Below are 140,456 nucleotides of genomic sequence, written 5' to 3' on the forward strand. Positions count from 1 at the left end.
CACTTTTAACCAGTGTGTGGTCTTGGTACATTTTAAAAGACATGACTATCGTCTACATCCTATCCCAACTAGGATCCCCACTACATATTCATATGTGATACTTATTCATATCCACAAACTCGAAAATTGTACCCACCCTTTATTGAATTCTACAGGATATACTACACTTTGATCCAAAACTGAAAACTGGATGCACATAAAAAATTGCGAAGCTTTAAGTTTACTTTATTCCATTAGCATTTTTTAACTTTTATTTGCTCCAAACGAGACATTTTTGTCCCTGAGACGTAAAAGAGTGGGGGATGAGTCTCTTAACCCTCCGGGGTCGTGGGGGTACTGCACTATTTCATGCAGCATGTCTTGAGCAAGAATAGCTTGGCGGCGCCCATTCCTCTCCATGCTCTGAGCACATACATCACCTAGTATTACCAAATGGTTACCCATTTAAGTATTGGCCAGGTTCAACGTTGCTTAACTTCCGTGATTTAACGGGAACCGGTATGTCAATGTGATTATGCCATATACGTAAGAGAGTACTGTGAATTAAAGGCCAGATTTATAGGTTCATTGTAAGTGGGAAGTTGTGCAGTGAGATGTTTGTTCGTATTACATTTAAATTTCTGTATGTTGGTATGATTGAAAAAACGGGAGCAGAGTGGGGGGTAATCTCTAAAGCAAACGGTTCAACAAAAGAAGTTATTAGAATATGAAATCTTCCCACATCCAGGGATCTCTATGGTGAAGGGGTGGAATTTTGCTTGTCGTTGGTGGGCTGGAGTATTTTTGTTGATGAGTGCAGTAAGATCATAGGCGTATATTCCGTGGAAGTAGTTATGAAACAAGCATAGAGATGCAACACTGCAGTGATGGGGTAGGGGTTGGAGTTTGGCAGACAATGCGAGACTTTTTTTAACATCCTGTTTAAAATGAAGAGGCTAGTGGTTGGTGCACCAGCCTAGATGTGACAACAATTCTTTATATATGGGTGGCTTTATAGATGTATAGGATAATGGTAGGTGTTGGAAACTTTCTAGTCTGGTGGAGGAAGCCTACCTTCTTTGCAGCAGGCTTAATAGTATCTTCACTGTGTTTATTCCAATTCAAGTTATGTGTGAATGTTAGGCCGAGGAGTTTTATTTGATAATTGCTATATATCTTTTGTTTTTATCATAGCATCCTATTATTAAAATTAGAGTGGCACCATGCCTTATTTAGAATGAAAATGGAATTAAAAAAAATAAAAAAATGAATTGCAATGCTCAAAATGTATAAACATTTTGACCTCTCCCTTTATTTAAAAATTCACCAAAAATCAGGTAATTACCCAATTTTAATAAAATTTTCAGTATTTATCAAATAATGATCATGGGATATAATGAACACATTATTTTTATTTAAATTTTAGTGAAAATGTATTATTTTGTTTAAACAAAAAATACCTTTACTAAAGTTATGGTTTTCAGTAGTAAAAAAAATGCATGAATTTAAAATTGTAACAATTAAAAAAAAAAATTAAATTTGTACAGGAACTTTACAAAAAAAAAAACCCTATAGACTGTATTAATGAATTCGATATAACTCAAAGAAAAATTAATTTCAGGAACTACTGATATTATTATTGAATTAAGTTTCACACAAAAATTATAACTGCAAAAATATTTCTACCTTTTTTTTAATTACTAAATTTTTAATATTTTACTTGTTTGTATGAATGTGAAACTTTCAGCGTAACATAATTTTTATATAATCTTGAAAAATAAACCTTTTTTTTTATTTAAAAGCAAGAACATAGAAAAATAATTAAATTAAAAAATGGTAAAAATTAGACAAGCGTTCACGTTAGGAATGTATGGATGCACATCTGGGAGAAAAAAAAACCACCCCCCCCTACCTCCCTTTAACTACTGATATCAAATTTCAGACAGCCTTTCGACTGTCTGAAATTTTGGCCTTACATATAATCCATGTGATGAGAACTTTGTTTTCTTTCAGTTGAAAGAAGCGAGAGTCTCTCACTTTTGAGAGCTAATTAAGCCATTTTTTGTACAAACAAGGTGTCTTTTTTTATTATTCAATTCAATATCTTATGACTTTACTTTACTAATTATCTTTGAAATAGGCCCAGAAAATTAATATTTATCTTTCAAAGGATTTTTACAATGAATTGATTTATTTTCAAAATTTATCTGAATTAGTTAATTCGCTGTGAAAACATTTTTCTTTTCTTTTTTTTTTTTACACTTACAATTTTTTTTTTCTTTTAGAAATTAAATTTAGTCTTTAATCTTTCAAATACAATCAAAACGTAGTCGGAAACCTACAAAAAAAAAAAAATGATAAATCGGCTTTCAAAACTATGTCCTCCTATCTTTAATCCTCCATTTTTGCTCGTACCTAATTAAAATTATTATTATCTGATTCTCAAACTGCTTTCTCAATATCCGGTCTTTTTCACTTGTTTTGTTTGGTTGTTTTTGTTTTTTATGTTTTCTTTTCTTTTTTTTTTTTTTTTTTTTTTTTCAATCTTGGCGAACTTGTTCACAAAACGTAATTCCGAATTACGTTTTGTGAACAAGTTCTCCAAGATTCATTGCTAATTCCTGATTACAACTTCCAAGTTAGCTGTTGAAATGAGGAGATAACTACAGTTGCTTTTAAACAAGAGTTTTCTCCCTTGATAGATACTCACATTTTTATAAACGGAAGGTAAAGAGAGTGGAAGATAGGGAATGCAAGAGAAAAAGAGAGAAGAGGGGATTAAAAGGAAAACGAATTATACGCATTGTAAATATAATTAGGAACAAGGCCATTAAATTGGAGGTCGCATCGAAATGCTCGTACTTTCTTGTTGTAACCAACTTGGTTAATCTATAAGAACTATAGAAGACTAGGATATATTAATACCTTAACTCGCCACAAGAAAATAATGAAACGAATGGAATTGAAGGAAACAAAAACTCAATTGATGGATAAGATAAACGTGTCGTTTATTTACTGTTGAAAGAATGAATGTTTTAGATATAACATGTGTTCATGTCCGCGCGGGTGTAACCAGGGGCCAGTAGTAGATAGAGAGAGAAAGAGTGAGAATGTGTACGTACGGTCTGTTAGCTTTTTGTCCCACATAGTAAGTGGTGTGAGGCATGCGGTCGGTCCGTAGACCGATCAGCTCGAAAGCTGGGCCGAAAAGGATTGGAAAAGCTTGTCTCTCCTTTTATAGGTGTTTCCGGTGTGTCTTTTGCGCATGTGTGGATTTTCATTGAAAGGAAGTGACGTCGTCCTTGTGTGCATACGTATGCGCGTGTGTGAGTACATGTGTGTACGTTAGCATGTGTGTATATACACATGAATGTGAGTGTATGTACGCGAATGTGAATATATGTACGTGTGTGGACGTGGGCGCGTATGTTTGTGTGCGCGTATGTACATGACAAGTAATATAGCTTGAAATGTGAATGTGTGTTTTTGTGTGAGACTAGAAAAGGCTCACGCAGAACTGATAGTGAGGAGTTAAGATCAACTTTTTCGATTTTGACTTGACTTGGCTTTGACATATAGATGTTTGAGGTCCAGGTTTTGGACCTGTTCATCGTTCCAAGGGAAAAACTTCCTAGACAATTTTGTGGCATGCGTGGCACAGAAACCCAGGAATTTGCACTTCCATTTAGGAGAATGGACAATATAAACTCGTCAGCAATCTCCAATGGGTGTCAAGTCTGCTTTTGAATGCGTTTACTGTTTGTGCTTGTACAACTGCATCTGAGAGATCATTCCATGTGTTGACAACCTTTTGTGAGAAGGTCCGTTTGCAGACATCTAGCCTACAGTGTTTTTTTATGATTTTGAGGCTGTTCCCCCGTGGTTGCACTGTTTTTGGCGATCTGAAAAGACGGCTTTCTTGTATCATAGATCCCATGGATGTACTTGTAGAGATCGATCATGTCACCACGATTTTTCCGATGCTCAAGAATGGGTAGTCTTAGGGTTCTCAATCTTTCAGAATATGGATTGTCTTTCAGTGATGCCAGCAGCTTGGTTGCTCGGCGCTGTACGTCTTCCAGATCACTGCACAAAGTCTTATGGTGCGGCTGCCAAACAGAGTGGCAATACTCCAAGATAGGACGTACAAGGCTCTTGTAGAGTTGTACAAAAACTATTCAAGAGGAAGTCAAAAGTGCGGTGAATGATCCTGACAACTTTATTTGCTTTTGCGATGGATTTAGCTAAATCTTCCTTGGAACTCAGTTTGTTGTCGATGTAGATGCCTAGGTCTTTCTCATGATCATGCTCTTCCAGTGTTAGCACTCCAAGCGAGTTGTCTTTCAATGTGTATTTAGCCTCTGATCTCCTGCTCCCTAGTTTCAGGACGCTGCATTTATGTGGGTGAAAACGGAGCAACCACTCCTATGACCAGTTCTGCAAGTTATCTAGGTCAGCCTGTAGGCTGTCTATGGCTCCTGGGATGTCACTACGTGTGAACAACTTTGTGTCATCTGCAAACAGCTTCATTTCATTTTGGCAGAGTTTGGGTCGGTCGTTTTTGTAGATGACGAATAACACTGGGCCAATGACACTTCCCTGTGGTATCCCGCTCGTTACTGGTGCTGGTCTTGATTTTGCTCCGTTTACTACTACACACTGTTGCCTAGCATTTAGGAACGCCTGAATCCAGTTGAGAACTTTGCCCTGGATGCCATATGATTCAATCTTTGTCAGGAGACGACAGTGAGGCACGGAATTTTATTAGTATGTAACGAAAACTGTCGCACGAAAGGAAAACCAAAACTCTTTTTATAGCAACAACAAAAGGATTTATTCAATTATCTATAACGTTGGTGAAAGTTGCAGTGTCCAAAGTCTGTCAGCAGTTATCTTCAGGCGAAGATAGTTGGTTATTTTTTTAAATTCAATTTATAACATTATATAATCAATTCTTAACACCGCAATATTTGAAGTTTTAAATTTATCATACTTTTTACTAGAATATCTTGCCCTTTTCTTTTCCAGTTTTAACAACTAGTCCTTTACTTTTTCAGGTTTAAGCTTAACCATATTACTTTTCATGCTTGCATTTTTCTATTGTAATTTAGAATTATTTGATAGTTTTCAGAAATCAATAAAAAAAAATTCCATTTTTACTTGATATTTTAATAATTTTTAACTAAGGTCCAAATCTGACTAAGTCAGTGGACCAATTATAATTTATTTTTCCTGAAAAAGATTTTATGCGATTTCTTTTTTTTTTTTTCTTTTACTTATGACCGTTTAGTGCAAAAGAGGCAGTCTACCAATGGTGTTCCTTGGCCAGGAATTCGGAATAGGGACACGTGAGCAATAAAACTAAATATGGTCAAATAAAAATACAATACATCAGTCTAAAAGAGCTTGTGCTCCTTTTACTGGGGATGGAACAGATACTACACTTTGAGTTATTTATTCGCAAATTAAAAAAAAATACATTCAGCCTAAGCCGATGACAGACTTTGACTTTAATAATTGATAACTGTTTGATATTGTTTATTAAAAAATTATAGCATTGTATTTTTTTTTTTCTGAAAATCGTTCCAAAAAAGACACAAGGCCAATTGATGTTAGGAAGTAAATAATACTACTTTACAGTCAAAAACTAGTCAACGCTAAGTGTTAGATGGACAGATCCCAACTTAAAAGACAGCAATTCTTATCACTGTGTCAGAAACATTGCTCATGGAATGTGAAGATTTTTTTTGCAGATTGATGGATGAAACAACATACTGTTATGTACAAGGAAGACATGGCCAACATACAAATATAACGTTTTTGACAGGAAGAAAACGCGGATCCTAGCTGCAATAGTGCACACCAATGTTTTTAAACATTTTGTATTTGGCAGTCGATGAGTTAACATCCGGTTGAGAGCATACTTTTATTTACTATACCCCACAAACTAGAGGACAAAATAAGGAAGTATATATTATTGTTACTTGATTTTTCTATCTCTTGTTTATCCTTACCTTTGTTCATTTTTGTTTTTGTTTTTGTTTCTTCTTCTTCTTCTTCTTCTTCTTCTTCTTCTTCGTCGTCGTGGTCGTGGTCGTGGTCGTTGTGGTCGTCGTCGTGGTCGTCGTCGTGGTCGTGGTCGTCGTGGTCGTCGTGGTCGTCGTGGTCGTGGTCGTCGTCGTCGTCGTCGTCGTCGTCGTCGTCGTCGTCGTCGTCGTCGTCATCATCATCATCATCATCATCATCATCATCATCATCATCATCATCATCATCATCATCATCATCATTTACAAACTAATAAATTGGTATTAAGACATAATTGCTTCTGTTGTAAAGGGAAATAATTCCCGCCACTTTTAAACAAGAGTTGTTTCTCCTTGATCAAATATTCGAATCTTTTTTTTTTTTCATGTTCTCAAAACTGTGCCGTGACACACTTAAGAAGATAAAAATATCTCTATTTCTACATAAAACGAACTTTGTGTGTGTGTGTGTGTGTGTGTGTGTGTGTGTGTGTGTGTGTGTGTGTGTGTGTGTGTGTGTGAGAGAGAGAGAGAGAGAGAGAGAGAGAGAGAGAGAGAGAAAGAGAGAGTTTCCTATAGACTCTGCTCTGAAACGGCTGGGCCAATTTTTTTTCACACACATATACTTTATCTGTCTTGAAGTATTCTTCAATAGATTTTGCATCAGAATACCTCCGATAAGTATCGAAAATTGGAACCGTCCGATTTTAACCAAAGTTAACACTTTTATACAGTCTAACATCACATGTGCATTTGAGAAGTTTTAACACCACACAATCAAAAAAATGACAACGAAAAGTAAAGATATCAACAAATTATTGAATATTTTTTTTTTTTTTACAAAGGAGTCACCACTTATCAAGGCCCGGGGACCATTTAAGGATAAGGGTTAATGAGTGTATGGTAGTCAGTGGGGCAATATCGTAATAATCCTTAGTAGTGTAAATTTGGTAAATTGGATTACTTAAGGAGAAAGCTCACCAAGAACTTGTTTACATTGGACTTGAAGACGACTATATTGTAGTCAACTGGAAAGCAGGAAAATGGAAGAAAGTTCTACAGGCGTGAAGTTCTAAAAGAGAAGCTTTGTTCGTAGAATCTACGTTTAGGTTTAGGCACAGATAAAGAGTGAGGGAAATTATTGATATTGGTTTCAGCTAGATGGGTGTTGATAAATAAGTAATAATAAATAAGTAATAATAAATAAGGAATAATAAATAAGTAATGATAAATAAGTAATAATAAATAAGTAATAATAAATAAGTAATAATAAATAAGTAATGATAAATAAGTAAAAATAAATAAGTAATAATAAATAAGTAATAATAAATAAGTAATAATAAATAAGTAATGATAAATAAGTAATGATAAATAAGTAATGATAAATAAGAAATGATAAATAAGTAATAATAAATAAGTAATAATAAATAAGTAATAATAAATAAGTAATGATAAATAAGTAATGATAAAGAAGTAATAATAAATAAGTAATAATAAATAAGTAATGATAAATAAGTAATAATAAATAAGTAATAATAAATAAGTAATGATAAATAAGTAATAATAAATAAGTAATAATAAATAAGTAATAATAAATAAGTAATGATAAATAAGTAATAATAAATAAGTAATAATAAATAAGTAATAATAAATAAGTAATAATAAATAAGTAATAATAAATAAGTAATAATAAATAAGTAATGATAAATAAGATTTGATAAATAAGTAATAATAAATAAGTAATAATAAATAAGTAATGATAAATAAGTAATAATAAATAAGTAATGATAAATAACTAATAATAAATAAGTAATAATAAATAAGTAATAATAAATAAGTAATAATAAATAAGTAATAATAAATAAGTAATGATAATTAAGTAATAATAAATAAGTAATAATAAATAAGTAATAATAAATAAGTAATGATAAATAAGTAATAATAAATAAGTTATAATAAATAAGTAATAATAAATAAGTAATAATAAATAAGTAATAATAAATAAGTAATAATAAATAAGTAATGATAAATAAGTAATGATAAATAAGTAATAATAAATAAGTAATAATAAATAAGTAATAATAAATAAGTAATAATAAATAAGTAATAATAAATAAGTAATGATAAATAAGTAATGATAAATAAGTAATAATAAATAAGTAATAATAAATAAGTAATAATAAATAAGTAATGATAAATAAGTAATAATAAATAAGTAATAATAAATAAGTAATGATAAATAAGTAATAATAAATAAGTAATAATAAATAAGTAATAATAAATAAGTAATGATAAATAAGTAATAATAAATAAGTAATAATAAATAAGTAATAATAAATAAGTAATAATAAATAAGTAATAATAAATAAGTAATAATAAATAAGTAATAATAAATAAGTAATAATAAATAAGTAATGATAAATAAGTAATAATAAATAAGTAATAATAAATAAGTAATGATAAATAAGTAATAATAAATAAGTAATAATAAATAAGTAATAATAAATAAGTAATAATAAATAAGTAATAATAAATAAGTAATGATAAATAAGTAATAATAAATAAGTAATAATAAATAAGTAATAATAAATAAGTAATAATAAATAAGTAATGATAAATAAGTAATGATAAATAAGTAATAATAAATAAGTAATAATAAATAAGTAATAATAAATTAGTAATGATAAATAAGTAATAATAAATACCCCGGATATCTTAGCACTAAGTGAGACTAACCTACACTCCTCCATTCCCTCTAACCACTTTAACATGCCTGGATATCTCCCACTCTGCCGTAAGGACTCTGACAGACATATGCACGGACTTGGAGTTTACATTCGTAATACCCTTCCCTTGACTAGAGAAACAAACCTAGAAACAGATGATCAAGCCTTTATGTGCTTTAGACTAAACGTGCAACACAGTATTAGCTACTATTATTTTCTCTACCGCTCTCCCTCGACTCAGGACTGCTCCATAATAAACAAAGTATCTGACAGCATAGACACGGCACTGTCCCTCGACACTAGCGCACAAATACATGTGTTTGGTGACTTTAATGTCCACCACAAAAACTGGCTTGGATTCTCTACTCACACAGATGCAGCGGGCAGCACAACCCATAGCTTCGCTATATCTCACTCCCTATCACAAATTGTTACGTTTCCAACCCGTTTCCCTGACCAGGAAGAACAACACGCATCACTTCTAGATCTGTTTTTGACCACAGTTCCCGATGACTGCATAACGAAGGCCCACAGCCCACTCGGGAACGCTGATCATGCAGTGATAATGGTTGAAATCGCCCTAAACTCTAGACCCAAAACTGAAGAGCCAGTGCTCAAAACAACGAGATATTATAATAAGGCTGACTGGGAAGCCATCAGGGAACTAATTAGAGATGCTCCATGGAAAAATATTTTCTCTCTCCCTGCTGAACAATGTGCAAACGAGACCACTGACTGGTTCAAAACTGCAATCGAAGCGCATGTTCCCATGCGGAAATTTTATAGTAAGCCCCACTCTCCCCAATGGTTTACGTCGACTTGTGCAACTGCCATTACTCAAAAGCAGCATGCATATCGTAGGTTTAACCGACATAAGTCCAGTTCAAACAGACTGAAGTATATAGAAGCTAGAAATAACGTTAAGAAAGAAATAGCGACGGCTAAGAGAGAATTTACGGAAACCACTAAAAAGCGCATCGAAGCACAAAAACTAGGAACTCGAGACTTCTGGAAAATCTACAACAGTGTAGTAGATAATGGGCAATCAACAATTCCCCCACTAACCAACAATCACGAGGTTGTCTCCTCAGCAACCGACAAGGCTAACATGCTTGCCAGTCGGTTTGCCTCAAACTCAACACTGGACCCTTCCAACCACCCCCTACCTGACTTTCCTATGCGGACAGACGCCACACTAGACGATCTGAAAACCACCCCTGCTCAGGTGCATGCTATCATAAAAAACCTTGACACCTCAAAAGCATGTGGGACCCGATCTTATCCCAGCTGTACTATTAAAAATGTGCTCAGCCGAAGTAGCTCCAGTTCTCTCCAAACTCTACAACAAATGTCTTAATGAAGCTTGCTTTCCGGGCTGTTGGAAAACTGCTTCTGTTGTACCAGTATTCAAGAATTCTGGCGAAAGGACAGACCCATCAAATTATCGCCCCATTAGCCTCCTCCCACTTTTTGCCAAAATATTTGAGACCATAATTAACCATGCTCTAGTCCATCATCTTACAGATGCTAAACTACTGACTGACAAACAATATGGATTTAGACAAGCCCGTTCCACAGCAGACATCCTCACTGTGATCTCTGAACGTATATACCATTCACTGGACAAAGCGGGGGAAGGCAGAGCGGTAGCTCTAGATATATCTAAGGCTTTTGACAGGGTATGGCATGAGGGTCTCCTCAGTAAAATCAGATCATACGGTATCACTGGTAGAATACTTAACATAATTAAATCCTTCTTAGATAAGAGAAAAATCCAGGTAGTCCTCGACGGTCGCACATCTAAACAATATGATATAAATGCGGGAGTGCCCCAGGGTTCTATCCTTGGACCTCTATTGTTCCTGATATTCATAAATGACCTCCCCGACAACATTGCCTCTGAGATGGGTATATATGCTGACGACACTACACTCTATGGCAGACACGACAGGAAGACGAATGAACACATTTCTAAAGAAATGGCAGAAACACTAGAAGAAGACCTCCAATCTGTAGTGGAATGGGGACAAAAGTGGTTGGTCACGTTCAATGCTGCCAAGACTAAACTAGTTTCATTCAATAATTACAAGAAACCCTCTCTACCACCCATAGCAATGGCCAACGACTCTTTATCTGAGAGTCCATCTTTCAAACTCCTTGGCCTAACGTTCACAGGAAACATGAGTTGGAACAATTACATTGAAGGCATTGCCAGGGCCGCTGCAAGAAAGGTAGGCTCTCTCTACCGTGCTAGAAAACTACTAACACCCGAAAGTATCCTGTACCTCTATAAGGCCACCATTCGCCCATGTGTGGAGTATTGCTGCCACATCTGGGCTGGTGCATCTGCTACTAGTCTCTCGCTCCTTGACAAGGTTCAAAAGAGAGTCGCAAACCTGATAGGCCCAGAACTGGCATCTAAGCTTCAGCCTCTGTCCCATCGACGAAATGTTGCATCCCTCTGCCTTTTCTACAAGTATTTTAGTGGTGAATGCTCTGATGAACTGCAATCACTTGTGCCCTCACGACGCGAGCACCCTCGACAAACCCGACAGGCTACTAGATCCCACCCCCACACTGTAGAGATCCCTAGATGTAAAAGATCTTTTTACTCCAATAGTTTCTTCCCCAGAACCGCAAGACTCTGGAATTCCATTCCAGGTCCCTGCTTCCCCAACAGCACTGACGTGCAGAAGTTCAAGTGTAACGTGAACCGACACCTTGCTGCCCAAATCCTTACATAGTACCCCAGTAGTTGTTGCCCCCGATAGTAGCCCCTACACCAAAGTGGCAATTTGCCTTGTTTGGGGTGAAAATGTAATAAAAAAAAAATAAAATAAAAATAAAAAATAAACAATAAGTAATGATAAATAAGTAATAATAAATAAGTAATAATAAATAAGTAATAATAAATAAGTAATAATAAATAAGTAATAATAAATAAGAAATGATAAATAAGTAATAATAAATAAGTAACAATAAATATGTAATAATACATAAGTAATAATAAATAAGTAATAATAAATAAGTAATAATAAATAAGAAATGATAAATAAGTAATAATAAATAAGTAATGATAAATAAGTAATAATAAATATGTAATAATAAATATGTAATAATAAATAAGTAATAATAAATAAGTAATAATAAATAAGAAATGATTAATAAGTAATAATAAATAAGTAATAATAAATAAGTAATGATAAATAAGTAATGATAAATAAGTAATAATAAACAAGTAATAATAAAAAAGTAATAATAAATAAGTAATAATAAATAAGTATTGATAAATAAGTAATGATAAATAAGTAATAATAAATAAGTAATAATAAATAAGTAATAATAAATAAGAAATGATTAATAAGTAATAATAAATAAGTAATAATAAATAAGTAATGATAAATAAGTAATAATAAATATGTAATAATAAATAAGTAATAATAAATAAGTAATAATAAATAAGTAACAATAAATAAGTAATGATAAATAAGTAATAATAAATAAGTAATAATAAATAAGTAATGATAAATAAGTAATAATAAATAAGTAATAATAAATAAGAAATGATAAATAAGTAATGATAAATAAGTAATAATAAATAAGTAATAATAAATAAGTAATAATAAATAAGTAATAATAAATATGTAATAATAAATATGTAATAATAAATAAGTAATAATAAATAAGTAATAATAAATAAGTAATGATGAATAAGTAATGATAAATAAGTAATAATAAATAAGTAATAATAAATAAGAAATGATTAATAAGTAATAATAAATAAGTAATAATAAATAAGTAATGATAAATAAGTAATAATAAATAAGTAATGATAAATAAGTAATAATAAATAAGTAATAATAAATAAGTAATGATAAATAAGTAATGATAAATAAGTAATAATAAATAAGTAATAATAGATAAGTAATGATAAATAAGTAATGATAAATAAGTAATAATAAATAAGTAATAATAAATCAGAAATGATTAATAAGTAATAATAAATAAGTAATAAGAAATAAGAAATGATTAATAAATAATAATAAATAAGTAATAATAAATAAGTAATAATAAATAAGTAATAATAACTAAGTAATGATAAATAAGTAATGATAAATAAGTAATAATAAATAAGTAATAATAAATAAGTAATAATAAATAAGTAATGATAAATAAGTAATGATAAATAAGTAATAATAAATAAGTAATAATAAATCAGAAATGATTAATAAGTAATAATAAATAAGTAATAATAAATAAGAAATGATTAATAAATAATAACAAATAAGTAATAATAAATAAGTAATAATAAATAAGTAATAATAACTAAGTAATGATAAATAAGTAATTATAAATAAGTAATAATAAATAGGTAATAATAAATAAGTAATAATAAATAAGTAATAATAAATAAGTAATGATAAATAAGTAATGATAAATAGGTAATAATAAATAAGTAATAATAAATAAGTAATAATAAATAAGTAATAATAAATAAGTAATGATAAATAAGTAATAATAAATAAGTAATAATAAATAAGTAATAATAAATAAGTAATAATAAATAAGAAATGATAAATAAGTAATGATTAATAAGTAATAATAAATAAGTAATAATAAATAAGTAATAATAAATAAGAAATGATTAATAAGTAATAATAAATAAGTAATAATAAATAAGTAATAATAAATAAGTAATAATAAATAAGTAATAATAAATAAGAAATGATTAATAAGTAATAAAAATAAGTAATAATAAATAAGTAATGATAAATAAGTAATAATAAATAAGTAATAATAAATAAGTAATGATAAATAAGTAATAATAAATAAGTAATAATAAATAAGTAATAATAAATAAGTAATAATAAATAAGAAATGATAAATAAGTAATGATAAATAAGTAATGATAAATAAGTAATAATAAATAAGTAATGATTAATAAGTAATAATAAATAAGTAATAATAAATAAGTAATAATAAATAAGAAATGATTAATAAGTAATAATAAATAAGTAATAATAAATAAGTAATGATAAATAAGTAATAATAAATAAGTAATAATAAATAAGCAATGATTAATACGTAATAATAAATAAGTAATAATAAATAAGTAATGATAAATAAGTAATAATAAATAAGTAATAATAAATAAGTAATAATAAATAAGTAATGATAAATAAGTAATAATAAATAAGTAATAATAAATAAGTAATAATAAATAAGTAATAATAAATAAGTAATAATAAATAAGTAATAATAAATAAGTAATGATAAATAAGTAATAATAAATAAGAAATGATAAATAAGTAATAATAAATAAGTAACAATAAATAAGTAATAATAAATAAGAAATGATAAATAAGTAATGATAAATAAGTAATGATAAATAAGTAATAATAAATAAGTAATGATTAATAAGTAATAATAAATAAGTAATAATAAATAAGTAATGATTAATAAGTAATAATAAATAAGTAATAATAAATAAGTAATGATAAATAAGTAAAAATAAATAAGTAATAATAAATAAGTAATAATAAATAAGAAATGATTAATAAGTAATAATAAATAAGTAATAATAAATAAGTAATAATAAATAAGTAATAATAAATAAGTAATAATAAATAAGAAATGATTAATAAGTAATAATAAATAAGTAATAATAAATAAGTAATGATAAATAAGTAATAATAAATAAGTAATAATAAATAAGTAATAATAAATAAGTAATGATAAATAAGTAATAATAAATAAGTGAATAAATAAGAAATGATTAATAAGTAATAATAAATAAGTAATGATAAATAAGTAATGATAAATAAGTAATGATAAATAAGTAATAATAAATAAGTAATGATTAATAAGTAATAATAAATAAGTAATAATAAATAAGTAATGATAAATAAGTAAAAATAAATAAGTAATAATAAATAAGTAATAATAAATAAGAAATGATTAATAAGTAATAATAAATAAGTAATAATAAATAAGTAATAATAAATAAGTAATAATAAATAAGTAATAATAAATAAGAAATGATTAATAAGTAATAATAAATAAGTAATAATAAATAAGTAATAATAAATAAGTAATAATAAATAAGTAATAATAAGTAAGTAATAATAAATAAGTAATAATAAATAAGAAATAATAAATAAGTAATAATAAATAAGTAATAATAAATAAGAAATGATTAATAAGTAATAATAAATAAGAAATGATAAATAAGTAATGATAAATAAGTAATGATAAATAAGTAATAATAAATAAGTAATGATTAATAAGTAATAATAAATAAGTAATAATAAATAAGTAATGATAAATAAGTAATAATAAATAAGTAATAATAAATAAGTAATAATAAATAAGAAATGATTAATGAGTAATAATAAATAAGTAATGATAAATAAGTAATAATAAATAAGTAATAATAAATAAGTAATAATAAATAAGAAATGATTAATAAGTAATAATAAATAAGTAATAATAAATAAGTAATAATAAATAAGTAATGATAAATAAGTAATAATAAATAAGTAATAATGAATAAGTAATAATAAATAATAAATAATCAATAAGTAATAATAAATAAGTTATAATAAATAAGAAATGATTAATAAGTAATAATAAATAAGTAATAATAAATAAGTAATAATAAATAAGTAATAATAAATAAGTAATAATAAATAAGAAATGATTTATAAGTAATAATAAATAAGTAATAATAAATAAGTAATGATAAATAAGTAATAATAAATAAGTAATAATAAATAAGTAATGATAAATAAGTAATAATAAATAAGTAATGATAAATAAGTAATAATAAATAAGTAATAATAAATAAGTAATGATAAATAAGTAATAATAAATAAGTAATAATAAATAAGTAATGATAAATAAGTAATAATAAATAAGTAATAATAAATAAGTAATGATAAATAAGTAATAATAAATAAGTACTGATAAATAAGTAATAATAAATAAGTAATAATAAATAAGAAATGATAAATAAGTAATGATAAATAAGTAATAATAAATAAGTAATAATAAATAAGTAATAATAAATAAGTAATAATAAATAAGAAATGATAAATAAGTAATGATAAATAAGTAATGATAAATAACTAATAATAAATAAGTAATAATAAATAAGTAATAATAAATAAGAAATGATAAATAAGTAATGATAAATAAGTAATAATAAATGAGTAATAATAAATATGTAATAATAAATAAGTAATAATAAATATGTAGTAATAAATAAGTAATAATTAATAAGTAATAATAAATAAGTAATGATAAATAAGTAATAATAAATATGTAATAATAAATATGTACTAATAAATAAGTAATAATAAATAAGTAATAAAAAATGAGTAATAATAAATAAACACTCAAAACTATTTTTAACAATATGTCCTAAACGTTTGTGTGAAGCTATTGTATGTAAGCTACATGAGAACAAGTTTCTTTCTTAGAAATGCCAACTCATTGAACTCTGCACAACAGGTCAGCTTTCCAGCTGACTGCAACATGGTTGTTTTTCAAGTCCAATGTAAACAAGTTCTTATTGAGCTTTCACCTTAAATAATCAAGTTCTACACAATTTGCACCACTACCAACTATTATGTTGTTATCTTATTGACCTTACATGCATTAACCCTTATCCTTAAGTGACCTTCGAGCCTTGGCAAATGGTAACTCTCTCTTAAAAAAAAAAAAAGACATGTGTGTGTGTGTGTGTGTGTGTGTGTGTGTGTGTGTGTGTGTGTGTGTGTGTGTGTAACATGAATTGTAATAAACACAAAAGAAATACTGCCAAATCTGCTACAAAGAAGATGGGCTCCTTCTACAAGACTAGAAAACTTTTCCACATTCTATATATCTATAAAGCCACGATTCACCCATGCATTTAGGCTGGTATACCAATAACTAATCTCTTTCTCGTTGACAGGGTGGAAAAAAGAGTGTCTAACCTCATAAGTCCCGCACTGTCTGCCAAAGCTCGAGTTGCTGTCCCATCCCTGTGGTTGTTTTTACAAGCACTTCCATTAAACATGCACTGATGAACCTACTGCACTTGTATCCCCTCATTATAAATATCTCCCAATCAGTTAACAAGCAGCCGCATTCCACCCCTTCATGGTAGAAATCCCCCAACTGCGAGAAAACTTTCTATTTTAATAGTTTCTTTCCTCAGACTGCTTCATTTTGGAATTCCCTCCCTACTCCTTATTTCACTCAACTGTACCAATATGTAGAAATTTAAGTGTAGTGTAAAAGTTGCACAACTCCCCACTTCTGATGCCCTATATAAATCTAGTTTCTAGTCGTAGTAGCCCCTTACATGTCAGTGGTAACATGTCTTGTTTGAGGTGAAAAGAAATAAAAATTCATCTAAAAGTTTACTTGTCAGCATGATAGATCAGGAACGGAATAGACGATTTAAAATAAGTTAAAACACAGAAGCTTATTCGCTTGGGTGGAGGAGTAATTTGTCTTGCCTTTGGTAACATTCATTTACTATGTATTTGTTTTTAGAACCACTTTTTCGTTTTTGTTGTCTGTACTGCATAATGTCCAATGTTTTCTTAAATGACATTGGTTCAACATTTAAGCATCTTTTGATGTTTTATATAAAACTGGCCAGAAAGTTCCGGCAATGGCATAGTCCTTGTTCTGCATAAGTTTAAATTGATTAACAACTGTACTGATTATGAAGCACTTTAAAAATTCAATAAGAATTACAAACTTGTTTCACTGGCAACGATGTAAATTGGTTGGGTACAAAATAACAAAGAATGGACTCATCGACATTCCTTGTTAGTGGTGCCTCATGCGATCAGCAATAAGGAGGTGGTAATGCCTGGAAGGATGCACCCCTTAAGACTGAACTAAACCTTATATCATTGCTGTTTTATTGGTTGTAATCTAACGATATAACATTAATTCTTAGCTTGTTTTTGATCTTGAAGTAGTAATTTTTATTTATTTTTTAGTTCCTTATATCAAGTGGCTTCATGCCGTGTCTGGAGCGATTTCCAATAAAAACGGAACTGTTTTGCACCACTTTTATGACTCTTTACAAATTTTTCATCATACAACATGAAAAAGCACGTCTAATACCCTGTCCTCATTAGCCACCAACCAGAATCATAACTAACAATAACATAACAGAATATTCTTATCATTGTTTTGACTCTCGAGTATATATCCGACACAGTTAGACACAGTTAATCAACCGAGAACCACATCACTCTATACAAAAGCATATAAGATATCTAAGGCTTTTGACAGGGTATGGCACGATGGTCTTCTAAGGAAAATTAAATCATATGGAATCACTGGAAGAATACATAATGTAATTAAATCCTTCTTAAGTAATAGAAAAATCAAAGTTGTCCTCGACAGTCGTACATCCAAACAATATGACATAAATGCGGAAGTACCTCAGGGGTCTATCCTTGGACCTCTATTATTCCTGATATTCATAAATGACCTCCCTGATAAAATTGTTTCGGAGATGGGTATATTTGCCGATGACACCACTCTCTATAACAGATATGAGGGGAAAACAAACGAACACATATCCAAGGAAATGGCAGAAACACTAGAGGATGACCTCCAATCCGTAGTGGAATGGGGACAAAAATGGTTGGTCACATTCAATGCTGCTAAGACTAAGCTTGTTTCCTTCAATAACTACAAGAAACCTTCTCTACCACCAATAGCAATGGCCAGGAACACATTGCCTGAAAGTACTTCTTTTAAACTCCTCGGCCTAACGTTTACAGGGAATATGAACTGGAATAGATATATTGAGAGCATTGCCAAGGCTGCTGCAAGGAAGGTTGGCTCCCTCTACCGTGCTAGAAAACTACTTACGCCTGACAGTATCCTATACCTCTATAAGGCAACCATTCACCCATGTATGGAGTACTGTTGTCACATCTGGGCTGGTGCATCTGCTTCTTGTCTCTCGCTCCTGGACAGGGTTCAAAAGAGAGTCGCCAACCTGATAGGTCCTGAACTGTCATCTAGGCTTCAGACTCTATCCCATTGACGAGATGTTGCATCCCTCTGCCTGTTCTACAAATACTTTAATGGTGAATGCTCTGATGAACTGCAAACACTTGTACCTCCCTGACGTAACTACCCCCGACAAACCCGACAAGCTACTAAGTCTCATCCCTTTACAGTAGAGATCCCTAGGTGCAAGAAAGCCTTTTACTCCAATAGTTTCTTCCCCAGAACTGCGGGTCTTTGGAACTCCCTTCCGGGATTCTGCTTTCCCAACTGCAATGATATGCAGAAGTTCAAGTGTAATGTTAACAAACATCTTTCTACTCTTCTCCCTTCATAATGACCCCGCTAATTAAGTCCCTAATAGTAGCCCCCTGCTTCAAAGTGGCACTGTGCCTTGTTTGGGGTGAAAATTGAATAAAAAAAATAAATAAATAATAAAAAAATATCAACGGATACACACTGGAGAGACAAAACAATGAAAAGAATATGCTGTTGTCATAGCCCTAATGATAACACAGTTTTGGTAGCTCAAGGCTGTAATGCCATTGTTGGCACTACAAAGCAGCTTTTGCCATCAGGCAGGATATTAGGAAGAGAAAAGAAAAGAAAAGAAAAAATCAAAAACAGATCAACAAGAAGAAATTATAACGTTTGTTCATGCTGAAGACATTTTGCTCTTGAACAAATCCAGCTTGATGTATATAGAACTTTTTTCGTAAGATGATCTGACGCAACTTCCACATTGCGGCTCATGATTCCTATTTTTGTAAGAAACGAAATAACTGAGCGTCCTAGAAATTCATGACAACCAACCTCAATAGCAATCAAATGACACCTCCAACGTTTTTCCATGCAGTCTGCACGCAGTATCTCATATCGGTCTTTCTTTTGTTTGTGAGTCTCATTCCAGCCGTCGCCCCCCCCCCAAAGTGAATTGTTAATTCTATGAGAACACTCTTTTTTGAATCAGACTATTGCTACAATTGCTGGCCTTTTTTCTGTTCAGATGATGCGAACTGGAAATTATAAAGATGAGTTGTGATGCACTAAAATTTTCCAGTCATTGGTTCCATTCGCTAGATTCACATTAGACATCTTTTGCTTCCTCACATGGCATTCACCTTCTTTGTGAAATGGAATTCTGAGTCCCGTGGCTTTTGGTGAGCGACAAAGCAATAGGTGTGGGTACACTGGAAGTCATAGCCGCAAACCTGAACACAGGCGGTTAAGGCCATAGGATCGCTCTCCATTAACAGGAGCAGAAATGGAGTTCGGCAGCCATCTAAGTGTCTGAGCAGCCCTCTCTTAGGACAGCAGTCCTTACCCCCGTGGCATGGGGAACAGGCTAGAAAAGGTGCTCCAAACATTACCCGCTCCACTATATCCTGGCTAGCTTACCGCGGTCAGTGGGAACCCTAATAATGCGGTTGAAATAAAGAACAAAAAATACCTATGAAGATTGCGACATGGAATGTTCGTACACTTTTGGACAGAAATAACGTAGACAGACCACAAAGACGCACTGCATTCATTGCAGGCAAACTCGCCAGGTACAATATTGACATTGCTGCTCTAAGTGAAGGTGAAATTAATGAAAGAGGTCAGGGCTACACCATCTTTTGGAGTGACAGAGGACTTGAGGAGAGGTGTGAGGCAGGAGTTGGCTTTGCGGTGAAAAATGCGCTTGCGAGTAAACTGGCTGGACCTCCAAAAGGAGTGAATGACCGTCTAATGACACCGAGACTCCCTCTCTCAAATGGAAAGAAGTTTTCTACTTTTGTCAGTGCATATGCTCCTACGATTACAAACACTGATGACATCAAGGACAAGTTCTACGAAGACCTGAATAACATCATAGGTGCAACACCAACTCCAGACAAGCTCATCATACTTGGTGATTTTAATGCTAGAGTAGGCTGTGACAGTACTGCTTGGTAAGGTGTTATATGAAAACATGGTATTGGAAAATGTAATAGCAATGGTCTTCTTCTCCTTCAAACCTGCTCTGAGCATGACCTGCTGATAACAAATACTGTGTTTCACCTCCCTATTCGAAAAGGACATCATGGATGCACCCTCGCTCAAAGCACTGGCATCTAATTGATTATATCATCATCAGGAAACGGGACAGTGATATGTAGCTAATTCTACCCTTTGCGACCAAGACCGCCAACCCCCAATATTTCCTCCTGTATCAGAAAACACGCTATGTGATATACGTATATCTGTACGTAATGTTGCCAAGCTAATCAAAAACCTTGATTCCAGTAAAGCAACTGGCCCTGATGGTATTCCAATTATAGTACTCAAAAAACTTCAACCTGAACTAGCGCCCATACTTACAAAACTGTTTAAACGTTGTCTTAAGGAGAATAGTTTCCCATCTCCCTGGAAAATCTCATCAGTATGCCCTGTATTTAAGAATTCAGGTGATCGCTCATCTCCCTCTCAGTACAGGCCAATAAGTCTCCTGTGCGTCATGAGTAAGTTGCTAGAATCTGTGTTAAATACAGAAGTAATCAAACATCTCAACAAAAATAACCTTCTTAGTGACACTCAATATGGTTTCCGTTCTGCTAGATCTACAGCAGATGTCCTTACAGTTATATCGCATAGGATTAGCAAATCTCTCGACGGTGGCAATCTTTCTAGGGCAATTGCTCTTGACATATCTAAAGCCTTTGATAGGGTATGGCATAAAGGTTTACTTCATAAGATCGCTAGCTATGGTATAGCTGGAAAAGTCTTCTCAATTATTAAATCATTTCTTTCTGATAGGTTCATAAGAGTAGTAGTTGAGGGGCAAAAATCAGAAGCTCACAGTATTAATGCCGGTGTCCCTCAGGGATCCATCCTGGGCCCAACTCTTTTCCTGATCTACATTAATGATCTTCCAAATCATATCCTTACATCATTTGTAGACATTTATGCTGACGACACTACCATTTATGGTACCACATCTAAGACAGTAAACGAGCAAGTACTCTCCAATTCTCTCTCCTCTGATCTTGAGCATGTAGTACAATGGGGAAAGGAGTGGCTGGTTACTTTTAATGCATCTAAAACCAAGCTTCTCTCTTTACATCATCAACATTTTAATCCACATTTGTCATCAATTGAAATGAATGGCTCTCGTCTTCAGGAGGCCTCAAGTTTTGACAAGCTTCTGGGCTTGACCATTACTCCTGATCTTAAATGGAACACGTATATCAAATCTGTTGCCAAGGCCGCTGGAAAAATGGTGGGATCTTTCTATCGATCCAGTAGATATCTCACTGCTGATGCTATTCTCTATCTATATAAGAGCCAGGTACGTCCAAGGATGGAATACTGTTGCCACATCTGGGCAGGAGCTGCTAGAAAGGACTTGTCCTGCCTTGATAGAGTTCAAAATAGACTTCGTAGCCTCGTAGGAGATGTCCTTTTCTCCTCCTTACAACCTCTATCTCACAGAAGAGATGTTGCGAGTTTGTCTCTGATGTATCGTTATTTTCATGGAAAGTGTTCAACTGAGCTTCAATCTATGGTCCCCCCTCGCCAAACTTTCACAAGAAACACTCGTCTAGCTGTAAACACTATCAATAATTTCCCCCACTCTTTATCTGTGCCTAAACCTAAACATAGATTCCATGAACAAAGCTTCTTTCTTAGAACTGCACGCCTGTGGAATTGTCTTCCGTTTTCCTGCTTTCCGGCTGACTACAATATGGTTGTGTTCAAGTCTAAGGTAAATAAGTTCTTGATGAGCCGTTCCATATAAGTTATTAAATTTACCAAATTTTCATTACTAATGATTACTATATTGACCAACTTCTACTGTACACTCTTTAACCCTTATCCTTGAGTGGCCTCTGGGCCTTGATAATGTGGTGATGCCTTTGTAAAAAAAAAAAAAAAAAAAAAAAATCACTAGGGTCATGTGTAGAGCCGAGTGTTGGACAGACCACTGTCTCATAGTGGCTAAGATCAATCTGTATATCCAACCAAAGAGAAGACCTCAAGGAAAAAGAGCTCCAAAACAATTTAATATCAACAAGTTGAAAATAAAAACTGTTCAGAAATCTTTCTCTGAAACTCTGTCAGAGCGCCTTGAATCTGCTGAAATAGACAACCGAGATGTGGAAACAGCATGGAAGACAATTTTGCAAGACAGTGTACAACACAGAGATGGAGTGTCTAGAGCCAGTTTCCAGGACACACAAGGACTGGTTTGATGAGAACTGCCTGGAGATTACCCAGTTGCTAGAGGAGAAGCATTTCTGCATACAAAACCCATATTGAAGATCCATCCTCCAAACTGAAGAAGGACGTATGAAAGAGTTTGCGTAGCAACGTTCAGTTGAAGCTCAGACACATACATGATTCTTGGCTAAGCAAGAAAGCAGACGAAACTGAATTATGGATTCCTTTACTGTAACAGATTGCTGATTTGCTGTCTCACATTGTGAGTGAACAATCATACTCGTCACAAGTGATTTGCCGGTGGTGGTGGTGGTGGTGGTGGTGGTGGTGGTGATGATTATGATGATGATGATGATGATGATGATGATTACATAGTGCAAGGTACTCCGACCATGTTTACACAAAAAAACACAACTCTGAATCAGTGTATCCCCATAATTTTATGTTGGCCGCATTTGGCAATAAATCATGTGTAGATTGAAGGAGGAATGATGTGATTCAATTATAATTATGGCTTTCCACTATAATTTAATTGATTTGATATCATCTCATTTTGTCCATGAACATTGTTTGGCCTGAACAACGGCAATGACTGTACTTTGTTTTTCCCCAAACATCCTGACTTCTTCAATTGAAACAGAGCTTGGGTGTGCATATTAAAATGCTAAGTCATGTTCGAAATGTTGTCATCATAAGAGGAAAATAAAATAAAAAAAACTATAAAAAGAACAAAAAAGGATGTTCGAGAGGACAGCAGTCAGAAAAAAGGGGCATGATCATGTTTTTTGGGGGGCAAAGTACCCAGAAATAAATGTCATTGTTATTAGGTCGGAGCAAAAATAATGTCGTTTTTTTATGTTTAACTTCAAAAGATCATAACTCCTCTCAAAATAAACTTTACAAAATCAAAATAAGAACCATTAGAATTGACACATATTTTTGCCAACGAAAAACAAGTTTATTTATCCCATTTGCATAGAAATCCGGAATTCTGGAAGCGATGAGGTCATTGAAGGCCGATTCAGCATCATCTCGGCTTTTGCAGCATTTTTCGTGCAGGAAGTTGTCGAGATGCTTGAAAAAGTGATAATCAGTGGGCAAGAGGTCCAATGAATATGGTGGATGAGACAGGGTCTCGTAGCCCAATTTGTTCAGCTTCTGTAGGGTCAGTTGAGAAACATGTGGTCAAGCGTTGTCATGGAGAAGAATTGGTCCCTTCATATTAACCCATCTCAGGTACATACGTTGGAACTTCTGGCGCATCTCGTCAATTTGTCGGCAGTACTGCTCCGCTGTAATCATTTCACCCGCATTCAAGAAGCTGTGATGGATGAGACTGGCCGCAAACCACCAAACAGTCACCATAACGTTTTTTGGTGCAATTTTGGCTTCTGGAAGTGTTGTGGAGTTTATCCGGCATCCAACCACTGTGCCGAACATTGCTGGTTGCAGAGGATCCACTTCTCATCACACGTCACAATCCGTTCTAGAAATGGGTCATTTTTGTTGCTGGAAGGAGCGTAGAAGACACCTCGAAATGACGATTTTTTTGGTTATCATTCAATTCATGCGATACCCATTTATCCAACTATTTTTTTACTTCCCTATGCTTTAAATGGCGAACGACTGCTGAGTGGTCAACCTGGAGTTCAACAGCAACTTCTTGTGTGGTTTTGTTAGGATTGGCTTCAATTAAGGCTTTCAAATGTTTGTTATCAACCGCAGTCGGCCGGCTGAGACCATTTTCATCTTCGAGGTTCTCGTCACCATTGCGAAATTTCTTGAACCACCATTGTACCACACATTCATTAGTGGTTCCTGGGCCAAACACATCATTGATACCACAAGCTGTCTCAGCAGCTTTTCAGCCTAGTTTGAACTGGAACAAGAAAACGTGTGGATTTGAATTCTGTCCATGCTGTCGAAAAGCCTGCAAAAAATGGAAGAGATTAAGAACAGTAACGAATAACACGATTCGATAGAGTGAAAAACGCGCTTCAAAATGATATATAACATGGCTATATATATATATATATCGATGAATTAATTAAGAAATCATATATAAAAGTAACATATGTGAGAACACGATATTGTTTTTGCACCAAACTAATAAAAAAAAAGTTGAGTTATTACTTGTCCTATGTTTCTTGTGACGTAGACTGCATACAACGTGGTGGGGCCTAGGTGTCTACATGTTAATTCTTGTGTAAATGTGTGTAACGTTACACTATCACATGTCTTTTTTTGGAGGGGGGGATCTTCTTTGGAGAATACCAGCTTGTGCCGCCCAGTCCATCTCTATTGGTTTGAGTGACGCCTATTATATCCTTTATTTGAAGGCTGCATTCTGCATCCTCTGTGGTCTTAACAGCTGACCATTTTGTCCCTGATTTTATTTCTGGATATGCCTTTTTAATTATCTTATTAGCTGAGTCCCTCATCATCATATGTAGTTGCACCTTCCCAATTTTGAATTTTTCCGTCAGTGAAGATATTGGGAGCTGTAGGTTTTCAGAATTGGTATATAAACCTACTTTCAAAAAACAAGGTGATCTCCAAGTCACTTATGCAGGTATGTATTACAAAACTGTTAAATTCATTCAACGTGAGATAACGCAATCCTATACATCTGTAAGGGCCACAAAAAACGTGGTAACAGACCATGTTTGTAGCACCAAGACTTTATCCTTCCGGGTAGATAAGTTTTGTCAATTGATTTAAGGCCCTTCAAGGTTATTTTCTGGATCTCTATACCTTGATGTTGGTCAATCAAGGGGATTGAATAATACATCCAAGGCTTTTAACTGGAATCTCCCTGACCGTTAGGGTCGTAGCTCTAATTTTGAAATGGATTTCCTTAACAGATTCTCCAACTAACTTCATTCATGTGAAAAGGTCACAGTATTTTTGTAGCAGTGCATCAACATCAACTTTAAATGTAAACATAATATGCAACCGCAGCCGAGATTGAACTCACTATATAAGTTTGTAATGTAATTCAAATCTTGTTCGTAGCTGAATACTTGATGCCTCGCTAGGGCTATCAAGAGTATTTTTTATCATGACGCCATCACTAGATGGGTTGAGACAGGCTGTTACACTGGCCTTTCTAACACTAGGGAAATTATACCGGTTCTCACTATATATAGTGCCAGTAATACCTACACCGATGGAAGAAGCAACAGTACTAAGACTGACTAGCTGCGTGCAAGCCAGTTATACCCGTTTCCTACGTTTGTACCTGTGATGTTAAATACACTTGTTCCTTAAACCAACCTCAACTTGACTTTCTTCTTTTTACTATTGTGCTACGACACAACAGAGACCCATCTACCTTCGAGAGAAGGATAGATCATGTCAGTTTCTCAACCTGGTATTTTACCTTGCAGTACATACAGCGCCTCGCCTTCCCAAATGGTCACCCATCTGGTACTGGCCAGGCTCAATGTTGCTTAACTTCAATAATTTGGCAAGAACTGGTGTGTCAACGTGATTGTGCTATATTTTGGATGGGACAAGAATGGTGATGTCATCCATAAAAACTCTCGATGGAGGAAGAATCAGATGTTAGTCATCATCTGACATGTTTACTGTACCATGTGTTAGTATTTCCATAACCGGAATAAAAAGAAGTGATTACTCATAATACAAATTTCAAGTACCTGCAGTATAATTTTTTATGGTCAATTTCATATGGCAAGTGCTCGTCTGAGCTCCACTCCATGGTCCACCCTTGCCAAACTTTCATGAGAAACACTTGTCTAGCTGTACACTCTTTAACCCTTATCCTCAAGTGGCCTCTTGGCCTTGATAAGTGGTGATGTCTATGTAAAAAAAAACACTATCAATAATTTTCCCCACTCTTTATCCGTGCCTATACCTAGACGTAGATTCCATGAACGAAGCTTTTTTCTTAGAACTGCACACCTGTGGAACTCTCTTCCATTTGCCTGCTTTCTGGCTGACTAGAATATAATCGTCTTCAAGTCCAATGTAAACAAGTTCTTGATGAGCCGTTCCGGTTAAGTAATCCAATTTATTAAATTTCAACTACTAACAATTTTTTTTAATTTTTTTATTACGTTTTCACCCCAAACAAAGCACATTGCTACTTTGATGTAGGGGGCTACTATCAGGGGCAACAACTACTGGGGTACTATGTAGGGGTTTGGGCAGCAAGATGTCGGTTCACGTTGCACTTGCATGTCAGTAAAGTTGGGGAAGCAGGAACCTGGAATGGAATTCCAAAGTCAAGCGGTTCTGGGAAAGAAACTATTGGAGTAGAAAGATCTTTTACATCTAGGGATCTCTACAGTGTGGGGGTGTGATCTAGCAGCCTGTCGGGTTTGTCAAGGGTGTTCACATCATGGGGGCACAAATGCTTGCAGTTCGTCAGAGCATTCACCACTAAAATACTTGTAGAACAGGCAGAGGGATGTGACGTTTCGTCGATGGGACAGAGGCTGAAGCTTAGATGCCAGTTCAGGGCCTATCAGATTTGCGACTCTTTTTTTAACCTTGTCAAGGAGCGAGAGACTAGTAGCAGATGCACCAGCCCAAATATGACAACAATACTCCATACATGGGCGAATGGTGCCCTTATAGAGGCACAGGATACTTTTGGGTGTTAGTAGTTTTCGAGCATGGTAGAGAGAGCCCACCTCCCTTGCAACGGCCCCGGCAATGCCTTCAATGTAATTGTTCCAACTCATGTTTCCTGTGAACGTTAGGCAAAGGAGTTTGAAAGATGTACTCTCAGATAAAGAGTCGTTGGGCATTGCTATAGGTGGTAGAGAAGGTTTCTTGTAATTATTGAATGAAACTAGTTTAGTCTTGGCAGCATTGAACGTGACCTGACCACTGTAAACTTATTAACCCTTATCCTCGAGTGGCCTCTGGGCCTTGATAGGTGGTGACTCTTTAAAAAAAAAAACTTCATTATGATTTCACCAACCTTGGTAGGAAAGTTAAAAAAAAGTCCAGGATTAAGTGGTGCGGAATTGAATTGTATACATTCGTAATATCCAGTCAAATCACATGTAATTCCAGTTTGTCTTTTTTGGTTGACAGTATTGAGTTCGATATCATTAATGAATACTCCAGACATCTGGGCAAGCCAGATATTCCAACCCTCTGGACAGATGTATTATATGTTGATTGCTCATCAGGAAGCTTTTCATACGACGAGCAAGAACTCCAAGATATATTTTACTCTTTACATTTAAGAAGACTCTTTGATTACATTTCCTTTGGTATCCAAATGTCATTAGGTAGACACCATTCCTGTGGTACAATACCCTGCCTCCAAACCCATTGAAGGAGGACAATGAGTCTCCTAAGAACACATAGGCAGTTTTAATATAACTTGTACGATATCCCATTCATGCCCGGGGGCACTACCAGCACAAGCCTTATGGACGAAATCTCAGATCTCTCTGTCATTGAATATTACCATTGAACCTTTGGGTTTTTGTACAAATCGATTTATTCAAATATGTCAATCTCAAATGACTCTCGAGTTCTTTCCTTGGTACATCAAACTTACCACTTTTTGATTCCACAAAAAGTATCTTTACAGAGCATAAAGATTTGTGTAAAATGATTTCTGTGTCAGGCGTTTTTCTTTTTTTTTTTTTCTTTTTTTTTTCTATGTTTTATCTGATTTACAGACCTGGAGATCACTAAAAAGCTCTTTTGAATATCATCTATGATATTTTTAATTTTCAACCTTCCATGATCTGGGACATCTTTTAATCAGTATCTCAGCATTCTCTCTTCTGATCTTAACTTTCCTTTTTGTACCTGTCATCTATTCGGTCATTGTTTTTCTTTCTTATCTTTATGTGTTACTGCACGAAACCACTCCATACAAATGTCATATACAATCCTACTGAATTGCTGAACAATGAGACACTTACGGTGAGTAAAAAAAAAAAAAAAAACAGCTTCTGGTAAAATCTTTTCCATATAATTATGAAGCAAAGATTAAAATTTCTGCTACTATATAAAAGGAACTTTGTCTGTGCATGTGTATGTGATGTGTGTGTTTGTTCCCTATTTACTCGAAAACTGCTGGGCCGATTTTTATTAAATTTCACATGAAGATACTCTATGTGCCTGGCAGTGTTCTTAGATAGGTTTTGTATCGGAATGTCTTTAATAAGTATCGATAATCGAAAAAATCTGATGAAAGAAGGAACAGGAGATTTTTACCAATGTTAACACCTTACACAGCCTAACCTCACAAGTGTATTTGATAAGTTTTATTACCACACAAACCGAGAAGCTCGACATATAAAATCAAAAGTAGATTCTTTGATATGACAGGAGCGCGTTCGAAATGAATACACAATTGCACCATGATACTTTGCTTTTGTCTTTTAAACGTAAATTCAAACCATTATCGCTGAACAAGCAGTAAGGCCAGGCATAAAACCAAAAGTAGGTTCATTTAATATAACAGGAGCGCGTTCAAAATGAATGTTTCTACTTGGAACACAATTGGAGGATGATATATGACCTTTGCCTTTTAAACTTTAATTCAAGTAATTATATAGAAAAATAATTTTATAAAATTAAGTGTAGGTTCTCTACAATGTAATGTAGACAACAATGTTTCGTGGACTAAGTCATTGTGCTTGAGCTTGGCGAATACTCAGTGGATGGCGGTGATCAGGCTAGCTTTGGTGTTGTGGCAGATGACCAAACAAAGTAGTCCAGCGGGCATGTCTCTATTATCCGGAGTTGTATTTTGAAGGTACTGGCAATGGTCCTGTTGTTATATCTATGATCAGTAGTTGTACAGTGGCGCATCTCCAATCTCGCTCATTGAACATTGTGTCACTTTCAGACATGATACAAGGCTCATGTCACTCTTGGGATTTGTACACAATTGGTCAAAATAGATGGTCTGCAACAAAAAGAAAACCGGTTTTCATCAAACGGAAATGGAATCATGTCATCTTTTCTAGGGCGACAATTTTATCATTCCACCCTGTATATTCCAATTTTGATCCCAATCCATTACATGATTTTGATTCTTAAAGGATCTTATGAAGAAATTAAAATTCAGGAAATTTTGCTTAATTGGTACGTAATGAATATAAATAAAGTTTAACACAAATCTGAAACGGAAATTTGATGAATATTTATTAATTGATATCTAATATCTTCTGTTAAAATTTAACAAAAATCAGAGCTTTCTGAATTTTCATGACAGACTTTAATCCTCTCTTTGTTCTCTTTGCATAAAACTAAATATAGCCCACTTTCGGAACTCTTAAGCCGTGTTCCCAAATTCACAATGATCAGTTTATTAGTTTTTCGTTGTTTGCTTTTATGGAAATTGGTCCACACAAGACGTGAAGTCACTTGATATAAGGAGCTAACAAGAAAGAAAGATGATAACTGCAAAGACAGAAAACGCCTATTGGTGTTAGTCCAAGACCAATGTTATTGATAGGAGGAAAACAGTCAGCAAAAAAAGAGAGTTTCACGCCTGAAGTTCTTGGAAAGAAACGATTGAAATAGTGTGATTGATGGAGACCACTAGACCACTAGACCACTCGACCAATGAGTCAAACGAGCTGGAGTAAAGGAAGCAGGAAATTGATCAGACAATTCTGAAGAACACGTGCCATTATAATATTTATAAAAAAGACTGAGACTAGCAACATCACATCTGTTAGTGAGAAAGGTTGAAGAGAAGAAAAAAAGGGTGGAGGCCTATCCAATCACAGACAGGTTTTTCCACCTTATCAGGGACCCTTAAATGGAACAGAGATTCACCAGCCGAGACATGACAAAGACAGGAGACGGTTACTGACCAACGCTATCGGTAGGAGGAAAACTGCAGGAAAAGTGTCCACAAACTTGCAGTTCTTGGAAAGAATTGACTGGAATACGAATCTGTCAAAACAATGAATTGATGGAGACCACTAGACCAATGAGCGAAACAAGCTGGAACAAAGGAAGCAGACAATTCTGAAGATCATATGCCATAATAATATTTATAAAAAAGACTGAGACTAGTAACATTACATCCATCAACAGGAGGTTGCAAAGAAGAATATCGAAAAATTGGCTAAAAACATTAATTCCTTCATCCTCAACTGGGCACTTTTCTACGAGGGGGGGGGAGGCGTTTTTTTTGCGTTACCATTTCTGCAAGTCATCGTATTGGTTGCAATGACTTTACTAATTTCAACGTTCTGAACTTCCGGTCATGTCATGGTGTAGGGGTAAGACGTCAGGTTTTCTTCCACTTTCTTTTCTGCCTTCGCGTCACTGCCTGCTTACTACCACTTTTTTTTTTTTTTTTTTTTTGCTCAACACACACTTCCAAACACCCGGGAAATGCCGGGCACTCAGGCTAGTTCTCTCTAAATAAAACCTTGAATAAAATGTCACCCTTGTGTCTTGTTAGATAAAACGTTTTATTCATCTCAGTTAAACAGATGAGACTCTCGACAGCCTCTCATGAAACGCAGTGAAGAGAAATGGCGACAATGAAGAGAATTAAAAGACTTATGTATCAACACTCCTTGTCTGTATAATGACTTTTATTTGTTATTGAAAATGTTATACCTTGAACCAGATTAGAAATTTAGATCAACAAACTACAAAAGAAAGCTACAATGTTACGAGACGCCTTCAATAAGTTTCCAGACTTTTTTTGTATGGGCACTTTTATTGATAATATGCATATGAAACTCTAGTCCCCCTCATAGTAATCTCCTCCAGCTGCAATGCACTTGTTGTACTGTTCTAACAGCTTCTGGGAGGCCCCATGGAAGTCCTCTAGTCTGAGCGTGTCAATGGCCCTTATCACAGCTTCTTTCATCTCCTCAACTGTCTCATAACGACAGCCTCTAAAGTTTTCCTTGAGCTTAGGGAATAACCAAAAATCACAGAGAACAAGTCCTTGACTATAGGGAGGGTGAGGAACTGTCTTGATACCCATCTTAGTCAAATAGTCTGATCTTTTCTGAGCACCCTTGGGACAAACTTCACAAAAATCTTCCACATCTTCAGTTCCTCATGAATAATTGTGTGTACAGTTCCCACACTGACATCAAACTATAGACACACAATGGTCCTTATCCATAATATTTGGCCAATCATCTCTGATGTTCTGACCTCCTAACTCCTCCCACAACTCTCATCATCCCTTACAGACTCCCTACCTTCCTTGAATCTCTTATGCAACTCAAAAACTGATGCTGAATTAATGCAAGATAGTTTAAAACAGTCTGAAGCAGTCCATGCGTTTCTGTTGCATTTGTTCGTTTAAAACAAAATTTTATTGCATATCGTTCTTCTAAAGTATCCTCACGTCCAGATTGCGTTGTTGAAATTCACCAGCTATGATAATCAGGCTTTGGTAAAGTGCATTCCAATTCCTGCTGTAGTTGTTCATTTGAACCTGAAATCATAAGAATTGGTTAGTCATCTCATAATATGTATAGCAATAACACATTGGATTTTCAAGAGTCTACAACAATTTTAAATGCCTTTTGTAAATAAGGTGAAAGTTTGTGAGGCGAAACATGATGAAAGAGAGGAAATATGACTGACAAAGAAGAAAAACTAACTAAGAAACATGGAAAACTAAAACAAAAGAGGGGAAACTGACACAATGCAGATACAAATGGAAACTTTGTTAACAAAGTAGGACGTGTTACTTAAAACAATGAAAGCCAGATTTACCAAAACATAAACAGGCAAAGAACCAAAACAGGACAGTCGGATACAATAAAAAAAAAAAAAATCACACTTTTGATATAGGAAAAATTGCAAGAGTTTAGGGGAAATTATAGATGATTGAAAAACATGAAAGACACTTTCAGGAAATTGAAGAAGGAAAAGAAAACAAAATTAATGAAGAAACACTCAAGGCGACCATGAGAAAAAATGGCAAACCGGAAAAGACCATAATGGAACCCATGCATATTGGTTTAAAAATTTTATAACCCAACATGAAAGGCTAATCTGAAAAATGCTCATCTAAACTTTAATCTATGGTTCCCCGTCGCCAATCTTACACGAAAAACACTCGGCTGGCCAAAACTACTAACAATAATTTTCTACACTCTTTATCTTTGCCTAAACCTAAGCATAAATTCCATGAACAAAGCTTCTTTCTTAGAACTACATGCCTGTGGAACTCTTTTCAGTTTGCCTGCTTTCCAGCTGACTACAATCTGATTATCTTCAAGTCCAATGTAAACAAGTTCTTGATGAACCGTCCCCCTAAGTTATCCAATTTACAAAATTTCCACTACATATGATTACTACGCTATAATCACATTGACTAATGTATACCCATTAACCATTATTCTCGAGTGGCCTCCGGGCCTTGATATGTGGTGACTCCTTTGTAAAAAGAAAAAATGATGTATACAAGAAACAGATTTACCAGAATGAATGAATAAAAGAAGAAGTACATTAATACAAAAAGATACTGAGAATGGAAAACTCCCAAACAACTAATGAGAGTAAGAAAATTAACCCTTGGTTTCTTTTTGGCAGTCTCATAACTCTCACTTATTTTTGCCCTTTAATTCTCACATTCCATGAGCAGTGTTTCTGAAAAAGGGGCAAGAACTGCAGTTTTCTGGGTTCGAGTCTATGAGATAGAAAGGTAAACCACATAAAACCAAATTCAAATGAATATAAAAATAGACACTGCGAGAAACCAGATCAGAGACTTAGATCAACAAATTACAAAAAAAAAAGAAAAAAAAGCCAGGTGAAAGAGATTAGAAAATTACGAAAAAGAAGGGAAATACGACGGACAAAGAAGAAAGACTAACCAAGAAACATGAACAGATGTCGTTTCTACATTCATTTTGATTGACTTTTATAAAATTCCCTCTATCCCATCCTTTTGCATGTTTGTTCGTCTTTTTCGTATAAATAAAGTGAAACTAAATTGAAGCAAAAGCAACCGCTTCTCGGCCTTCATGGCCAAGACGTCTAGAAGGCAATTCGCTTTGATCAATGTGGGGAAAACCCTTCATATCAGACAATTGCTATTCATTTGGACACTGCCAGTTCCCACTTTTTGTGGGGAGCTGGTTTTCCCCCCACATTATAAACGACCTCGTGGGGGAACAAATAAATACCACGATAGAAAGCTGAAAGCTCAACTGGCCCCCGGCCAGGTTTAAAAGCAATTTTCATTTCTGTGCCGACTCCTATGATTCTTAACTTAATTTCTATCTCAATAAATTCAGTGTCCTCTTTGGCATAATGATTAACGAGGATGACTAATTGCCCTACGTTTTCGAGTTTGATCCCACCTCTCTTCCTCTCTATCTTTTGTTTTAAAATTTTTATATTTCATCTTTGTGCCAATATCCTCCACGCGGAGGTTAATTACCAATTCTTTTTTTTCACATTCTTTTCCTCCTTTGCAGTACATGTTCGAGCCTGCCTGCCTACTACCACATTTTTTTTTTTTTGCTCAACACACACTTCCAAACACCTGGGCAATGCAGAGGGCACCCCCGCTAGTCTATAATATAAATCTCACCTGTCTGTTTAAATGTATGTATGTATGTTTGTGTGTCTGTCTAAAACTTTCCACAGAGGCGACGGATTTTAACGAGAGTGATATTGTTTTGAAGCTCAATCATTCGGACAACAAATATCGAAAAATTGGTTAAAAACATTAATTCCTTCACCCACAACTGGGCACTTTTCAACAGGGAGGGGTCGCTTATTTCGCTGATATTTTCGAAAGCCATCCCTTCCTTTCAATTGACGAGCTTTAAACCTACATCATTTTCAGTTTGGCGATGGACGCAACAGCAAAGACGTCACATTTCTTTCACGTCTTTTTCCTCCTTTACGATATGAGTTTGAGCCTGCCTACCTACTACCACTTTTTTTTTTAGATCAACACACACCTCTAAACATCCAGGCAACGCCTGGAACCCAGGCTAGTCTATAATATAAATCTCACCTGTTTGTTTAAATGTATGTATGTATGTATGTATGTATGTCTGCCTAAAACTTTCCAAAGAGGCGACATATTTTAACAATATCAGAATCATTTTGAAGCTCGACCCTTTAGATGACAAATATCGAAAGATTGGCTACAAACATTAATTCCTTCACCCTCAACTGGGTACTTTTCTACAGAGAAGGGTCGCTTTTTTCACTGATATTTTTGAAAGTGATCCCCTCCTTTCGATTGACTAGCCTTAATGTAAACATTTGTCACTTCCAGTTTAGCAATGGGCACAACAGCAAAAACGCCACATTTTTTCCCCCGTTCTTTTCCTCCTTCATGGTACAGGTTCGAGCCTGCCTGCCTACTACCACTTTCTTTTTTTTTGCTTAACACACACCTCCAAACACCTGGGCAACGCCGGGCATCCAGGCTAGTCTTTTTTTTTATATATATAAAAGTAATTTTTATGTAAAGTTGCATATTTCACCTTTGTTTTCATACTCAGTAGAAATAGCACTGAAAATAGAAAATTTGAATTATCTCCCTTCTTTTCACAGTTCACACAACGTTAATGGCGGCCATCAATTCTTATCATATCTATGCATTCTTTAAAAAAAGCTAATAGCAGATGTTCTACTTGATGAAATTTCTTTAATTTTTGGATAGATTGCTATTTTTGAGATGACAATTATGTAAGTGATATTATTTTTGCTTAAAAAGACATATTTAAAAATTTACCATTGTATTCTAACCACAAACAAATGCCGTGAAATGCAAACAAATGCAGTGAAATTGGTTGGTATGCTTCTCACTTGTCAGTAGAGGTTGGGTGTTATGGATTCGCTTGCAAAGGGTTGAGAAAATGGTTCACAAGAATCGGTCTAGGCTTGCGACAGAACGCTGCGATGTAAGAGATTCACTTGACAAAGCAGGGTAGGGTAGAGAGGTAGCTTTAGATATATCTAAGGCTTTTGACAGGGTATGGCATGAAGGTCTTCTCAGGAAAATCAGATCATACGGTATCACTGGAAGAATACTTTAAATAATTAAATCCTTCTGAGAAAAATCCAGGTTGTCTTTGGTGGTTGTACATCTAAACAATATGATATAAATGTAGGAGTGCCTCAGGGGTCTATCCTTGGACCTCTATTATTCCTAATATTCATAAATGACCTCCCTGACAAAATTGTCTGTGAGATGGGTATATATGCTGATGACACCACGCTATATAACAGGAAAACAAATGAACACATATCTAAAGAAATGGCAGAAACACTAGAGGACACCCTCCAATCTGTAGTGGAATGGGGACAAAAATGGATAGTCACATTCAATGCTGCCAAGACTAAACTTGTTTCCTTCGATAACTACAAAAAACCTTCTCTACCACCAATAGCAATGGCCAAAGACTTTTTATCTGAAAATACATCTTTTAAACTCCTCGGCCTAACGTTCACAGGAAGCATGAGTTGGAACAATTACATTGAGAGCATTGCCAGGACCGCTGCGAAAAAGGTAGGTTCTCTCTACCATGCTAGAAAGCTATTAATGCCCGAAAGTATCCTGTACCTCTATAAGGCCACCATTCGCCCATGTATGGAGTATTGTTGTCATATTTGGGCTGGTGCATCTGCTACTAGTCTCTCACTCCTAGACAAGGTTCAAAAGAGAGTTGCCAACCTGATATGTCCTGAACTGTCATCTAAGCTTCAGCCTCTGTCCCATCGACAAAATGTAGCATCCCTCTGCCTGTTCTACAAGTACTTTAACGGTGAATGCTCTGACGAACTGTAAGCATTTAAAGTAAATACCCTTAACAAACCCAATAAGCAGCAAAATCACACCCCTTCACAGTTGAGATCCCTAGATGAAGAGAGCCTTCTAATCCAGCAGTTTCTTCCCCAGAACCGCTAGACTTTGGAATTCCCTTCCGGGTTCCTGCTTCCCCAACTGTACTGACATGCAGAAGTTCAAGTGTAACGTGAACTGACATCTTGCTTCCGAACTCCCCACATAGTACCCCTGTAGCTAATGTCCCATATAGTAGCCCCCTACATAAAAGTGGCAATGTGCCTTGTTTGGGGTGCAAATGTAATAAAAAAAATTTTTTTTAATTGTGGAAAAGGTGAGTCATTGGATCTGACTTAAGATCGATGATAGAATGCTAGAACAATAAATGCAGAGTTCATACCTCCAACAAATCCGCTTAGCAACAAAATCACACCCCTTCACTGTTGAGGTCCTTTAAATGGCAGAAAGCTTTCTACTCAAATAGTTTCTTCCCTTGAACAGCTAGATTTTGGAATTCCCTTCCTGCTGTTTGCTTCCTTGACGGTTTATTTTGGAATTCCTTTCCTTGCTTCCTTGGACTGTTTATTTTGGAATTCCCTTCCTGCTGTTTGCTTCCTTGACTGTTTATTTTGGAATTCCCTTCCTTGCTTCCTTGGACTGTTTATTTTGGAATTCCCTTCCTGCTGTTTGCTTCCTTGATTGTTTAAATGTAATGTAAAGCAACATCTTGTTCATCTTCCCTAAGCATGGTCCCAAATAATAGTCCTTTACGTCCAAGTAGAGATACGCCTTGTTTGGACTGAACGTGAGTAAAAAAAAAGATAAATAAAAAACACTAAATACAGGGTGTCCAAAAAATCACTGAACGGTTCTAAACTTAAATAGATTCTTTATTTTTGATGATATCTTTCTGTAATTTTAACACAATCTGATTAAGACAATGGGAAATTTGAGAAAAATGCAAAATTGAAACAATTTTTGTTTATGAAAAATGTCTTTTTAATATTGCCCATTTTCAGCTTCGCATATTTGTGTTCTTTCCAAAACATTATTTATGACAGATTGCAGAATCTCTAGATCGCGATTTAAATCCCTTATTTCATTCTTGATGTTTTTCTTTTAATTCTTGCAAGGTTTGAGGTTTGTTAACATAGACTCTGTCTTTAAGATATCGCCATAAGAAAAAGTCCAGGCTAGTCAAATATGGGGAACATGGTGGCCATTTGACATTGTCATAGTGAGAAATAATGTTGCCGCCAAAACATTGCCTGATTTTGGTAAAACAATGGCACAATTTTCGTACATTGTTCAATGCTAAATTATCCATAATTAATTTCAAGAATATTATCTGGAAAAACATCTGAAATAGAGAAAAAAAAACTAATCATTGATGGTAAAATGACAAAGATTTTCAATTCTTCAGTGACTTTTTGGACATCCTGTATAAATCATCTCAGTGCAAGTGCCAGTTTATGTCATCGACCATAACACATCATCAGGCAGTTGATCCATAAAGTGCAGTTTCATTTTCAGTGAGAGAGACAGGTGTGCAAGACAACCGTCAACAAGGAGGCCCCGAAATGGTGCACATTCTTTCCTAATGACTCCAAAAATCTACTGCTGCATGGTATGCAGAATAATGGTTTGTCAGTACTTGATCTGCAAGATGTTTATATACAAATTGTCGTTACTTATTAGAATACTAGGAAACAACAACAAAAAAAAAAAGACTAAGAGGAATTGGAATCAAAGGGAAAACTGAGATCATAAAACTAACTGCAATTATTGACACAACCGAAATCTTAAGAAAAATCCTTGAATGCAGAAACCAAACCACATAACAGGTGATTTGAACTAGAACAAAAACAAAAAATATAGAAACATCACACAAGTCCAAAGGAGCTAAAATTTGCAGACATCCATAAAACTTACACCCCCTCTCCTCTGAAAAGACACACATATGCTTTTGGCACCAACTTCGATTGAAACTTCATGAAGGGAACAGGAGAATGGAAAGAATGAGCAGGAAGAACACTAACCAGTCATCTCTGAAAGTGTCCCAAAATTACTTGAACCTTAGCTAGGCACATTGCCACTGAAATTCTAGAGAACTTAACTTCAGGACTATACTACAGTAGGAATTTCTGCCAACAATCGTTGCCAGTGAAAATTAAATGGTAAACAGCTGTTGCAATAACGCAAAATGATTTGCAACAGCTATCGAAAGAGGTGGTATACTGGAAATCTGAGGAGACTCAGTCTCCAGAGACAGACACCGGTTGTTATTATCAGTGAGCAATCATTAATGATGATTTGTATATTGGGCATGTTTTGTATTTTGCATAGATTTTATCTCTGTACAAAAGTTTTTTAAAAAATGAATTTATTCACCATTTCCACCCTCCCAAAAAAAAAGAAAAGCAAGAACAAAGAAAACAATTTCCATAGCTGTTAAGCGCCGTAAATGCATGGTGCAGCTATCGCAACTGCATATGGCAATTGTTAGCAGCATACGTACAGCTTTGAAAAATTAAAACAAAAAAGAAAGAAACTTGCTGTCTATTGAAATCTGTCAAGAGCAAAGAAAAACAAGTAATAATTATAACAGCATGGTCCCCCCCCCCTAAAACCCTGTGGCCTCAGCATCGTTTGGTGCCACAGCATGGATAGAAAGACCAAAGAGAAATAGCACCATCCAACCTTCGACTAGAAGAGCACGGAGAATACTTGAATCCTGAGACAGGGGTGGGGGCTTATTGTCACTCAAACTTCAGAGAGAACTAGCAGCTATTATCCACAAGAACTTAATGGTAAATAGCTGTTGCGAGAACTCAATCTGGTTTGCGACGGTAACTGAGTGCTAGAAATTTGGGTATACTTGTTATAAGGATTCAGATTCCAGGGAACACCACTCGTTTTTGCTAGTGATCTCTTAGTGATAATTTTCCGTCCTTAGTTAGGATCAAAATGTAGTATCTGCTCTAGTATCTAGATTCAGTTAGAATAGGAAAAAAATCCTTCTAGACACGTGGGTGGAGGAGGGGGTATTTTTTGTCCCAAATCCAAAGGGTTAAGGAGGGAGAGTGGATTTACTCCCCTTCCCTCTCATTGTATATCAGTTGTGGGAGTGGGGGGGGGACAAGTAAGTAAGGACTTGTGTGGAAAACTAGTAGCAAGTTAAATAATAATAAAGTATCATCATCATCATCATCATCATCATCATCATCATCATCATCGTCATCATCATCGTCATCATCATCGTCATCATCCTTATTCAAACGGCATTAACTCATTACCATCATTACCAGAGAAAAGGCAGTGAAAGAAGGAAGAAGGAGAAAAGAAGAAAAAGAAAAGAAGAAGGAAAAAGAAGAAAAGAAGTAAAAGAAAAGAAGAAGAAAAAAGAAGAAAGAAGAAAAAAGAAGAAGAAAAAAGAAGAAGAAGAAGAAGAAGAAAAAGAAGGTGTTAGTATTATTATTATTATTTGATTAAATTTGTATTAAAAAGGCAACTTCGACATCATTTGCCTAGTCTTCCTCCGCAATCGCTACAACAACAACAACCAAACGAAGAAGAAACAGAAGAGGAAGAGAAGGTTTTTGTTGTTAGTAGTCGTAAAATAGTTTGGAAGGCGACCGTTATGTCCACCACGAAAGCCGTTTATTTAACTGTCAGTGGGCGAAATGAGCAAGTGGAATTTAATTCGCAAGACACTTCCGAAGACATATTGGGTAAGTTCCTTATTTTTCGCCTGAATTACACTTCTCTCTCTTTTAAGTAAATGATTATTCAAAGCTCGTATATAAACATAAAGAATTATTTACTTTTTATTTTTTAAACCCCCGCAACACAAAGGAATTAATAATTCCTTTCTCTGTTTCGCTGAAGAACTGGAGACTCTCTGGCTGGTAACGGAGTGCAGTATTTATTCTGTTGGGTCTGTAAAGACGAACTTCCTATGCATTACCTCCTTCATAAAGTAGAATTGGTTTATTGCCGGTAGCCTTAAGCGCTGAGCCCCCCCCCCCCTCCACAGGAAAATTCCGACTGCCACTCACGATAAAATGTAAGCATCCATACGTTCCCCTTCCTTACGGAATGTGTGGGGAGGGGGCTTCAAGATTTCTCGCTATGAATTGACCTTGTGTCTAACTTTGCAGTGGGGGGGGGTTAAGGTAAATAAGTTTACATCAATAAATACTCCTGCTTAAATAACTTGTCAGTGACGTCATCCTCTCATTCAGACCAAGATAGAAGTGTATTATCTGTTTTGTTTTATGCGGGGATAGATGTATTTTCTCGTTTTAAAAAAAAAAAAAACAAAAAAAAAAACAGCGTCTTGTGAGGGAACTTTTCTTTTTTTTCTTTTTTTTTTTTTTTTAGGAACTGTTTAAAAAAAAAAAAATAGCTTTCTCTAACAAAAACACTAAATTTACTAAAGACTAAATCTCTCGCTTATTTAATTTTAGCAAAATCCATTGTTAATTTTTCTACTTATGTAGACCAAACTTTTAGCTCTAGTTTTATTGCCATTAAATTCTTAAATCCTATTTAAGCATTTAGAGAAAGCTACTTGTGCAGAGAAATCCATTTTAAACCTGGGATGAGGGGGGGGGGGTAATTCTGTATGCCTAATCATTTTAATAAACAAGATACCATGATAATTCCAAAATAGTAAAAAAAAAAAATGTTCAGCTTAAACTTTAGTTCAATATTTTGGGCAGAAACTTGGTATTTCTGCCGTGCATGGACCGTATTTTTTTTTTTCTTTAATTCTTGACTAAGTTAAATTTTATTTTTTCCACATTTTCCAAATATCGTAAAACTCTAATTCAACTTGAAACTACAGTTTTAAAAAATAGCACGGTAACATAAGTGCGTAAGCACCGATGAAGTACAGTGTAAAACCCTCCCCATGTTAAAAATGACTTTCTAAAGTTGTTCCAGCACGGTCCGTGAATTGCAGAAATACCTCATGTTCTACGTTGAACTTTGTAACCGGTGTAATGTATGTATATTTATGTGTATATATTGTACTTATGCAGAGAGTGAATAGTGATCCGTGACTGAATTAATGTTAATTTAAAAAGCCATTCTTAAAATGGGGAGGGTGTTTTGTAACTATTCTGTACTTTAACCTTACAATTGAATAATAAAAACTTAAATGTGGAAATACAATTTTAAAAAAATAGCGCGGATCAGTCTCTGCATTAGCACCCAATTATCTTAATCGCTCGCATACTTTCTTATGTGAGGATTTAAAAAAATTATTCGTTTAACAACTTTGAAACTATTTCTATTAAGCTTTCAATTCCAATATAAATTAGAACAGCTTCCAAAATTTGCTAAGAATTAAAAATTTGTTTTCGACAATTCAATTGTTTAAATGCCAAAACGTAATTAGTTTTCTTTTGGCTAACGAAAGATTAGAATGTTTACTCGTTTACAAATCTGCCCAAATGCATTCTGGTAGATCTTAGCATTTTTGAACAAAATTAAGTTTTTTTTTTTTTTTTTTTTTTCCCCCCACACCTCATATCAATAAATATTTATATAGAATAGTGGTACAATTTGAAAGTTCTTCTGTAATCTGCTTCAGTCATTTCCGGGAATGACTGATTCTCCGTTGGTACTGTCAGTTACTGAACTAGATTCTGGGTAATTGTTGTACTTTATTTTATCTTAAGAATTAAAGTTTTACGGCATCCTTAAGCCTGGTGAAAGTAGTTACAAAACGCCCTGCCCGTGTCAAAAATGGGTTTCTAAATAGCATTTCAGCATTGTTCGTATTCTACATAAGTACTGGATTCGTCTGGATACCCGGTTACTTAAAGTACCGGGGTTTGTATTACTGTACACATAGATTCGAAAAAGTTGTCAAAACAAATATATAACAAATAAATGTTATCAAAGGCAAGATAAGTTACTTTTCTACCTAACTGGATATATTTTTTGTGTTTTTATTCAATGTAACATGTTTATTCAGCTCGAAAAACATGCAGTGTTTACCGATGTATTGGAAAATTCAAAATGGCGCCTCCCTACTGTCTGTTTAACACGGTAAGTTTGGGAAAAGATGATATAAATAATAAACTAGACAAAATACTATTAAAAAACAACCGGATTTATGTCAACCTATGTCACGGTAACATATTGAGCGAATTTCTAACAGTATTTTGTCTAGTTTATTATTTATACCTTTTCCCAAACTTCCCCTCTCCGAGAGAGTCGGCCGCCATTTTGAATTTTCCAATACATCGGTAAACACTGCATGTTTTTCGAGCTGAATAAACATGTTACACTGAATAAAAACACAATATATATCCAGTTAGGTAGAAAAGTAACTATCTTGCCTTTGATAACATTTATTTGTTATATATTTGTTTTTGACAACTTTTTCGAATCTGTGTGTACAGTACAGTAATACAAACCCAAGTATCGTTATGTACTATAATTTAAATTTTGAATTTTCAAAATTGTTAGCCTAGTTATCTTAATAAAAGATGCTGTAACTTGAACTTTCTACCCCCCCCCACCCACACACACACCCTTCGTGTTATTATTGAGTACCAGCTGTTCTTGTTTCATTACAATGTTTGCATTTACTTTTAGAAATGTGTGCCAAAATATTTTACTCTGACGAAGTTTCTTTTAAAAGAAACAAGATATTGGTCTACTGGTCTTCAGTGACGTCCTCATTATTCGTCATGTTTTATCTATATATATTTATATATATAATATAATTATATTATATCGGTGAGGGCTGAGGGGGTGGCGGTAGAAAAATGAGGGCTGGCCTGTTTGAATATGAAACGAGTAGCCAAATGAAATACGTAAGCGAAAGATTTAAGTAGTTATGAGGGATCTATAAATTCTTAGATAAGGTCTAAAGAGTCTAACAGGTCCCGCTGTCCTATCGCCGGAATAGTGCATGCATCCCCCATACCTGTTTTAATGTAACAAGTGGCAATGTCTTGGAAGTGAATGAAAATGTGAACTCATTAAAATAGCATTATGCTTCGTTAATGTTTTTCTAATCATTTCCTTCATCTTTTCAGCCAGGAGCAAAGTGTAGTATCTGTTTTTTTTTTTTTTTTAATTCTTCACTGACAGGAAGAATTAAAGTTACAATCTAGTACCTCTTTTGGGAGCTGGATTTCCCTCGCATCAAAAAAAAAACTTATTCTGCCTCTCGTGGAGGCAAGTGAATAACTTATTCGGTGAATAAGCAGTACTACGCTTAAAAGAACTTTGTCGCTTGGACACTACTAGGGCCAGACTCCTTTTGGTTTTCAGTTGGGACATGGGGAGAGTGCATAAGGGTAAACAAATGCAATTTCAGGACCAAATCAAATGAATGCTTTGAAAATTTTTAAAGTAAATATAAGAAACTTTAACAATTTTTTTTTTTTTTTAACCTAATCATGCATCATTGAAATGTGTTAATTTTGAGAACTTTCTGATACTTACGCACCTTTGTTACCATGTTTAATTTTATTTTGAAAGCCATTCTTAAGGTGTTCTGTAACTATTCTGTACTTCCTAATAGGTTAATAAGATATCGAGGGACTTTAATTTAACCAGAAAATTATTTAAAAAGGTGCGGTAACAAGTGCATAAGCTCCCTGTTTCTTTCAAAATGTTATCGTCTTTCCTAATCGAAAGACGTTCTCTCATCCATTGGAATCCATCGTCTGTTTTTATTGCGTCGTAAATGTCCTCTCTGCAGCAGAAAGTCTTTGGAGACTAAAGTCTATTTTTCTGGTTGATAGAAAAGTATAATGCTAACGTTCAATGTCCTTAACAAATTTTTAATCTGCATTTGTATGCTCCTGCTATTCTCTCTCCTCGTGTCTCGACAGATAACCAAAATGATTCCATTTTAGTAGTGCAGTCACTAGTGCAGTGCACTGCACAAAGTGCCAAAATTTAAAATAGTAGGCTCATTTTTAACATGAATATAATTTTATCTTTATTTAAAGAACTTTTGGAAATCCCAACGTCTTCAAGTAAAATTATGAATAGAAATTTTAGTTAAAATAAAAACTTTAAAGTTTCAGACAATTTTAAACTTTGAATTTCGGCTCGGCTGAGCGTTTATAACCATTTAACTTACAAATTGACTGCCAATTTTTTCTAATTTTGTCCAATGTTGGAAGCAGCAGTATGACTAATTAACCGCAATTCGTTTTCTTTTGCAAATACAGGTTTGCTAGGATTTAATTCTAAGTGTTTTTGCTTGTTTTTTTTTTTTTTTTTTTTTTTTTTTTTTTTTTTTTTTTTTAATTTGCTTTGCCACCTGGATTTAGGGTTAGTGATAGTCCTTTTTTATTTGGTAAACAAATAAAATCTATGTTCCATCTCTGAAGGTACTTCTGCAGTTTATGGACCGTGCTAAAATAACGTTTAGAAACTCTAACATGTGGAGGGGGGGGCTCTGTACTGTTCGTAAAGATGCCGTAAAAATTACTTTAATTCTTGAATCGTGTCTAAAACGTCCATAAACTGCAGACTTACCCAAAGTGTAAATATTTTAGGAATTAAATGAAGAATCGAATCTTATACGACAGACGACGACGCTAGAGGAACTATATTTGTATGTTTATCTGCAAAAAAAATAATCTGACATTAATAATAGAGTGGATTAATTTGTCTTTGAAGATCCAACTAGTCAACCTGGAATCCATCAGGTGAAATAACCGCCTCATTCCTCAATATAACGCATTTCAGCACTTCTATACTATTTAGATAATTTCGGAAATCGTAATACTGAATTTACCATGAAAACGATGGTATCTACGTATTCCTCGTATTAAGATTATATTTTAAAAAAATACGAAAATCGTTAAGGTAGAAAATTATTAAAGAAAATGGAATTTGAAAATGATTGTAGGAGAGTTCAAAAAAGAGGCCATCTTGTCTTGATTTAAACAAGATGGCTGCAAGTTTTCACCTAACACACGATTCGTTAACTCTATATTCAGTTAATTTCGACTGCATAACTTGAAAGCTACCATTGTAACTGATTAGAATTGACAAAATCGGTTGAAACAATTGTTTTTATCTGAACTCCATTTATCGACTACAAAATCTCGTCCCAATTTTGTAGAAGCATTTTGAAATGAATGAGTTAATGTTTGTTTACAGATCCGAAACTTCGGTAAATATTCAGATACGCTACAACTGAACACCGACCACTCTAATTTGTATTGGGTAATTGAGGTCGCTGACAACGAATCTGATAGTCAAACTTGGGGCAAAATTACTGTTTGCATGGTATTAACCCCTGAACACACGAATTACTTTCCACCATTTTGCGGCTTCCGTTTTCGCTACGCGCGTGCGCTATAGCATAAACGACGGCTTCAACAAGCAAACTGCCTTTTCAGATGGCGTACAAATCTTCCGCGGAAAATTTGAAATCAGATGGAAAAGAAATAAAGCAAGAAAAGCACACCAAGTTGTAGGGAGGGGGGGTGTAATTTAATTTTTTTGCCCCAGAACATAGAATTGGTACTGGTCGCGATTTGAGGTTCCTGCCGAACACCATAAAAAACACTGACTTCTCCCAATGCATGAGCAAAGGACATGTTTTAGTTGCCATAGTAACTAGTCTTTTTTTTTTTATTTTTTTTTTTACTGTTTTTTCTTTTAAATAGCATTTTCTTTTTAAATGACGACGTTTTTACTGTTTATGAATATTAAAAGAAAAATAATTACTAAACATTTATTAATAAAAAATGGGTGCTAGTGAGTGCACTTATGATCCGCGCTATATTTTAAATCGTATTTCTAAGTTTAATTAAAGTTTAATGTTTTTTTTTATTCAATTGTAAGGTTAAAACAGAATAGGTACAAAACACCCTCCCCATGTTAGGAATGGCTTTTTAAATAATAACGTTATTTCAGCACGGATCAATAAGTGCACTCCACTGCACTAGTACCACAAAATGGTGTTTTGTACCTATCATCAAATCGCGACCAGTACCAATTCTATGTTCTGAGGGGGGGGGGGAAATTAAATTACACCCCCCCTTTAACCTTACAATTGAATTTAAAAAAAAAACCATTAAACTTTAATTAAACTTAGAAATACGATTTAAAATATAACGCTGATCATAAGTGGTGCATGCACTAGCACCCATTTTTTTTTTTTTTTATTAATGTTTAGTAAGTTTTCTTTTAATATTCATAAACAGTAAAAACGTCGTCATTTAAAAAGAAAATGCTATTTAAAAGAAAAAGTCGATAAAAGTGAGATATTATACATTATAGCACTTTTTGGGTGGAAAATTTAAAATTAGCTAAAAAAGGAAAGCCCTCCAAATTGGAGGGAGGGTAATTTTTTTTTTTTTTTTTTTTTTTTGCCTGGAACAAAGAATTTTCCAAAAGTAACTCGCCGACATTTACTAATCTTTCAAGCAATTTCTGGATCAACCTGCATAGCTTTCCAGTTTTGACAATTTATATGTTCAAATTTTGTATTCCTTTCCGAGAAGGTTTGTAAAAAAAAATAAGGGTCCAAGGTTGTTGCCGTGCCGTAATTTCGTTGATACAAATGTTTGATTGAAAAAATCAAACGTAGCTGTCGCCGATCTCATTTAATTTTCGACCGATCTATATTAATTTTTAACGGAAGTCTATCAGAATATTTCGTACTATGCTGAAGCTTTCGGTTTACATGATAGTCCAGTTTTGTTTTTTGTTTTTTTGTACTAACCTACGATAAGTTTTGAAATTTAGAAACTCTTAAAGATCGATAAAAGAATATTTTAACCCCCCCCCTCCTATCTTTATTTTGTATTGGTAACTATAATGCACTTTTGCCATATAACAAGGCCGATAGCCATTAGTCGCGTTCTCTCGTGTAATGAATGAATGCGTGAATGTAAGATTGACATGAAATTCTTAAAGATAAACTAAAATGACCGAAAAATGAGCTGAAATGACTTAAATAAATAAAAAGTAAATGACTTAGAATGACTTTAATGAACTTAAGGATGAATTGAATGACCTTAAGAATGACTTGAATGCTTTAAATAACTGGAATCCTTCAAAAACAACTTTAATGGCTTTGAGACTGACTGGGTATAAAGTGGGTGATCATTTTACATTAAATTAATACAGAAAAGTGATCCCCCACTTTATATCACACTTACATGTTGTACTTATGTTTGTAAGAACAGATACTACACTTTGATCTTGGCCAAGAAAAGGGTATTTATTTGCTCCCCCATCCAACAAACTGGGCACAAGGCCGATTTTTAATGTGAGGAATGAAGGGGAAGTAGGGGAGCTGGATAATGACAATTGGTATGAAGGGTGTCACTTACATTGACCAAGGTCTTATATGTGGAGTTGCCCCTACATATGGTCTTTGCTTGCAGTATCTGCCGGAACAGATACTACACTTTTTTTCTTGGCCAAGAAAAGCTTAAAAAGCTAAGAACAGCATCTATTAACAGACCTTTGATCTTAACTAAAGGCCAAGCACAAAAATGTTACGGACAGACCGACCGGAGTGACTTAGTCGCGTGCACGCAACTAAAAATACTTAAACCCAGCTTCAGTTTCTCGTTTTAAACAAATTTGTTTCGTGTTCAATTCTTTTTGACATCTACTTTTTAGTTGGAGTCTTTTTAGTCTATATGAGGGTAAAGTACCTTAGTAATTACATTATTCTAGTTGAATATTTTCATTCTGACTGGTACAGATTTTTCTGGACTTACACCTACTTTACTTCGGTTGTACTAAGAAGCTAGTTTGGAAAATGGTGTATAAAAAAGATCCTCGATTTAGCAGGATTACATTGCAAATGTTTTGTTCTATGTAATACTAAATAACAATTAACTCTAAAGTCTTGTAATGAAATACCATTTTAAAAAATTTATCGTCTATAAAATTTGTTTGGCCATATGATCTTTCGTTCAGAATATTTAAATTTAAGCTTTCAAAATCCAATTAGTAAGGTACGTATTAATAGGTAATGAACCAAAAAAAAATATAATTATCAAAGGCGTGATAAATTACTCTTCTACCTACCTGGATAAGCTTGTGCATTTTTAACTTTTAAAGTGTTTATCTACTTTGAAACATTAGTGCTAAGTTAGAACAATAACAAGGCGGCAAAAATAAGGATTCATTTTCAGTCTTAAGAATTCCCAACTCTTCAGATAAAAATACCAATAAAAATTCACCCAATAAATGTCACTATGACAACTGGGTGATAATGAGACTGCCGGGCAATGCCGGATAGGCCCTTGACTTGATGTTGTGGTCATTGACAATGAGGCATAAATCATGGCTGCAAGATTATTAGAATTCAGTCAAATACTGGTAGTTAAGAGAAGGATAGGCATGAATCGCCTCGTGCCTAATTACATTAGCTTTATAAATATGAAGCGAATAAGTGACAACAGAAATAAGAGCATTAAATGTTGCAGCTGGTTAAAAGAACGGAGTGGGGGGGGGAGTGTAAAAGAATTGACAATAAAACTCTTTTGTTTAGTACAGATGTGGATTGCTGATTGCTGAGTCATTTTCCAGTTAACAAGAACTGGATGAATCCAGTTTGTCATTAGAAAGCGGGTAATAACCTGGAGATGCCTATGAAAATTTAGGTTTTCTACCAATCTTTCCTCTGGGTTAGAAATGTATGTTAATTCCTAACATCGGCTTATAAAACTAAGTTCGTTTACTTGCCTCTCCACAAGGGCATTCAGACCATTTTTTTTTTTTTTTTTTTCTTGCATAGAATTTAATAAAACATCTTTGCATCTGACTCTCATCCATAACGGATTGCTTCATTAATCTTGCACCACTAATATCTGTAATAGATGAAACCTTCAGATATGAATGCATAATTTCAGTTATAACAATGTAATTTATAACCTTCTGATCTATTCAGGCGGAATAAAAAAATAGGTCTTTTGGAATGTTCATTTTTTTTAAATATTCTATTAAAAATGAACTTGTACCAAGTTTTCACTTGCTACATGTTTTTCAAACTTGATTCATTAGGTATGTTCCTAATTTGACCAAATAACACAATTCGATGGAGACTCTTACTAAAATCCATGAATTTTCATAGTAATTCTACCAGTTGTCAATTGTTAAACCACTTATATTGATCTCTAGAATCGTTTACATCCATTTTATTTCTTCACCTTTGTCTTTTCAACTTTTACAAACCCTTTTAAAGAAAAATCCATTGAAAGTGATTCTTTGCTTGGTTAAGTTTACTGCATATCCAACCGTTTAAACTTATTTAACACTGAAACATGGTTATGTAACCGATTGTTTTGGCTTTTATGGTACTTTTGAAATATTCACCCTCAGTCATGTTGAGCTAGCTTCTGATTTACATTACATTCTAGATCCTAACCCTTGTATAGCAGTCCTGAATAAGGTCACATGAGATGAGTAACCAATTATGTTGAAGACTTGGATTTGTATATCCAAGACCTTAATGGATGTCTCCATCCTCAGTTATTGACCTATGATTGAACTGCCAAAGCAGGTTAGTTTGGGGTGATTGGTAAATTAATTCCCCCCCCCCTGCATGGCGGTCCTGGATATGACCTTAAACGATATATCCAATGGTGAGGCCCCAGCTTGCAGGCTTTGGGTAGCGTAGAGCCACCCTTTAATTGCCATTGCTCCTAAGTCCACACTGGCTAGGAGTGGTAGTACCTGTTAGGGGTCCCAACTATGGGTTAAATAGAAACCAACTTTTCGAAATAACTGGATTCGGCATTAAATAACCTGGAAAGGGTTAATATGCCGTAAAACAACCAACCTCCAAGCATGGCATTAAGGTTTTTTTTTTTTTTTTTTTGCTCCATCTAGTTCGGATTATGTTGAAAATCTGATTTAAAATGGTAAACTTTTTAATGCGAGCTTTGAAAAATTTTAAGGTTGTAATATAACTACAATGGAATACAAAAGTACTTGGCATGAAATATAAATTTTTCCATGGAGCAATGAAGTTTGATATTTAAGGGGCTGCGAGTGTCTTGTACTCATTGAGCAACACTAAACGGCTCTCTCCTGCTTTCCATAGTCAGATCAAGAATCCTTTGTAGGAACTAGTTGGTCTTCCTCATACCTGGAATATCCATAAATTATGGAGTTGATGCAGGTGGTGGCACTCTGTACATGGCCAAAGCAATTTAAACATCAAGCATTTAAAAAAAAAAAAAAAAAAAAAAAAATCCCCACTATCTTCTGGTAAAGAATGGCTGCAAGTATTCTTTTAGCTAGTCTGTTGCTGTACAATTGCCGGATTATGGCATGGCCACTATGCTAAAGCTATTTTAAATCTATATCTCTGTACACAGAACTGATATTGACACTTTTTTTTTTTTTTTTCTTTTTTTTTTTTTTTTTTTTTTTCTTCAAAAGTGAGCATTTTTTTAGAATTATCTATCTTTGACAGAAAATACTGTCTCTGGATTTGAGGGTAAAAGATGAGTTATCAAGCTGAAAGGAATGGCTGAACAAGAATTTAATTACTGATTTAACTTCAGTCAAATGCTGGTACATGAAAAAATGGCTGGTAATACTCAATGCTGCCAAGACTAAGCTTGTTTCCTTTAATTACAAGGAACCAACCATTTTTTTTTTTTTTTTTTAAAGCTATGGCTAAAAATTACCTGAAGTACTTCAAACTCCTAGGCTTTCCCTTCACAGGAACATGAGTTGGAACAGATACAGAGAGCATTGCGAAGGTGGGCTCTCTCTACCTTGCTAGAAAGTTACTTTTTGTCTTAAAGGATCCTGTACCTCTACAAGGCCACCATTACTTCATGTATGGAATACTATCACATTTGGGCTGGTGCATCTGCTATTAGTCTCTCGCTCCTGAACAGGGTTCAAAAATCACCAATCTAATACATCCTGAACTGTTCATCTAAGCTCCAACCTCTCTCCTATTGAAATGTTGCATCCCTCTGCCTTTTACAAGTATTTAATGGTGGATGCTCTGTACTACAAGCCCTTGTGGCCCCTCGATGTAAATACACCTGACAAGCAGCGAAGTCCCACTCCCTACACAGATCCCTAGATGTAAGAAAGCCTTCTACTCTAATAGCTCCCCCCCCCCCGAACTGTTAGACTTTGGAATTCCCTTCCGGGTTCCTGTTTCGCCAACTGTACTCACTTGCAGAAGTTCAAGTGTAATGTGAATGGACATCTTGCTGCTCAACTCCCTAGATGGTATCCCTGCAACTTATGTTCCTGACAGTAGCCCTCTACAAAGTGGCGACGTCTTAAGGGTGAAAATGTAATATGTATGATATACAGGGTGGGCCAAAATAAGGGTCCTATTTTTAAAAATTCATAAATTCATGTAAGTTTTAAGTTTTTTGGCCAAAATTTTTTTATTTCAAAAATCTCTGGTCAGTCTACACTAACATAAACTTTGAGTTTAACTTTTATTTTGTGGAAGTTATTCAAATTTAAAGATAGGACCCTTATTTTGGCCCACCCTGTACATGCAATAAAGCTCGACTCGCTGGTAATTGTGAAAAATTCTTTCTGCAAAGAAACTCCTTGGTCTTGCTGGCATAGTTGAGCTAGCTAAACTGTTTAATTTTAGGAAGAACCTGGTGGTTATGCAAGAAAAGCTCTTAATATATCAAAGTGGGTTGACCTCTGTACTTGCTGACAGCTTCCTATTTCAACATAAGGATCAGGAATTTTGCCTGACAGTAGCCCCTATGCTTGCTCTATAATTTGACTGAGAAAAATAGATATTTCTATCTAAAATGTGTTCCAATCTTAATTAAATTAATCGGGGCACAATATAAATAATTTCTCTTTGCAGCGTCTTGCCCTGGAGATATGGAAAGTGCGCAACTGGGCGTTGATCTGATTCTTGCAAAAATAACTCTTCTAGCTACAACCACTGTCAATTTCCCTTGCTGTACTTGCATCTAAATGCAAATTTCATTAATTTTCTTTCCTAGAACCGTCTGCCTGTGAAACTGTATAAACCTGCTTTCATGCTAACTATATGGTTTTCAAGTCCAATGTAAACAAGTTCTTGTTGAGCCATCCTCTTAAATCAAATTTTACCCAAATTTCACCATTATTGATCCTTCTCATCGACCTGATACTCGTTAGCTCTTATACTAGAGTGGCTATGAAGCCTTTATAGTAGTAACTCCGTTAAAAAAAAAGTAAAAATAAAATTATTTCTACATGAAATAACTTCTCTGAAAAAAAAAAAAAAAAAAACTGCCAAAATTGGTAATATATTCCTGATGCAAAAGTTTATGGGATATAGTATGAGTTTTTGTATCCATTTTACTAGTTTTCATTGTATTTTAATACCTTCAAAATTTTCAATTTTGAACCAGAAACTTAACTTTCCCCCAGCAAATTTTTAAATTATCTAAAAACAAGTGGAGAAAACTAAACCTTAAACTTATTCATTAAAATACTCAGTATATATCGACTAGTTTGAAAAATGATAGAAATTAAGATCTACCAGTTATCTCCTGGCAAACAAAAGCACATGAATTAGACAATATTAGAATAAAAAAAAAATTGTCCTGTTTTCATGTGAGGACAATATAATTGTGGGCACATATACACAATTGTTTTGATGTACAATTAGTAAGTTATTTCTTTCCCCCTCTGGGGGTAACATTAATATCTTGGGCAGTGATGCCATCCTATGGTATTTAATTGTACCTGTATCCTGTACCTCTATAAGGCCACCATTCGCCCATGTATGGAGTATTGCTGTCACATTTGGGCTGGTGCATTTGCTACTAGTCTCTCGCTCCTAGACAAGGTTCAAAAGTCGCCAAGGTGATAGGCCCTGAACTGGCATCTAAGCTTCAGTCTCTGTCCCATCGACGAAAAGTTGCATCCCTCTGCCTGTTCTACAAGTATTTTAATGGTGAATGCTCTGACGAACTGCAGACACTTGTACCCCCACAACGTAAATACCCCCCGACAAACCTGACAAGCAGCTAAATCCCATCCCTTCACAGTAGAGATCCCTAGATGTAAGAGAGCCTTTTACTCCAGTAGTTTCTTCCCCAGAACCGCTAGACTCTGGAATTCTATTCCAGGTCCCTGTTTCTCCAACTGTACCGACATGCAGAAGTTAAAGTGTAACGTGAACCGACATCTTGCTGCCCAAATCCCAACATAGTGCCCCAGTAGTTGCTGCCCCTGATAGTAGCCCCCTACACCAAAGTGGCAATGTGCCTTGTTTGGAGTGAAAATGTAATGAAAAAAAAAAGATTTAAATCTACTGAATACTGTAACCTTTGCATTCTTACGTTTGCCTTGTCTTATCTGCTTCAAAATAGCCTTTTAAAGACAGCGGTTTTGTTTAATTTTCCTTTCTCGTAACTATCAAGATTTATTGCATTCATTCCTTTGCTGGGTAAATACCTAAGATATATAATCTTATGAGAAATGCCTCGTTCATACAATCTTAAGCACAAAATTCCTGAATTGTCACTTAGTAAAATCATTTTGTTGCATAGCATTTTGCTTCTGACGTTGGAGTCAGTTTTTGATCTGAGAAAAAAAACAGGTTACGGGTAACTGGGTGAATGATGTCAAAACCCCTAAATAAAGGTTGAGGTGTGTGTATCTAGGACTTGGGACAAATAATTTTAAAATTCATTTATTTTTAAATGAACTTTAAAAGAAACTAATTTTAAACAAATTACAAGTACTATTGATTTTTGATTCTCTATATGAAGGGTCATGTCCAGCTAAAATTTCTAACTAAAACCCCACCACCAACTCCAAAGTGCATATTTTTTTTTTTGATCACTGTATAGCTAAAAATAACAATTCGTATGTTGTGTAAACTGGATCAGTTTTGTCGATGTTCAGTCACTTATGGAGTTTTTTTTTTTCCATTAAACGTGAATTTTTAGAATTAGTTTAACATGTTAAACTATCAAATTAACATATGGAATTGAGGGTGTGGAGCTTGAAATATTGTTAGTGTAATTGCAACATTTAAGCATGTTAAATGAGTTTAAAATTTCAAATAAAAAAAAAATGGTAAGTAGGGCAAGAGAATATAAAATGTTTTAACACTAACAATCCTAAAATAAAAGCAATTTAAGAATGACATATTTTAAATACTAAAACACAAATGCAAGGGAATTAGAATGTATTAAAGTTAATGTAGTAAATTTAACTCATTTGGAAAATGATTAATAACTGAAGAATATTAGAATATAACGATTATAGTAACTTAATTTTTAAAGTAATTTTCAATAAAATAAAATAGTAATTAAGAAAATGAAATTTAATATTAAGCTAATATATAATAGCTCAAATCATTTTTAATTGATATAAAATTTATAAAAAATTGATTACTTCAATGATGGATTGAAGTAAAATATTTGTCGATAATTACAAATTAAATACTACAAAAGAATAACTTAAAAGATATCAATAATTTTTACTTTTGAAAATTTTAAATAAATGTATCTACTTAGGATACAATTAAAAAATGAAATAAAAATGCTTATATATTTGAATTCAATAAATTAGCTGAATCACAATTATGGAGTAATAACTAATATTTATACCAGATAAATTTAAATATTAATTTAACTTGATAAATAACTTGTAGGATTTTATACCGAAATGTTTTAAATGTTAATATTTAATTTAAATGATATAATTCAATTAAAGTACAAAGTTTAATCAATAAATAATATAACTAAATATATTAATGTAATAATAAAAAAAAATAACTCCGTTTTGAGAAAGGGAAAACGTTTTTGAATTGAACAGTGAATTTACAAAGTTATAAAATGTTACAAAGGGAAATTTAAAGATTAATGGGAAATAATTAAATGACAGAATCATAATTGTAATAAATTTAATAAAACTGAACTATAGATATAGAATCACTTGGTATAACCGGAAATAGAACATAGAAAATTTTGTAATTAGTTTCGTATAAAATTAAGTAAATATATTGACATGTTATATTATAATCATCTAAGTAAATGTAGATTTTTTTTTTATATATAAATAAAACATTTAGTGTGTATAAAATTATTAATATGAATATTTAAACTTTAGTGACTTTACTTGTAAACTCCAAATGGTGTAATAAAAGGTAATTGAAACTAATTTTCGGATTTTGTAATCATGCCCAAATGCATTTTGTTTTGGTAGATTGATAGTTGCTATTTCTTCTGAGTTAAGGGCAAAATAGATTCATTAATATAATTAAATGAATGATTTTTGCTCTATGAAATGGTTACTGTTAATTGTAAATGTCAACATAAAGGAATAAATTGTAAGATGGTCGACATCATGAAATTTGTAATATAGACTCGTCATTTGCTTGTTATATGCTCTCTAATTACATTGATCTTAGTAAATTAGTTCACTTTTTATATACTAATCTATCATTTCCAGATGTATGATAGTCATGGCTCTTAGCCTGGAGGATAAGGGTTAATGGTTAGTGATGGAAATTTGATAAGTTAGAGAGGATGACCCTTCAAGAACATGTTCATGTTGGATTAAGGCTTGTGGAGTCTGAGGCAGTCAAAGGTTTTAGCTGGCGTCGGATTTCTAAGAGTACTAGGAGTCCGAGTCTTTTTTTTTTTTTTTTTTTTTTTTTTTTTTTTTTACATGGTCTTCCTGTTTGTTTTTTTTTTTTTTTTTTTTTTTCCAGTTGCACAATAGTTTTTGTATGGTTTTGCTTCTATTTTTGAAGATATATCTTGTACAAGCAGAAGCCTGTTGTGAGTAAATATGAAGTAGGATAGTCAAGGATTTGCATTTGCGAAGCTAGATTTTGAATTGAGAATTCCAATCATAAGTTAAAATAAATACAGAATCTTATTGAAAATAAGGAATGTGGAATTGCCATTGTTTAGCTCACACAAAATAGTTAGATATCTGTTTATTGAAAAAGGAATGTAATGATGAATTGTTTATAAATTAAAATAAGGAATTTAAAAACGGACAATGTAAAGTGGGTTACGAAAATTAGGTTAGAGGGTCGGCTTTGTAAGAAACACGTGAATAACAATGCATGCTTAAACACGGCATGTCATGCCAGGTGTTTTGAGACTTGCTCGGTCATGCAATGACGTCATGAATTTAGTTAGATAAGTGAGAATTTGGATCTGTCGGAGGAGTCGGATCAGAAGCAGAGGTTCAGACCAATTTTCGGTTAGTCGAGGCACGCTCTGGGAAGCAAGGAGGTTTAGAAATAACTAACAACTTTGAATCCCTGAAATACAAAATGAAAGTCGGTTCATTTAATTTTTTGAGGGCTAACTCTTAAAATGTTAACGGTTTAAGGCCAGAATGACTACTTCACAACTTTTTTTTTACATGACTGATTTCCAAATCGCGCAAAAGTCAAATGCTGAATTTTTATTGGCTTTTGTTGCTTGTAATAATTTTCCTGAGAATCCTATACTTATAGGGATACGAGTTCTTTTTAATGGAGTTCAGCTTCCAGCCCCTCTTTTCCTTTTAATTACTAAATGTTCATTTTGCCATATTGATACTCCAACCAATTCATGATGGGGCTGGAAGTGGATAGCTTTTTCCCACCCTCCCGAAGGATGATTTCCTGTTCAACTTGCATATTTGGCCCTGTCGGTGGGGCATTAGAATACACCGACTGCCCCCCTCCCCCTGCAGAGGGTAAAAGTCCCTCAATGGGGGTCCTGGATATGACCATAAACTATATCCAGTGGTGAGGCCCCAGTTTGTGGTCTTTGGGGAGTGTGGAGCCACCCTTTAATTACCATTGCTCCCAGGTCCACTCTGACCTGGAGTGGTAGTACCTGTTAGGGTCCTAACTATGGGTTAAATAGAAACCGCCGTGAAAATAACAAATATATTCTATTAAAAAAATTTTCTTCTGAATCTTTGGATTCTGCATTAAATAACCCGGAAAGTGTTGATATGCCGTAAAACAAAAACAACCAACTAAATCAACTTGCATATTAAGGTTTATTTTTGACTTGGTTAAAACTGAGTGTTTAGGAAAAGCATTTTATGTTTCCCTTCTCTCTCCCATCACATAGTAGCATGCCCCCAAGATGGGAAATTCGCTTTTTTTTTTTTTTTTTTTTTTTTCTCTTGACCCATTAGCTACTATCCCTGGATGAATCACAGGAAGGTTGCCAACATCTGGAAATTAAAATTATGCTCTGGAACTGACTGGATCCAAACTTTGTCTTGATCTCCACTCTTTAGTTGGTGTCCTTATCTCAATTGCAACAATTGTTTTTCTATCTGTAACTGGTTATTTTGCATCCAGTTCATCTTGTGTGCTTTCAACCTCGCAACTGAACTTTTTTTAAAACAACCGACTAAATTTTTTTTTTTTTTTTTTTTTTTTTTCTTAAATCCTGAAGGGAGGAGTTAGTTCTGGAAACTGTTTGTGGCTGCAGACCATTTTCTAAAGTTCTAAAATCCGTAAGCACACCATTTTCAAAAGAATGAGGAAAAGAAAAATCTACTCGGAACGTTCACTTCATTGTACTCGATGACAATGCAAATATGAACTCTGTCCATGTTAAGGCTGACTCTGCTAGTAATGCCAGTTTGAATTCTGTCGATAACATCGACATAGCCTAAGAATGAATTTGCTGATGAATGATTAGTGTCATTCTAGGTGAGTGTACTTCTGGTACTTCATGAAGTGTCCAGTGAGAACTTGCACTTTTTTTTTTTTTTTTTTTTCCGACTTCTGTACATGCACCTTAATCTAAAGGCTTAGGCCAGTAACCTATTTTACTTCTCAGACACCAATTAAAGCATATACTTGTATTCACCCCAAACAAGGTATATTGCTACTGGGACATAAAGGCTATTAGGGATCATGCTTATGGAGACACTGGAGAGTTGAGCAGCATGATATCTGTATTACATTTAAATTTCTTTTGTTCAGAACAGGGAAGGGATTTTAAAGTAAAGCAGGTTGTGGCAAAGCTTTCTAGCATTTATGGAAACGAACACCCTCTGAAGAGTGCGTTTGATTTGTCCGTCTGGGACGGCGGGGGGGGGGGGGGGGTTACATATTTGAGCTTATATGTAAATAGGCTTTTTCATTTTTATAGGAAAAATGGTATTAAGAAAAAGTACTTTTGACTACTCTGCCCCCCCTCCCCAGTCTTATAAAAGAATTGAATAGTAATCTGAAAATGTTACCAGTTGACTCGTCTTGTGAATGTCAGTTTTGAGACCCATGAAATGTTTAGCCTTGACTGACGTATTTAGGTAAGTATAGTTTGTGTGCACCACTTTATATGTACACTATCATCTATCACAGCCTTTTAAAAAATAAGATCGTCCAACTAACAAAAATGGTTAATCTGATCTTGGTATGACAACATTAAGATTTTACTCAAGTTAAGAATTTTTAAAACCTTTTTATATATAGAAAATATTTCCACTTTGTTTTATGATAGTCATATAAAATATCAAAAAAAACAAAATCCAAAGGCAAATTCTACCTAGCTGAAAGTTTTAAGTTTTTTTTTTTTTTTTTGTTAAAAAAAAAAAAAGTATTAGTAAATTTAACATAAGAAAAAAAGAATGGCTGACGTCTCTTGCATCCTTTAAGTCTAATTACTCAAGTGATACTTGGAAACCCATTCACTGAATGCTATCATGACATTTATTTGGTCTGTTTCTAGTAATGGTTAATTTGAGTCATTAGGATTTAATGGATAAGTTGGCCACTTATTCTTGCATGGCACTCAACACTACTTGCTTTTTCAAACTGAATGTTTTAGAATTAAAAAAAAAAAAGCTCTACCTGGCTGAATAGGTTTAGTAACTTGTCTTTGATAAATTTTTTTTAACCAATTTTTCTACTGTCAAACAAATTCTTTTAAAAAGCAATTAAAGTTTTAGCAATTTTAATTTAACATTCTTTTCAAATATGTAACTGATAATTTTTACAAGTCAAAGTTTTTATCCAGGTCAAAACAATTATTTTAAACAAATTATGCAGAAAGCACTGTTAGAATATCCACCAGGTATTCCTAGTTATACTAAATGCAAGTTTATCATTTGTTTCTCAATTATTTTCTATATAATTTAATAAAATACATGTGAACATACCTTAGTCCTAGGATTGAGTTATGTCTGAAATATAAATCTTGTCTTTTTAGATTAGCAGTAATTTATGATTAACTGAACAATTCCTTCCACTCCATCTCTCAAAGCTATCTAATGCATTTCTCTTTAATTCTCAATCTGATTCAATTGCTTCACTAATTTGCTTTTACCACAGGTTATTTTTCAGTGTCAAGTTTGTAGCTGTTTTTTTCTTTCTATACGACTTAGCATCAATGCTGCTTAATCAAATCATCACTTTCAAAATTAGTTGAAATGTCATTTGTCAAGTGGTATTCACTTTGGCAAAACTTTGGTTCTGTTCCAAGTAGGCTTGCTACTTGGCCCTTTGCTTCTATTTATGTGAATGTGATTAATTTTGATCAAAAAGAATATATTGTGGTTTTAGCATTCATTTTTTCTTTCTAAGAAGAATGAAATTCTGTATTTTTAATTGAAAATTATATCCTCCATTCATTGGCATGAATTTTATTTATTTTTTTAAGAAACTGACTTCCAAATTAAACTCTGCAGATTCTTTGATCCCACTTTCTCTGGTCCATTTCTTGTTTTTGTCTTATGAACTCTATATGCTACCTAGTGTTCTGTCTAACCAAAGAACTCTTATCCATTCTGCTGATTGGAGGTAATTTTCTAATGATTGATATTGTTTTTGTCCACATTATCAAATATACTCCTTGAACGCAATATTGGGAGGTTTATGAAGATCAGGAATAAAAGGTACAAGTATCGGCCCTCCCCTTCAGCGACATCTGTGTTTGATGTTTAGAAGAGTGGTCATCGAGCTACCTGGATCTTTCATCTATAATATAAATCTCACCTGTCTGTTTAAATGTATATTTGTAAGTACTTGGCTTTAAATGGTCACTGATCTTGAAATTTCAATGTAATTTTTACATTGTCAGCATGTATGGTCTACCTGTATACCAGACTCTCCTCCTGAACACTTTATGTAATTGAATATAATAATTAGGCACCTGCTTCTAGCATGTTTTGTTTAGATGGTTAGCTCTTGATCCCTTTTGCATAAATTACATTAAACTAGGTGCACTGAGTCTATTTCTGGATATGTACTTGAAATACTCCCAAAATTCATACTAGTTGAAATCTATACTTGCTGGCTTAGTCCCAATATATCATGGTCACTTGGTTTAGGCAGCATTTTTTTATAGGCCTAGGGGGACTCTTTATTACATAAAAGCAACATTTCTAGGGAGGGAGGTAGTAAAACATGGTATGCAGATAGAATTTGACTTTCTTTTTTTTTTTTTTTTTTTTAAATTTTTATTTAATTTAATTTTATCAATTGAAATTTCAATTGTATTCATCCATATTGTTAATATGGCTACTAGATCTCTTAAATACTTCTCAGAATTTGATGCCTGATGCAAACACGGCCCTTCACTTTTAACCATTAACTCTGGTTAATGTAGGAATATGGTAGGAGGTTCAAAGCCATTGTAGGGGTTTTGTAACTGCTTCTTTTCACTGGACAAAATAGATATAAAACTTTGATCATGGCTTTTTTTTTTTTTTTTTTTTACTCGATAGTGGAGGGAGGTTCATGTCAGATGAAACTTTAATGTTTGCCATTGATTATCAGTAATCGGATGATTCCATCTTAAAATGGGTGAAAGGTGGTAATGTAAATCATGAAATTGCCTTGCGTGTTAGAACAATTAGAACAATTTTTACTCAACCATTAAAATTAAAAAAATTTTTTAGACTATAACCAAAACTCAACTTTTGACACAAGATAGTTTGATAAGATTTAATTTGAAAAACTAAAAATTAATGTGCCATCAACTCTTGATAACAATTTTAGGTATTCTGATTCTTTTAGACATAAGAATGAATGAAATTCTTTATTTTAGCATCAATTTTTATTTATTTTTTAATGACTGGAAGCATTTTATCTGGATTCTTGGGCACACCCAATTTAATGCCTTTTCTAAAAGACTTTTAACCATCTTTTGGAAGGTGCAACCAAACTTATCCATGGTGATTATGTTAAAAAAAAATGGCAAACTAATTCTAGTTGGATGAAAAAATGTAATGCCTTTTAATTTTGACCAAATGATTACAGGAACTAAAAATTGCAATATGACTGAACTCGTGCATTCAAGATCTGAAAGCTTTGTTGCATATATTGACCGTTAGAAAGCAATCCCTGTCATTCGTATCAGAAGCAGGTGTCGTAGAATTTCTTGATATAAAAAAAAAAAAAAAAAAATTTGAACGCAGACATAAGAGTTCAAATTTTTTTTTTTTTTTTTTCATAAACTGTAGATATATCAAGTTAACATGACAAAACGCATATTCGATCGAATGAACTTTTCCTTTTCCAAACAGTTCCAACTCTTGTCAGTGTTGCATCCTGGCTTTACTTTAATAGAATGTGATCTGAGGTATTTGTAGCACTTGTTCCCCTTTAATATACATACTCCTAACAAGTAACAAGATTCCACCCCTTCACTGAGATCCCTAGATGCCGGAAAGCTTTTTACTAAACAGCTCTTCTTGAATTGCAAGACTTTGGAATTCTGTCCTAAGCATCGGTTGTTTTAAATATAAAAACCTCTTGAGGAAACTAAGTTCTATTATTAATGGAGATTTTGGTATTTATCTTTATCCAAAACTTTTAGGCTCAACTTGGAAGTATGGTCTGTTAAACCATCCTTAAGCATTACTTTTTTGTGTGCGTGTTCTAGTTATTATACTTTTCTCCCAAAAACATTTTCTTTTTGGGGGCTGGGGTAGTGATATATTAAATGATCTATGGTTACATTTTTAGTTTATTATAATGGATTGACCTTGAAAGATACTACCATTCCAGGTTAGTGAACTTGGGAGTAATGACAAGATGTGACCTTACATTCCCCAAATTAGTGTCGCGGTCTGATGTCATTTAAGGTTTTAGCAGTGTATAGGATTGGCATGTAAGGCAAAATGGTTTGAAGAAAAAAATAAAATTAGGTTTTGGCAGTGGGAGTGAACTAAGTATCACAAATTAATTTTTTGTTCTAGTCGGGATGGAACATCCAAACTGATATTAGAAATTTGCCCCACTATCTAGGACATTCCAACTTGGATCTTTTTAATTCTAACTGTCCCTCAAGTGCAAGTATTTGTATCTTTTTGCACTTGATTCACCGGGTATATTTGCCAGGTAGTTAAAAAGATTCAAGTTTGGTTGCTTCTGTAACTTTTTGCAAAAAGTCCTGTGGAGATATTTACAAATTCCATTGCATTATATGGTAGCCGTGTCCCTAGCAGAATCTTGTTAGATGGTTCGCACTCTACTGTATGCCATGTATTGTCATTACTGAGACCATTGATCTTATGATCACTGATCATCAAGCCTTGATCTTGGGCAATTATTATAACCTCTCCTGATTAGTTAGCCTATAAAGCCTTCCTTTACCTATATAGCCCTGGATTCATCCAGAAAATACTTGGCACACTGGTTAGTTCATTCTTCCAGCTTTTTGCAATGGAAGGTTTTTGTGTACATTTTGCAGCTTTTTTTTTTTTTTTTTCTCTGCCTCATTTGTAAGACTGTCTTGTCCAGTTTTATAATGGAGGTTGTTCTGCTGGCTCTTGCTTTTTGATATTGATGTACTGTCATGAGCTTTTGATTCTTGGAGCTCATAAGCAATTTCGCAATGCTAACAATTGCTTGATGTGTCAATTTCTGAGTCCCATGCCTCCGTGTCCTCTGGCTAGATATGCTGGTTTATGTTATGTAAGGTCAACTTTTTTAATTTTTTTTTTTTTTTTCTCATAATATCCTTATTAAAAAAAAAATGCAATACCAATGACTCTACCAATTGGCAGCTTCTCTACATTATACATAAAAAAAAAATATATATATATATATAGTCTTGTATAGTTTTTAACCTTAAAAACTATACAAACATTTTATCATGTTAGAAAACCATCTAGTTAGTAAGTCATTTAATCACCTGCAATCACTGCATCAACTCGCTCTCGAATTTACTATAATACCAATAATTTATTTTTCAAGGGATCATCAGTTGTTTACCATGAAACGCTGTTTCGGGGATTTATATATACTGGCCATGAGTTATAACAAGACTAGCATTGCCTGGGTGTTGAACAAAAAAAAAAGTGGTGGCAGGCTTCAACTCTTACCGTGAAGCAGGAAAGCAATGTAAAAAAAACATGTCTTTGCTGTTGTGTCCATTGCCAAACCAAAGGTGGCAAAGGTCTAAATTAAGGCTAGTCAATGGAAAAAAGGGATGACTTTCGAAAATATTGGGTAAAAAAAAAAAGCGACCCCCCCCCCAACCTCTCCTTGTACAAAGTGCTCAGTTGAGGGTGAAGGAATTAATGTTAGCGAATTTTTTGATATTTGTTGTCTGAAGGGTTGAGCTTCAAAACGATACGGATCTTGTGAAAATTGTTGCCTGTCGAAAGTTTTAGGTAGATACATTTTAAACAGTGAGAATTATATTATAGATGTTTGGTTCATGATCAGTCATCTTCAAGATATCAGTGGCTTGGATGGCAAAAATGCTAGAGTACATGAACCCCTGTGGTTATTATAAATATTTTTACAGTAAAAGGTGCAGTCTCATAATTTTTTTTTTTTTTAAAGGGAACGTGAAAAATGGATGAGGCTGTCTGGATTGTTTCCATTTATGGATTTTAGTTGGTGTATGGATAGGAGGGGGTGGATGTTTGTCTGGTAATTCTAAAAGGGAAGATCTGTCCCTTTCTTTCTAACAGCTCTGCCATGTCTGTACATTACCTATTATACATGTAAAGGGTTATTGAGTGAGGTACTTCCTGGAGCAATAGAATGATCGAACAATTTTACCAGTGACCTTAGCAATGGATTTGACGTAAATGTTTCACTTCACTCTTAAAGTGGAGGTCAGTCTTAGGAGCTTATGAAAGCTGGGGGCTTACTCTTCAACTTCTCACCTAGTAATTAGAATTTTATTGATAGGAATTCAAAAGAATAAAAGTAACATCTTGTTCCTAATCTCTAAGGTTAATTTCTACTTGTTGTTTATCTAATTATCACCTGTTGCTACTTCGCTTGATCTCCCTTAATTTTTTTTTTTTTTTTTTTTTTTTTTCTCTAATCAATCCCTGTTGCTGAAAGACATTAACGGTTTTAAAGGCAAATTAATCCGTGTCAGCTCATTACTTTCATAAGTCTGCTTTTGAAGAAAACAATAGCATTCAATAAGGATAATCACATCTTTGCTTGTTTGGAATATCTCTTGTAACAATGACTGAACCTTAAATCGAAGAGGCCATTATTGCAGTGGATCTAAGCTCTTTTGTGTGGAAGAGCTATTTAAAATGACCAAAACGTGTTGGGACAGCTATTGAGCTCTGAAATTTGACTCTAGGTGGTGGTGGTGGGGGGATAAGATTAATGTTTATATTAAACTAATCTGTTAGCTAGATCGCCATAGAAAAACAGTAACAGCCGTTTTGAAAATTACTTTAAATTGTTGATTTTGGTCAGTTTAGTCGATGACTTGACATGCTAAACTATTTCTATTGCAAATAGAGAATTTAATATCTTGCCTTCTAAATTATTCAATAATTCCCCATGTCATCTGCAAGCCACATTTTCTGATCTAAGAGTAATGTTTTTAAAGAATATACAACTCTTCTCCCTCTCACTTGACAACTTTTTCTCACTAAATGACCTTAATATGATTGACGTAATCGCAATACCTCACTAACAATGATGCGTCTTGGCTCGATACAGCCGGTGCGAATTACCACTGAACGGCAGCGTTGAAAGGACAATTTACATATTGTAGGGCATGGAAACAATCTTTCCAAGCATCATGAACTCAAAGTAAACTGTTTGTAAAAAAAAAAAAAAAAAAAAAAAAAAAACACAGACGCGTGCCAGAATAGTTTAGTGTGTGTGTGTATGGGGGGGGGGGTTACTAAGCACACTCGCATTCACGTGTGTACATTTTTCTTAAATTTGTGGAGCAATTTCCTATGAAATTTTATTTCAACTAGTTTAGTTTTTAAGCACTTTATAATAGTGCCAGGTTTCTAATCTTGTTTGCCAAGACACTATATAATTAGAATTGCCTGGTTGTGAAATGTGCTTAAATGATTTTGACTAATGCAAATTTATTAGACCCAGTATAGTAATGATTTAAAATATTTTTTAAAAATGACTTGTGCGCCACCACCGAGAATTGAAACCAAAACGGTTAGCTTACAATTTTTTTTCCTTTGACGTTAATGCTAGACTTGTTTATAAACAGTTGCAAGACAAAAAAATTACAATCGGAACCCATAGTTATTACGGTATGCATGAATGTTCATAATGCTGTCATTTGACATTCACCTGGCAAATTTCATTTCCAAATTTTCACTTTTGTACGGCTAACACCAAATATAAAGTTTCGCATGGTTTAGAATACTTAAGACCAAAAACTGACAGGAGTTTGGTAAGTAAAATCTTAAACAAATTTATATGCACACATATTATATATAGGGTGACCAAAAGCTAAATGGAGGCCATCTAGAACATGCTGTAGAACGGAGAGAAAAAAGGCCAAAGACCCTAGTGTTTTGAATATAATAAATTAGTTAATGACCAAAGCTTTATTTCATTCGGACAAAACACTAAAACAGGGCCTAATGGGAGTTGGGCTCCCCCCCCCCCCGTGCTATATTATATTTTTGGTTACTAATCTTTAACGCAGATATTATGCAAATATGTAGAATATCTGCATGATTATAATTACATGTAATAGTTAACTAAAGATAGTTATCCCATAAGAAAACCGAGAAACTAATGAGTCAAAATGAATGTTTAAAGAATATGCAAATTAGCTAGATTTTTTTTTACATACTATAACTTATGTCAAAGATAGTAGCTCCCTACATCAAAGTGGCACTGTGCCTTGTTTAGGGTGACAATTAAAAAAAAAAAAAAAAAAAAAAATAGGAAAATAACACTGCCCGTTTGGTTACTGCCATGTTATTTTAAATTTTTAAAATTTTTTTAAAATAATTCCTGAAGTCAATGGTGAATGAATTTGGTATTGATATGCCATACTTTGGGGTAATTGCGCCAACTAGCTAAAAGTGCTCTTTTGGCAACCATGCATATAAAACTTTAGTTGGCGTAATTACCTCCAGATTTGTAATTACCCCGAAGTGTGGTAACTGATTGGTTCTACATAATGAAATGATTTTAAACACTTTATGAACAAAATCTATGCAATTCGAGTGTGGTGTATATAAAAAAATCTGTAAATAAGATGTAAATCTGAAAAGATTTAACCGATAATCTGTGACTACTGGTCACAAAAGACTGAAATTAACAGGAAATAATCACACTAATGATGGTTTATAGCGTAAAATCTTTGGATGAATGTAAAAGTTGAAATATGAAATGTTCATTTCAACTTGCCAACATTTTTTATACGTGAGCAAATTCATTCATAGCTTCAAGTGTTTTAATTTTAAATCTAAAGATAGCTCAAATAATAGGGACACGGCTGGAGCTCTAAATGTTTTGGTTTCCATTTTAGCTGATGGCACCAAAGTCTTTTTTTTTTTTTTAAGTCTGTACTATATATTGGGTACAATATAATGAATAGAGAATCGGCTCTGTAATACTAGATACAAAATCTGCATGAATGAAAATATATTGTAGCATATTTTACATCTGGGCATGGCTGCCCAGCGCTGTTAGTGGGCAAAGCTGTACATAAAAGCCTGACATAAAACTGATACAAGGAGGCTGATATATAGATTTCAAATGATTTGTCGTTTGCAGTTTCCTACAAGGTGAAGGATTTGCTTGTTTGACAGGAAACTGAATTTTAAAAGTTCAGTTGGGAGGGGCGTAGTGATTACAGGTGCTTTTGTCTGGAGCAATATTGCTAGTAAACATAATACAGCTTTTAGTCATTTAATAACTAAACCATTCTTTCACTTTAGTACTATGAAGTAAAAATCCAAGAATCTGAATATGAAGGATGTGTCCTCTATAGTATTAGACCTAACTGAATGGTTAATTGTAGGTATTGACCATTTCATACCCTCTAAAAAGTTTCAGCAAAAACCTAACAGCCAGCCATGGTTCTCTCCAGAATGTGCTGCTGCCATTGCGCACAGAAATCACTTTTTCCACTGCTTCAAACGTAATAGATGTATGGAAACTAAAGCCGTTTTCAGGACTGCCAGCAACCATTGTAAGAAAGTAATAAGGAACGCAAGAGAGTTGTATGCTCAATCTGTTAAGTCCAAAGTAGCTGAGCAGCGGCTTGGTTCCCACCAGTTTTGGCAAATAGCAAACAGAATCCTGAACAGAAGCGTGTGCTCCATCCCAACTATTATCAATGGACCTGAGGTAATCTCGTCAGCATCAGACAAAGCCAAACTCTTTGTCAAGAACTTTGCAGCTAATTCTACCCTTTGCGACCAAGACCGCCAACCCCCAATATTTCCTCCTGTATCAGAAAACACGCTATGTGATATACGTATATCTGTACGTGATGTTGCCAAGCTAATCAAAAACCTTGATTCCAGTAAAGCAACTGGCCCTGATGGTATTCCAATTATAGTACTCAAAAAAACTTCAACCTGAACTAGCGCCCATACTTACAAAACTGTTTAAACGTTGTCTTAAGGAGAATAGTTTCCCATCTCCCTGGAAAATCTCATCAGTATGCCCTGCATTTAAGAATTCAGGTGATCGCTCATCCCCCTCTCAGTACAGGCCAATAAGTCTCCTGTGCGTCATGAGTAAGTTGCTAGAATCTGTGTTAAATACAGAAGTAATCAAACATCTCAACAAAAATAACCTTCTTAGTGACACTCAATATGGTTTCCGTTCTGCTAGATCTACAGCAGATGTCCTTACAGTTATATCGCATAGGATTAGCAAATCTCTCGACGGTGGCAATCTTTCTAGGGCAATTGCTCTTGACATATCTAAAGCCTTTGATAGGGTATGGCATAAAGGTTTACTTCATAAGATCGCTAGCTATGGTATAGCTGGAAAAGTCTTCTCAATTATTAAATCATTTCTTTCTGATAGGTTCATAAGAGTAGTAGTTGAGGGGCAAAAATCAGAAGCTCACAGTATTAATCCCGGTGTCCCTCAGGGATCCATCCTGGGCCCAACTCTTTTCCTGATCTACATTAATGATCTTCCAAATCGTATCCTTACATCATTTGTAGACATTTATGCTGACGACACTACCATTTATGGTACCACATCTAAGACAGTAAACGAGCAAGTACTCTCCAATTCTCTCTCCTCTGATCTTGAGCATGTAGTACAATGGGGAAAGGAGTGGCTGGTTACTTTTAATGCATCTAAAACCAAGCTTCTCTCTTTACATCATCAACATTTTAATCCACATTTGTCATCAATTGAAATGAATGGCTCTCGTCTTCAGGAGGCCTCAAGTTTTGACAAGCTTCTGGGCTTGACCATTACTCCTGATCTTAAATGGAACACGTATATCAAATCTGTTGCCAAGGCCGCTGGAAAAATGGTGGGATCTTTCTATCGATCCAGTAGATATCTCACTGCTGATGCTATTCTCTATCTATATAAGAGCCAGGTACGTCCAAGGATGGAATACTGTTGCCACATCTGGGCAGGAGCTGCTAGAAAGGACTTGTCCTGCCTTGATAGAGTTCAAAATAGACTTCGTAGCCTCGTAGGAGATGTCCTTTTCTCCTCCTTACAACCTCTCTCACAGAAGAGATGTTGCGAGTTTGTCTCTGATGTATCGTTATTTTCATGGAAAGTGTTCAACTGAGCTTCAATCTATGGTCCCCCCTCGCCAAACTTTCACAAGAAACACTCGTCTAGCTGTAAACACTATCAATAATTTCCCCCACTCTTTATCTGTGCCTAAACCTAAACATAGATTCCATGAACAAAGCTTCTTTCTTAGAACTGCACGCCTGTGGAATTGTCTTCCGTTTTCCTGCTTTCCGGCTGACTACAATATGGTTGTGTTCAAGTCTAAGGTAAATAAGTTCTTGATGAGCCGTTCCATATAAGTTATTAAATTTACCAAATTTTCATTACTAATGATTACTATATTGACCAACTTCTACTGTACACTCTTTAACCCTTATCCTTGAGTGGCCTCTGGGCCTTGATAATGTGGTGATGCCTTTGTAAAAAAAAAAAAAAAAAAAAAAAAAATGAACAGTATCCTGTTAAATCTTCTGCATTACAATAAAACCAATGTTGCATCATTTTAGCTAAAACCCACATCAAATTCTTGTTTCGGTGAATATTTGCCTCATGGGAACTTTCCAGAATGCCACTTTATTACTGCCAGGAATAAATGCTTTGTGTAATTGAAATCCTCTTGCCGTTATCATTTCTTTTAATGGCTTCCCCCCCCCCCCAATCTCTGGGGGAGAATCCCAAAAATTGAAAATCTTGTTTTCTGAAAGAAAATTTTTTTATTTTATTCAAGTTGTAATTGAATTTAAATCTTGTCTGGAAGTTTTCTAATTTTATGGTCCAGGGAACTAATTAACATGCGTGAGATTGTTTAAAATATAAACTAGTAGTGCCTGACACTGCTGGGTCATAAAAATGAAGTTTTCATGCAGATTTGGTATTGTACAACCAGTTCTATTATATTGTACCCAATATAGTGATTTCCAAAATTTAAAAACTTTGGTACCATCAGCTGGAATAAAAACCAAAACGTATACCTCTCCAGCATTATTTGTTACCATCCGAGATAAATCCATACGCATATACTAACTTCAAAATGAATTAAAATTTACTTGGGCCTACAAAGTTCCAATTTTTCTATTTTGAGCCCTTAGCTATTTTTATTGGCTAAAACTAAATCGAATTTGTTCCCTAGGTCCAACTCCTTATAAAGTTTGGCACTACTACACTGTTGGGACGAAATTTTGGAAATCATAAAACCTGAATTTCCCATGAAAATAATGGTATCTACATCTTCCTCTTAAGATTATATCCAAAAATTATGAAAAATCAATATGGTAGAAAGTTAAAGAAAATAAAAATAGAATTTCAACTGAATCCTAAGACCATTCGAAAGGGAGGTAATTTTGTCATGATTTAAACAAGATGGCAATTTTTCATCTGTTAATATGATTAAAGTTTTTTAATAATTCAGTAATATTCAGGTAATTCCCACTGCCTAATTTGGAAGCTACCATTGTTACTTATTAGAATTGATAAATGGAGTTTTCAGATGATAAAAAAATGGTTTCAACCGATTTGTCGACTACAAAATTTCTCCCAATAACGTAGAAGTGAAATCAAATCTGAAAACCAAAAATTCAGTTTGGTGGACCATTCTTTTTTTTTTCTTTGATTTCTCTTGCATTTTTTTTGTTTCATACTCTTACTCATTTCTTTTCCTCAATCCACTTCAGCCAATATTAACTTTTCTCTCCAAACTAAAACCTTGTTGACAACTGTTCTTTATATCAATCTGCTACCACTAAAAAATTATTTGGTCAATCTTTGAAAATTGTTACCTGCTAAATATTCTTTGCCATAAATAAAACGCAATTATTTCAAATACAATTCTAAATCATGTCATTTTCAAATGCTAAAATTGTCTGCATTCATAATGGCAAACAAATATACAATAAACAAAGTTTACTGAATACAAACTATTTTATTTTTCACCCCCTCAAGGTTAATGGTACCATAATGGAAATTTAATTTTAAAGGATGCCTTTTCCAGAACCAGTTCACATAAACTTGTAAATAACCATATAGTCAACCAGGAAACGGATTTGTGGTACTGTTCCACAGATAAGTAGATCTAGAAAACTCTGCTCATGGAATTTCCACTTCGATTAAGGCACTGGATCTGCTAAGTCAGGTGTTTGCCATTAAAGACTAAGGGAATCAGTGAAGCTTTGTTAAACGTCTGTCAGCATCTCTTACGGAGGCTGCAGAGAGGAGAAATTTGTTCTGTACCCTGTCGAGGAAGAGGATGCTCTGAGCAGCTCCTCCACAGATGTCGCAAGAGGATTGCATCAGTGAGATATCTACTCGAGTGTAAAATGATCTAATCATTTTCCTGACAATTTTTGGTAATGGCGTTCATTTCAGATCGAGTGGATGTCTGTCCCAGAAGCTTGTTAAAACATCTTAAAGATAGGAGCCATCATTTCAAGTGGGATCAGGTGGCAGTCAATGTTGACTGAAAGAAGCTTGGTTTTAGATGCATTTAAATTAACTAGCTACCTTTCCCATTGTATCACATGCTCAAGGTCCGAAGAGAGAATGTGATCTTGGTTGTTGCAAGCTTTTGAAGTATTGCGATAAAGTGTCTGCATAAATGTCTACGAATGATTTAAGCATGGTTTGGGAGATCATTGAAGATTAGGAAGAGTCGAGTCCAGAATGGAACTCTGAGGAATACCAGTGTTAATACTATGAGCTTATTTCTGCCCATAAACTACTCTTATAAACCTATTGGAAAGTATTAATCGAGGACATTTCCAGCTATTCTGTTGCTGGAAATTTTGAAGTAGATCTTCATGCCATAATCTATCGAAGCGTTTGTATCAACAGTAAGTGTCCTAGATACAAAGCCTCAGAGATTCGCTAATCATGTGATATTAGTTGGCACATGGTTGCTGGCAGTTCTAAAGGCGGCTTAGTTTCAAAACATGTATTTTGTTGAAAGCAATGGAGATAGTTTATGGGTGCAATGGCAGCTGCACATTCTGGAGTAAACCATGGCTGACTCCTATGTTTTTGCTGGAATATTTTTGTAGGGTATGAAGTGGTCTATATTAATGCTTAATCATTTAGTCATCTGATACTATAAAGGACACTTACCTTTTTAGACATGAAATGCAGAGCAATGATATAAATGTTTGGAAGCTATCCTAGTTAGCCCTATAGTATCTATACTGTACAATGAAGTACATTTGACATTACACTTTTATCTCGATAACTGGAAGATCCCAGTGGAGACGGTATGGGTAAATTGTAAGAAAAAGATCTGGGAGACTTGTCTGCTGTCCCTTGGTGGCAGGCATAGGGATGGGCTTGAACAATCTGTTAAGGTGAGAAATGACCTCTGTAATATGGGTGGTGTTAGCCAAGGGATGAGTAGACAGGATGTGGCCAATTTTCTCGATTACACTCAATAATAGTAACTTACACTTTTGTGAGGGTGGGGGCAATAAAGGGCAAATATGAACGCTTAACTTCAGTTTTAAAGCAAATAAATGCTTTAAAGTTGTCCAATCGGTTGGAATGAAAACAAATAGAAGTTTGCTCAAAAATCAAATACTGTTAGAACATTACATTTTGTCATGATTGGTGACATTGAATGCCTTTACAAGTTCAAAATCTAATATTGAAAATTTTGGTTTCAAGTAGCAAATTTTAAAGTGAGCAAATTGAGCCAGTTTGAATATTGTATGTTACATATACATGCACACACAGTGGGTCTCAAAATATATACTCATCTTCAATGCACATACACGTGCATATGCACAGTAAATTTTATACATCTTGTATAGCTATTTCAGAATTGTGTATATAAATCTATAAATATGGGCTTGCTGTTTAGACTGGGATGATAAAATCTTTGATATTTTGAAGGAAAATGATGCAATATCACTACATTACTACAGCCTTGCTTATCAGCAGTGCTTTAAGGAAACTACCTTTCCTTTGTAAGGATGATTAATTGGTACTTTGAAGTATTGGAAGTATTTTAGCCTAATTTCCAATTCCAAAAAACGATTTATTAACACTTCATTTGCTAGCCAAAATGAAGATTCAAATTTCAATGCATCAAAGCTAAGATTTTGATAAAGGGATATTTTGTCAAATTTACTTCAAAATTTAAAGTAGATAACTCTCCACCCCCTGCCCATCTAAAAACGAAATTTTATTTTCAGAATCTGAAACTACATCAGAATTAGTAAAAATATTGGAATCCTCACATCTTTTATATTATATAAAAGGAATTTTATGAGTTTGTTCCTCTGTACTCTGAAATGTTGGGTCCGTTTCTTGAAATTTCAGATGCTTGTGTCTGGGAGTGTTCTTGCACGAGTTTTGAATCTAAATGTGTCGGATAATTATCAAATCGAAATTTTGTAATTAAAATCTTTTTTGACTAGTTAATTCTTTTATACAACCTAACATCACGTGTGTATTAAAATTTTAATGCACAAGCAGGAAGGCTCGCCCTATAAAATCAACTAATACAGGGGCATGTTTGAAATTAATGTTCCTGTTTAGAGCACAATTAAACCATGATACTTTTGCATTTTAAACTTGAAGTCTCTAGCTACATATACAGTAGGTGGTCTTATGATTTTTTTTACCCCCTCCCCCCTCGGGGCTCTGGTTATAGTATTTGACCTGCCTTGGTGTTTATTTGATTATATACATATTATACACTGTACTATATTACTAATTTTTTTATGCCGTATCCCGGGGTTCTGTGATTTAATAAAAATTAAGATTCTCTTTATACATGTAGACTACACTGTATTGCGGATCAGTGGAGAGGCATGCAAAGTTAATCCTGGTACACTGGATGGGGGCAACTTCACTGATTTCAATGACAAAAGCCTGCCAGAACATTTGATCCTCATTCCATCCTGGATAACGTTGGATCTCCCTGCTAGTACTGTATATTGCTCACTGTGTAGCTGGGAGGTAGTTTTAGCTTTTCTACCAGTAACATTTGGTTTGATTCTGAAGAGATGTATATATCTAATGTGGCCGTCCCAATATTTGTGTGGGAGTGACAGAAAACCTACTTTTAGCTTTTAGGTCAAATGTATTGGGATCCTGCCAACATCTTTTTATCGCATTTGCTTTTTATGAAACGAGGAATTTAAAAGCTAAACTTTTATTTTTTTTCATTTTTTTTTTTGTCCTTGTTTCTTAGTTTTATTCCTTTTGGTGAGATTCCAATTAATAAGATGCAATCACTTCATATCTTGACATACTTATCTTTCCACGTTCATATTTTAAATTTGCATTTAATGTTTCTATGAAATTTTAAAATTTCAACTAATATTATGAAATCTTTCCAGACAAGACATGATGCCGTTTGATGTAGTCTGCCAAGCTCCAACATCTGCCTCATCAATGCAATGTTGCATGCCTGTGCCTTTTTCTTACAAGTATTTTTATGGAATGTTCTTTGAACTTGTAGCATTTGTGCCTCCTTCAACATGTATACTAACAGCAAAATCTCATCCTTTCCACTGTTAAGGCCCGTAAAGTTTTCTACTCTAATAATTTCTTCCCTAAGACTGATAGATTTTGGAACTCCCTCCCAGTTTCCCTGACTGTACTGGCATGCAAACGTTTAAATGTAATGTGAACAAACCTCTTTACTTAATTTCCCACTATGCCTTGTTAGATGTAAGGTGTTATTATTTGGGATCGTGCCTATGTGGCAGTATGTCTTATCTGGAGGGGAGGGTGAAAAAGAATTTTAAAGACCTAAAATATAACAATTCAAGCTAAAAAAAAAAAATTAACCAATAAGTGTTATCTGGCCGTTTTCTGATTCCAGAAATGACAATTCTTTTCCCTTTGCCAGAAACGTGCAAAATTTAAAGAAAATCGTTAAAACTTTGCTCTGATTATGTACTTTTGCTAGTAAGACTAACAAACGTGCATTACTCTCATTAAAGTAGTTGATGCCTGGGAGGATGGTATCATGGCAAAAAATACTATTCAGGTGTAAACCTTGAAAGATAATACGCTAGTCTTTAGCAATAGTTTTACCTTCGCGGAATCCCTACATAAAATACTTTACAATCTTATTTGCTTATTTCGTAAAGCAATTTTTTTTTTATAAACGGTTGAAGTAAAAAAAAAAAAAAAATTCAAAAAACATTTCAGTTATTTTTAAATTGTGAATAAACTGGATTCTTTAAGTTTGACCTAGTACAGAATTTTTTTAACATGTATAAGAAAATGTTTGAGGGTGCTAAAAAATATGCATTTGCAAAATAATTATATTGTCCTATTATCAGTATTTCTTGCAGGCTCTTAAAGCCCCCCCCCCCCTCCCTTGCAGAAAAACTTCACAACTTGAATGATTATAAAATTACTTGTTTTACAAAATAAAACATTTCAACAATCATGCCTCCCATTAAATGTGACGGTCCCATTTTTAACATGTACATTTCCTGTGCAAATGATCCGATTTCAGGTCTTGTTTATTTTGCTTTTCGGATGAGAAAATGTAGGAAATCTGAAATATTTACTAAACATAAACGAACAGTATAAATATTTCCACTGCTCAAGTATTGAAATTTAAACTGTTCAGGGATCAATCAAAATGCATTTTTAAAAACATTTAAATTCTAATTTGACTCGTAAGTCTTCACCAGAAAAAAAAAAAAAACTTGTATCTTTTATGAAGACTCTGAAACTTCATTACTTTTTCTCGGTTGTCCAAAATTCAACTGTTTTCCAACTAGTTAAAATTAGTTCTCAAATTTATTCAGGGAATTTTATAGATAGGATTTCTTTCTTTTTCACTGAAAGACTTGTCCCCAATAGTAGCTCCCTACTTCAAAGTGGCACTGTGCCTTGTTTGGGGTGAAAATTGAATAAAAAAAACTAGTGCCTGCTAGTCGAAATATCCCACGCTTCAACGCTGGCAACTTTGCTGTTTGCTGAAAAGTCTGAAACTTTCCTCAGTGAATTGTATTTATGCTCCTGCTCATGACATATCTGATGTCACATCTGCCATTTCCTTTGTATTTAGAGTGCTGTCCACATCCTTTGAACTACTGCTTGTCTATCTCCAAGGTTTTATGTGGTGTCTTGATCATCTGAGGGCAATCGGGAGGTCTGTTTTCCATCACTTTTTCGCTTGTCATCCTAGTTGTTGACGGGTCCTGTCTTTGGAGATTCTTTTCAGTTGCGACATCTTAGAATCAGTTTGTTGCCTTATAATTGCAGATTCCCCTTGGTGTTGAGTGGTATACTGGAGTTAGCTTATGCCGGTTTTGTTTAAGGAGTATTATATCTCCGGGTTCTATGCAAGTCTGTTTAGCTGTTTCTTTGATCTGTGCGATTTTTCAATTTGCCTTGTCTCTTGCCGAGCTGTTCTCCAATCCTGGTTTTCAGGCCTCGTGCAATCCTGGTAGGTTATTCACTTTCGTACCCAAGAGGAGCTTTGTAGCCCCCTCCCACCACCATGGCATGGGAGCATATTTTTGTAATGCATCAGAAACTCTCCTAGATGTCTTCTCCAGTCCTTTCCTTCCATATTCGTTGCCAAAAAAGCTTTCAAACATGGTTCCAAAGAACTCAATTTTCCCATTAGTTTGAGATAAGGTGTTATCTTTTGGTGTTGGCTACCCCTATTCTTTACAGAATTTTCGAGGATATAAACTGGGACCTGTTATCTGAAACAATGGTTGCTTGGATGCCATGTGTATAAAGTTTTGGATTGTCGATACAATTGTACCAGCCCTGGTGGATCTTGTTACGAATGCTTCAGGCCATTTTGAGTCTGCATGCACTATTCCAATTGCATAATCCCTGCTAGAGTAAGGTCAATAGAACTTCCCGGGGTGGGGGCTTTCATTTCAGCTGTATGCAGTGGACAGTGGTTCCTCTTAGTCTAAGGTTGTGCACGAATACATCGGCTTATGGTGGCCTCTATCCTTGTCTACTAAGCCACCATATTTTAGTTCTAAGTGCTTTTGTTTTCATTATACCCACCAGTTTTACATGTGCCAACTTCAAGATTTGCTCCTGTAGGTTTTAGGGTGTGATTCTGGCTCCATGCATAGCTATGCGTCCCCCCCCTCCCACACACACCGACGTTTGGTTGTCAATTCCTTTTATATTTTTGCCTTCCTTTTCACTCCCCAAACAATTAGAGTAGCCACCCGGGATACGGTTTTTAGGTTACAATATGGAATGTTTTTCTGGCCCCTGATTACAGTATTTCAAAATCTTAGTGTTATTTGATTACTATTATATACTGTATTGTATTTTAATTTTTAATGCCGTATCCTGGGAGTTCTGTATTTTTTCTATTCGCTTTAGTTTCAGTTAATACTGAATGTCATTGGAAGCTGCATTTCGAAAAATCACAGGTGAAACATGTATGCACATATGTAGCCAATGTCTGTATAAAGTGATACTTAACTTTTTCTTGTAAAGTATTTTTTACTTTACAGGTTGGTGTTTGTCGCCAGGTTGTAACATGAAATACTAAACGAAATAGAAAGCGAGTTTGTATCGGTATTAAAATATCAAATGAATGATCAAGCAATCCAAACATTCGGTTCTATTGGCATGTAAAGTCTTGCCTCTGTCACAAATGGCTAGGAAAGAATACATTGCAATGGAGAATTTTAAATGATGCCCTGTAAGAAAGTAACTTTAACTAAAGAGGTAATAAAAGGGTAGACAAAACTCTAAAACAAATGCTGATCACAATATATTAAACACTCCTAATCTAATTTCTTGGTAATGGGATTTGGTATCTGAAGTCGAACCTATACTAGTGGTTGCTAGAAAAGCAAATTTGTCAAGCAGTCTCTTTTTACAAAGGAAAAAATTGACACTTTTTGAAGACTAATATTATACTCAATGTCATAGCATTTTAACTTGGAAATCCAAGTTTGTAACGTTTTGAATTGTATCCTGTTGGATATAATTCAAGACTTGAAGACAGTCTTCAAATCGATGGTCTGTTACCTCGACATTTTTGAGTTCTTGCTAATAAACTCTAAACAAAATAATCCCAGACATTTAAGTCTGGGCTTTTTAGGGATGATCCTCCGGTGCAATGAAATTGGTAGTTTGCTGAATAAATTGAATTTCTAAAATTTTTGCCTTTCTAGCAATAAACCGGTGTAATTGTATTATAGATTTTAATGTTCAATTCAGAGGAAGGTTAGTGTAACTGTCTACATGAGAAAGCTTCTCGGGCCTTATCTCTAAGGATTATGATTATACTAGCAGAAGTAACTAAATGTATCAGTTCTGTAAATATAAAATTCTTGTCGGACAGTTTTTCATCAGTAATTAATGTGATAATCTGTTTAATTCTGCCTAGCCACCTTTTCTTTGAAACCTGTTATTTTAAATAGAATATTGTAATCGCCATTAGTTTCAAATACTTATTCAGGTTGAGTACTTTGTTAATATGGACTATTTTTTAAAGTTATGTTGTAACAAATATTTTGAATCCTGACGATATTTTAAATACTTGCATCTTTAAAGACAAATGGCAACATTTTTTTTTTTTTTAGTCATAAGTGTTTAAAATAAAAATTTTAATCTGAAATTTTTTTTTTTTTGTAAAATGTTTTGCTCCTTGTCTAAAGTGGATGACACTGATTTGAATCTGCAGTGTAGATTATGAACATTGTTTCTCTTTGACAAGGAAAATTAATTTTTGGAAAGGTCAGATTAAAATTTGCATCCTAACAAATGTTTTATTTTTTTTTTAATAAAAATGCGGTTACAAAACGATTAAACATGTACATTACTGCAACAAATGTTGAGTTTTCTCAACATCGTGTGTAATTCCCCCCCCCCCTCTTATTGGAGATTTTCCATTGGGAGAATGTTTATTCTTGTACCAGTAAAAAAAAAAAAAAAAAAAAAAAAAAAAAAAAGAAAACTATGCTGAACCAATTTTCACTGCACCCGTTCACTTTTCTCTGGAGGAGGACTCCTGTTTTGGAGGTTTCTATAGCATTGTTTTGTCACTGTACTTAAAATCCATTGCATCTAATTTCCTTACAATATTTTAACAGCAGTATTTTTACTTGATGGCCCAGAATGGATAATTTTGGCAGCACTCTGGAGATCTCGGTTTTGTGTAGACTTAAAATATTGTAAGAATTATATACATTTTTATACAAGCTCATCTTGCTTTTCTAGGAATTTTCAGTGCTCTGGAGGCCTTTACCTTTAATTTGTCATGCACTATATAACTTTTCCTCTATTTTAACAGCAAAATATCGGTTCCATAGTGCCTGGACTGGTACCTTTTTATTATTTTTTTGCCAAATCTAGGCTGACAATTGCGATCATAATTACAATCTACTTGTGGGCGTTCAAGCGAACACAGAGCTCCAGTGCGAATGCGGAATACAATCTACGCACACCATTAATAAAACGGTCTGGGGAAAATTGTTATAACCTTTTTCTTTACTGTTAACCTACCTTAAATTTTAAGTTTTATTTTCTTTTATGCTTTCATTGATGACGCTCAACATACTCCAGCTGTTGACATCATGTTCCGGGGGAAAGCTGGGTGGATTCTGGATCACTCTGCAGGAGTACCAAATACTGTAATAATTGTATATTGTGGCTTTTCAATGGCAATATTTTTACAGCATAGAGCCTAAACCTGCTTTCCCATGAAAGGATTTTGATGGTGCACAGGAGATCTTCTTGGTTATTTTTAAGTTTTCACTGTACTTGAAAAATCTTAAATTATAAATTCACTTTTAATAGCAACAATACAAGGTAAAGATCGTTTTGGTAGTGCTATGAATTTTATAAGCATAGATGTAATGGTTAAAGGCCTGATTCTGAGTTATGGAGAAGTGCTTGTCTATCTGCACTGAAAAGCTGTGAAACGGGGAAACCAAACTCTTGAATAGTCATCCAGACGCTATTTTTCCCTGTACAATGTTAGGACAGTTTTATTCTGTTTAAAACTGACACCTGTTTCTATTTGTCTACATCTGGACAATATGTATAAATGGCTAGTAATAATTTTCTTAACATGGATGTAGACTTGCCAGTATTGATGCACTAAATGAAAGATGCAAGCCATCCAAAATCTAGATAATAGTATTAATGCATCTCTTTGAATATGTAAATGAGAATGTTAGTAACACTGAACCTCTTCCAGACAATGTGAGGATGGGCCAGTTTTATCTGGGTTTTACTTCTCCATATTGTAAGTATCTACAAAGTTCTGCCTCTAGGAATGTTGATAACTCGGATTTTATCTGATCGGACTGGAACTTCACATGATGGTTGCTGCAATCAAAGAGCAGAGTTAAGTATCAAATCAAAACAGGATTTTGAAATTCTGTAAAAATTCCAATCTTGATCAGATGTGGAACTTCATTGGTTACAATGTACACCACATAACTTTTTACATAACTTTTTACCATAAACGAAAATGAAGTTATTACCAAAATTAACCTTCACCTTTTTTCTTGACCTTAACTAGATATCTTAAAATTGACTTTATTTTAAGTTTGACCATGGTCCTGAGTAGAACTTTGAAAGACGTCCATTTGGGAATATGCCCCTATTTACCATTGCTCCCAGCTCAACTGTAATATGAAATTATAATACCTGTTAGTCTGATCTAGTACTACCAGATCAGGTCAGTCTGAAGATACTGACTTACTGACCAATCAACCATTTTTTTTCTTTGCAAAATTCAATGATATTCTAGTGAAAGTCAAAAAGCAAAATCAATTTTCTTCCACAAAACCAAACAAAACTCCATAAATATTTGAAGAGATAAAGAACTAGAATAGAAACTTTTCCTAAATTACTGGATTTGGCATTAAATAACAAAAACAATGACCAATATTTTGACCATGTTAAAGCCAATGTTTACAAGACTGTAAAAAGTAACAAACCAAACTCTGAAGAAATAAACTCCTTGGTGAAATTAATGAAAATGTAACAAAAGCAGATCGCTTTTTTTCTTTGAACCGTCAAAAATAGATAAAAAATATCTAAATTTGTACAAGGAAACTGAACACGAGATTAGAACACAAAAATAAAGTAAAAACATGTTATTGGTCTTATATAAGCATATGGACGATTCTGACCTTTTTAAAGGAAAGCTTTTTTTTTTCTCTCAAATTTTAAAATTTGATTAAAAATTAATTGAAGCATAAAAGTAAAGTTAACACTTCAATCAAAATTTTTTTTTTAAAATCCATCTAAATTTTTTAATCAACTTCATGAACTTGTAACATTCTTTGATTATAAATAACCCTAAATCACGGCAGCATCAATAAGACCTGGCAGCCATGCACTACTCAAAAACTTAGGCATTATCATAGCACTTCAAGGAGGTGGCAGTAGTAAAGTGAATAACTTAGATTTGATCTGTGTACAAAGATCAAATCCAGTTATTTCCATGGTACCACTATAACTTATGTATGTTGGCAACCTTCAAATGGTCTCTTCTGTCTATACTTGATTATAGAAAGGATTCTTGTATTTTCTACATTTTCTATTTCAAACTATCAGTTTATGCCCTGTGTTTTGGGGCTAAAACAGAAACCCTGCTTCAAATATCTACTGGTCAGCTAATAATACAAGATAACTTTTTTACCCTTCTATCAAAATATCTCTATAATATACCTTGTTTTTGGATCTACAACTCGCCTATTTACGTCTTGGCAGCATTTTTTTTTTTTTTTTTTTTTTTTTTTTTCACTCCTTCGAGTGATTTGCAAACATAATAGAACTCCTTTCGCCATTATTACCCTGCCACTTCTACTGTTGAGAGGGTTTTTCTCTAGCCCTCCCCGAAGTTGGGAGCTGCAATCATCCCTTGGGCTCGCAGGATGCATACAATATGAAATGGAATATATAGAGGAAACCTTTTTCCTTTTTTATAACTAATCAGAATAAGATTAGAATGCTCATACAATATTTAATTACAAGAATTCTACTTTTGAACCAGTTATCTCTATTGGAGATAATTGGTCCTAGCAATAAAAAAAAACGTAACTGTCACAGAATTTGATATTCTAGTGCCTCTACCAAGTAACTTCATATTCCCAGTTATTCATTTTTATCTTTTGAAAATCGTGCAATTTCGGATTTCTCTTCATAATTCCATGTACATTTTTACCGTATTAATATTTTGGAAAACGATATAGCAGGAATTAAATCTAAATTTATTTATTTTTTTTTTTTTTTTACATAGGCATCACAACCTCGAGTGGCCTTCAGGGTTAAAGAGTACAGTAGAAATTGGACAATATAGTAATCGTTAGTAATGGAAATGTAAATTTTTGTTACCTTATATGGAACGGCTCATCAAAAACTTATTTACATTAGACTTGAAGACGACCATATTGTAATCAGCTGGAAAGCAGGAAAACAAGACTTCCATAGTTCTAATAAAGCTTTGCTCATGGAATCTGTTGAGGTAGAGATAAAGAGTAGGGGAAATTATTGATAGTGATTTCTTCTAGATGGGTTTCTTAGTTTGGCGAGGGGGGGGGGGGACCATAGATTGGAGCTCCGCCGAGCACTTGCCATGAAATAACGATACAGCAAACTTGCAACATCTCTTCTGTGAGAAAGAGATTGCAGGGAAGAGAAAAGGACATCCCCTATGAGGCTACGAAGTCTGCCTTGAACTCTATCAAGGCAGGATAAGTCCTTTCTAGCAGCTCCTGCCCAGATGTGGCAACAGTACTCCATCCTTGAACGTACCTGGCTCTTATATAGAGAATTGCATCAGCAGTGATCAATCTACTAGATCGATAGAAGGATCCCACCATTCTTCCAGCGGCCTTGGCAACAGATTTTTTTTTTTTTTTTTTTTACATGGTCACCACTTATCAAGGCCTGGAAGCCACTCTGGGATAAGGATTATTGCATGTACAGTAATCAATGGGATAGTATCGTAGTGAAACCCCTACAGAGCATTTGTGTATAACCAGCATTACCTTGTTCAAGTAGCTTTTGATTAAAAACAATGGATTTTTTTTTTTTTTTTTTTTTTTTTTTAACCTACAATTAACAAGTTTAGAAAAGGTTTCACAATGTAAACAATATACGTCCAATTTAGCATTGTAGCAGAAATAACCAGTGCTCAATTACTTGCACCAGAACAAATGAATTTAAAAAATATTAAGGTGTGCAATTGCAACTGATACTACACATTTGACCTTGCATCTATACTAGTAGGGATGATTAATCAGCAAAATCGGAACTTTTTTGGGAATCTGAAAAAAATCATGTCTATTTTCCGATGCCAAAATTCCTTTTTAATTAGGTTTCATGAAAATCTTCCACTGGCAATAAAATATTTTTACTTCCAGTAAAATCTAGATTACCTCCCTCACATTTTTACGTTTAAGAAAATATATGCGCATGAAAAGTTTTTGCGGTAATCAGGATTAAATGGTTTTATTTAAATATTTTCAGATTTATAAAGAATCTGAATTGGTGATTGTTTTGGAATCTGAAATTCGGTACGGAATTGGCAATCGTATCTGAATCAGAAAAATAATGGAATCCTCCCACCACTAATATATACTTTCAGTTTGGAGACACCAAAACCTCTGCCCCCAGGACTAAAAAAAAATGAGGTTCTTCAGCATTTTGACATTGTAACTATAATGGTATTACATGATCCAAACATCAACTGAAGGACCGTTACATACCATCCATCTAGCACGGCCGTAGCAGAGATGGAACTTGCTACACAAGTTTGTAATGTAATTAAAATCTTGTTTGTAGCTGAATGCTTGAGGCTTCGCCAGGACTATCAAGGATATTTTTATGACCCCCATCATTAGATGGTAAGTCTACCATGACTTAGTCTCATCTACCCTTGAAGGATAGACTGCGCCAATTTCTCAACCTGATATTTTTACTTCGCGGTGCATACAGCACCTCACCTTCCCAAATAGTCGCTCATCTGGTACTGGTCAGGTTCAACATTGCTTAACTTTGAACTGATGTCAACGTATTGTGCCTGTTACAGGCAGTTTACAGTATAAGTGAAATCTGTAATATCGAACTCCTAATGTATATATACATTAGATAGGGTTTTTATTATATACGTATGTCCATTTGATATTTGCAGGTAAGTAGATAAAGTTGGTGAAAGGAGTGATACCCTCGCATCTTGTAATAGCCAATAAAGTGAGCCTTTGTAGTGCCCACTATTATGGTTGATCCATTTTTGAGTAAAATTGCTCAACATGAGCATTACGATAAACATTTAACTCCTTACTTATGGCCTGAGAAGGTTGAGAAATTGATCCCTCATGAGTGATTCACTGTTTTGTAGCCAAACAAGATGACGAATCCCAAATTCTAGTTCATACATTTTGTATAAATTTTTCAATCTTGCATTCATTTGGAAATCTGAGTGTGGTAGTTTTAGAGTTGAATTTGATGCTACATTACTGAGGTAGGAGAAACAAAACTGAATTCTCTGAAGTTCTGGTATTTCGTGTTTCTGACAAAGGAGGAATTGTTAGTTTTAGTCTGAATCTATCCATTAATCACCAATTGATTAACTTTAGACATTGAAGCGGAAGTTTTTAAACTTGCTACCTCAAATGGCTTCATGCTTTGTCTGGAGTGATTATATATATCCCCCCATCACTTCAAAAAAGATCTTAATTTTTTTTTTTTTTTTTCTTGTAGAAACATTCAGGAGTATTGCTGAGGCTGGTCCTAATGATATCCTGAAATTACACAATCAGCGAGGGTTTTTCCTTCAAATTTCTTCCAATATTCCTGTAAATACTCCAGACGATCGATACCAACTGGAAGTTGTGGCTAAAGTATGGCGGGGTGAGTATACAAATGAATCTTATTTTTGAAGTCTCTGAAACTAGCATGTCGCAACAATTCTCTGCTAGGATTTTTACTGCTATTCTACAATTGATTGTAATGAATGTGGCTGTAATGTCTTTACAATTATATAAATGTAACTTTGTGAGCTCATTCCTTTATACTCAGAAATGGCTGAACAAATTCTTTAAAATTTACAGAACTTCAGTGTATAAATCTGGGAGTGAGCTTAGTTACGTTTTGTCTCGGAATACCCCCGATAATTATATTGAAACAGTTATTTTAATCTATCAGTAAAGCCATTTTTTTTTCCCACATTGTCGCTTAGCAACAATGATAGAACAAAGGGCTTTGAAAATTCTACTGTGGGTAAATTAATAGGGTTTTTTCTTCTCTTCCCTGACGTGGTTTGTAGGTTCAAACTCCACTTGTGAATTTTTTTTTTTTTTTTTTAACTGGAAAGTTTATATAAAGTTTTATAAGAGAAACACTTCTCTAGAGTGCAATGTAGAATAACATTTTGTATTAAGTTACTGCATGGAGGTAAGTGAAGCTTCCTCTTGGGTGATTTCAGATTTTGATGACCATAAAAATAGTGTAAAATTGATCATCATTCAATCCTGGGCAACATTATCTCCTTGAGCTTATGTTTCTTATGCTACCATACAATATATGGTAAAGAACCACAGGACTATACACCGGAGATTAGTCTCTTTAGATTTGTAATCAGTGAAGCAGGTGATTCCTCCAATATTTGTCAATCTGGATTTGAAGCTATTGAGTGACTCTGCAGATACCACTTCTTCTGGCAGCTGGTTCCATACCTTCACAAATTGAAAAGTGTGCTTGAACAAGCCCAGCTGTCCTCTTCCGATATCGCTGCTTATGATTTTCTAGTAAAAACTAGAAATAAAGATTGAATGACCTGAAGATGACTTTACAAGATCAAAAAGTTTTAACTTTTTTTATTTTTTTTTTTTATATTTAAATTACTGATAAAGATAAAATCTATAGATCACCCCCACCCCAAGTGTTTTTACGTTTGAGAAAATATATGCACATTTAACAATTACTGGATAACTTTATAGTGAAATATTTAGATTTATAAAGAATCGGAAAAATATTGGATTCGTCCCATCACTAATTACGGTTTTAGTCAAATAGTCACTAAAAACACTGAAGTTGGATTTTAAAGAAATAGTAGTTGGAACAACTTTATGAAAGGAAATGTTATCTTCATAAAACTTTCTAATGTTCCTTGAACATTTTTAAATTGTCTCTTTTAAGGTCAGTTGTAATTAGTTTTGCAGGAATCCTTTTTAATTTAAAATGCTTGTAACTGTTCCTACATGCCATAGTTTACACTATGCCATAGACATGCTGGTTTGTTGGATTACCAAAGTTAAACTTTGAGCCTGGACTGTACTAAAATAGCTTACCATTTGGGAATACCAAGTCCCGTATGTGCTCTCCGCTTATCTCTGCATTGTCCTTACCATTGGAATCAGTGCCAACTTAAGAGGTATAGTTGGAAATTGAAATCTTTGCTTCACAATTAGAGGTATCCACTGTCTCAACTTGGAGGCCATGGTGGTATATACTTGCAAAATCTTTTTTTTTTTTTTTTTTTAAATTAAAACTAAATTAGAACTTAGTGCTTTAATTGTTTTCTACTGTGAGTGCTACTCATAAAATTTTGGCCCTTACAGATAGTGGTACAAGTGAAATCACAATTACAAATAAGTAAAAACTTTCACTTCCCTTGATAAGAGCAGAAATCTTGTAAAGCAATGGAAGATAAGTCTGTATTTTACCAATTCATGATTATTACTTAAATGACAAACTGATTTTATCTTAAAAATTCTACTCCATTAATTTTTGAAGATGCTTCGTTTTTATGTGCATATATCGGGTCTTACTTGGAATGCAATTTTCACATAAGTTTCATACTGTATAAAAACCAGTCTTCTCCATTCAGGTTGCCATTCTTCACTTTTGCCTGATACTGCATGCATATGATATGCAGATGTAGGAACTGAAGAATTCAAATGATTCTAAAGTTTTCTTGTGTGCTTTCTGTTCATAAATTCAGATCAAATACCTGAAGAAGTATTAGACAAATGGGAAAACATCGAAAAAAGGTGAGTTTTTTTTTTTTCTCTTTTCTCCAATATTATCAACTTAAAATTGTTTAAAACCGTTCTGAATTTGTAATGAGGCATGAATCTTTCCAATTTAGATTAATTGAACAATGGTTTCATCTTAAGCATTATCTGCCCAACATTTTGGTCAATGTAATCTTGGACCTTTGTAACTCGCGTTTTAAGCTTTTTCTATTATGTACTTCAGGTCTTTACTAATTGTAACCTGTCAGGTTATATTGACTGGAACCTCGTGTAGATAACCTTAAAGATGAGAACTATTGTCTGATTAATCTAAACCATATAAACTTTAAATTGTGTTCAAGTCTGTTTTATCATAAAGTTAAGATCTTATTTGTTCATTTGAATTTCTGTTTATTCACAAAGCACTCCTATGATTGCAAATAAACCTTTTCCTATAATCAGTATAATACAATATTTGTTGGCAGTAGTTTGCACTTGATATTTAAAGAAAATATTTTAAGTTAAATATGTTCAAGAATACAAAATGGTTATAATGGAAAAGTAATAGTACAATGTTCCGCCCTGCTCCCAAATAGTATTATAAAAAAGTGTCCTGGTTGGTTCTTCATACAATTTTTTTTTTTTTTTTTTTTTTTTCAATCTACTGAAAAATTATGCACTCATATTTATTTTTGCAATTCAATACATAAAATATGCAGAGCTTATATAGAAAAATAATCATTATGCAATATACTAAAACTTTTTTTTTTTTTTTTTTTTTTTTTTTCTTAGGTTAGCAACTCTAGAGAATTTGATTATTTATGAAACGACGATGCCAAAATGTTTTGAGGAGATGCTCACAAAAGTCGACTTTGTGAAAAATAAACTGGAGGTAAGAATTTTTCTCTAGAGTTAGCATATGTATAGAATAAAACTATTTTAAAAGCAATGTGACCAAATTTTATAACAGTATAGTAATGAGAAAGCATGTTAGTTAAAAGGTTGCCTTTTGTGTCAGATTGACTTGTTAAAAGAAATTGTACTGGATTTTTAAAAAAATTTTTTTTTTTATAGGCAGTTGGATATCTGAATTTTATCAGAAGGGATATATTTTCTAAGCTCATTTAGGCTTTTTGGTCTCCCCCTGACTAACGATTAGACTTAGTAATTCATTCCTGTTTTCACTTTTCTCAACTATGCCTTGGATTTTTAAATTTTGCACAAACATTATGGGGAAAGTAAATCTTTTTCGCTCATTGAGGGTGAGTTTACAGGAAGCCAATGTGCCTAGTTTGTCAATTTATTTCTGCTTAAATTATGTTCATCTTGGAGAAGTTGTTCTATTATCCTTTCATGAGTCCTTGTATTGCTGACTTTTCTCCTAATCCTACAAAATCGGGTCTGGAAGCATATCTTCAATCTAAAATATTCCAAACGTTTTTTACTTTTACAAAATTCTATCCTGTTCTGCAAAGGTAAAAACAATTTTTCCTTACAAAACGCTGAATAAATTTTTGAAGATATGGAAAAGTTAAGTATAAAAACCATTTCTAAAATTACTGAAAATAACTTGAAAAGGGTTGATATGCTGTAAAACAACCAAACATTTTTCTTAAATTTTTCATGTATTAAATTTTTACCTGAGTTTTCATGTTGTGATTTGTGTATTTCTTTGTGTCTAGTCCGCTATGTTGGATTTGATTCTCAAGAAATAACTAAATCTAAAATTAAACTCTGTTCTGTTGCTGTTGGATTTCTATTGGCCATCACTTGAAGTTATGGCAAAGGTCTTTAATCACGGTTTCCATTACTAAACTAACAACTAAACTGTCTGTATATCCAAGATTTTTAATAGTTTCTCCAATCCTAAACTATTTCTTTACAATATTCCATAGATAATTCAAAAGAAACAGGAATTGAAGTTTCCTTGAAATTAAACTTGGATTCAGATTATGACCAAGACCTCCAGTGGTGAAGCCCCATTGGGGTGGGGGCTGTTGGAATGGTGATGCTCCTTAGTTATCATTGTTTCCAGGTTTACTTTGGCCAGGAGTGGTAATACTTGTTAGCCTGATCTGGTAGCACTAGACCACCTGAGAATTCTAGTCTCCTGACCATAACTGCAAACATTTTTCCTTTATCTTTGCAAAACTTATGTTCTACAAAAACAATTTACTTCTATAAAACCATGAATTTATACTTGAAGATATAAAGAACTTAAACTTTTTCAAAATTACTGAATTCTACATTAAATAGCCCAAGGTGTTATACTTTAAAACGGCCAAACCAAAACTTGAAAAATCTAACTTTTGGATCCATTTTTTCCTTTCTCCATCTCTTATCTCTCTCCTTCATTTATCTTTATTTTATATCTCCATGCCCCCCCCCCCTCTGTCATTCTTCTATTCCTTTCCTTTATCTCTATCCCTTTCCCTTTTTCCTTCTCTTTTTCTCACCTCCCTCTATCCTTTTTATTCTACCCTGTATGTATTTGTGTATAAACAAAAGCTTACCTATGCTTCTCTGGTCACTGATTTTAGGTTTGGCTAGTATTTAGGAGAAACAATTGACGAGCCAGCTATAATTGTTTAAATGGCTGTTTGGATCCTCAAATTTCATTTATTGTTCAAATATTTAAGTTGTCTATAGAACTTGTCTTGCAGTGTTAAAGCTTTGGATTAGATGTACACAAATCTGGATGTAATGAGGAAAAGATAGTCTGAAGAAAACTTAGGAGTGATTCTGTTGATGCCATTCAAGCGATGACATAGAAACCAACATGAATACAATTTTATGGAGAAAATCACTTCATACAACCATACCCAATATATATTTCCCACTTTGAAGGAGGGAAGCTAAAAATTAGTACTTTATATCGGCAACGGTAAAAACGATTGTTACAGAATTAAATGTTCTAATTTATTGAAAATTAGAACATTAAATATTTTTAAAATCTTATAAAAAAAAAAAAAAGACTTTATGAAAACTTTTGGTGGTAGACATTTTTTGAAAGACTTTTTTCCTCATTTTGCTGCAATTATGCAGACAAGTCACATTTTGACTTCACAACATTGGACATACTTTACTCTGACTCTATTATAGTTAATAGCAAAATGTAGAAAAATACTTGGAGGTGTATATCACTAAATGTTTCAAATTTTTATTTTATACATCTAATATAACTTTGGAATTTTAAATCTAAAATAAAATAACTTTCACTTTCTAAATTTTTAAAGTGACAAAACTCCTTTACAAACTAGTTGCTCGGCTTTTTATTTCATTGTCAGAATGTTATTTCCCTATTAAACATATTCCAAACATATCCCTTATTAAAACAAGACCAAAAGTATGACTAACAAATTTAGTACTGCTGACAATTATGAAAGAAGCTATATAAAATGAAGCATATTTAGTTCTTGCTGTACCTTTTTAAGATGGAAACGTTGGTTCCCAAATTGTGTAGGCCCCACATATTTGGCAGTATTAAGTTATTTTTGAACTTGAAATAACTGAATGACTTTTGTTAATCTTTCAGCTGAACATTTTTTGTCTTGCATTGATCCGTTTTAGAAATTGACTTCTGAACAAACCTCTGATCAGGTCTTTAACCTTTCTCAATCTGTTTCAATCGCCTATATTTACCTTGGGGTTTCTCTTCTGAACTTGTTAGCTCAACTGTTCTACATCTATTCAAGAATTTTTCACTTCCAAGATGGCCAAACCATTGAAATCTTCTGCTCACGTCTGTCCAGTTTTAATATTCCCAAGATCAGATCTAAGCTCGTCTTAGATTTGCATTACATTCATTTTATTCTCTCTTCTCATCATGCCACACATGTCCTCAATCCTTACTTGCTGCTTCAGTTTTATACAGCATGACACTATGTAAATCTGCCTGCTAGACTTTCCTTAGTCCAGTTATGATACTTTGTGGGTTAGTAATGACATTAAGTTCCCTGAACTTAATGTCCTTATTCTTGCGATAATACAAGCACCTGCTCTACTTTGTGCGTCACTTTAAAATGTGTATGCAATATTAACACTTAGAACCACATCAGATGATGTGGACTGGTTGAGTGTATCATGTTAACAAAACTTATTTTATCTATTTCTAAAAGTTTCTTGTACATGTCAAATCTCTTTCTATATTTTTCCAGGGAATTAGTTATCTTAGTTGGTTAGGGCTCTATAAAGATTTACCAACTTCAAAGACTGTCGTGCCACTCTGGGATAAATACAAAATGAAAGATGAAAAGTTAAAACAGCAGCAGTATGTTCTTGATGAATACAGAAAAATTTCGTAAGTAATTTCATTGGTTTTTAGCATTTTCCTTTTTTCTTCATATTTAGCTACAAAAAGTTTACATCCATCATAGATTGTAGGATGCTGTTATACAATGAAAATTCTAAATTTGAAAGATTTTATGCATTGACTCGGTTGTCTTGTTTGCAAATCTCTTCAAATCTGAAATGAGAAAACCTTCATAGAAATAGTTATATAGCAGCAGTAACGATCACATACTCTCAAAACTTCATGTGTTCCCTTTTCTCGAATGTGACAAACTTTATAAACTACCAAACATCCACAGATAAATATAGAAAACAAAATTTGTAAAAATACAAAAATTAAAACCTTATATATAGCATTAAATGACCCAAAAGGTTGTTGGTTAAACCAACCCTCTTTTTTTTTTCATATAATCCTGCTCTAATTGGTATTTTCTGACTAATATTTAGTGCTATCAAATCTGTTATTTTTTTTTATTTTTTTTTTTTTCTTGTTTTTGTCTTGGATTTAGTTTCAAATTTTAATTTTGGACCAATTTTAATTTTCCAAATTAAAATTGTTTTTATTTTTTATTCTAATGAATGATTAAAAATTTTAAATTGTAGCTTAACTAGGTTTTCTGATATTTGAAAAAGCCTCTTGATATTTGTAATCATAGTATTTTATTTTTCACTATTTTCAGGTCCCTACCATTGGATCTTTTGTAAGTATGAAGATTCTTGTAGAAAAATCTTCTTTTTTTTTTTTTTTTTTTTTTTTTTTTTTTTTTTTTTTTTTTGTGGGGTGGGGGGTGAACTATTTTCAGTATATCTGCAGACATGGAAGCAAACTTCCGAAACCAAACTATGCATTACCTTTTTTTTTTTTTTTTTTTTTTTTCCGCAGTCCATAAGTAGGGTGATTTGTGTAAAAGAATACTTTGGGATGTTGGTATTGAATACACTTCAATTTCTAGCCTGCATTGAAATATATGCTTATGCCAAAAATATCCTTAATGTTGTGCTGGTAGTCTTTCCTCTATTTCTCATGTTCATGGAAAAGTTATCCAATTATTTTTTCTTTGTCTAGTCGGTGCATGTTCAGAAATCCAATAGTTTATTATTGGACCAACCAGAAAATATAAGAAAATGCAATTGACCAAGCATGAAATGTTTACTTGCAGAAATTTCCCTGTAGCCTCCTTTTCATCAAAAGTGAAAACTAACAAAATCAGTTAGTTGGCTATTTAGGCCCAATCTATACTCCTATAAAATTTAATTTTTACATCAAAATTAAAAACCCTTTCTATTAAAAAAAAAAAAAAAAAAAAAAAATACAACTTTGTTATATATAGGTCATGGAATTGCATTCATCTGAAAAAGATCTAATTTGCTTATTCTATCATTTTAATTCCCTATTTTTTTTTCTCTTCTCTTCGGTTTTCTTATGGGATGATCATCTTTAGTTAATTATCTGCATAAATATAATTACATGATTTATAATGGCATAAAAAGCTTATAGTAAAAAACCTTTCTATGTGTATATGTAAAAAAATTTTCCTACCAAACTCCTGTTTTTGGTCTACAGATATGAAACTTAATACCCATGTGAAACTTTATATTTGGGTTTTAGCAAGAGAAAATCGGTGCAAAAGTAGAAAAAAAAAAAAATGTAATTTGCTAGGTGACGGTTGAATGACTGCATTACAAATATGCATGCATGATGTAATAGCTATTGGTTCAGGTTTTAATTTTTAGCCTTGCAGCAAACATATCGTCTATAGCTCGCTCATTAATGCCAAGAAAAAGTAAATCACAAGCTTATGGTTTTGGTCTTGATTCTTGATGAGGCACTTTTTTTTTTGTTTTTTTAGCATTTTTAGCATTAACCATTACCACTGTTAGCAATTTAATGTATTTTCATAAGTGAAAACTTGGATAACTATAATCTGTTTCCATAAAACCACATTATCCCCCTCCCCCCCAATGCAGTTTTATAAAGCCCTTTAATTTATTTACACGGCAACTATTAGAATATTTACTACCTTTTTATAGCAGAAACTAGAGACCAAGGGAAGATTGTTTGGAAGAAATGGCTTACCTTGTAGATATGTACATAACCATGTTTATTGGCTATTTTCACTTGCTGAGTATTTAATTTCGGCCTCCAGATAATGGGTTAATGTGAATTTTCATAAGTGGAACTGCAGATACTATCTGCAGTTAAAACTTTTGCATTTCAGAAATTCCATTCTCTACATATTTAAATTTTCATATTTAGCATGCTTCTCCAGAAGCAAAAACTGAATGTATTTTTCTTATTGCAGAGAATCACAATTTTCACTAAACGTACGAAACCATTTGAAGCAATTATCATTCGACAATTGGCAATGGAAGGATGCTGAAATGTTGATTCTTCTGGAAACCATGTTCCAAGAACTGAATTTCATTTCTAGATTCAATATTAAGGCAAGTTATTTTATTGTTCTAAATATCTTGATCTATTCATTTATTTGGTTCATGTTATAAAATTATTACAATGCGTGTACCAGTGACTGAACGAAAATATATTAAAAAAAAAAAAAAAAAAAAATGTAAATTGATAAAGTGTTTTTTAACTCTTATAAATCTCAAAGGAAGATAACTCCACTTTAAAGATTTTGTAATCTTTAGAAATTTTCATTGCTTAAAAATTTTCTAAAATAAAACTACTTGATAAATTTTGGATTTATATTTTCCTTCTGACAGTGTATTGTGCAGATTTTTACTTGTTTAATATGGGAATTCTGGGAAAAAATGTATAAAATGGGTCATTTAGTTTTAAAAAATGTAATGTTATCTTAATTTTAATTTTTAACAAATACCAAATATGTCTTTCGCAGATTAAGAGGTAGTTAAAAATATTTAATTTATAAAATGATTTTCAAAAATCTAGACATTCAAAATCTGATATTGACAATGTAAACTACTGCCTTAGTAATGTGTTCTGCTTATTCCTTTGTCCAATTGTCTTTCAAATGTCTAAAAGTATTGCCTTGTATATAGATTTGTTATCGATATAGTGATTCTAAGATTTCATGACTATTTGGGCAAGTATATAGTCTAGTTAACTGTAACAGTTAACTAATATAATTTTCACTAAATTATGGTTGACTTATCTCTGTTAATTTTTTTTAAATGACACTAATCTCCAAACAAAATCGGCTGCCATCTGTGATTGAATAAGTCAGTAAGTTTCCAGGCGTTTTTCGTATGGGCACATTTGATAGTACACATATGAAACTCTAGTCCCCTTAAAAGTAATCTCCTCTGACTGCAATGCACTTGTATTGTTCCAACAACTTCTGGAAGTCCTCTTGTGAGCATATCAATGACCGTCATTAGTGGTCCTGGATATGACCTTAAACTATATCGAATGATGAGGCCCCAGCTTGCAGGCTTTGGGGAGTGTGGAGCCACCCTTTAATTACCATTGCTCCCAGGTCCACTCTGACCCGGAGTGGTAGTACCTGTTAGGGTCCCAACTATGGGTTAAATGGAAACTGACTTGAAAAAAAATATTCTATTAAATTTTTCTTCAAAATAACTGGATTCGGCATTAAATGACCTGGAAAGGGTTGATATGCAGTAAAACAACCAACACCCAATCAACCCTTATTAGTCTTTCAGTTTCTCAATTGTTTCATAACAGCCTCTAAGGCTTTCCTTGAGCTTAGGGAAGGGAATAACCAAAATTGACGGGAGCAAAATCTGGACTATAGGAAGGGTGAGGAATTGTCTTGATGCTCATCTTGATCAAATAGTCTGTGACCAGAATGAGGTGTTGACTGGTGCATTGTCCTGGGGGAAACGCCACTGACCCGATTTGCAGAGTGTTGATTTCTCCAATAGAATCCATTTCTGTACTCCCTTACAAACCTAAAGTTAATATTCCTTGTAAACTATCCAGTAGGAACCCAGTGCATGTAGGTGTAGTGCTGTTAAAAAAGTTTCTGGGTGGATTTTCTATCTAGCCTTCTTAGGTCTGGAAGAGCCAGCATGCTCCTCTTAGGAACTCTCTTGATCTGTCATAACAGAAGATCCAGCTTTCATCACGGGTCATAAGGACACAAGAACTGCAGAATCTGAATTAATCGGCTCTACCATCTCCCTGCTATCAGATCTTTTTGATCTGAGCACACTTAAGACAAACTTTGCACAATTATTCATGCGGAACTAAAGATACGGAAGATTTAAGTTACCACACAGACATCAAACTGTGCACTTATCTCTATAGACACACCAGTCCTTATCCATGAAATTCTCTATTTGGCTAATCAATTCTGATGTTTTGACTCCCTTACTCCTCCCACACCTCATCCCTTAGACTCTGTCTTCCTTGAATTGCTTATACAAATCTAACTGATGTTCTAATGCATTCCATACGTTTTTTATTTTCCAAGTTTAAAACAATTTTATTGCATATCATTCTTATGTCCTCGCATCCAAATTGTATTGAAATTCACCAGCTGTAAAAAATCTGGCTTTTAGTAGGGTGTATTCCAGTTCTTGCTGTAGCTGTTCTTTCGAACCTGAAATCGTGAAAATTCAGATTATTGCGATACATTGAGATGACTAAAGTCTGCAAAAATTTTAAGTGACTAAAAGTCTGGAAACTTATTGAAGGCATCTCGTACTCACCGATAAATCTGATTGGGTTTCGCACTTCTAAATTCTACGGTTTGATAAATTTTTATCCACAAGCTTAAAATTTATTTGTATATTTAGTTATAGTTAACTGCAGAGAAATTATACTACATGATTCCCATGTTTTTAAATGCCACCGAAAACAAAACTAGTGGATTTCAAAAGTTTTGGCAGTTTTTTTTTTTTTTTTTTTTTTATAACCTTAAACTTAAAAAAATTTTCATTTAAAGTCATTCATTGGAAAACTTTTGTTAGTTGAATCTTTCAATCATTGTATTAGTTTGCTTCCAAGAATATATTAAATTTAAAGATTTTAATTTATTAACTATGCTGCATGGTTGCCACAATTTGAATACCCACCAAAAAATTGGTTAATCTAAGTGTGTATACTGCAAATAAACTAAAGTGTTAACTTTGAAAATCACTGTTAATCCTACATTTTCCATAGAGAATTTATGAACATCAATAGCAGTCCAAACAAGATTGAATAGATTCACAATGGACAAATTGCAAACCTTGATGTTTGCTGAAGGCTCTCCTCTACTCAGAAACAATGGCTTCTCTACAATTCTGTTGATGATTGTAGTCGGTCAAGAGATAACACTTGATCAGAATTATTTGAACAAGTTTTGACCTTTTGCAACTGTCCAGACAATTGAATAAGTGAGAATGTGTACATACCAACATTTAGTTTTTAATCCTTGTCATAGCACATAAACAATACTGTTTGTCAAACAGAGGGTAGTAAGTGTTGGTAATACTGCCTTCTCTGGTGTTAGCAGCTTTAGTTTCATGTTTTAACTGTTTATAATATCCTACATAAAAATGATTCATATAAACACGGAGATTGCTAATTTGTACTCTTATCTTGAGTGTTTTAGCTAATGTGATGCTTCTCAAGATTGAAGGTTCAAACCTTAGTGCGGGTGATGCTAAGAATAAAACTGCAAATGAAGATGTCATAGCTGATAGAACAAGAGCATGCTAACCCTCTTTGATTAAATAAAGGGGCTTCAAACTGAAAGTCGATGGTTACATTGACCAAAAAGAAAAGGATTGTCATTTTTGTGTGAACATTGCAAGTTAAATTTTATTTTTCTTTCTTTGCATGAACATTTAACAGTATTTGGCAGTTCAAAAGCAAACTTTAATTTCAACACTTTTCAAAATCAAACTTATGGCCATTTGCCTGGGAAATGAATTCCGTTATTGACCATAACTGCTTATATGGCTAGCTGTTTGGCATTAATTTTCTTGCTAGGATCTTTACAAAGATTCCATTTTATCCAATGGAGATAAGATTGTATACATCTCAGCAAATATTTAGGATGGATGGATTAGATTAAGTTTTAAAAAGCATGTTAAGCTTTTAAAAAAATTTCCTTTAGTTAGTAATAAATTGTGAAAGTGATAATGCTTGAAAAATCAAAACTATTCATAAAATATCAAATCTGTTTGCCAGCTGAAGCAGCTAAATTGTTGGCATTTTTTTTTTCCAACTGTCTACAGTTGAGAAATGTTTGTCCTATCTGGATGGACAGCTATATAAGGAAATTAGAATATTATCTGGGTTAGATGCTAAATGTATTGGGCTTTATAAAATACTTTTTTTACATGAAAAATTTCATGAAGCCAGTCTAATTTGGAGTTTGTCAACTTATGCCTTATAATTTGCAAAAGACTTGCAATAAAAATGTATTTTGAAGTTAAAAACGTTCCAGCTTAGAACATACACTTGGTCCTGGATATGACCTTAAACTATATCCAGTGGTGAGGCCCCAGATTGCGGGCTTTGGGAGTGTGGAAACCCCCTTTAATTGTCATTGCTCCTAGGTCTGCTCTGACCCGGAGTGGTATGTTAGGATGTCAACTTTGGGTTAAATAGAAACCGAATTGAAAACGAATATATTGTATTAAAAAAATCTCTTCTGAATCTTTGGATTCAGCATTAAATAACCTGAAAAAGGTTGATATGCCGTAAAACAACCAACCAGAACATGCATTAATAGGTTAATATTTATCATTGGTTAAAATTATTAATTTGATTTCTAACATCTATTTACAATGTTATTTTAGCATAAGCAGCCTTTAGGATTTGAATATTTCTTACGGTATGTCTAATTTTGTTTAGTTCTCCCCTTGATTATACAATCTGTTTTACAAAATGTCAAATTTAAGTGTCAAATTTCTAAATGTTAAAATGCTAGTCCTTGGTATATGCAAGAAAATGATTTTAATAGTGAATTGCTTATGTATATTGTGTATAAACATTGAATAGGTAGCAATTAAGCAGTTTTGTATGGTTGTCGTAACTAGTTTTGTACATTTTTTTTTTTTTTTTTTTTTTCCTGAGAAACCTTACAAAATGGATAATTTCAAAAGGGAAAAAAAATCACTATTTTCTATTACTCGGGTAATAAAAAAAAAAAAATTTTTTTTTTTTTTTTTTTTTTTAGTACATAAAATATTGTTCACCGAAATTATTCTAGTGTTGATTGCAGGATTTCAGGCTGAGAGCAAAGTGAAGTCTCTCCTCACTTGGAAGACTCTTTTAGATCCCACATATTTTTAACCTGAAAAACTAATCTTATGTTTAACTTTGTCCTTTTGTGAGGCAAGTAATTAAGTAATCTGTCCTTATGTCTTGTTTCTGAAAATGTATGTTACATTGATAAAAAAACTTTTAAAACAAAATGATTATCGAATAAGGTCTCTTAATTAATTTGTAAACTTTGAATTACATTCTTAGCATGTATAAACTGCATATTTGCTCAGTATGGGGATTCTTTTGATTCCTAGATTTTCAGATTGGAATAAAGTTACTTTTCCATCTTCAGGAATTTTTTGACTAGAATTCCTTGTTTCTTGGATAACACATCTGCCATTTTGAAATAATTTGTAAATCTTTTGGAACCATTTAATGAAACCATTTACTTTACTGATATGACTTTTTTTTTTTTAAATCGAATTTGATCAATTACTTTCTTTTATACTTATATTTTTATTTCCTAAATTGATTTTTTATTGTTAGAAAACAGGTCTGTCATTTGAATTTGGCAAAATTCTATTTTGTATTAACTTATTAGTGTAAAATCATTTTAGCTTTTGACAAGTTTATGCAAAAAACTAGATAAAATTCTAGTTATGAGGTAGACAACTAGTATATTAAACTAATGAATTACCCTCTCATTCTTTTAATTATGCTTAGAAACTTATGAAAGTTATCTTTCAGTGTTTTAACTTTCAAATATTACATTCTATGAAAATAATCAGAGGTTATGTTTCCTGACAAGAGGGATTGGACCTAGAAATTCACTCCTGTGTTTGCATTTTTCTCAATAACCATGCCTTGAATTTTCAAAAATTTTGCACAAACATTAGTTATGGTAAAAGTAAACTTTTGCCAGAACAGATTTTCCGGGATAACGCTGCCCCCACCCCCATAGGCATTAGAGAAGTAAAAATGCCCCCAAATTGTTTATTTGTTCATTTTTTTTTTTTTTTTTTTTTTTTTTTTTTCAATAACCACTTTCTTTGGATTTATAAAAAAAAAAAAAAATATTGCACAATTTTCCAGCATGCTCGGCTTTAGCATTAAAGAATCGTGTTTGGCTCTGTATATGAATGAATCTTGTATGTATAGAATCTAGAAACCTAATTTTGTATAGACATTCAAATTTAATTTCTCTTTTCAGTTTTCTAATTTGCAAGAATGGCTGTGTGATATCTACTTGCATTACTTCAATGTACCATTTCACAATTTCAAGCATTGTTTTATGGTTACCCAGATGGTAAGAATTTTTGTTTCTTAATGATGCAGTTTGTTAGCACTGAGATTAGACTACTTTACTCTTCGGGTTAGTATGAAACAAGACTAAGATAGTTAATAGTGTCAAAGTTAAGGTGTGCCACTTTTCCTGGCTTTGTAATGTCGCTGGCTGAGTTTCTTGCATGAAGATTAGCCAGATTTGGTTTGGAGTCTTGGGTTGGAGCCCAGGAAATCTCATGTAAAAGGAAGTGTTATGAAGATGCTATTAAACTTGTATGGATTATCATGGTATGACTTTTTGACCAGTTTGATTCTGTTAAGTTATTTCCAGATTCTTTCTGTTACTAGCATGTAAAGGTTAACATTCTAAGTCTTTCTCATCATTCCACCTTTCTAATTCCTTGCGACATGTTGCGTCACTGTTGGCAAAGCCACAAATAAAATAAAAGAATTAAGACAACCTGCAAATGTAGTGCAAGAGAAATAACTGTCACCAAATAAACACCCTTGGGACATTGCTACACAGACAGCAAAGTCTCACAGTGGGCATTTGTAAACATTTGAAGCGTTACAAATTGTTATAACCCAAATTTATATAGTTTAGAGATTTTAAAGCAAGGAAGTGGGGTGGGTTGCAATTCTATGTGAACGTGGTAAAAACTCAAACTAGGCCACCTGTAAGTTGAATGAGTAGTGAAGGAATTTGACAGGGTGCTTTGCCCCCACCCCACTTCCTTGGTTTAAAATCTCTAATCAACTATATAAATTTGGGTTATAACAATTTGTAACCCTTCAAATGTCTACAAATGCCCACTGTGAGACTTTGCTGTCTGTGTAGCAATGTCCCAAGGGTGTTTATTTGGTGACAGGTATTTCTCTTGCACTACATTTGCAGGTTGTCTTAATTCTTTTATTTATTTTACCTTTTTACTGGTCAGTTGTCTGTGTGCCTACTTCTGCAAGATGACCCTGTTGGTACACTCAACCTAGATATTTAAACATGCAGTTTGAAATTTGATTTAAATATCTACTAGCTTTTCATATTTTTCAAAACCACAAGTCGTCTTAATATTTGTTTCGGTAATTAATGTTACGATTGTTAGTTTCACTTTGTGGAAATTGAATTCAGCTTGTATTAATGATTTGTTGCCTCTAATATGCAATATGTTGCCCGTAAATGACTCTAATAACCCTCTATTGTTCTGTACTTGTCTTTTCAGATGTATAGTCTTATATGGCAACTGGAGTTGCGTGACATTTTTTCCGAAGAAGAACTGCTTACTTTATTAATATCTGCGATATGTCATGACCTGGAACATACAGGTTTTAGTAACATCTACCATGTGAGTTGACCACTTTTTTTCTCCCCCCCCCCCATCTTATATCTAGCACTGGAATATCATTTTCCAATCTGAGGTGTCATACAGAGACATGAAAAATAATTCTCAGAAGTTCTTAATCTGAACTTTGCCTTGTTTATTCTATTCCTGAGGAAAATATATGCTGAGCTTAGTCATTTTTTTATGCCTCGTTCAGCGTGCACTCACGGACCTTGCATGCTTCACTTGTTTGAAGCAGTTTTGCATTTTTCAGATGACTTTCATTTTTCTTTTCTGGTGAATCTTAATCTGCTGGTGTTCATGAGTAACTGGGAACAGATCTTGTGAAAATAAATTCCTCCTTTTTAATCAGACATGAAATGGATCTGGATTAAATATAAAAATCGATTGTAAATATATTAATGAATGTGGAGTAATATTTGCCATGATTGTGCTTGTGTAAACAAAAAAAAACCTATTAACCGCCAAAAAAATGAATAGTTCTGTTGCTTGATATACAACATATATATTATACAGATGTGCATGTAATGAAATCTTAATTTTCAGGTTGACTTGATCAAATGTCTTTAGTTACATATTTTGAGATAACCTATTTTAAGTTGCATTGCAATCATTTTAATACATAAAATCTTTTGACATTTAACTCGAGGATTTTATTAACTTGCATTCATGATAAAGGAGTTTGTGAATTTATAGTAAACAATTACCTGGTTGTATTATTCACTCATAATACAGGATGGGCCCTACTGCTTATATGTGACTCTCTGCTTAATTGGATTGAGTACTTGTGACTGCCTAAGATGTTTTACACATGTCTATATTATCTCTTCCCATGGTTATTAATAGGTTCAATGTATTGAGTCACTACTTGAAAATTGCAAAATTACTTGAGTCGGCAGGGTAATCATGTGACTAGCAGAAAGGTTATTCTCCACAGCACTATTAAAATGTCCCCCTCCTCAAACTCGATTTTTTTTTTAAGCTGGAATGAGGCATCCTACCAAATGCCAAATTATTCACCCACTATCTAGGCTTTCTAACAAAGATCTTAATCTAGTCTCTTAAGTGCAATTGTTTGTAGCTCTTGCACTCATATATATATATATATTATATATGAAAAATTTAATTTTCAGGTAAATGCTCAAACCGTGCTCGCTCGGACATACAACGATCGATCCCCGCTGGAGAATCACCACTGTGATGTTGCATTTCACATTCTTGAAAAGTGGGGATTATTAAAAAGCCTCTCAAAAGAACAATATTTAGAAGTTCGACAAGGTATCATCAGGTAAGAATTTCTTAAACCTTTCTGCTCATTTCATCTTTGTTTACAAACCACAAGGAGATGTGGGTGATTTGATTTGGAACCAAACGTAGATACAATACTCCCAAATATGCTGTCTGGTAGATTGAACCTGACATCTCTCTACAGGCTCATCTGTCAAAGTATAAACAAAACTTGTATATTTGTACATCTGTTCCCTTTAATCCTTTTTTAGATGTTGCTAGTCTCAGTTCCATGGCAGGTACTTGACTGAGCTCCAATCTTTCTAAGACATTTACAGCAGGAACTTGTCACAATGGAAAAGGATTTTTTTTTTCTAAATGCCTTACATCACATTAAATCTCTAACTTCTTGGTTTTGATTAGTAGCCAAATAGTCTTTAAAAAAAATGTTTTTACTGTATACAAATTATTATTTTTTTTTTTTTCCAAAATTAAAACTATTTGTATTTCAATTAACTTTAAAATTTTTCTATACATTTAAATCTGCAAATCTGCAGCAATAGTTTAGGAATTTACTTTTTTTTATATATATACAACTAAGTCACTAGACAATTACTTGCATTCTTCATTAAAATGTTACATTTCCAAATCTAAATAGCTGCTTACATTTTTACTTTACAGAGAAATGCATTTGTGGGGGAGAGGCTTCCATTTTGATATCCGTTTCTTACTGTGATGAAAATATCACACCATTATTTTTTGCATTTATCAGGACTAGAAGCCACTTGGAGATGAGAGTAACATAGTGTGAGGTTGACTTTGATCTGAGACCATAAAATATTTGTTTGGCATTCAATTGGGCTTTCTTCTCTACCACATATCTTCCATGTCATCCTGCAAGATAGTCATGACTTTAGTCTTAACTTTTAATGGAATTTTACTCTAGTTTGTTCTGATGCTACCAAATCAGGCTCTGAAAATGCAAATTCTTGAACTAAAATGCACCCAACCATTTCTTTTTGTAGAACTCGATTGTTCTAGAAAAACAATTTTTCTTTCCAAAACATAACCAGACCAAACATCATGAATAAATGTTTGAAGATATAATTTGAAACATAAAACCCTTCAACAAAATGACTGTTCCTGGCATTAAATAACCTGAAATGGTTTTAAAATAACCAAACTAGCTTTGTGTGTGTAAAAAAAAAAAAAAATTTTTACACCAATCATACTATATTGGTTGTCGGTTAAGTGAAGAATATTGAAAAATTTTAAAATGGAATAAACAAATTCACTCATGAGAATGATTAATGACAAAGACTTAACGTTTTTAGTAGAATGGTTATTAGATGAAGCCTCTTGAAAAGCGAGTTAATTTTCAATGTATGACACACCCATTATCCAGTTCTGCAGCTCTGTATTTTCTAAATTGTTTAAGAGTAGAATATTCAATTCTTTAGCATGGCTAACATTTGGTTACCAAACAGATTCCATGGTGTCATTCAGATCCCTCTGTTCAGATTATATTCTTTCCAGAAGTTGGGCTACTTATTTTTTATGGTGCCAAGTGGTTTGTCACCCATGATGGAACTTCACATCACAATGCTGGGCACAGACACACTTAAGTTTTATCTTGTCCAACCCAAACAGGTAAAGCCAGAGTAGTTCGGTGTCCATGACCAAAATACCAACAAAATTACGCAGGTTTTAATTTTTTATACAATGCTTAACAAATTCAGTTCCATGGCACTTAAGAACCCTATCCACCCTGAGAATGTACATCTGTTTCTTTATAGAATAATGCACTCTATACACAAGTGATCATGAATAACTAGCATCCCTTGGGAAGGGTTGCACAAGATTGTTGATCAGCATCCTATTGCCAGCAAAATCTTCAAATTCAGTTTGAGGAAACTGAAATTTTGTTACTTGTGCTCTGTCACTAGACAAATTTGATAATCTGAGTTTTTGTGCCTGTTCTTTGAGGCCTTTGATTTTGGTATATCATGAATTTTGATATAAACAAAAATAATCGGGTGGAATAATTATACAAACGAAGATTGGGGTAACGCATTAGGTGTATTGTACAAATAGTAGAAAACACAGATATGAGATCTGTAGGTAAGTATGGAAAGGAATTCCACCTACAATGTGCACGGAGGTGTTTTGTTTCATTTCGTGTCTAGCTATTAGTTAGATTGGTGCTAGATTGTTCCTTTGTAACAGATTTAATATGCATCCATTTAATTAAAAACTAAACTTTATGTATTGGCCCTTTCATCTGCTTGTCCATTTCTACATCTAGTTCGATACCATAGGTTAATCCTTAATTATCACCGACCTATCTGTAAGATGTCTATGTACCTTTTCGAAGGAGATCTTTTCAGCTACATTTGCTATGAAAGTGCATGTTAAGCTGATATACTACTAAAAAGAGCTCCATGCAGCTCTTATAAGACATGAACCGATTTTCCATCGGTATCTGTAGCAATTCAGAAACTGTAAAGGCACCAAATATAAAGTCTTGAAATCTGAATATTCTGATCGGATCAGTTCAAGAATTGGGTTACAGAAAGACATCTTAGACTTTTTTTTTTTTTTTTTTTTTTTTAGCAATGAACAAGGATGGGGGGGGGGGCTGAAAAAATTTTACAAGAGGGTAAGAGTGTTACTGCTAACACAGAATTTGAGAATACATGATGTCGATACCATGTACCCTAGATATTTTCATTTTTGAGGTGAACTTTTTCATATTACACTATGATTAGTTATTTCAAATGTTTAGATTATTGTTCTCATCTGGGATTTAATCTCCCACTGTATTCAGGTGTATCGTCACAATGATTACAATTTTCACCAATTGTAAAAATACACCTAATGAAAGTTGGAGGTTACATCTGAATAACAAAGATGAGAATAGTCTAAGCAAGCCAAATAACTTTTTTTATTTTATTTATTTATTTTATTTATTTTTTTTTTTTCAGGTGTATATTAAGTACAGACATGGCGAAACACTTGCATATTCTTCAGGAATTCGATGCAGTATTAAATGATTTTAACCCTGAAAAAAAAGAACATAGATTACAGGTTTGTTACTAATGAAAATTTGATCTGTCTGCAATCGCCACTATACTACACTGCAAGGGTAGTTCTAAAAATAAAGCCTCCTATTTTTTAACTCAAAGAACTAAGATGGGAGTGGTACCATTAAAACGATAACCTTTTATGCGCTAGTCTTTTTCTACATAGTTACTGCAATTCTCAAGGCACTTTTGCCAGAAATTCATTTTTTTTTTTTTCTTATAAAGCATGTCTGCTTGATTTTACACCATCAATATCTACAACAGATGAAACCTTCAGGTCCTGAATGTAGAAGTTCAATCCTAAGTAGGGCTACGACAACAGCATATTCTATTCATTTTTACTCTTGAGTATATATCTGACACTGTTAGTCACAATCAACCAAGAAAAACATTACTCTACATAAAAACATAAGATACCAATGGATATATACCTGAGAATCAGAACTAGGAAAAGAATATGCTGTTGTCCTAGTCATAATACAATTTTTAATTCCTTTGATCCACTCAGGCAGGATAAAAAATAGGAGGCATTACTTTTGGAACCCCCCACCCTTGTACTTCTAGCATATATTTGAATGTTTAATTCAGGAGGGAGAGGGTACTCTTATGAGACCATTTGACCAGGTATTAACTTTTCTTTTAGGGTAGAGAGTTGATAGTACAATTTCTAGCAAATTTTCTTATTTTGCTTCAGAAATGGCATTAAGCCACTTGATGGAAGTGCTTTTAAAAGCACTCAAAGGTAAAAAAAAAATTAGTGAATGATAAATATGGATAGATTCTGGCTTAGAAAATGGTATGTCTAACCCCTTTATTTTTAATGTTGTCATGAAATTTCCATATTTATAAAATGGAAGAGGTTTTGAGTTTAAATATTACCTCTACATGTCCCTACCTCTTAGTCAAGGGGGTGAAAACCCTCTCAGAACTTTAAATAAGTATGTTTGATTTTTAACAATGTCCTCAGCTGCAAGTAGGAGTTAAGCCAAAGTAATAGGGTGTTCTGAGCATAGTGAAAAAAAGCACATAATTCTCCTAATCAAGGATGTTGTGTATTCCAGCTAGTTTATGCTGATATGTTGTAAACCAAACTGAGAGAAAGAAAAAACTGACCAAGAAATTTTTTTTTTTTTTTTTTTAAATGCGTATTTGAATAGCTTTATTTGTAATGCTATACGACTTGCAAATATGCATGAAAAACAATATGCTGTGCTATACACGAGTTGATATTTTTGTATAAAAGCAAATGCCTGAATTTTTATTTAAAATTTCATTTTGGTACTCTGGAAACTGTACAAAAATGTCTTTAAACATTTATTTCAAGTTAGTGCTTCTGATCAATTCCATGACATTTATTACAAATTTTCACTTTTTTGTAGCTGATGTCGATATTGATTAAGGTGGCTGACATTTCAAATGAACTCCGACCTTTAGAAGTTGCAGAGCCTTGGTTAGAATGTCTTCTAAATGAGTTTTTTGCACAGGTTTGTATACTTTAAGTAATTTTCGTATTTTCCCTTCAGTTCATGTGGCATTCCAATTATAGTATTGAAAAAGCTTCAACCAGAACTTGCCCCCATACTTACAAAACTGTTAAAGCATTGCCTTAAGTTTCCCAACAACCTGGGAAACCTCATCAGTGTGCTCTGTATTTAAGAATTCAGGTAATAGGTCATCTCCCTCTTAGTACAGATCAATAAGTCTCCTGTGTCATGAGTAAGTTGCTGGAATCCATATTAAAGTCAACCACCTCAGCAGTAATAACCTTAGTGACATGCAATATGGTTTCTGTTCTGCCAGGTCTACAACTGTGCTGACGGTTCACTTATAGGATTAGTGAATCTCGACAAAAGCTTCCTTTCTAGGGCAATTGCTCTGGACATAACCAAAGGCCTTTGATAAGGTATGGCATAAGGGCCTACTTCACAAGATTTCCAGCTATGGTATAACTGGAAATGTTTTCTCAACTATTAATTCATTTCTCTCTGATAGGCCCATAATAGTGGCTGATGGGCAGAAATTAGAGGCCCACAGTATTAATGCTGGAGTCCCTCAGGGGTCCATCCTGGGCTCAACTCTCTTCCTGATCTACATCAATGATCTCCCAAAACACATACTTAAATCATTCGTTGACATCTATGCTGATGACACGACCATCTATGGCAACACATCTAAGGCCGTAAATGACAAAGTTCTCTTTGATTCTCTCTCTCTATCTCCTCTGATCTTGAGCGTGTGATACAGTGGGGGAAGAGGTGGTTGTTTACTTTTAATGTACCTAAAACCAAGCTCCTATGTTTACATCAACGTTCTGATCCCCCATCATGCATCAATTGTGATGGATAGCTCTTGTCTTGGGAGGCTCCATGTTTTGACAAGCTTCTGGGATTGACCTTTACTCCTGACCTAAGATGGAACACGTGCATCAAGTCTGTTGCTAAGGTCGCTGGAAGAATGGCAAGATCCTTCTACCACTCCAGAAGATCTCGCTACTGATGCAATTCTCTATCTATATAAAAGCCAAGTACGTCCAAGGATGGAGTACTGCCACATCTGGACAGGAGCTGCTAAAAACAGCCTATCCTGCCTTGACAGAGTACAAAATAGACTTTGTGGCTTAGTGAGGGATGTCTTTTTCTCTTCCCTGCACCCTCTCTCCCACAGACGTTGCAAGCCGTTATTTCCATGGCAAGTGCTTGTCTGAGCTCAATCTCTGGCCCCCCCCCCATTGCCAATCTTTCACGAAAAACATCCGTCTAGCTGAAACCACTGTCAATTTTCCCCATTCTTTATCTGTGCTTAAATCAAAACATAGATTCCATGAACAAAGCTTCTTTCTTAGAACTGCACGCCTGTGGAACTCTTCTGTTTGCCTTTTTCCCACCTGACTACAACTTTTATGTCTTCAACATAAACAAATTCCTGATAAACCGCCCCCTTCAGACACTTTATCAAATCTCCATTACTAACAATTACCATATTATCCCATTGATTACTGTACATGCATTAACTCTTATCCTAGAGTGGCTTCTGGGCCTTGATAAGTGGTGACTACTATGTGAAAAAAAAAATGCACCCCCCCCCCCTCAACACCCTCCGTTCTCATATTCCCTTCTCAATGTCGTAAACATTGACAGCTGCAGAGTAAAGCACACATTTCACAATTATAAAATTTTAAGTCTAAAAGAAAACTGATTCTGAATATTTCTGTAAATATTAGTTGCATTCTGGTAAGTCTGCCGGAAGGAGACTGTCAAAAATTTTATCTTTTCTTAGATATGAATTTTTTTTCCATTTGGACACTTGCAATTAAGAGCTTTTAAGTTATTTGGAATTAAAAAAAAAAAAAAGTAAAATATTTTGAAATTTTCTTTTAACTGTAACGCTTCAGGACAATATACCTGGTTTGTGAATGAAAGTTTAGTTAAAAATTAAATTTTCTCGCATGTCCCTGGTTTATCAAACCTTTTTGATTGGTTTATAATATGCTTATAACTTATTGGGTTTCTGCACAAACCTAATAATTTCTTTCATTATGGATTTTCATTAAACCATATTTGAGTGAAAAATTAAATCTTGTGGATGTATGAGGAGTGTAAATAAAAGCTGTTGGAAAATAAATTGGTTTTTCCATTTTCATTCCATGTTTTAAACCTTGTGTTATATATATAGCTGTACTCGGCTGCGTGTTGCTGAAATGATTAAATTGAATGAATATCGCAAAGTTTAAAATCCGTAAGATAGTTTTTGCGTCATGTCATGAACTAAGTTACATTTTTTAAATATGTAGATAAACATCGATAACTTGGAAATTTGTATATAGATCTATTTTATTGGCACATAGATCTTTCATTCTTATTAGAAATCATCAGTGTAACTCATCCGAATTAAATAATGGCCCCAAGCATAGATATGCTACAGCAAAGGTGGTTTCCATGTTGCTTAACGTATTGTATGAAGGATCACGATTTACAAAGGGCAGTGTTATTAATCTTTCTGGAGTTGAAGTCTCACGATGAACCCATGCACAGATATGCTTCAGTGAAGGTGGTTTTTGATGGTTTTGCCTCTCAAATTCTTGAATTGATGGTTTTGCCTCTCAAATTCTTGAATTGATGGTTTTGCCTCTCAAATTCTTGAATTGATGGTTTTGCCTCTCAAATTCTTGAATTGATGGTTTTGCCTCTCAAATTCTTGAATTGATGGTTTTGCCTCTCAAATTCTTGAATTGATGGTTTTGCCTCTCAAATTCTTGAATTGATGGTTTTGCCTCTCAAATTCTTGAATTGATGGTTTTGCCTCTCAAATTCTTGAATTGATGGTTTTGCCTCTCAAATTCTTGAATTGATGGTTTTGCCTCTCAAATTCTTGAATTGATGGTTTTGCCTCTCAAATTCTTGAATTGATGGTTTTGCCTCTCAAATTCTTGAATTGATGGTTTTGCCTCTCAAATTCTTGAATTGATGGTTTTGCCTCTCAAATTCTTGAATTGATGGTTTTGCCTCTCAAATTCTTGAATTGATGGTTTTGCCTCTCAAATTCTTGAATTGATGGTTTTGCCTCTCAAATTCTTGAATTGATGGTTTTGCCTCTCAAATTCTTGAATTGATGGTTTTGCCTCTCAAATTCTTGAATTGATGGTTTTGCCTCTCAAATTCTTGAATTGATGGTTTTGCCTCTCAAATTCTTGAATTGATGGTTTTGCCTCTCAAATTCTTGAATTGATGGTTTTGCCTCTCAAATTCTTGAATTGATGGTTTTGCCTCTCAAATTCTTGAATTGATGGTTTTGCCTCTCAAATTCTTGAATTGATGGTTTTGCCTCTCAAATTCTTGAATTGATGGTTTTGCCTCTCAAATTCTTGAATTGATGGTTTTGCCTCTCAAATTCTTGAATTGATGGTTTTGCCTCTCAAATTCTTGAATTGATGGTTTTGCCTCTCAAATTCTTGAATTGATGGTTTTGCCTCTCAAATTCTTGAATTGATGGTTTTGCCTCTCAAATTCTTGAATTGATGGTTTTGCCTCTCAAATTCTTGAATTGATGGTTTTGCCTCTCAAATTCTTGAATTGATGGTTTTGCCTCTCAAATTCTTGAATTGATGGTTTTGCCTCTCAAATTCTTGAATTGATGGTTTTGCCTCTCAAATTCTTGAATTGATGGTTTTGCCTCTCAAATTCTTGAATTGATGGTTTTGCCTCTCAAATTCTTGAATTGATGGTTTTGCCTCTCAAATTCTTGAATTGATGGTTTTGCCTCTCAAATTCTTGAATTGATGGTTTTGCCTCTCAAATTCTTGAATTGATGGTTTTGCCTCTCAAATTCTTGAATTGATGGTTTTGCCTCTCAAATTCTTGAATTGATGGTTTTGCCTCTCAAATTCTTGAATTGATGGTTTTGCCTCTCAAATTCTTGAATTGATGGTTTTGCCTCTCAAATTCTTGAATTGATGGTTTTGCCTCTCAAATTCTTGAATAATTTTGGAGATTGTTCTTTGGAGTTCATTTTTATCCAGTTCCATAAGTTGCCATTTAATAAGGATTTAATTTTCCCAAACTTGTGGATAAGTAAGAGTTGCTGTATATCCTTCCAAGCTGGATTGCATGTAAATGTAATGACGAGGTCAGGACGCCCATACTGATGAACATATGCAAATGCGTCTTGAGTGTACTCGTGCATATGATGTGGACTGCCCAAATATGAAAATGACAATTGTTAGCCTTCCAACCTTGGTTGTATTACCATCATTAACTGCATCACGCAAATGAACATTGTTCAGAACTAAGTTTGGACTGATTCAAACGGACGAATAGCAAACGTTCAATTTCAATTTTTGCGTACATGTCTGCAATGTATTGGTGGAATTGGCGGCATTTCAGAATGTGATTGTTTTCGTTCTCTCGAATCATTAATCGGTATGAGTAATAGTTCATTGCGCTGCATTTCTTATTTGTTTCTTTGCCACTAACTGGATTTATCATGTTAATATGGAAATGATATCCATCAGCACTATCCCAAAAAATGATTGGATATTGCAGGGCATCGTAGCATCGATGAGTTTCAGCAATGTTTGTCAATTGATCATTCCTCCTATGAAGAACAATATCCCTCAGTTGAAATTGATCTCCAGCTATAACATTTGCCACTTCATCTATAGTTGGAGCATTGAATTTTCGCACGTGTTCTCCAGTAGGCGTTTAGTCAGCATGAAGAACAATCTTGTGTGTATCCGATGGCATCATTTCAATTGCACTTTTGAATAAAAGCACTAAAATTTTTTATTATGGAGCATGTCTTGCAGTTGGGAAACAATGGACCAGTCTTATACCGGTTGAAATTCCACAGCGTGCATTCAGTTCATCATTGTTATCACCGATGAAATACATTTGTAGTAATTTGTTGACCATCTGGGTATGGAAGCAGATTCAACTTTATTGTAAATTTGTCTTTTTACTTTAAAAGTTGGCATGAATTGAGCTAATGGTTTCTGCTGCAAATGACGTCATTTGGAAGCAGGAGTGGTTGGTTGGTTGTTTTTTTTACGGCATATCAACCCTTTTCGGGTTATTTAATGCCGAATCCAAAGATTTTGAATTTTTTTAATAGAATGTTTTCATGTCGGTTTCTATTTAACCCATAGTTGGGACCCTAACAGGTACTACCACTCCGGGTCAGTGGACCTGGGAGCAATGGTAATTAAAGGGTGGCTCCACACTCCCCAAAGCTCGCAAGCTGGGGCCTCACCACTGGATATAGTTTAAGGTCATATCCAGGACCCCCATTGAGGGACTTTTACCCTCCGCAGGGGAGGCAGTCGGCGTATTCTAATGCCCCACCGACATGGCCGAAGCAGTTGTATTTCCTGATGTTTGATAAAAAATGCTGATTCAGCAGTATATCCAGCAAGCAAGGTTTTAATGGTTCTAGTGAATCTTCCAGTTGAGGTAGCTTAACTTTACCGGCTGCACAACACATTCCTTTAGTTTCTCCCTTAAATTTAAGAGCCTTGCAATAGGGACACGCTTCAGTCAGTGCCTATGTGAACATGGTGGCTCAAACTATAATCCTCATTAGGGTTGTGAAATGCTAGGTGATCCCAATCCAGGATTGAGTATGGAGTCGTGTTAGCGCTGATCTGCATTTTCTCGTTGACATCTTTCGACATGTTTCAGCCTCTTGCGTTCATTACGTTGTGAACGAAGCAGATCTGTAGATGCATTATATGGTTTCTGTACCTACAACCTTGCCTCAAGTCTGGCTGCACGTCGATCTGATGTTTCATTGGCACGTACTTGAATCATCCTTAGTCTATTTTAGTTCGGAGATGTGTTGTTCAGGACTTCGAGTGGCAAGTAATCGCCGCAGTGCTTGTGCATTGCAAGTACGACGACCTATGTTTGATCTTCTGAGTGGCATTTTAAGGAAAAAAACTGCAGCAAAATTAACAATAACATTTAGTAAAAGTGGACTTCTTTAAAATAGGGAACAGGATAAATGATTTTGGAAAAGAGGAATCTGTAAAGATTTGATCATTGCTTAAATTAATGGGCCTATCGATAGCTGTATGGTCAATTAAGGCCAATTTTTTGTATATAGTTCAGTACTTTTCCTTGCGTCCAAATAGATTTGGAGAAATTTTTTTTGCTTATTCTCAGTTGAGGAATCTGTAAAACCTTTCTTTGCTTCCAAATTGATTTAGAGCGATATTTAATTTTTTTTGTGCTTATTTTTAATTTAAAAAGATCTGAAAAAGATTTGATTTATTTCAATGTATTGACCTGTCGATAGCTGTATGGTCAAATAAGGCTAATTTTTTATGTAATTTTGTACTTGTATTTGCGGCGAAATAGATTTGGAGAACTATATTTAAAGTTTTATTTTTAATTGAAGAATCTGAAAAAGTATTGGCTTGATTTTCTCAATTTATTTACCTATCGACAGCTGTAACGTCAATTAAGGCATTTATCTTTTTTTTTTCTTCCCCCCCCCCCATTTGAGGAATCTGAAAATCCTTTCTTTGCTTCAAAATTGATTTGGAACAATATTTTTTAATTTTCTTTATTGTTAATTGAGCTGTATGGTCAATTAAGAGCAATTTCTTTTTCTTTGTAGTCCTGTAGTTTTCCTTGCGTCAAAATAGATTTGTAGAGATGATTTTTCGTATTTTTTTCTTTTTGCTTATTTTCAATTGAGTAATCTGAGAAAGTATAAAAAAATATTTGCTTGATTATTTTCTGAAATAATTAGCCTATTGACAGCTGTATGGTTAAATAGGCACAATGTTGAGAAATAAATTTTGTGCTTATTTGTAATTTAGCTGTACTGTGAATTAAGGCCAATTTTTTTATGAAGGTCTGTACTTTTGTCCAAATAGATTTGGAAATAATTTTTTTTTTTTTTTTAATTTTTTTGTCCAAATAGATTTGGAGCAATATTTTAATTGTTTTTTTTTTTTGTTTTTTTTATGCTTATTTTTAATTGAGTTGTATGATCAATGAAGAGCATTTTTTTTTTTTTTTTTTTTTTTTATCATTCCACCTTAACTTTTCCCTTTTAATTCACACTTGTCTGTACACCCTCTTTATGAAGCGTTTCAAAAGTAATGCCTCCTATTTTTATTCTGCCCATATGTTACGGAAGGGATTGCAAATGGCTTAGTTATAACTGAAAGGTTCATGTTTCAGATATTGACTGTGAGACTCTAAGAAAGCAACTCCTGTTATGGATGTGTCAAAACTGTCATTGAATTCCATGCAGGAAAAAAATTTTTTTTTAACTTGTCAAACGTTTATGAAGCCGATACAGTTGATGCCAGCACAGTTAAAAGATGGGTTTGTTGATTTCAGTGTTAACAGATGTGACAAAGCTAAGTTTGAGCATCTGAAGCTTGCTAACCTCCCATATCTTTCAAAAGTTCATGGAGAATGGTGACTATCCAGAAAAATTCTAGAGCACAAACTGTAGCCGGTTTTAATGGTACCATTTTCATCGTTGTAGTTTTTCAACTTTATTAAAAAAAAATAGGAGGCATTACTTTAGGAATGGCCCTTGTACTTATTACCTTAACTAATAAGACGGTGTTTGATGCAAAGAGTATCATTTTAAAAAAAAAGTTTTATTCAAAAATTGTAAATTGTCAGGATATATGGTAAAAGACATGTCTATAAAGGAAGGGGAATATTTAATTGATTTTTCTTCCCTAAGATTTTCCGTAATGAATTGGTAAAATAAGGCCATTTATATTCGGAGGCATATATTTGAATATTGTTTGTTCCCCCCCCCCTCTCCGAAGATATCCTGACAATTTGTTAGGCCAAGAGCAAGCTGCAAATTTTTCAAATAAAATCATACAGTATAACCCGGATATAAGACTTCTCCTGTCCCCTAAGCTCTCTTATATCAGGGTTATACTTATACCCGGATTATACTGTACATTAACATGGGCTCTAATTTGGGACCAGAGAAAATCTCTTATATCCCTTTTTCTTATTCGGGTCTCTTTTTTTTTTTTTTTTTTTTTTTTTTTTTACCAGTGGTCACCACTTATCAAGGCCCGGAAGCCACTCAGGGATAAGGGTTATTGCAAGTACATTACATTAGTGTGGAGATTTGATGAAGTGTATACTTAAGGGGGCGGTTCATTAAGAATTTGTTAACATTGGGCTTGAAGACATCCAAGTTGTAGTCAGGTGGGAAGCAGGCAGATGGAACAGTTCCACAGGCGTGAGCTTCTAAGAAAGAAGCTTTGTTCATGGAATCTACGTTTTGATTTAGGCACAGATAAAGAGTGGGGGAAATTTTTCACAATGGATTCAGCTAGACGGGTGTTTTTCGTGAAAGATTGGCGAGGGCGGGGACCAGAGATTGGAGTTCAGACGAGCACCTGCCACAGAAATAACGATAAAACAAGGATAGGCTCGCAACATCTCTTCTATGGGAGAGAGGTTGCAGGGTAGAGAAAAGGGCATCCCCCACTAAGCCACAAAGTCTATTTTGTACTCTGTCAAGGCAGGATAGGCTGTTTTTAGCAGCTCCTACCCAGATATGGCAGCAGTATTCCATCCTTGGACGTATTTGGCTTTTATATAGAGAATTGCATCAGTAGTGAGATATCTTCTGGAGCGGTAAAAGGATCCCACCATCTTTCCAGCGACCTTGGCAACAGACTTGATGTACATGTTCCATTTGAGATCAGGAGTAAAGGTCAAACCCAGAAGCTTGTAAAAACATGGGCTCTCTCCCAGACGAGAGCCATCCATCCCAATTGATGCCAGATGGGGATCAGAGCGTTGATGATGTAAGGATAGGAGTTTGGTTTTAGATGCATTAAAGGTAACCAGCCACGTCTTCCCCCCCACTGAACCTCGAGATCAGAGGAGAGAGAATCAGAACTTTCACATTTACAGCCTTTGATGTGTTGCCGTAGATGGTCGTGTCATCAGCATAGATGTCAACGAATGATTTAAGTATGTGTTTAGGGAGGTCATTGATGTAGATCAGGAAGAGTTGGGCCCAGGATTAAGGATTAATGCTGCAGGCCTCTGATTTTAACAAGTCTTTTTACTCTTCTATCCGGGTTATACTGTTGAAGAAAATCCAAAATCATTTGTTTATAGGGCAGTTCAACATCTTAATTTTTTTTTTTTTTTTTTTCTCTTCTTAGAGTGATGCTGAAAAGTTGGAAGGTCTTCCTGTAACAACATTTATGGATAGAGAAACGGTTGTGCGATGTAAATCCCAAGTTCACTTCATCAAAAATGTATTACTGCCACAGCTCCAGGCCTTGGCCCGAGCTTTTCCCAAAGTTTTGGTAAGTGCGTTCAAGTTGTGTAATTGGGGGGAAAAAAGGAAAACAAAAATTATTTATTCACCATTTTTGACTTGATTTCAAGACTCTCAGGATGACTGATTAGAAGCCTTGAAATGAAATATAAACTTAACTGTTTAAATGTTTATTCCAGATATGATAGTAATCCATTATATTACATGGTAAAATCATAATCATATTACTTTTCATGCTTGCATTTTTCTGAGTAAAAAGACTTGTTAAACTTAATTTTTTTTTTTTTTTCCAGTTTTTTCTAAAAAATTTATAACTTAAAATATTGCAGCATTAAGAATTTAAGTTAAAAATTTATATTTTTACTAGAATATCTAGTCTTTTTCTTTTCCAGTTTTAACTAGTCCTTTTAATTTTCAAAGTTTAATCCAAGCATATTAGTCTTCATGCTCGCATTTTTCTATGTAATCCATGATTTTTCCAGGCTTTGCTTTGTAATTTTTTGTATTCAAAATTCTTTATTCATTTGATTGGTAGGCATAATGAATACTGAATGTTTGAAAATTTAAAATATTGTCCAATATATTTAGAAATTATTTTATAAAGCATTAAATTTTCTATGAATTTCAATTTTCCTATAAATCTAAAGTGACTTCATTTTTTTACTTCATTTTATTTTAAGGTAAAACTAGCAGCAAATATCATTCCTAGATATGAATCTGCAGAAATAGTAAAGTGGAATCTTAAAATAAATATTTGGACCAAAATAACTGTTAAATCCATTTTCTTAATTAAACCAGTGAAATATAAAAATTTAAGCCCACAAGTATTTTTCGTTTGAATGATTAAAATCTTCATCAGAAATAAAGATAGAAAGTAAATTATATTTAAACAAATCTTGAAACTGTTCAAAAATTGAAATTTCTTGAATTTTAGTATTTGATTTAAAAAAAAAAAAAAAAAAAAAAAAAAAAAATCATGGATAGAAGTAAAAATCAAGATAATCTGTTTATTTTTTTTATTTTATTTTTTTTTTTTAAATGAAGTGTTTGCTCCCCATAAACATACACGGAAGTAATTAACGGCTATATATGTATATAAATACATAGTCTATTTTGATTCAGAATAATTCTTTATTTGAAGATTCCTAAGTTAATGAAAAGAAATGTTCCAAAATTTATGCAATCGTCTGCTTCCAATACCCCCCCATTATATTCGATTATCTCCCTTTCATTCTGTTTCACTTTTTACCTCTTGCTCTGATTTCCTTTTCTCTCCATATTACCTCTCCCTTTTCTCCTTATGTCCTCTTTTTTTCGTTTGTTTTCCCCAAAAGTTGACATTAAAAATTCATATTGTAGTGAAACAGTAAAATAAGATTTAAACAAACAGATATAACTGGCAATGTTATTAATGAAAGATGGCGAGTGAAATTCCATTACGATTTATGAAGGTGTTGACGATGTAAAACGTAAAGGCTACCCTTGCCATTTCTCCTGATAGATACAGACACCAAGATAAATGACGCTCAAAATCTTGCTGTCTTTAGCATTATAATCAGAAAATAAACGGATCTCTATTAACACAAATTGTAGTCTTGGCTTTTCTTTATAGTTATAAATTATTTGTATATAAATTTCTTTTTTCTAGAAAAGAATAAGAATACATACATTATAGAAATTGTAACTCTGATTTAAAATACTGTTTTTACAAAAAAAAACAAAAACATTGATAACTGGAGATAAAACGTCCGTGTGGAAAAAGCTTCTGTAGTAACCAACAGCCAATTGGATGTTTCGCGTTCCTTACATATTCCAAGAACTTAACAGTAATTTTATAACTTGTTTTAATGAACAAAAATTAAATTTTTATTTCAAAATATAGCCGAGGTGGACGGTGAAACTTTAAAGCAGTTCTAAATGAGTAAAACTAACAGTACTATTTGACTGATGGATATGTCTGTATATTGTGTATAGTCGTCCACATGCAGTACTATTTTGTTGTATCAGCTCATCAGTGTAACTAGATTAGTACCTTACCTTAGCTCGGGATTGAACCTACAACCATTGTTGATAGTCGGCAGTTCTAATCTAGAGTCCATGGGACCGGTGCTCACAAATGACCTTAAAATGTCCATTTAAATACACTCTCCCACTTTTTTTGGTCCTGGATATGACTTTAAACTATATCCAGTGGTGAGGCCCTGGCTTGCGGGCTTTGGGGAGTGTTGAGCCACCCTTTAATTGCCATTGCTCCCAGGTACACTCTGACCCAGAGTGGTAGTACCTGTTAGGGTCCTAACTATGAGTTAGATAGAAATAGACTTGAAAACAACAAATATATTCTATTAAAAATATTTTTCTTCAAAATCTTTGGATTCGGCATTAAATAAACTGAAAAGGGTTGATATGCCATAAAACCAACCAACCCACCGTTTTTAGTGCTCGAGCTGCTTGTCTAAAAATTGCGCTTTTTGGAAGGAAAGAAACATTAATAGCGATACTAGTGAAATAGCACAATATGACACCATCTTTACAAACTTTGTATTTTTAAATAGTTATTTCAGTTTGTATATTGGTAAAGGATCTTAAGTTTACTTTCAGCAGCCATGTAACTCTGGTTTTTCTTATTTGGTCCTTTAGTCCTCGCATTCCAATAGCAAGGTTTCTGACAAAAAGAATTGCTGGCTATACCAACTTATTATTGGCAAGATTTTGCTCTTGAATCTTTTTTATATAGCTCCTTACATCCAGTGGTTTCAGGCTTTGTCTAGATTGATTTCCATAAAAAATGCCATGATACCTTATGTCAAGTTATTTTTTTCTTTTTTACTTTTCAGAATTTGCTCATCTCTCCTGCACAAGCTTCCCTGGCCTATTATGAAAGAATCTCACAAGAATTAGATGATGCGCAAAGTAAAATAGCGGCGCAGAAGATATCTTGATGACGCATCCAACTGTCTATGTACAGCTGAAAGACTTCACCATTTTTAAGACAATAATTGCTGCCCATTTCCAACCCTTACCTTGCTCCTCCCCATACTGCTCTACCTTTCCCTTTTAAACCTATGGAAAGTTTGGGACAACACAGGTTGATAAAGGACCGGGCAGGGAACAGACCATATTTCTTCAGTGGCGGCTGTAAGACAAATGACCAACATCCTTGTGGCATCTTTTCATTTTCTTTATTAATGAACCGACTATTTACCAGTTTGTCTGTTCGATCATTCATTTGTTCATTACTTCATTTTATTTCTAGCTTACATTTTTAAACCACTTCCTCTTTCTCTTCGTCATGTGTCTCCATTTTTTTTTTTTTTCTTCATTGTTTCCTCTTTAAAGGCTTTGAATTCTGCTTTTTTTAATAGGTTTCTCTACATCATTTTCCCTTCATCGCTCCTCATCCTTTTCCTCATATCAATCATTTTTTACTTTCCTCTTCCTTACTTTTTAACACACATGGAATCTTTTTCTTCTGACTTATATATATATATATATATATATATATATATATATATATATATATATATATATATATATATATATATAAAATAAAATCTTTATCTGAATAGTGCCTAAGGTATTTGAGAACAGATGTACAAATAACTTAAATATTTTAGAACAGATACACAAATGGCTTAGAAAATATTTTAACTAAAAACTTTAGAATATATTTAATTTTTATTCATATTGGCTCTGATGACAGCTGTTATGTTAAGTATGAACCCTCTACATTCAGGATCAGAGTATGGTTTAATATGAACCAGGATCACCTAACTAATGAACCTTTAGAGATTTAATGTTATAAGGTTGCTCATAACCTTTATCTTTATCAACTACCCCCCCCCCCCCCAAAAAAAAAAAGATCCAAGGCATTATTGGACAAAATGTGATATGGTAATGAAATGTTCAGGAATCTGTTGGCTTTAATTTAAATCTTCCTGTACCTTATTTTTATTTTTTACATAAAATGGCCTTTATTCATCACGTGTATCTGTCTTTGTAGACTGGCTTTCAGATTGTTCCTTCTGGCATATGGTGTTTGTTTGCAATCAACCTTGCAAATTTTTTACTGTTACCACTAACTCTCTGCTGTACTCGCTAAATACATTTAGGCATTCCAATGCTGTATCAGTATTCCAAGAATGTCTTAAATTTTGCTAATGGTGATACCGTTTAGAATTTTACCCTTATAATTCTAAACACAAAAAACGGAGTGACTTTTAAAGTTTTCTAAAATACTGCAATTTTTTTTTTTTTTTTTGTCACCGTAATTGTGCCTATTAATCTGTAATTATAGGGACTACCATTGATAATTCTAAAATACAGGGAATATAAATTAAAAATTCCTGTTTTTAATAACAATTAGTATGTTCTCAAATATATTATGCACTATTTTTATTTATATATAAATCTGTTATACATATGCATATATGTTATATCTTTATCATTCTCTTTATAAACAGCAAAATTATCAACTCATTTTCACCCATTTGAGAAAAATTTTAATTTTAAAATTGGGTAACTTTCAAGCCAAAATTGTGAAATAAAGCAGACATGCATTAAAAGTTGACAATTGTGAATAAACCAAAGAATAAATTCTTAGTTTTCATTTTTATTTTCTTTGTCCTGTTTTTATTTTTTTTTGACCCAAGGCATATTGCCACTTAGACAAATAGCAGCCTCTTATATTCTAACAGGGAAATGTTGGCGTTGAATGGAGACACGTTCATATTTCATTTGTACTTGTGCAGACAAGGAAGTGGAGATGGCATTCCAAAAATTTAGCAGTCTGAGGAAAGAAACTGTTAGAATAGAAGGCTTTTTTACATCTAGGTACCTCAACTGTGAAAGGGTGGGATTTTGTTGCTTGCCAGGTATGTACCATCAGACAAGTGTTTTAAGTTTATAAGGACTTTCCATAAAGTATTTGTAAAATGCTTACAGGAATGCAACATTGGAGCAGTTTGGATCTTGAATTATTTTGGACACAATGTGTGGGACCTAATTAAGAATTTTTTTTTTTTCACCTTAATGGTAAGATTTTCAAAGTTCTAAGACCTTGAAATACAAAATAGAAAGTGTCCAAACAATCCTTTGTGTGTGTGAAAGAATTAAAAAAAATTTACATCTCTGATTATACAGATCAAACTAAGCTAAAAAAGAAATATGGTTATTGTCCAGAATTGTCCCTTTTATTAAAAACAAAAATAATTAAATTATGAGTATCCAAGGAATGAAATCTGCCCACCCTTTTATCTCCTAAGATAACTCAACAGTACTTCATATTTTTAAATTTATATAGTAATGCCTACAAATTCTCATTAATCACTTAAAAATGATTCTTACTTGGGTTTTACTTGCCTTTCTTTCCCATGTGCAAAGGCTGGAAGTTCTCTTGTTGTTATACAAGATTGAAACCATTTTATGGTTGGATACTCTTCAACACCTCCTTTCTATGAAAGGTATCTTGTCATAATTCTCCGCTCACTTGAGCAATGTGCTTGTCCATTATCAGGATCGTCACACAACCATGCCGTTCTGAGCCGCTATCACTTCCATTGGATGCCACAGGAATTACTGCTACCCATAATAACATAAACCATTACAGGATAGGTTATAGAGGTTTGCTCCTAGATCTGCCATGTTTTATTTTTATAAAATACTAGCAGGGGTGCCTGGCGTTGCTCGGGTGTTTGGAGGTGTATGCTGTGCAAAAAAAACAAAAAAATGGTTAATTTTTTAAAACTTTGACCCCTATTATGACCCCTTAAAATTTATTGTTTCGGGCTCAAATCACTTAAGTTAGACCAATGTTCAAGGAACCTAAATCTAAAATTTCAAGTGTCTACACCCAAAATTGTCGGAGTTTGGTAGAGTTCCTAAAGGTCAAATTGTTGAAATTTGACCCCCTTAACAGCCAAATTTCTGGCTGACACCCGTCACATCCCAAATCTCGGTACCCGGTATTTCAAAGTCTGTAGACTAAAAATTGACAGTTATTGCGTAGGGAAATGTACACAGACACACGGACACGTTCACTTTTATAGATATATAGATTACTGGATCAATTTACATAATTTGAGATGTATTTTCATTGCACAATGGATATATACATACAGATTTTTTTTTTTTCCTATTTCTAGATGTATTTTCCATAGTAAATTTTTATAAATTGAATCCATTTGCATTGTGACTTACTGATTCATCAATTAAATTTCTCACCAAACATCAGCTGGTTATTTGTGCCCTGTTTCTGAGATTTTTTTTCTCATAAATTAATTTTTTTTCATTTAGCATAAAGTCACCATGGTGCTTGTGCAAAATAATGGATTTTCAAAAAAAAAAATGCATGTCAAGTGAAAACATCACATACTTGTGTATGACATGTCAAAATTATGAATGATCCAATAGAATAATCACAAGTAGATTAAAATTTAGTTTACTTTGTTTAAATGTGGAGTTCTCAAAATCCAGGAATAAGAATTGCAGTCAATTTTCACAACTGTTTCTGCCCTTGCATTTTTTTTTTTTTTTGTTGTTGTTTTGTGTGTCCCCCCCCCCTCCACCCAAATCTTGCATATCTACAGGATCATTTTATAAATTCTTTGAATTGATACTAATTTTAACATGACACCTGTCTTCACCTGAAATGAGTTTATCAAAATATTTTTCGCAAACACTTACTGTATCAATAGCTGCAGTGGTTAGTTGATAAATTTACGTAATGTACTTGCCCGAATTCAGCGTTTAATAGTGCTTAATTCTTGGGGCAATTGTTTGCACCTGAGGTAGAGGCTTGGCAAAGGGTGACTTCATGACCGGCAGGAATTGTTACCCTATATTTCCTACGTCCTTATGTTGTTTGAATTCAAGGTTTTTAATGCTTGAAATTTTCACATTTTAAAAAACTATTTTCTGTTGAACATTCAATGTTTTTTTTTTATTTTGTTTCGTTCTAGAAGTTTCAAACTGAATGTGACACATTCAGTGTTTTCTTTTCATGTTTCTGTAAATTATTTTTAAAATATCTAAACAGGGTGACATATGTAACATTAACTTAAATAAATTTATTTGAAAAGATGCAAAAAAAAAACAAAATCAATTGATAAACAAGTTTATGTATCTTTATTATGAGGGGAGGGGAATAAACATATCTTAACTATTTTTAGTTAAGATTTAAAATGTTCACATAATGTAAAAAAAAACATTAAATTCAAACAACATAAGCATGAATGCAAATAATGTCGCCAAATTTTATTTTTAAATTGGTGACAATCATAGATTGCACCGGTTTAAATACAGTATATTAAAATAAATAAAAATAATTACTGGAACGAATGTATAAAGGAAATGTCTGTATGTGTAATTATGTGTATGTGTAAGAGAAAATGAACGCAGTAATTTACTCAGGGCAAACGTTGGGATCATTGCAATGCGATATTTGAATGGTGCATTACTTTTCATTAATCTAAAACATAGGAATTGTACGAGCATAGCAAATCAGAAGTGGAATAAGTTTGAAGAGATTCCATGTTTGAAAAGGGAGATTTTATGACCCAATTATGAATGGTTCAAGCCTTATGTGTATATTTCCTCTCGGTGTTGACTGGAGGCAGTAGGAAGACTTGATATTTAGAGAGAAAAATAGTTCCTATTTCCTCCAAGATGGTTATAGTGATGTTGCCCCAAGGATGAAACATTGTTTTATAACAATTAAATGTGTCTGTAATGTTCTAATGTTACATAAGTTTGTATGTGGCACCTGTTGTTGCAAACCTATGGTACTTTAGAGAATCTTTCTCTCGGGTCTAATCAAAATATATAGATTAATATCTAATACATAAACTTGTTGGATTAAATCCAAGTTCATTATTGATAGCAATTACCATTCGATTCTGACTAGCCAATTTCTTTGAACATGGATTATTTATATATAAGTGTATAAACTTATTTTAGTTTAAATTTTTCACATTCATTAATATTAAGGCTATTTTATTTTTTCTTTTACTAGTAATTTTATTTCTAATTACTTGTAGAGGTTAGCATGGTTACTTTCTATATCTATCAACACTTAAATGTTGCAAGTGGCATTTGGAGTTGAATATTTACTTCAGCATTAAATTTGGCATACTGTAACTTTCCACTCATTTTGGAAAGGATTGCCTTACAAATGATACTGAGAACCCAAACAAGCCTGCCACTGACATAGCCCAGAAGAGTCGGAAAAAATACACTAGCCAGTTCCATAGTGTTAAAACAAGAATGGACCAACCATAAACTGGCAAAATACCTACCGACTGAAATATCCCAAGAATATATTGATAGGGATGGTTCCCTGGACTGGCTCAAAAGAGGATCCCTCCATTACGACCAAGAGAGGTTGATATTGGCTGCACAAGACCAGTGCCTCATGACAAACGCCTTCAAAAAGATGTGTGGTCTAAGCAACAATAATAAATGCAGGTTCTGTAGCACTGAGGTTGAGTGTGGGCCACCTGATTTCTGGTTGCAAAGTCCTACTTGGAGATGGTTATTATACAGATCGCCATAACGGAGTTTGCAAATACCTTCACTGGAAGATATGTAAGAAACTCAACATTCAGTGTAGTAAAAAAATCCTGGGAACATATACCCGAACGAACAGTTGGGAATGACAACTACACTATTCACTGACTACATAATCCCTACTGCTACATATCTAGAAAATGCAGCTGTTAAACCAGATATAGTGATTTGGGACAGAGCAAACAAAAGCGACCGGAATAGAGGTCAGTGTACCCAATGATAAAGGGCTTAACAGAGCTGAGAGGGAAAAGATAAAGTATCAAGGACTTATGTATATGAAACGAAATTGGAAATTAAGACATTTCAATTATACCAGTCATAGGAGCAACTGGGCTTATGAAAAACTTTAAAAAGTACATAGCAAGCATACCCGGTGAACCAAGTGAAATACAAACAATTGCAATGAAGGGAAGGCTAGAATCCTGAAAAGATCTCTTGGTTGGACTCACTAAAATAGGGGTAAATGTCAGACATCTGGTTGGATGTCCCATCCCCTAAAAGAAAAAGTTTAAGAAAAATGAAAAAAAAAAAAAGATGAAGTTAATTGTACAAGATATGCATTTAAAAATTTTTTTTTTTTTATTCACATTCGTCAGAAAGTTCAGATTCCTAAGAAGCAATGTTGTGCATAGATTTGTTAAACGTGTTAAAATATGAATTTTTTTTTTTTTTAAAACAATGCTTATATCACAAAACACCAACCTTTACTATTTCATTTTTCTTTATATAAAAATATAAACATTAGTCTTTATTATAAGGTGACTGATAATTAAAGTAAATCTCCTGGGTATTATTTGAAGCCTTTGAACTGTCTTCATCTTGAGTATTCTTGCAATGTTTCGCTCAGTGTAACCTACGACCTTAAGGCGTATTGTTGAACTTGGGAATCTGAATTATCAATCCTCATCTTAAAAATTTCAGAACCTTGTACCTGATTAATTTAGTCATACGACATAGGATTTAAAAATGGAATGATCCATGTTCCAGTTAATCTCTGTTGATTGCTTCCTTGTGCAGCATTTTATCAAATGAAGCGGTTTCACATGGTCATTTTTGTAAATTTGCAGATTGGCACATGTACGCTTTCACTAGTGAGATCAAACGCAGACTTGAACATGTGTGCACTCGTCCCTGATCAATCGATAACTTTTTTTTTTTTTTTTTTTTTTACATGGGGGAGGGGGTCTACATTTGCATTGTCACTTTTTCTCATGTGGGTCGTGATCCTCTTACAGTTGAGAACCTTGTCTTTTTAGTTGAACAAGCAAAACTACTGGTACACACAAATCAACATTGAAACTTGTCTGGTTTTCCAAGGTTTTATCTAGTTTGCTCATGGGGAGGAGGAGAGACTACCTAGTTAGAATTAATTAATTTTTTTTACTTGAGAATTGAGACAGACGGGCGGAGGCATTGTTAACATCAGCTCAGATCAATACATTCTTACATAATCTCATACCGCTATCTAAAATAAACTCCAACTTCCTGGTTGGATACAACATGGTGGCTTTCAAGTCCAATGGAAACGAGTTCCTGTTAAGATGTTCCCCATAAATAATCAAATTCTATCCAACCATTAGTGATTACTACACCACAACCTTACATTCATTAACCCTTATCCTCGAGTGATCTTTAGGCCTTGATAAGTGGTGACTCCCAAGTGAAAAGAATAACTGTTGTTCAACATGTGACTCATTTCTATCGTCATATCACGTTTTGTTTGTGGAGTTGAAGTTGGTCTCCACTTCAATCACGTTACCTGTTAGGTAAATTTCCATTTGTTGCTAGGTTATCTTGACATGTACTAATGTAACCCTCGCCAAAATTCGTACTAGTTAACTTACATTGCTACTTACTGGCGTATGGTTTATGAGAAAAAGCTTCTCGGGTCTATAACAATCTCCAATGACGGCATTGGCCATGATTACTTCTGAGGGAGGACACACTGTCTCACAGTCGAATGCAAACGTGCAGACAGTTTGTACTACCTGAGAATTTTAGCCTTGAATTCCTGTGATGAAGATAGAGGGTGAACATGATTTATCCTTCGCTGCTCCAAAACCTGGAAAACAAATAAAATACAATACAATTTTTTTTTTTCTCTTCTCTCTCTGGTTTGTTCACTCAACTAACATGCAGAAATTTAAATGTTATGTGAATAAACGTTTTGCTACAGAATTCCCCACTCAGGATGTCTCCTTTAACATGGCTCCGAGTCAGTTTTAGTGTCAATATGCCTTAAGGTGAATATTTGGCAGTATCCTCGAAGAGGCCACTCCTTGTGGTTAATACCGCTAGAATCAAGAAGAAAAGTTTTCTTTGAAAAAAGATGTATATTTTCGAAAAGTTCCAGAAATAAATTAAATAAAACTTTTTTTAAGAAAGGTTATATAACATTGTTAAAATAACATTACAATGTTTTCAAAATCGTGACCAGTCTTTTATATAACACTAGGGGCGGGGGGTAGCCGGCGTTGTCTGAGTGTAGTGAGGTGGGTTTAAAATAACTAATAAATCTGGGTGGAGAGAGGTGTTAAAAATGTGGTAGGGGTGATTAAAACCGAGGAGAGTAAAAAAAATATAGTGGGGGGGGGGTACCTGGTGGAGAGGTGTTTTAAAAAAAAATTGTAGCGGGGGGGGGGGATCAAAACAATAACGGGCAGCTAGAGTGAAGAGAAGTGTTTTAAAAAAAAAAAAAAAAAAAAAAAAGTGGTAGTAGGTAGGTAAGCTCAAAGGCAGAAAAGAAAGTGAAAGAAAATCTGACATCTTACCGATCCTCCCTGGCGCAATCCGAAGTCGAAAGCATTCAGATTAAGTGTAGGCAATCGAAATGAAAAGATGACTTGAGGTTGAAGGAATTAATGTTTTTGGCCAATTTTTCGATATTTGTCGTCCGAAGGATCGAACTTTGAAATTTTTGTGAGACATACAAACACACACTTTTTTTATATATAGAGATTTATTTTTTACATTGCCTGGGTGTTTAGAGGTGTGTGTTCGGGTGGTGGTGGGGGGGTAATCAAAACAAGAATAAGCGAAGTAAATATTTTTAAATATTAATTATATAAAAGTTAAAACTTAAATCGAAAAAACAACTAACGTAAGGCAAACTGTTAATGTAAAAATCGGAAAAAGAAAACAGAAAAACGAACGTTAAAACTTCTTAAAAAAAAAAGAAACACTGGAAAATGGCTTAAATAAGCCGGTTTCAATATTAAAATTGAAAAAATTCGGTGGGTGCCCGGGTGTTTATGGGTGTGGTCGGTCGGAGGTAGTTATTCCTATGAATAAGCAAAGTAAAAAAAAAAAAAAAAAAAAACGTGAAAAATGGCTTAAATAACTCTGCTTCAATATTAAAATTTAAAAATTCGAAAAAAAAAAAAGTAGACATCTCACACCACAATTCGAACCCAAAACCTTCAGATAATGACCCAGCGCTCTAACCAAGCGACCTACGTCAACATACACGAAATTAGGTCATTTTTTTTAATCTTTAAAGTAAATCAGGTTACGACGTCGTATGACATATGCATAGAAGCGACATCGTCATGAGAGGACGGTTTTTGCTGACTCCCCTGTAGAAAAGTGCTGATTTTAGGATAAAATTAACGTTTTTGGCCAATTTTTCGAGATCTGTCAGGCGAAGGATGGGGCTTTCATGTGAGACCAAATTTGAATTTTTGTTCTGTCTGTCAAAGTTTTTAGCAGACACACAAACACACATACATTTTCGCTTTTATATTTATAGACTAGCGGGGGGGCGTGCCCGGGTGTTTGTAGGTGTGTGTATGGGGAGGGGGGATAAGTAATAACCCTGAAACGATGTTAAAAAATCGGAAAAAAAAGCGAAAAAAAAAAACCCTGTGTGTATAGGGGGAGGGGAAGTAAACTAAAGAATAAGCGAAGTAAAAAAAAAAAAAAAAAAAAAAAAAAAAAAAAAGTTGCCCGCGTGTCTAAAGATGTAAAAGAAAAAAAAAATTTTGGTTGTGAGGCTGGATGGAACTCGGGAGCCTTGACGCGGAGGTGAAACAAACTCCAACCACTTAACCGTGTAGGCCAAGAGTAAGAGGAATTGATTATAGTGTAAAAATAAGGCTTATAAAGCGAGTGAAAGAGGTTTGATTGACAGATAGCCACTAAATGAGGTTATCGCGGGAGCGTTACGAGATGACATGGCAGTATTTTATTTATTTATTTTTGTTTTACTTCACATTAGCGTTTATTAAATTACGTATTTCGTTTCCTGTCTAGACATCTGTCTGTCCCTCTCTGTTTGTGTATGTGGCTCTCTCTTTCTCTCTCTCACTTCATCTTCCTTACTCTAAAGACTGTTACTAAAAACAAAATGGCGTCTGGCTGTTTTTTTTTTTTTTTTTTGTAAAAACTTCGATCGTTAATATTTTTTGTAAGCATATTTTTTTTTTTTTTTTACTTTACTTCACATTTTTGGCTTGTTATTTTTCGTTTAACTATCGTATCTAACCATTTTTAACATGCTAATAACTTTGGTAACGTTGTCATAGCGTAGAAGTTCATAGTTTAGCTTGTGTGAGGGTTAAATTTTTTTTTACCGATAACATGTTTTTTAAATTCAGACTGCCATTAGAGCTTGCTGACATCAAGATCACGTGACATGACTCAGCAGGTTTTAAATACAAGTTGACCCAAAATAAACGGCCCCGTGTATACTTTATGTGGAAGAGTTGGCGCCCGTATTTTTTGGGGGGGGCAATTATAAATCGATTTAAAAATATGTAATGTTTAACATTAAAATGTCACTTTTTTGGCGCCCCCCCCTGCAGAAAATCGATTAGTTGACGCACTTCTGATGGTCCTTTTGGGCTATTTTTCGATATTTGTCGTCCGGAGGGTGGGGCTTTAATATACCAAGTCTGTGAATTTTTGTTCTGTCGGTCAAAAGTTTTTAGCAGACACACAAACAAACAAACATACATACATACATACATTTTCGCTTTTATATATATAGACTAGCAAGGGGGCGCCGTTGCCCAGATGTTTGGAGGTGTGTGTGGTTTTGGGTAAATCAAAATACTTGGGTGTTTGTGTCAGGGGGGGGGGTAAAATAAAAAAGTTTTGGTAGGTAAGTATGAAGAATCGAACCCAAATCCTTGAGTCGAAGTTGGAAATTAAAGTGTGAAAAAGAAAACGTGCGACGTTAACCACTGGGCCATCAGGAAATAGTAATGGAACATGTTTGAATTTATTTAAGTATTAAAACTTGGCAGGTGCCCGTACTTAATAAGATCAACTTTGACTGCAGGGCAATATTTTTTTTTGTTTCCCCAAGATGTTGTGGGGAAAACCCGCTCCCCATAAAAAGGGGATTGTCCAAATTGAATAGCAATTGTCTGATATAAGGAGAAACTCCACATTGATCAAAGCTGATTGCTTTCAGACGTTTCCAGCGATCGCCACCGCCAAAATTAGTTTCGCTTTTATTATATGAAAAAGCTTAATGCACATGCGGTGATCAAAAATGTTGAATATTTATCTTTTCAAAGTCAAGCAAATTAAATAGACAGGCGGCCCTCGTTGTTAATTGGTAGATATTATGATTTAGATGTGATATAAAGTTTTAACGAATGAGCCGGCTGAGAAGTCCAACGGAAAAAAAAACTTTTACAGACATACACAAAAAGTGAACATGCATACACACATTTTCGCTTTTATATTTACAGACTAGCGGGGGGTACCCGGCGTTGCCCGGGTGTTTGGAGGTGTCATGTTTTTTTTCACGTTTTATTTTTCAACTTCATCTCAGAGCTTTGGGTTCGATCCTTCCTTCCTACCAAAACTTTTAAAACTTTTTTAATTCGGTTGTTTTGATCACCACCACCCAAACACACACACACACATACATTTTCGCTTTATATATATAGATTATTCAGAAAGGAATAAAAAAATACGCATGGATTGTTTGTACATATTGTTTAATTAAACATTGTTTTTGTTCCTTTTCTTTCTTGTCAATGCAGACAATGCGTCTGTGTCCCGTTATATTAAACTCTTTTCCATTCAATCAACCATTAACTTCATATCATACATCAAGGGAGCCTCTGTTACATTGCAAGAGTCAACCTCAGGTAATTTAATTTTTTTTTTTTTTAAATAAAAAGTTAAACATTGGTATTAATCGTGAGGGGTTGTTCCATCATTGTTCTAAATTATTTCAATAGCTTTACGAAGTAACATCTACAAAGATGTGACCAATTTCTATTCAAAAACGTACCAAACGGGTTAGACATAAGATTCCGACTTTACTTACATTCTTCTATAAGATTTGACATATACAGGGTGTCCCAAAATCTTTGTCATTTTAAATGCCAATATCTCGGAAAGTATTCAATGTATCTTAATGAAACTGCACAAACTTTATGTTGAACATCATAAGTTTTATTTTTTTGATATTTTAAAGGAAAAAAGATTTGTATATTTTATAACCGATCTCATTGAAATATTTGGTGCCAGATCCAAACTTGTTTACTAGTTGGTCCATTTTTGGCAAATTTTGCAAAGAAGGCACGCTACACGGTCTTGGATGACTATGTTCGAGCATATTCCAACACGCAAAATGACTTTCCTTTTGAAGTGAACGGCATTTCTCAACCTAAAAAGATAATGTCAAACATTAAACATAAGATCTTGAACTGTTTTTATACAAGCTGTGAAAATTTGAGTTCATTTAAACGAAAATTGGCAAAATTATTAGCCTACGAAATGACAATTTTTTTTTTTTGAATACCCTGTATTTTATTGTATTAACAAAGAAGCATAATGGTTAATACCAATGAAAAAAGAAGTTTTCTTTGAAAATAAAAAAAGTAAAACAGCTATTACAACTTTTGTAAAGAAAAATTCGGGTTCACTTATCACTATTAAATTTGTAGATTGAAAAAAGTATAATGTACAAAAAAATTATAGTTAATTTTTATAGATAAATTTAGGCGCAAAAAGATAAGATTTCGTAGAACACGAAAGTTCAGGGAGTCCTAATAACGTTCTTGTTTGTAAGGAGAAATTGATTACACGTTTGTTTCGCCTTGCACTGCATGCGTTTTCCTATGAATAAGCATGTAGCAGACGAACTTGCAATAAACACAAGCAGGAGCGAATTCTCGCGACTCGAGACTTTGATTATACTTTCTTTTCTGACTCGTCCAATCAGAAGTCAGCTGTCAATCGCATGACCAAGTTTATAAAAGTTAAATCACAGCAACACCGTTTTCCCAGATCTTGGATTCACAAAAACTCCATCTAGAACGGACCTGTTCCCAACTTCTTTCTTTGGACTTAACAAAACTCACCCGGCCTTTGGGCCCAGAATTCGACTAAGAGAGAGAAACCAACCACTATTCAAGACGCTCTCTCTCTCTCTCTCTCTCTCTCTCTCTCTCTCTCTCTCTCTTCTTCCGGCATCGACGATTTTACAAGAAATAATTGCCAATTGACACCGCTTGTGAACCGACAGAAGTTCACAAAGAAACCGATCGAAATCCACAAGGAAACCCATGCTTGACTCTACACAGCCGAACATTCTAATCTGTTGCTGGTCTGAATAAACCCTTCCGTTGCTTCGTTTATAAAAGAGGTTTTTTGTTTCTTTATTCAGAGTTTCGTGTTTAACAATTACTTATTTAATTAGGTGGTGCGTACAAGCATTCCCTAATAACATAACGATATGTGTTTTATATTATCGTGTCTATTTTGTGAGAGAGCGAATGTATTAACCATGTATATTTGTTCAGTGATCGACCTGTGCGTGCGTGCTTCATTAGGTGTACAGAAATTCGCGAATGTCTCTTGTTGCATTTGTTGAGGGCCCTCGGTCAAAAGACCAGTTAACTTTTAAGGGTGTATGTTGCGGAGGGGCGATAAACGAAGTGTGTTGTCTGTTGAAGAAACACAGAAAAAAAGAGAAGGAACGTTGTGCGTTTAAGGTTTTATATGCGCGAGGTTTTTAATATCAATGCTTCTTGCACGGTTATTGGTTGAAATGAACAACTTGTTTTATCTTTTATTTAATCGAGAGTCGATACACAAGAAAAACATTCACTGCCGCTGCTGCTTCAAAAAACCCCATTCCAAGGGAGGACACACTGTCTCATGAGGGTAAAGTTCAAACAAGCAGAACAGAGTAACCGCCCTTGGTATGAGGCTGTATCCGTTGAATTATTGGCTCTTCTCCTTTGATCATGCATCGGTAAAATAAGTTCAAATACTTTGTTTCATTCAACACTTCTGCATTTTAACTTTCTTTGGTCTTCATGTTTGGAAGAGTTCGAATCCAGGCAAGGGGAGATAACCACAAAATTAACGGAACTGTTGCAAAAGTTTTTCGGGAAATAAAAACGAATAAATTAATATATTAACACACCAACACAACAGAAAGTATTAATTACTCGAATATTTATTAAATGAAATTAATTTTTTTAACGGATACTTTCTTTTTTCTCGTTTTTGAAAACAGTTTTCATAATAAATTAAAATTTTCGAAACAAATTAAAATAACAGTTTATTTACAAAGTATTACGTGCATTTCCAGAGAAAATTTCGTGGTTGTCTCCACTTGTCACGAATCGAACTCTTCAAAAATGAAAACCAAAGAAAGATAAACTGGGGAATTGGCTTTCATTCTTTGTAATTAAACCTAACTCTTTGAAACTTACCGACTGCTAAATGTTGAATATTGGTATCCCGGAAAACGCTGAATGACATAATTGAAGTAAAAGTCAGTTTATGAAATAGGAAATATTCCATAGAGAACGTTTCATTAGCAAAAAGAAATGTTGGAAAAAAATAATTACAAGAAATATTTCAACAAAATAAACAATGTTACAGGGTTTATTTATATAACAAAGACTGGAATTTTGGTTTTATCAAAGCAAAAATTAATTTAGAACAAAAATAAGATTGACCTGTGACGTCAGTGAACAAAAGGATAGTTTTTATATACACACATTATTAAGTTGAGAAACAGATCAGACACACCAGCTAGTCAGTCGAAGAGAGAAGTCAGAGACTCAACTACAGGGTGGTCAAAAAGTCAGGTAACATGTTAAAGGTAATCAGGAATAAAAAGGGGAACAATTCTAAACATTTTGAAGAAAGATTTAAGTTAACAAAATAAACATATTTCATGTTTGTTTCATTTTATATTTCAATGTATGGTACTTAAATATACGTGTATTGCTAACATCGTTTTTCTTTAAAATGTTACCTGACTTTTTGACCACCCTGTAGATAGCCACGGTGTTAGTGGTTTGTCAGTCGTAGAGGCACTTTGCATTGTTTCTAGTTAGCCAGTCAGCGGAGTTACTATCTTTAAGAGGATATCTGAGAAAATAACCACGTCCAGTCTGCTCATCTTTCGGCTAACATTCACGTCTGTGGAGACTTCAATGTTCACAATGTGGAATAGTTAGCCCACTTAAACAAGACAGATGATGAGAGGAGGTTCTGTCACGATTTCTCCATTGCTTATGACCTAACTCAAATTGCTCATGAACCCACCTGTATGCCCGACACTGATGGTTAGTATGCAAGTCTCCTTGACCTTTTTCTCACAACTTGCTCTGAGTTATGTTCATCATCCGTTCTGTCCCCACTGAAATCTTCTGACCACTCGGTTGTCTCAGATAAGATAAAAACAAAATGTAATCCGACATACCTCTCCATCATACAGTATATCGATACTCTATAGCTGACTGGGATAGCTTTTGTACATTTATATCAGATCTACCTCTGCATTCCATTTTAAAAAGGATGTGTCCTCTATAGTATCAGACCTGACAGAATGGTTAATTGTAGCCATAGATGGATTCATACGCTCAAAAAAATTCCAACAAAAACCAGCTGTGATTCTCTCCAGAATGTGTTGCCAGTCAGTTGGAAAGCAGGAAAACGAAACAGTTCCATAGTTGTGTAGTTATAAGTAAGAAACTTTGTTCATGGAATGTACGTTTAGGTTTAAGCACAGTGGGGGGGGGGGAAATTATTGATAATGGTTTTAGCTAGACGGGTGTTTTTGTGAAAGTCAGGACGGGAGGGGGCATAAATTGTAGCTCAGACGAGCACTTACCATGAAAATAACGATAAAATAGAGACAGGCTCGCAACGTCTTATCTGTGGGAAAGAGGTTGCAGGGGAGAGGAAATAGCACTCCCACTAGGTTACAAAGTTTACTTTGAACTCTGTCAAGGAAGGATAATATTTTCTAGCAGCTCCTGCCCCGATGTGGCAACAGTACTCCATCCTTGGACGTACTTGGCTCTTGTACAGGTAGAGAATTGCATCAGCAGTGAGATATCTACTGGAGTAGTAGAACGATCCCACCATTTTTCCAGCAACATTGGCAATGGATTTGATGCACGTGTTCCATTTCAGGTCAGGAGTAAAGATCAAGCCCAGAAGCTTATCAAAACATGGAGCTTCCCTTAGACGAGAGCCATCCATTTCAATTGATGCCAGATGGGGATCAGAGCGTTGATGATGTAAAGATAGGAGCTTTGTTTTAGATGTATTAAAGGTAACCAACTACCTCTTACCCCACTGTACCACACGCTCGATTAAACAAACCGCAACAAAATTTGACTGTGGAATGGACTTACTTCATCTCAAAGATCCATTCAAGCTATAACCCAAGCCGATGTTTCACAAGTAAGAATTTTATACTTGTATGGACGATGCCATCCACCAAACTAACCTAGTGAGCAATTAGTAATAGAATTTTCAGAATGTGAGAGATTATATAATTATTTCCACAGCTCCACGTCGCAGTTCACAAGCACCATGATAGCCAACAAGCCGGAAGACCAAGATTCGAGTTTCTCCCTCATTTGCTCGATATGTTTAACTGATAAGCCAAAATGAGGGTGAAACTCAAGTCTTGGACTTCCGGTTTGTTGGCTGTCATGGTGCTTGTGAATCTATAAGAAAAAGCGGTCAACTTTAGTGAATACACACCATTTTGACTTAGAATACTCTCATGACTGCCGATTGCGAAAGCTCGCTAACATGGCTTCATAAGTACTTAATTTAATTCCATTTATATCTTAATTGCCGGTAGCCTGGAAGAAAACCGTTAGTCCGCAAAACCAAGGATGGCTTTGTTGACTGGGTTCGAATCTCTCGATTAGACAATAATTACCACTTGCTACACTAATGTTTGCATAATCATAAAATACTTATAAAAACATTGTATTTATTAAAAAATATTTTATATACCAGTAGTTTGTCCGGCGTTGCCCGGTCGTAAGATATGCTTAACTATGGTGTTTTAATTCATGCAGGTTACGTATTTATTATATGTGAAATTTACTTTATGTATTAAAACCAAAGAGGGGAATATATAACATATGAGAAATATTTGAAATGAAGTCTCCCCTGCTGTTATTTTAGATCATTTGAAACCATAGCAGCAAGTTTTAGTCTCCCCTTCATCAAGGTCAGGGGTTTTGTGGAGATATCAGATATTTTGTAATTCATATGCAAAACTAGGAAAAATGATTGAAACATTTTATTGCTGTAAAAAAAAGTGCCAAAAATAGACTCTGGATGATGGATGATCCTCTTAATGTGAGATCTTAAGAGCAAATACCACATAGCCTACTATTCAATTCTGGTCATGACATTTCCAACGAGTCTTTATTTGTTAAATTCTGATCAACAGTCTCTGAGATTTCGAACTTATAAAATTGTCAAAAAAAGTGGTCTCTCTCTCTCTCACACACACACACGCACACACACATATATGTATATAGATATATCTATACTCGTAGCCAATTGAATATTGAAATGCTCATATCTTTTATTCTATAGGAAGAAAGTACATGAAACTTTGCAGGATTTTTAAAGATTATAATACTATTCTATGATTAAACTTTTATGACAATTGTTAAAACGGATATATTTTCAAACCAATAAAATATGCCCAAATTTTCCAATATTTGTATATATAGTGTCCTGGCAAGCCAACTTTAGTTTTGCTGCTTTGGGAGGAATTTCGCTTAGGTTTAATTTTTTTTTTGCTTGATTGTTTCCCCTGTAGCCTTGCCAGGCCACTTTATATATATATATATATATATATATATATATACACACACACACACTAGCCGGGTGCTTGGAGGTGTGTTTGAGCAAAAAAAGAAAGTGGTAGTAGGAAGGCAGGCTCGAACACGTACCGCGTAGAATGTGAAAAAAAAAAAAACGTGAGGTCTTTGCCGTTGCGTCCATCGACAAACCGGAAGTGGCGAAGCTTTAAATTAAGGCTAGTCAATCGAAAAGAGGGGATGACTTTCGAAAATATCGGCGCAAAAAGGCAACCCTCCTTGTAGAAAAGTGCCCATTTTAGAGTGAAGGAATTAATGTTTTTACCAATTTTTTTTTATATTTGTTGTCCGAAAGGTCGAGCTTCAAAACGAGATAGATCTCGTGAAAATCTGTCGCCTCCTTCGAAAGTTTTAGGCAGACATACAAATATTTAAACAGACAGGTGAGATTTATGTTATAGACTAGCCTGGGTGCGCGGCGTTTCCCGGGTGTTTGGAGGTGTGTGTTGAGCAAAAAAAAATAAATAAATGTATGAAAAGTTTTTGCAGGCAGGCTCAAAACCGTGATGCAAAGCCAGAAAAGTGGAGGTGTATGTAACGGTGTTGGTTGAGCAAGAAGAAAAAAAAAAGAAGAAAAGAAGGAAAATTGCTAGCGCAAATAAATAAATAAATAAATAAATAAATAAAAATAAGAGTAGTAAACAGGCTCGAAACCATAATGCGCCAGAGGAAAAAGAAGTGAAAAAAAAAACTGTCTTACCGATGTGCCTTCCGTCGTTGTGACGTCACGGTCGGTCGAAATAACGCCTTTTAATCGACGTCGTGAATGCGAGGGTTGAATGATTTGCAAAAAATGCCAGCAAAAAAAAAGTCGACCCTCCCTGTACAAAAGTGCCTAGTGGAGGATGAAGGAATTAATGTTTCAGCCAATTTTCCGATATTTGTCGTCCGAACGGTCGGCTTCAAAATGATACCAATCTCGTGAAAATCCGTTTCCCCTATCAAAAGTTTTAGGCATACATACATACAGGTGAAATTTATATTGTAGAAAATGGTTTCAAATGACCTTAATATATAAGAACAAGTAATTAATGAAACATGTTAAAAAAAAACACTTTGAAGAAGAGTTGAACACATATTTAATTTTAAAAAATGAAGCACAAAATAAGTGGATAGTCCTTAATCCACTTATTTAGTGTTTTCTTTTTACAATTAAATGTTTTTAACTCTTTTTCAAAGTGTTTTTAACATGTTTTATTAACTACTTGTTCTTATTTTAAGCTCTATTTCCTATTTGGTTTTATCGAGCTTTTACATCTGGTTGAGATTACTATATAAATATTAACTCTTCAATATTTATAATATACTTTAGTTTTGCCATCTTGGATTATTTTGGTAAACTTTACTGTAATTCTTATTTCATATATATATATATATATAAGCAAATTATAGTGATTCAATGAAATAAAAAAGAACCTTTATTCAAATCAAGGATTTTTTATTATTCCAAGTAACCACGAAACTTTATATATATATATATATATATATATATATATATATATATATATATATATATATATAGCTATTTAATCAATTTTTGATTATGATTTTCCACGTCTAACTGACTTTAGCAAATAGGGTGTATACCGTTATATCTATTTGCTAATGTTTTCTCCTCTGAAGAGATGGTAGGCATCGAAACCCTATGGGATAAGGAGATAAAATTTCTAAAGTATTCTTTGTCTTACTTGGAATAATAAAAAATCATTGATTTAAATAAAGTTTTTTTTTTTTAATTTCATTGAATCACTATAGTTTGTTTTTTTCTCTATCCTGTATATTGAGCAATTCGTATTTAGATTGGATAATACATAGAATATTACGACCAGTAATATTTTATAAATCTTATGATCACAGGTTTCCATACCAGCTGATTGTTGGATAAATCTATTCGGAAATTATATATATATATATATATATATATATATATATATATATATATATATATATATATATATATATGAAATGGTAATATATATATATATGAAATGGTAATATATATATATGAAATGGTAAAATGATTTATGGAAAATGATTTATTTATAGCAGCTCAAGATTATCAGTTATCAGTTTAAAAGGTAAAATAATCTGTATAGAGAAGTGGTTATAAGGGCTATATCAGGAAAGTAGATATATTATTTACGCAAATGGTTACAATCATTTTTATAAGCTGCTTACATTTCAAAGCGAAAACACGATGACAAATTGGTGATTATGTATATAAAAAATTTGGATATTATATATTTATATATATATATATATACTAGCAAAAGTACCCGTAGTTGACTGGGTTCAAAAACAGCATACAGAAAATGGACTGATTTATGAAAGTATGATAGGTTATGAAAAGGAAGGGTTGTAAAGAGATAGCTTCGAATTTGGGGTTATCAAAACCAATGCAAAATATGATGAAAGTAAAAATAAAATAGATAAACCCCATAATTTATTATACCATACCTGTTCACACTGAAACACTTATCACAATATTCTGTGGATCTATATTAAAAAATCTTGTTAAACTTTGTGACATATTTCCATTCTATGAAGGTCAGGCGTGAACGAACACCATATTTCTTCAAACTGAAACATATTATCAAAGTATACTTACACAGATAGATATGAAAAGTCTTTATTAAAGTTTGTGCCTATTTTCATTCTATGGTGGCCAGGCGCGAATGCAGACCCCACAATTTTATTATACCATCCCTATTTAAGTTAAAACATACTTATCAAAGTATCATTATGTACATCTATATCAAAAACACTTATAAACGTTTTTTTTTTAATTTTTTATTTCTATACTTTGTGGACCAGGCGCGTATGCAGACCCCACAATTTTAATGAGTCACTATTATGCCAGATCAAACATACCCATTCCTGTGTCTCGGTACATCTTCTATCATTATATGTGATCAGTTTTCTATAATAGTCAACCATATAGGAGCCTATTCGTGACCAGACACACACACAGACGTTCAGCTTTATATTATAGAAGATATATATATATATAAGATTTTATATATATAAATCAAAGATGGCGTAACTATCATAAAACACAATTGCAACTATTCTGATTTTTCGGATTTTTGTAATCATGCCCATAGTTTTTTTTATTTTCTTAAAAAGTTGAGGAGTTC

At 33.8% G+C, this 140,456-nt stretch overlaps 2 protein-coding genes and 1 long non-coding RNA gene across 9 annotated transcripts in view; 2 read left to right on the top strand and 1 right to left on the bottom strand.

Moving 5' to 3' along the window:
* Positions 1-20,209: 20,209 nt before the first annotated feature.
* On the top strand, positions 20,210-20,695 carry LOC145240903 (protein CFDP2-like). The gene has a single exon (XM_080103999.1). The coding sequence runs from the start codon at positions 20,210-20,212 to the stop codon at positions 20,693-20,695; it is 486 nt and encodes a 161-aa protein (XP_079960125.1).
* A 19,498-nt stretch (positions 20,696-40,193) lies between these two features.
* LOC145298338 (high affinity cGMP-specific 3',5'-cyclic phosphodiesterase 9A-like) lies at positions 40,194-121,241 on the top strand. The gene is made up of 14 exons (XM_080144313.1): positions 40,194-40,420; positions 85,219-85,368; positions 87,461-87,509; positions 88,266-88,365; positions 91,631-91,773; positions 92,444-92,464; positions 94,067-94,208; positions 100,121-100,216; positions 101,415-101,537; positions 102,668-102,822; positions 105,746-105,848; positions 107,224-107,328; positions 116,508-116,654; positions 119,464-121,241. The coding sequence occupies exons 1-14, from the start codon at positions 40,330-40,332 to the stop codon at positions 119,566-119,568; spliced, it is 1,530 nt and encodes a 509-aa protein (XP_080000439.1). The 5' UTR covers positions 40,194-40,329; the 3' UTR covers positions 119,569-121,241.
* A 5,045-nt stretch (positions 121,242-126,286) lies between these two features.
* LOC145298354 (uncharacterized) overlaps positions 126,287-140,456 on the bottom strand; it is an 81,155-nt gene continuing 66,985 nt past the window's right edge. For 3 of the 7 annotated variants that reach the window (XR_013870639.1, XR_013870674.1, XR_013870650.1), the window contains exon 2: positions 131,126-131,819. This is a non-coding gene — a long non-coding RNA (uncharacterized LOC145298354). Of the gene's footprint in view, positions 127,254-131,125; positions 131,820-133,878; positions 133,917-138,019; positions 138,258-140,456 lie in introns of those variants that run through there. The other 4 variants (XR_013870681.1, XR_013870662.1, XR_013870668.1 and 1 more) reach the window with 3 other exon arrangements.

Source organism: Euprymna scolopes, chromosome 2 (genome assembly GCF_053919585.1).
Source record: "Euprymna scolopes isolate OS-2025 chromosome 2, ASM5391958v1, whole genome shotgun sequence".
NCBI lineage: Eukaryota > Metazoa > Mollusca > Cephalopoda > Sepiida > Sepiolidae > Euprymna > Euprymna scolopes.

Excerpts from the sequence above, each read along its gene's own strand:
- LOC145240903 (XM_080103999.1), top strand. The coding sequence starts at position 20,210 with ATGAAGATTGCGACATGGAATGTTCGTACACTTTTGGACAGAAATAAC.
- LOC145298338 (XM_080144313.1), top strand. The coding sequence starts at position 40,330 with ATGTCCACCACGAAAGCCGTTTATTTAACTGTCAGTGGGCGAAATGAG. Across the intron at positions 40,421-85,218 it reads CACTTCCGAAGACATATTGG|AAACATTCAGGAGTATTGCT; the intron begins GTAAGTTCCTTA and ends TTTTTCTTGTAG. Across the intron at positions 107,329-116,507 it reads TAAATGAGTTTTTTGCACAG|AGTGATGCTGAAAAGTTGGA; the intron begins GTTTGTATACTT and ends TTCTCTTCTTAG.